At 39.7% G+C, this 144,179-nt stretch overlaps 1 protein-coding gene and 1 pseudogene across 1 annotated transcript; both read right to left on the reverse strand.

The window, feature by feature from the left end:
* Positions 1-22,189: 22,189 nt before the first annotated feature.
* SPRED1 (sprouty related EVH1 domain containing 1) lies at positions 22,190-91,609 on the reverse strand. Its single transcript, XM_060759989.2, has 6 exons — positions 90,889-91,609; positions 47,411-47,585; positions 39,785-39,953; positions 38,403-38,452; positions 27,336-27,494; positions 22,190-24,157 (listed from the first exon to the last, which is right to left on the reverse strand). Exons 1-6 carry the CDS (start codon positions 90,918-90,920, stop codon positions 23,498-23,500), a joined length of 1,245 nt encoding a protein of 414 aa, XP_060615972.2. The 5' UTR covers positions 90,921-91,609; the 3' UTR covers positions 22,190-23,497.
* Positions 91,610-98,760: 7,151 nt separating this feature from the next.
* On the reverse strand, positions 98,761-99,588 carry LOC132765440 (perilipin-3 pseudogene; annotated as a pseudogene).
* Between the last annotated feature and the right edge of the window lie 44,591 nt (positions 99,589-144,179).

Consider the following 144,179-nt stretch of genomic DNA (forward strand, 5'->3'; position numbering starts at 1 on the left):
TGGATTATCTGAAATATTATATTGCCCTATATTTATTTTCATATATATATATATATATATATATATATATATATATATATATATGCTTCCCAACCTATAGGCTTCCAATGGTTAAATATATATATGCTTCCCAACCTATAGGCTTCCAATGGTTAAAAAAATGTGCTAAACACACAAGAATAATTGCAATTAATCAATCATCATATTAAAATACCATTAACTGAAAAATCATTTCAAAAATAGGCAATAACATTAGAATACAGCACTTAAAGCCCATAAGAAACTCCCTGAAATCACAGGAGTTCCCAAACTAAGGCCCATGGACTGGATGCAGCCCTCCAAGGTCATTTATCCATCTCCCACCCTAAATTTAGAATTAGGGTCAACCTAAGTCTGAAAGGTACACAACAACAACAGTCCTAATTAACGTGACTATCTCATCAGTCAAAATCAGGCCCACACTTCCCATTGAAATACTGTAAGTTTATGTTGGTTAAAATTGTTTTTCATTTTAAATATTATTTATTTATTTTGCACTACAAATAAGATATGTACAGCGTGCATAGGAATTCATTCATTTTTTCCCCATCTGTAGTCTGGCCCCAACAGTCTGAGTAACTCTGAATCAGCCCTTCTGCCTAAAAAGACCCCTCCTGTATCACCTTTAATGAAGTACTTCAACAAGGATGAATCTACACTGTAGAATTTAAGTTATACTGTATTATTAATTAAGCAGAAACTGACACTGGATTCTGGCCCATATCAAAACACTCTGCAACTGAGGGATAGCCAATACTCCAGAGGACAGGAGCAGGATTCAAAACGATCTTGACAGATTAGAGAGATGGGCCAAAACTAACAAAATGAAGTTCAACAGTGACAAATGCAAGATACTCCACTTTGGCAGGAAAAACGAAATGCAAAGATACAGAATGGGGGATGCCTGGCTCGAGAGCAGTACGTGTGAAAAAGATCTTGGAGTCCTCGTGGACAACAAGTTAAACATGAGCCAACAATGTGATGTGGTGGCAAAAAAAGCCAATGGGATTTTGGCCTGCATCAACAGGAGCATAGTGTCTAGATCTAGGGAAGTAATGCTACCCCTCTATTCTGTTTTGGTTAGACCACATCTGGAATATTGTGTCCAGTTCTGGGCACCACAATTCAAGAGAGATATTGACAAGCTGGAATGTGTCCAGAGGAGAACGACTAAAATAATAAAAGGTCTGGAGAACAAGCCCTATGAGGAGCGGCTTAAGGAGCTGGGCATGTTTAGCCTGAAGAAGAGAAGGCTGAGAGGGGATATGATAGCCATGCATAAATATGTGAGAGGAAGCCACAGGGAGGAGGGAGCAAGCTTGTTTTCTGCTTCCCTGGAGACTAGGACGCGGAACAATGGCTTCAAACTACAAGAGAGGAGATTCCATCTGAACATGAAGAAGAACTTCCTGACTGTGAGAGCCGTTCAGCAGTGGAACTCTCTGCCCCGGAGTGTGGTGGAGTTTCCTTCTTTGGAGGCTTTTAAGCAGAGGCTGGATGGCCATCTGTCAGGGGTGATTTGAATGCAATATTCCTGCTTCTTGGCAGGGGGTTGGACTGGATGGCCCATGAGGTCTCTTCCAACTCTTTGATTCTATGATTCTATGACAGTAACATTTAGAGTACTGTCACCATATTTTTGAAGAGGAGAGCTCAGGTCTGAGCTGCTTCCCCTTTGATTTGCTGCTGAGACATTCCTTTCCATAAGTTCCAATCTGTGGATGTGGAAGTAAAATGGAGGTGTGACACAAGTGCTGAATATAACATATTATCATCCTTGGGTACTTTTCACCAAAATCCTCCTACGAGGATCCTATGAGACTTCACAAAGAAGTCCCATACAGTACACCACCCCAGGAAACAACTTTTCTCCTTATAGCTCTGTCTGCGTTCTTGTCTCCAGAAGAACTTAGGTGTAGTATAAATAATGTGTAGCTAATTCACCAAAAGCAGGTTTCTTTTTTGCTTTAAGATGTGAGGGTAAATAGGCTAAAATTCTTTTCATTTATTAATAGAAATAAATGAAATAATGTGATTTCACTCTAGTATGTCACAATAGGAGAAAGAACCATCCTATATTATAGGATTCCCTGTCATTGATATGGGCTATGTGATGGGAAAAATCATTCTCAAAGAGAGTATTCTTATATTGTGAGTTGATCTAGTTTCTATACCAGTTGGGAAAGAAATGTGGCTCTTTAGTGTTGTTGTACTACAACCACTATCAGCTAGTATATCACAAGTGAAGGAAGATTGTAGTTGCAGTCCAATATTTTTGGGAAAAACACATGCTTCTATCTATATATATAAATTTGTTAGGGGCATCCAACGAGGAAACAAAACTCAAAAACCCCCCAACGAAACTTAACCAAAATTTCCATGCCCATAACACAACCCACAAGGTACAAACATATCTACTCAAAATGAAAAACAACACAACAACACACTCACAAAACGGCAAAACAACAAAACTCAAAAAACCCCCCAACGAAACTTAACCAAAATCCCCGTGCCCATAACACAACCCACAAGGTACAAACATACCTACTCAAAATGAAAAACAACACAACAACACACTCACAAAACGGCAAAACAACAAAACTCAAAAATCCCCCAACAAAACTTAACTAAAATCCCCGTGCCCATAACACAACCCACAAGGTACAAACATATCTACTCAAAATGAAAAACAACACAACAACACACTCACAAAACGGCAAAACAACAAAACTCAAAAATCCCCCAACAAAACTTAACTAAAATCCCCGTGCCCATAACACAACCCACAAGGTACAAACATATCTACTCAAAATGAAAAACAACACAGCAACACACTCACAAAACGGCAAAAGAACAAAACTCAAGAAAACCCCAACGAAACTTAACCAAAATTCCCATGCCCATAACACAACCCACAAGGTACAAACATATCTACTCAAAATGAAAAACAACACAACAACACACTCACAAAACGGCAAAACAACTGAGCATGAGCATTGGCGCCCAGCCGCAAGTTCCCTGGCGCGCGCACATGGCCTTCCGGCCAACGTTCCCTCTGCGGAAACCATGCCCACTCCAAGCCCCGCCGTGCCGCTTCCCGCACACACACACCCCCTGCCGCACACACACACGCAACCCCACTCCCCCCACCGCCGCATACACACACACAACCCCACTCCCCCCACCGCCACACACACACACGCAACCCCACGCTCCATCACTCCCCCCACCGCCGCACACACACGCAACCCCACTCCCCCCGCCGCACACACACACGCAACCCCACTCCCCCCGCCGCCGCACACACACACGCAAGCCCACGCTCCATCACTCCCCCCGCTGCTGCACACACACACGCAACCCCACGCTCCATCACTCCCCTGCCCCAATCTTACTCCCTTTTACTTCACGCCACCTCCAAACCCCACCCTGCCCCTTCCCGCCCTGTCAAAATCTAGGAAAGACAGGAAGGAAGGAAAGAAGGAAGAAAGAGAAAGGGAGGTAAAGAAAAAGGGGGAAGGAAGGAAAGTTAGAGGAAGAAGAAAAGGAAAGAAAAGGAAAGATGGAAGAAAGAAAAGAGAGACAGCAGAAGAGAAAGAAAAAGGGAGAAGGAAGGAAAGAGATAGAGAAAGAAGAGGCGAAGGAAAGATGGGAGGGAAAGAAGGAAGGAAGGAAGGAAGGAGGGAGGGAGGGAGGGAGGGAGGGAGGGAAAGAAGGAGAGAAAGAGGGAAGATTGGCCACAGCAACACGTGGCGGGTAAAGGTTGTTATTTCTATGATTATTATTATGCTATGATTCCTCCTCTGAGACCCTTTTAGGGGGAATGGGAGAGGTGTCAGGTCCCAGAGGCAATGCATTGCATTATTGTTATTGTTATGATGGTGGTGAAATAAAAGGAAATAAAAAGTGAAAGAAGGAAGCAAACAGGGAGGGAAGAAAGGCAAAGGAAGAAAGGGGGAGGGAATGAAGGAAAGAGAGAAGGATGAAACCAAGTAGTGAAAGAAGGAAAGAAAGAAAGAAAGAGGTAGAGAAGGAAGAAAGGAGAGAAAGGGGGAGGAAAAGGGGGAAGGAATAGGTAGGGACCTCTCTTTCATAATAGTCCAGATATCTACCTCAACTTTGATAAGTTTTACTATAGGCCACAGCAACGCGTGGCAGGGCACAGCTAGTTTCATATATATCAGTGGTTCCCAACCTGTGATCTGTGGACCACCAGTGTGGTCTGCAAGAAAAAAAATATGATCCATGGCCTCACCATTACAACACTGTTGCCTTAAACCACATGGCAACAAGAGCGGCTGGTCTCATGAAACCCTCTTATAGTGCCAAGGCAATGGGGATGTCAGGAGGGTAGAGATTGACTACTCATGAAAGATTACTACTACCACATCAGCTCTCTATTATTAAATATGGTTTTCTGTGGGCGAGTAAATGGCGACTACTGGATAGAATATGTTCTGTATCAGAAACTAGAGCTGATGTGGTCTATCCAATGCAATTTTCTGAATGAGCACCCCAAATAACCAAACCAGTGGTTCTTAACCTGTGGGCCGCAGCCCAGCAGTGGGCCACAAGAATGAAAATTCAGTCTGCGAACCTCCTTCCTCTTTATTTATTAATTCAATTCAATTTAATTCTGTTCCTTTCTGCAGAGCCGACCAGCCTCACCCCTTTTGGTACTAATGTTGGAGAGTGGTCTCTGGTCAAAGTGGTCCCCAGTCAAATGGTCCCAATTCAAGTGGGCCCTGGTTAAAGTGGGCCCTGGTTAAAGTGGGCCCTGGTCAAAATGTTACCTGGTCAAAGTGGCCCCTGGTCAAGTGGCCCCCAGTAAAAAAAAAAAGGTTGGGAACCACTGAACCAAACCAAATCTAAAGTTGACAAAAACCGATTCATAACACTTTTGGTACTTTTGGCTGGAGAGTGGTCCCTGGTCAAAGTGGTCCCCAGTGAAATGATCCCAATTCAAGTAGGCCCTGGTCAAAGTGGTTGGGGACCTCTGATTTATATGTGAAGCCATTTCTGTGCTGATATATACAGTTTAGCGCCTATATCCACAAGACCCACAAACCTACTCATGGATACCTGAAATCATGGATAATAGTAAACCCTATATTTTTTACTATACTTGGGCTGCAAACATATCATAGAATCACACTGGAGGACCGAGAGAGGTCCACAAACACTTCCGAGGGATATTTTTGGAGTGTGGATAAGTGAAACTGTGAATATCAAAACCACGGATAAAGTAGTTGTATTGTATAAATACACAGAGAAACTAAACATTCTACAAGAAGCAAAATCTTCTGGCATCTTAATTCTCCTTGATACCACCTTGAAAGCTGGGCATTATCCTTATTTGACAAGAAAAAATGGTAGGGAGTGAACTTTCTTACTGAAGCAATCAAATAACTATTTTTCAAAAGGCAGTTCTAGTTTAATGAATCACTAAAAGTCTGGTCCTTTTCCTCTGACAGGCCATCAGCCCTTTCCAATGTATGTGAAATATGTTAGGAACCCAGGGAACAGACATCACAAATGGTACAGTATGTTGTCTTTATTAGATGTCATTAAGATTACTAAGCAAAACAACTCTTTCCAAAAGAAACAAAGAATGTATTTACACATTTATGTTTGCAGGCCAAGCAGCCTGCAAAATCTGAACAAAGCAAGAAAGGCAGAGGACTGACAATATTGTGCAACTTGAGAATTTTCTTCTGCCAAACTAAATGTAACTGAAGGGCTGGATTCTTGGTGGATGTGGATTGTGTTTTCCAATTAGGGGGGCTGACATTTCCTTTTGGAACATTAAGAATGAGTTAAATTCCACTGGATTACGATGATGCAGGCTGATGCACCATGTGTTAAAATAAATTCTCAATGGGGATGAATCAAGTTGCCTTTTTATTTAGTAAGGAATACTCATCAGGATTTCCTTTTGACCTTTACAGTTTCCTGGAACCTAAAACAAGAACTGTGATGGTTTCTTTTCCTCTGGATAGAACACCCACATGTTCCAGTCAAGAGACAGGAACCTTGATTCAGAACAGGTTTGTTCTTTCAGAATATTTTTTACAGGGAATTTTCATAACATGAGGTATTTCCCTATCCCATGTCTGAAATCTTGAGGTGCTTTGGTCCATTCCCCATGTTTTCTTTCCAGTCAAACATTGTCTCTTAGTGTTTCTCCCATCTAGCCACTTCCTGTTCCTCCTTTCTGTTCCCATGCTTCTTTCCTTTTCCTTCAATTTATCTTCTAGCAGAAGTAATGGGTGACATCTCTGGGAATTTTTTGCTTGCCAGGGCTTCCCTGTCTTGATTCAGTGTAGCATGGTGCAAATGCAAGTGTACATATTTATTTATTAGGTTCTTGTGGGTTTTTTCGGGCTATAGAGCCATGTTCTAGAGGCATTTCTCCTGACGTTTCGCCTGCATCTATGGCAAGCATCCTCAGAGGTAGTGAGGTCTGTTGGAATTAGGACAATGGGTTTATATATCTGTGGAATGGCTGGGGTGGGGCAAGGAGCTCTTCCCTGCTGCAGTTAGGTGTGAATGTTTCAGCTGATCACCTTCATTAGCATTTGAAGGCCTGCCTGAGCCTGGGAAAATCTCTTGCTGGGAGGTGTTAATCTGTGCCTGGTTGTTTCCTCTCTCTTGTTTTGCTGTTGTAATTTTAGAGTTTTTTAATACTGGTAGCCAGATTTTGTTCATTTTCATGGTCTCTTCCTTTCTGTTGAAATTGTCCACATGCTTGTGGATTTCAATGGCTTCTCTGTGTAGTCTGACATGGTGGTTGTTGGTGTGGTCCAGCATTTCTGTGTTCTCAAATAATATGCTGTGTCCAGGCTGGTTCATCAGGTGCTCTGCTATGGCTGACTTCTCTGGTTGAAGTAGTCTGCAGTGCCTTTCATGTTCCTTGATGCGTGTCGGGGCGCTGTGTTTGGTGGTCCCTATGTAGACTTGTCCACAGCTGCATGATATACGGTAGATGCCTGCAGAGGTGAGAGGATCCCTCTTGTCCTTTGCTAAACGTAGCATTTGTTGGATTTTCTTGGTGGGTTTGTAGATTGTTTGTATGTTGTGTTTCCTCATCAGTTTCCCTATGCGGTCAGTGGTTCCCTTGATGTATGGCAGGAACACTTTTCCTCTGGGTGGATCTTCATCTTTACTCTCGTGGTTTGTGCTATTTATTTATTATTTTTAAATACATTTTAGATTTAACACAGATTTTATTTATTTATTTTATATCCTACCTTTCACAAGACCACACACAACATAACTGAAAACAAAAGACAGATCAAATGCAGAGGTGCTGGAGAAGGTTACACTTCCCCTGAAGACACCAGTTTCTCAGCTTGGGAATCGTCCTGGATTCATTGCTGAGCCTGGAACCCCAGGTTTTGGCAGTGGCCAGGGGTGCTTTCACCCTTGAGAAACCAGACTTGGCCACGGTGGTCCACCTCGAATAGACTACTGCAACGTGCTCTATGTGGGGTTGCCTTTGAAGACTTCAGAAGTTCCAAGTACTCCAACGGTGGCAACCAGGTTGCACACTGGAGCAACGTACAGGGAGCATACAACCCCCCTGTTATGCCAGCTCCATTGGCTGCCAGTTTGCTATCGAGCACAATTCAAAATGCTGGCTTTAGCCTATAAAGCCCTATATGACTCCGGCACAATTTACCTGCCCAAACATATCTCTCCCTATGAACCAGCTAGAGTAGTGGTTCTCAACCTGGGGTCCCCAGATGTTTTTGGCCTACAACTCCCAGAAATCCCAGCCAGTTTACCTGCTGTTAGGATTTCTGTGAGATGAAGGCCAAAAACATCTGGGAACCCCAGGTTGGGAACAATTCTAGAGCAATGATTCTCAACCTGTGGGTCCCCGGATGTTTTGGTCTTCAATTCCCAGAAATCCTAACAGCTGGTAAACTGGCTGGGATTTCTGGGAGTTGTAGGCCAATACACAGGTTGAGAACCACTGCTCTAGAGAGTAACAGTACAATCAATGGATAAAGGGACCAAGCTGAGAAGAGGCAATGTAAAGTGACAGGAAAAGAACTGCAGCTTTAAGTTAAAGAATGAAATGATGCAATGAACCACAAACTAGAAACCTATAATCATGAATGAGCAATGAAGATGAAGATAAGGTAATAAAATGGACTACCAAGCCACCTCATGAGATCTGTTATTACAAGAAGCCTTACACTGATGTTGTTTGTTGAGTTTAACATTATGTCTATTTTCAAGGAGGTTGTTATGTGTGTAGAGACATTAAATGGAAACAATTTTCAACAGGAACTAGGTACATATGCACCAAGCAAGACTTCTGCCCACGCAAGTTCTCAAATTACACGCCAACCTACATGTTATATAAATATACACACATTTTACTGGTGCTCTACAAATAGTTGCTTATAACCACCTACAAGTACACCCATGGTGCTGCCCATTCATGAATGCCTATGGACACACACCTGAAAAGGGCTTGTGAAGCATGCTGGAAGCAGATTTGGCATGAAGGCAACCAATCACAACTCAAGAAGGCTGTCAATCCATTGGCAGGTGAAAAATTGTATTGCTATTATTTGGAAAGGCTTTTTGAACTGAAAACTTTTACCAGAAAATGAAGTTTTAAATCATTTTAATATGGTTGGTTAATATTTTAATTTAATTTTAATGTTTATGGATTTTTAATTATATTGCAATCATGGTAAAAAGCAGAAGGAGGAGGCGGAGGCGGAGGCGAAGGGGAAGGAGAAGGAGAAGGAGAAGGAGAAGAAGATATAACTCAGTTGAATCCTTTTGGTACATGAGATAGAGAATCCCATTGTCACCTTTCTCCATTTCTTTGCATTTCACAATAATGATAAATTTAATAAGCAATGTTCAGTGCCCTAAATGTAGGGCTGGCCCTGCTTTCTATTCACCAAACCTGTGTGGTCTCTGGGAAGAATTTTCCTTCTTTAAACCCAGGAAGCTCATTTGTCTATCTTAGGGTCTATCTTAGGGTTCATTTACACTGTAGAATTAATGCAGGTTGATACTTTACCTACTTAATGCAAGTAACTTATAGGAATTATTGTTTAACAAGGTCTTTTAGTCCTCCTTGGCTAATTTTTCGAAGTTAGATTTATTATTTTGTTATTTAGATAATGTGCCATTTGATTATTTTGGTTTTACATTGTAAGTTGCATCAAAGGCCTGCCTGCCTCATTTCCATTTTAATATAAATTGACATAATTTGTACTTCCTGAACCAATATGTGTACTACTGAAACACAATTATTTTCCAGCTTTCACACTTCTACAAATTTTGCAGTTCAAATGTTGTGGTTCTATATAAAATATTATATCCCGCTCACTCACATTTTGCCTACATCTCTTCCCGTTGTGTGAATTCTCTTCAAATGCATACGCAAATACATATAATAGGGGAATGACTACAAACGTTTTTGTACTTAAAACTAATGTGAAATGGGGCAGAACAAAGCTGTGCTTTTTAAAAAAAATCTGAAAATTTGAGAGATTTGAGAGATTTGACCCTCCATTATGTCACAAAAGTGGAAGAGAAATATTTCTAGTGAGATAAATGGAGCAGTGCCTCTGAAAAAATGCAGAACACTCACCACTGAGTAAGCTACGGCAGCATTTGGAAATAGGGAGATGGGGTTTCAGACATGCCTTACGCTTGAGGCAGCAATCCTGCCTCTCACCCTATTCACCAGCGTCACTGTCTTTGGCAACTCATTACACACGTTTTGGCAAGGAATGTAAAGACAGATGTGTCTGCAACAAAAATGTACTATGCTGAATTCTTTTTTATTTAAAATAAAACCCACACTATAGTCTGAAATATTAGGCTAGTAAATAATTTGATAATGTGAAATATTGTACACTGAAAAATTAATGTACTCGCATATATACTGATAACTGAAATAGTCTGAATTGGTAAAGTCAATGTGAGCAGTTCCTAGAATTAACCATATGTTGAGCCAGGCAATGGAGTTTTAGGTTCCTTCCACACTGATACAAAATACAGGATGAAGTAACAGTAAAAATGCCGATTTGCCACTCCATCTTGGCCACACTGGGCTGCTGTATCCCACCTCATTCATGATGGTCCTGCCCATATGGCTAAGCCGTGATAATGCCCATTTGGCATGGCTGGTCATAAGCCTCCTGAGCCTCCCTGTACCTTGCCCACCCACCCAATGCACAAAAAGCCTCCTTATTGTTCCTGGAGAATGTTCTCTTCCTGATTCTTTTTCACTGATGACACAATATACCTCTTTAGACTGTAGTCCCTCTCCAAAACTTCATTGTATCATCAGTGAATGTGATGCAGGAAGAGGACAGCCTCCAGCAAAGGTAAGGAGGCTTACTGTGCATTTTTCGGGTGTGGTGATAGGACTCAGGGAGGTTCAGGAAGCACTGCCATCCCACTGGCCCAGGTTGCCTGAGCCTGGTGAGCATTTGATGGCTGTGTGGATGCCTCCTGGTACTGTGCATGGCAATCCTAGATAGTTGTCTCCACTGTCTCAGCACCTACAAAGATTAAGATCATCATGGAATCTGGGTACAATTCGGACTAAAAGACTTACCCTAGGTGCACCCGCAATAGCCTGAGTGCATCCATTGGACTCCAGACTAACGCGACAGCTACACTGCATTATATGACAATGTAGATGGAGCCATAGAGAGAAAGGCATGGAGGCTCATTTTGTTATTGCTTCCTTCAAAATGGCTCTTAAAGTTACCTTCCTCCTACTAGAATTTTTCCCCACATAGGCTACAATGTCCAGAATAGGATTGTTACATGGAAATAGTGGTTTTTGTACAGCTCTGTGAACTGTAAGGTTGAGGAAAGCCGTACAAAAGCATGGGATATCAGTTTATCACTTGACTATCGCCTTTCTTTTCTTTTCATCAACAGGTTTACTGAAGTCACTTTTGAAATGCCGCATTTGTTAACAATTAATCAGTAGTGGTTTGTTTTCATTAGAGGGCCCTAATCTATCTAAATATGTAATAAGTGAAAACAGTGTAATTTGCCAAGAAGTTCATAGCATTTCCCCCAAATAATATGGTACTATAATGCTATACATACAGTACTACACATTATACAGTAATATAGTATACATCAAACAATAATATACAATGGAAAGAAGTCCAGAACATAACCAGTAGAGATGGAAATTACTGAAGAAAGTGCAGTTCTGCTCTTCAGAAAGACACTTTCATACCAAATACCTTTTGCCATACCTTTTACCATAGAACAATATAGTTGGAAGAAACCACCAGGGCCGTCCAGTCCGACCCCCTTCCGTACAGGAATACACAAAGCGCTACCGAGAGCTGGCCAGCCAGCCTCTGTTTAAAAGCTCCAGAGAATACTTTATCACCCTCTGAGGCAGAAGATTCCATGATCAAACAGCTCTTACCCCTAAGGAATGTCTTCCAAATGTTTGGGTAGAATCTCTTTTCCTGAAATTCATTGCTCTGTGTCCTGTTCTCTAGAGCAGCAGAAAACAAGCTTGCCCCCTCCTCAATATGATGTCCTTTAAAAATAATTAAAAAAGCAGTAAATAATAAAACTCCTGTATGAACATATCTCTCCCTATTAACCTCATTGGAGATTAAGAAAATCTGGGGAGGCCCTGCTCTTGGTCCCACCTCCTTCGCAAGACTGGTGGGAACAAGAGACAGGGCCTTCTCAGTGGTAGCCCCTTGGCTATGGAACTCCCTCCCTTTATCACTAGATCAGCCTCCCTCCCTCCTAACCTTCAGAAGAAAGGTAAAAACTTGGCTGTGGCATCAAGCCTTCTGAGAATAGTGCAGTGCAATTAATAGATCTGGAATATATGGAATGACTATGGAACAGCTTGGGCTAAGACTATGGATGGCATGATTTTAATATGGAATGTAATGTTTTTAAATGTTTAATATGTTTTAAATTTTAATTTAATTTAATTTTAATTTTTTGGGCTGTATATATTTAAGGCATTGAATAATTGATTCTGTGCAAGCTACCTTGAGTCCCCTTCGGGGTAAGTATAAATAGAGTAAATAATAAATAAACAAACACAGTATCATGTCATTTCTTAACTCCGCATAGGGTTTGGCTTCCAGACCTTTTATCATTTGGTCGCCCTTCTCTGGACACAGTCCAGCTTGTCAATATCCTTCTTGAAATGTGGCACCCAGAACTGGACACAACATTCCAGGTGAGGTCTGACCAAAGTAGAATAGAGTTGTATTATTACTTCCCTCGATGTAGACACTATCTCCTCTTGATGCAGCCTAGCATTGCATTGGCTTTTAAAACTGCTGCATCACACTCTCAATTAACTATCACCCTCCTATGTGATGACTGAACAAGAAGGCCCTAAGGTTCCCAAAATATTATTCAATAATTGTATATTAAACTTCAGTATGCAAAAAATGCCAGTACACAACACCATTGGTTTGTTCTTGTTAATTGTTGTCAAGTTGACTGACTTATGAAGACCCTATGAATGGGAGATGTCCAAGCTACTGGTTGTGATAGCTTTTTTTTCTTTTTTAAAAAAGCAGCAGAACCAACATGCAACCTAATAAGAGCTGCTAGAGAAGCAATAGGAAAACAATTATTTAATGCCTTGAATGCAGGATCATAAGCATCTGGCTGGACAGTAGTAGAAATACTGGAGTAAATGGGTCTTGACTCAAATGTTCTTACACAACCAAAACAGAGATGGCAGTAATTCAGAACTGGCAGACATCAGGGGCCATGAGTCATCTCCAAGCAGATGATGAGGGCGCATATTCTTCTGTTCAGCTCTGGGAAAGAGGAAATATTTGTGTGCAAATTTGCAGCTCATCTAGTGCTTGCTATAATTTGCCAGATATATTGCCACACTTTAAGACTTGGGTTGTCTGACTGTAGTTAACCCCCTTTTACCTCCCTGTTGTTGTGATGCCGGGGTTGATCCTCCATGCTTCTCTGCAACCTCCCTGTCTAGGAGAAAGTGTGCTAGATTAAATTTTCCTCATCCCCAAATAGGTGAGAATGGAAATCACCTTCATGACACCTTCATCTGGAAACAGCCACATTACTCAAGACTTCGTCCATAATTCCCAAACAGGAAAATATGTTCTCAGTATCCATTTGTGTTACAAACTGTGAACAAATGTGGTTGCTATGTAATGCATACTGTGATGACATCACCAAAGAGCATCCCTAGGTCTCAAAATTTGGATCATAAACTTCAGGACCTGGGGCAATCCTGAACTGACAACACTTTAATGACTTCAATTTTCAAGATGTTCCTTAATCCACTCACAAAAACCTTCTGGCAAGCCCTCTGTCATGGACTCTTTTCATAGCCACACACATACACACACTAATGATGTCGTTTTAACTGGATTGAAGCCTGTTCAAATTCTGAAGGAATTTTTATTTGATCCCTAGAATAACGGAAGCCACAGATCGCCCATGTCAACCAAGCAGACATATTCCATTTGTAGGACTGGATTTTTGCAAAGAAAATAAAATGAAAGCGCCAGTGCTGTGGGAGTAAGGAAGAAGCGAAACCTCCTGGTTCAAGTACAAAGAGTAATTGACAACACATGGCTAGGCTCATTACGGAAAGAGAGAAGGCAGGGCCCAGCACAGCAGATGACTCATCCATGAGCATGATTCCGCCACACAGCCTTAGGCAGACCACTGGTGCTGCTAGCCCTGGAACCAGACCATCAAATCTTTCTCTCGCCTATATTTCCCCAAGTATCCTTGGGGCAAAACCTATTGCTAATGCAGTTAATTGATCTCAAAGTGCACAAATAGGAGAGATCAATACTTTTTCTTTTTAAAGAAACAGAGTGAAAGGGAGTGAGAAGGAGAGAAGTGATTGTGTTTTCAAAGCTCAGCAGATCAAAGCTTTAACTATGTTCTCAAGCATAAATTCAGGGAGCAGATGCCATTAATTCCACCACTGGCAACATGCACTTTTACAGTCCTTGTTGCATTCATTCCCAAAAGATGGCAAGGACTTAGACATAGGGAAGCTGGGGCAAAAAGACAGAGAAAGGTTACCCATCAAGGTCACTCATTCCTGAGAATTAAAATGAAAAACCTTTCAGGGCAATGTTAAAACAGTGGGTAATATTGACTTCTCTGCCAATAAAACCAAGATTGGTAAAACATATTTTGTAAATCTGAAAAAAAGTTCACTGAATTCCTCTCCACAAAATCTAAAATTCAGCATTGAAATGGGGAATGCTTGATTTTCCAGGTGTTCTGGCCCATACCTAGATAGCCAAAATGGGACTGTGTAAATTATATGCTGAAACAGGACCTACTAAAAGGAACATTTGGAACTGCTCATTGGTGATATGTGATTTTAGCTTTTGTTGAAGGATCCTGTGGCATCTTAAAGACCAACTTATTTGTGATGGCATGCACTGAAGTCCATTTTATTAGATGTATGAAAGTGAGGAGGAGCTGAGGAGCCTTCTAATCAAAATGAAAGAAAAAAGTGCAAAAGCTGGGTTGGAGTTAAACATAAAAAACCAAGATTATGGCAACCAGACTGACTGATAACTGGCAAATAGAGGGAGAAAACGTGGAGGGAGTGATGGACTTTGCATTTCTAGGTGCAAAGATTAGTGCGCATGCAGACTGCAGCCAGGAAATCAGGAGACGCTTACTTCTTGAGAAGAGAGCAATGACCAATCTTGATAAAATAGAGAAGAGTAGAGACATCACACTGGCAACAAAGATCCGCATAGTAAAAGCAGTGGTATTCCCTGTAGTAACCTATGGATGTGAGAGCTGGACCATAGGGAAGGCTGAGCGAAGGAAGATAGATGCTTTTGAACTGTGGTGTTGGAGAAAAGTTCCGAGAGTGCCTTGGACTGTGAGAAGATCCAACCAGTCCATACTTCAGGAAATAAAGCCCGACTGTTCTTGGAGGGAAGAATAGTAGAGGCCAAGATGAAGTATTTTGGCCACATAATGAGAAGACAGGAAAGCTTAGAGAAGACAATTATGCTGGGGAAAATGGAAGGAAATGGAAGGAAAAATGGGGCCGACTGAGGGCAAGATGGATAGATGGTATCCTTGAAATGACTGGCTTGACCTTGAAGGAGCTGGAGGTGGTGAGAGCCAACAAGGAGCTCTGGCATGGGCTCGCCCATGAGGTCACGAAGAGTTGGAAGTGACTGAACAAATGAACAACAACATGGAACGGCAGCCCGAATTTCTGGAATATATACAATATGCAATCCAGTCACAAATAACTAGTAAGATCAGAGAGAGATTAAAGGCAGATAGAGGTAGAACTGACTACGGCAATTGCATTAATTTTACTCATAACATAAACATGCTGGCACTAGATACATTATTTAATACATGAAGTGGAAACAAGCTGCATCCCATGTAAGTTGTACAAAGTACTTTACAGTCATTTTTATAGTAAGGTAAATTGGTATTACTCAGAGATTACTGTTAGGAAGGTGGGGGAGGGAGAAGGAGAGTGGTTCTCCTTGTGATTTCATGAGGAAGTCAAGACTTAACCTAGGGATTTCCCAAATTTAAGGGAAGCAGGTTAGTAGCAGAGCACATGTTTTATATGTAGGTGGTTTTCAGATATAGTCAATGGCTTTTTCAAATGGGATTGGGAAAAGTTTCCTGTACTGAAACTCAGGAAAGCCACTCAGTTGAATGAAACTCAGAAATTACTTCTTTGGAATGCAAGCCTCAGGTTCCCTGTAACCAGAATTGAGACTTCTCAAATGGATGATGATCCAAGCTATTAAAAAGTACCCTTGTATGCTCTTTCAGATCAAGTTTCTGTCCACATTATGAAATTTGTTCTTTAGATATCATACATGCAATCCAAATCTTTATTACACAATTGTGTCAAGGGAACTTTATGCTAGCAAATTCTGCCCCTACCATATATACATTAATGCTGGCATTTCTCCACTATGGTTATGCCAATACCAACTGACTCACACATGCAGTTGAAAACACCTATGGGCATGCAAGGTCCTCATAAATTGGGGGTGACTTGAGAGCACCCACACAACAACAATAACCAAACAGTTGAGAGTGAGATTGCATATGTGAATTGCTTCTTTCCCATGACAAAGACTGGAATATTTGGCAAAACGAAACACATCTTTACCTTAGTCAATAAAGTAGATGGGTTAATGGACATTACCAGAGCAATTCTATGGTGTTCAAAGCTCTTTGCGTATAATGAAACAACACTGAATGAGCTTGCATAAGCACATCTGCTAGATTGTTATTTTTTGTGTATTATTGTTTCATACTCTATAGAGTGATGGGTCAAAGATGGGTTCAGAAAAGGATGAGGCACAAGTAATTACCCCTTGGATAAGTGTATACCAGTTTGCACTAAAGTCTTTGTAAGGGTGTCCTATATGCCAATAGGATTAAGTTGATTTCTATTTTCAGCTACAGAAAAAAGTGTAAAGTCAGCAGCCAACCTCGGGAGCCTCCACTTTGCAGCCTAGAACTTTTGAACTGCTACTGTTACATAAATGTTGGGGTTCCAATGGCAACATTTCAGGGTGCATCAGTAAGTTTTGGATCTTCGAGATGGAATCCCAAATTGGAAGCAATAAAGCATGATAGCCTTGGAGCCAAGAAATCATTCACCCTTACACTACAGCCAGTGAAAGGGAAACTGTTTAAAAGGTTTGTAAAATATGAGTGCTTTCCAACACGAAGTCAGAAGCATATAGGGCAACCTGGGGGTCGGGACCCTTGGGGGGGTCGCGAGGGGGTGTCAGAGGGGTCGCCAAAGACAATTAGAAAACACAGTATGTTCTGATGGCCGTGGGGGTTCCGTGTGGGAAGTTTGGCCTAATTCTGTCATTGGTGGAGTTCAGAATGCTCTTTGATTATAGGTGAACTATAAATCCCAGCAACTACAACTCCCAAATGTCAATGTCTATCTTCCCCAAACCCCACCAGTGTCCACATTTGGGCATGTTGAGTACTCGTGCCAAGTTTGGTCCAGATGCATCTGGATATAGGTGAACTACAACTCCAAAACCCAAGGTCAATGCCCACCAAGCCCTTCTAGTATTTTCTGTTGGTCATGGGAGCTGTGTGTCCCAAGTTTGGTTCAATTCCATCCTTGGAGTTCAGAATGCCCTTTGATATTGTAGGTAAACAATAAATTCCAGCAACGACAACTCCCAAATGACAAAATCAATCCTCCCCTCAACCCCACCAGTATTCAGATTTGGGTGTATTGAGTATTTGTTCGAAATGAATGAAAATACATCCTGCATATCGGATATTTACAAGATGATTTATAACAGCAGCAAAATTACAGTTGTGAATTAGCAAATAAAATAATGTTATGGTTGGGGGTCACCACAACATAAGGAACTGTATTAAGGGGTCACGGCATTAGGAAGGTTGAGAACCACTTATATAGGGAATGGTAGTTCACCCATTTCTTCCCATCCACCACCTGCCTTGGCTTTGTAAAAATGGAATCTTGCTTCAGTCCATAATAAGAAACATCTTTACATTTTATAAACCAATAATTATTGACAGTGTTCTGGTTTAAGAACAACTAGAAAAATATATTATCTGAATTGGACAACATTAAGACTTGTTAGGATTGTAGGCATATGGAACTCTGGTTTTTAAAGTGTGAAATTACTCACAATAGATGGCTTCAGAGGCTTAAATGCAACATAGTGACCCTCTTCCTCTAATGTTTTTACTACTTTGGACTATAAATACATATATTATGATTGGTTCTTTTTAAATCCTTTGAAAGAATGACTTATGATTTCAGCATGAAAACAAAAACCAAGTCCTTTCCAAAAACCAGAACAAGATTTTGTAGTGAAGGGGGAGCTAATTTTAACATTACAAGTGCCTAAGCTAGCATTTTCTTGTTGTTTGGCAGAGGGGCACAATGTCAAATAATTCTGAAATGTACCATTATGTTCAAGCCTGTACAGTCTGAAAATTGGAGAGAAAAAAGACATCTTCCCCTTTAATTTTTATGATAGTTTTAATCAGGTAATTGCAGTAAAACATTGAATCTTAAAACTGTTTTATGATATTATCCAGTATGTCAATGTACAAAGGGTATGATAACAAAACAGTTGAACTCATATGCATATTTACATTATGTACTCAAGGTAACCAGTTATAGTCTTATACATAAAAAGAGATACATCTGTGGCATGGAATAAAAACTAAAACCTATGTCATTAAGTAGAAAGATACAGCAATTAAGATTTTAATGGAAATAATATACAAGTGAGGCACTTTTTGAGGTCAATAGGGTAAAAAGCAAATGGCACTAAGCAAAGTAAGAGGCAATTGCCATCAAAGAGAAAAGGAAAACATGCTATGTACAGATTATACTGTAGCTCCCAATACAAGACTTTTTTCCCCCTAGATGTTTTTGAACTCTCAGAGCTAACTGCTACTCTTCCAATGAAGAAGGCTTCATGGGGGGAAATGCCATTTAATGCTATTTAGATGCTACTTAATCAGTATGCCAAAAAACACATGGAAGTTTTAACCGCTAGGCTGCCCATTTTAATAGTCCTAATTAGACTCTAAACCGTCTCTTTTATTATTTTCCCACAAGTCCATAAACAACTCTGTACCTATTTGTATACAGTAACTTTATGCCCTCTAGAGCAGTGGTTCCCAACCCTTTTTTTGACCAGGGACCACTCTCCAACATTAGTACCAAAAGGGTTACAAATCAATTTTTGGTCAACTTTAGATTTGGTTTGGTTATTTGGAGTGCCGATTCAGAAAATTGTATTGGATAGACCACATCAGCTCTAGTTTCTGATACAGGACATATGGCATTGAGTAGTTGCCATCTGCTCACCCACAGAAACCATATTTAATAATCTAGAGCTGATGTGGTAATAGTAATCTTTCATGGGTAGTCAGCCTCTGCCCTCCCGACATCCCCGTTGCCTCGGCACTATAAGAGGGTTTCAAGAGACTAGTGGCTTTCACTGTTGCATGGTTTCGAGGCAACGGTGTAGTAATGGTGAGGCCATGGACCATATTTTCATTCTTGTGGACCACAGGTTGAGAACCACTGCTCTAGAGAGAATAAAGGGTTATCTCAAACATGGTGTATTATCTGCATGTGAGTTTTATGGCTGCTCTCTAAGTATATCAGAAAATGATTATGCCCTTAAGAGTTATTAGGAAGAAACATGGGAATGCAATGGAAAAGTAACATCCCAGAATGCAAAGGCCGAGTACGTGTGCTCTGAAACAACTGCATTTGGCTGATGGAAGATTGAAGAGTGAAACTACCCCCTGGTCTATCAGTGCTTCTGGAAGTCAGACTCTGTTTTTAAAATTTGCACTGTTCTGAAGCTTTGTAGCCCAACAAGAATAATCTTTTCCGCAAGCAAGAGAATCCTGAAGTCAAAGCTGTGTGCAAGGTTTGGGATAGAATTCTCAACCTTGGTTTTAAAGGATTTGCATGAGTCCTTTCTTGGCTCCCTTGTAACTAAACCACACAAGATAGTAAGAATGCAAGTCTTCCCTTCAAATATCCAATGTGAATCACTCAGGAATTGTCCCTGAAAGGGCACTCCATCCTTCTAGGTGTTTGCTGGGGGGAGGGGGGGGGGAGAGGAAATCTCTGCTTCCAAATGAATGTCACCTTCTCCCGTCAAAGGCCTATGTTTGAGAACCACTCCAATTAAAGGTTTATGAGATGGAATGATACTTTTATTGATTTATATGCATATCAATGGAAGCATATAGTAGCCCTACACAGCCCCTTATCTTGTGGAATACTTCCTACTGAGCCTCCCATTTTAAGAACCCCCAAATCACGTTTATTAAAAAAAGTAACATCTTTGTTTTTGCATTGCAATATTTCCCAATACTAAGAACATCTACTTTAGATCTGTTTGCGTATGGCACATCTATGAATATTAAAAAGAAATTCAATTCTGAAAATTAATCTTCAACCAAAGTTGCTGAAATCGATGCTGGGAATGCTTTAGGCCAATGAAGTTTAGAGCTACATCTTCTACCCATAACCTGTTTCTAGAATCATAATGTCCACCAGCAAGAGCAAGTGTGTGGGTCAGAAAGGGATATACACAAAGATGGAAGGTGGTGGTTCTGGCACGTGTTCAACCAAAGAGTTTTCAGTCCCAAAACAAGAGGATCAAATACAACTCCTTCCCATATAAATCTCCTCTTGTTTTAAGTGTGTTTACAGCCAAAGTTTCAGCAGTCTAAGAAGTGGATGGAAGAGAGGACATTTGCTCTTATGTCATAAAAATACCTGCGAGTTAGAAACCCTTGCAGATCTACTGTAAATCACCCAGATCTTACCAGCTGATCTTGATCTATCTGTCTTTTGCCCATTTCATCATACAATAAAACTTAAGTTACATTCATCCAGCAGGTGGTGCTGAAGTGTTACAGCTCCTTCCTTTCACTTCAAACCCAAACTATTTGTCCCCAGAGAACAGCTTTCAGCAGGATAGAAACCTAAGGATCAAGTAACAATCTCTCCAAACCTATATAATTCTCTGTATAGTAAAGTACCCGGTTACTAAAAGATGTCTTTCATTTATATATTTTATGGTTAATCTTGATCTGCTTTAAGACAGTAGGCTGATTAGCAGAAGCAATTCACCAATTGAGACAGAAACATATTTAAACACATCAAAGGATCATTTATGAGATTTAAAAACTCCATGGTAGATTGTGCCCAGAAATAGTTATTAGTGAATTGAGATGTGAGGCTCCAATGTTCTGTTCAAATTTCACATCCTATCCCTGGCATCACTAGTAAATAAAACTATGATAAAACTTATAGTGAACCTGGGATTTTGGGAAACCACTGCCTGTCTTGTACAGACCCTGTACTAATATGAAAGGACCATTGGTCTTGTTTTGCAACAAGACAACTTTGTATGTCTTTGATTGGCGAGTTGGCCACCATTAGTTAAAAAATTCTCCTGATAAAGCAAAAAAATAAAATAAAAAATCAACAACTTCCACAAACATGTATAAATATGGCTGACATTGCACAACACACACAACCCATTATTGAACCAGTTAGACTATTTCAAATTAGTTGAGTGGAAACCTTGTTTAATTATATCCTGTTATTCTTATTACTCTGTATTTTAAAATAAACACGAAATAGGAAGAATATTAATTCAAGAGTAAAGGAGTGCAGAAATTTAGCAGCAAAGTGGTTAAATACGCACTGTTAATAGCAAAGCACACATTCAGGAAAATATTAAAGCATGTAACATTTCATAGGAAGTACATTACAGGAACCAGGAGTTGCACTACACTGACTAGTGCTCACACGAAATGGTTAGACTTGCATCTTCCCAATGTACATACATATGTATGTATGTGTGTATACAACACATATGTGCATATATCCAAAGCCAGAAAGTTCTTTTTTTGGGTTGTTGTTACCATGCTCAATTTTTAATTAAAAGCAGAATATTTTAGAAATGCTATTTACAAGATGTAATCCTCATGTCACCAATAAAATACAGGTTATTTCTTGCTTTGTTTGGGGAAAATGTTAACAGTCTTTCTAGGCAACTATGTTTAGCTGAATATGTGAAGCATGAAAGTCATATAAAGTAGCAGCTTTCAAATATATGAAGAATAAAAAGGACTTGAGACTGCTGCTACAGTGCTCTATTTGCTGACTTAGTTTATCCATTTGGGTTTTTTAAAGGTATAAAACTAGAAAGAAACTCTTAACTTCTATAGTTATCAATATATTTGTCTTCTTTTCAATGTGAAATAATACTTCAAGATGATCTATGTACACAATGTTGTCAGTTCAAGCTGTCATATAAATATAAATGCTTTCTTTATAAAAGTATTTTACAGATAGTGTTATATACAATTTTTCAGTTTGATACCTGGGCTCTGGAAAAGGGTTGTGGTGAAGGATTCCTGTGACTGAAAATGGCCATCAGAATAAAATAAACCATGTATATAGTTTGCTGAAAAAATGTGTCAAAATGGAAAAAAGGGAAGTGCAAGGTTATGTTAATGGCTAAGACGTATTAAGAATCCATTTTATTCCCTCACCCTCAACCCATTAACATTCTTGAATGAATGACTGCTCCACTGCTTTAGAGAACTTTATTAATAAAACCTGTAAGCTCAGCTATGTTGTTATACCATGTGATGTATGACATTTAGGAACTGCCCATAGGTTGTATTTTGTATTTAAAACACACAGCCAAATGTTAAGTTAAACATCCATCATTAATATACAACAATTCAAAGACAAAAGGAAAAGTCACTTCCATTCACAAGAAATCACTTGCTTTTTTCTCCATAACTGGGCTACAGTTTGTCATACAGATTTGTTTTTTAAAAAAATCTAAGCCAAATAAAATTGAAGTAATGAAATACTCTTTGTTCCCTTAGTTAGAAACACCTGATATCAAGCTCAACAGAATGATAAATATGTATCTTATGACATGTTGTAATTTTCCCTTCTCAAACATTCATCATCATTTCTTTAGAATCAAAACTGTAAGTTGAAAAAGAGGAAAAGCGCTCTTGCCATTACATTGAAACTAGTCATATCATATATATATATATGTATGTGTGTGTGTTTTTAAAAGAACATTAGCCAATTATATCTGTGCTTAACGAAACATTGGTCATTCAAAACTACAACAATTAATATTTTAAAGGTCCTTAGATTACCAAATGTACAGAGGGAACTTAATACAAAAACGTAATTGAAGGGAAACAAGACTGAAAATATTGATTTGCCCATCTTTAATAGAAATGCTACTAAGTTAACTAGTTAAATATTGAGAAATACTATCACGGAATGTGACTGCAAACGTGGTCCATAACTGCTTTGTAATTGGAAAGGGGAAGGAAGATTTAATAATTCGTACCATATATTTAGTTAAATATAAACCTTTGTTATTTGTACATAAAGTTGCTTCCAAAAACTATTTATAAGCAGTTTAGTTGCACTTAAATCAATACAATTTCTCCGGAGTTGCCAATTTATTAACTCTCTTTAGTTTCAATCAGCTCTCACTAGTGCAGGTTTAGTTACATTTTCTGCCAAATAGATTATTTCAAAGAGCTTCCCATCACCTAAACCATAGAACATACACATTGCTGAAGTTGATCCTTTATAATATAGGCTGCAGTTTATACTTATTTCAACTGCTAATCATAAGAAAAGACTTTCTTTTCACCACAACTTCTTTGCAACTTACACCATGCACTTTAAGCAGATCATCAGGCATGGTGAGCATTCATAAAATGCAACAAGTTCTACTGCTTCTTCCACAATTGGCCTTTTGCACATGATAGGCTTCCCTTCTGCTTGCCAAATACTTCCGCAGGTTAGATATTTTCTCGAAAAAAGACTTGTCAGCCCCAATTTGGCATCAGACTTGGCTCATCCTGCTGCTTTATGCTTTCCTCCACAACATCCACAGATCTCACCACAGTGGTGGCACGCTCTCAAAGGCAAGTAGCAGCACATACACGGTGCAATGACTGATAAAGTAACAAGGGCTAGCCACCGTAAGCAGAACTTGTCATCGCTAGTGTCGCAGGAACAGGGGTCCGAGAAGTCCCCCTCAGAGTCTGACATGCAGTGATAGAGCATACTCTCAGCACAAAGCATGCAGCTAACTTGGTATATGCATCTCTTAATCGGGTCTGGAGCATCCTGGCATTTGCCCCGGCCATTCTCTTCATGGTTAAACCTTTCCTGGCAGTAGACACAGCGAGAGCGCTCACCATCCTCTTTCCTTCTCTTCGATTTTTTCGGTTTGAAAGAGGACGGCTGCGTTTTAAATACCACAGAACCCTTTGAATCCTTGAGTGAATTCAGCTTAGTTCCATCCCCCGAGGGGTAGAGATAGTCTGGTTTTTTATAGTCGGTTTTAGGGCACTGGAAGGAGGAGTCTGCTTCATCCCTATCCAAGTCATTTTTCCACATGTCTGGGTGCCTATAGTCTGCATAGCGCCGTATTAAGATATCGCGGGGATTTATTCGGACAATTTCCTCTTCATCCTGAAAACTGACATTCCTGATTGGTTTTGGGGGTATCTGAAAAGGGGAGGGGGAAAAAACAGAGGCACTGTTATATGGAGCTGTGACATTTCTCAAAACAAGCTGAAATGACTAATTCATGGCAAACAAACTACTCAATGAAAGCGCTTTACTGTCAGGAGGCTGCACCTTTAGTTTTTTTTAAAATTAATTAAACTGCGGCATTTGTGACAAGCACGTTTAAAAACATGTTCTTATTTTAATAGTTAACATTATTTCTTCCTATTAAGCATTACACACAATGGTATTCCCATTGCCTTAAATTCACATTCCAGACCAAGAGAAGAAGTCAAATAACCACAGTCCAAGTAAGAAAAAGTGGCACCTAAAAATAAAACCACACAAACAAGAAGCATGTTCTGCAAAAACAAGTTGTACAACATCTCAATGGAATTTGTCACTTTATCCGTCTTTTGCGTCTTCTAAGCCTAAAGTGGGACAGATTCTTAGGGCAATGTAGGGTGGATGAGAGTGAATAAGATGAGACTTTATTCTGACAAGGTGGAAGTGTGATGGTCTGGCTTCCTAAAGTCAATTTTTAGGTGAGACTAATCAGACTGTCCTGAAATGACAATATGGAAATAATAGGAAAATTAAGCAATTGTGGCTTTTGAAATTCTAAGAAACTTCTTATTTTGTAAAGGTCCTTGTGAGTATGAAATTTATATGAAGTTTCAGAGTAAGCAAGCTATCTTACAGGTGTAAAAATGACCTCCCTTTTAAACAATCCAGGCCTATCTTATTTCCAAGTGATCTGTGAAAAAGAAGTTCTCGGTTACTGAAGTACTTGCTTAGTAAATATATTAACACTTGTGGTGGGAACTTGTAGCCAGGACGAACTAAGCTGTTCACTTTTGCCAATGAAAATCCACAAAACCGAGACAGAAATAACTTTTCCATAGCCTTCTAAAGGATTGGCTGGTGATGACAGAAACATCTTTCACTATTAATGAAAATAAGTTTGCTATAACGTTTTAGTTTATGAGCAAAGATTAAAAAACAAACAATCCTTTCCCATCTCTGCCAAGGGCAAAAACAAGACACTCCATTATAGAGCAGAGAAAATTTCTGCTGGAATATCTGAGGTTCAAGATGACTTACTTGGCTCAAAAATATTTTTTAAAATGTAATTTGGCCTTCTTGCCAATAGTTAAAACTGTCTAAACAAGGAGAGCAAGTTGAATAAGGAATCTTTGAAATTTAAGAAGAAGACAATTTTCCATTTAAAAAACAAGGCAAAAGAGGCCTCATCATTTGTAACAGATTGTTCTGAAATGCAGGTCTCATTTTGAGTTCTCCAATGTGGAAAAAGGAGTGATAAGAAAGGATGAGGTAAGTCTGAAGCCCCTTCTACACTGCCCTATATCCCAGGATCTGCTTCCAGATTATCCGCTTTAAACTGGATTATATGATTCTATATGAGTTTCCATAGTCAGATATTCTGGGATAATCAGATAATCTGGGATCAGATCCTGGGATATAGTGCAGTGTGGAAGGGCCCTGAGTCAGACTAAGGCTACATGGAGCAGACCAGAAATGGGTAATTTGAGATCTTCAACTATTTTAGACAATCAGACCTAGCTAACAAAGCTGGTGATAATGGGTTATGGCAGATTAAATCCAAAAAGATCTGCAGGAGTACATTGCCCACCACTGCTGTAGGAAAAAAAGAAGTCAGTGGTTCACACTTTCATGTGCCTGGTGTGGATTTTAAAAAAACAAAACCCAACAACAACAGGAGAAGGTCTATGGTTATTCAAATAGACCAGTAGACTAGTCATGTAGCTCTTCATGTGGGAATTTTCCACTATAGAGTTTGAAGGTAAAGTGTTAGAGCATAGTCTGTTATAGTAGCGGCAGCAACTTTTCTCACAATTCCCTCCACACCTTGACTATCCCTAAACAAAACCCACACCACATAAGATGAAACTTGCTTCTTCCAAAGTCTAACAGTGCTCTAGTGCTATAGTTCTAAGGTGGGCCTGCATAACCTGTGTCCTTCCAGGTGTTTTAGTTTCCAGAATTCTTGACCATTGGAAAAGTTGGCTAGGGCTTCTGGGAGTTGGAGTCCAAAATATCTGGAGAGACACAGGTTGTGAAGACCTATTCTAAGATATTCCTGAACATGTACCTTTAGCACTTCTACAGCAGATTTAAAAATGCATTACAACACATTCAGCTGATCATTGCTTCAGCATGGTTTGAAATTCTCCTATCATGAGTTTTTTCACTGAATGCTATGTAAGTGCCTCTGGTAAGTGGATTTGATGAAGCCTCATAAATATCTTTATTTATGAAACTAATTTTTAAACTGAAAACTACTAGGACGTTTGCTCATTGATGTCAGCTAAACTTCTATAGTCTTTAGCCATAGTCTTTACAAACATTTCAACTGCTTAGCTTGAAAATTGAAATGAAAGATAGGCTGGGAAAGTAAGAAGAAAGTGTCTAGAACAGAAAGATAGGATGGGGAAAATAGAGATTATAACAGTGGAGGCTGTACTTGTACTGAAGGGGGAAGAGATGTGTGATGGAAGCCCAGGAAAGAAGAGAGAAGGAGTTGGTTTTGGCTTTACCTGCATGTAGCAAATGGTTTAAAAAGGGAGGTGAAAGCAAACTCAGTGAGCACTTTTCAATGGGAAGAGCTAAATAAAAATTCACACAGGACTCAGCGACAGAGAAAAACGTATATGTCTGGGTAGAAAGATGTATAACAGGATAGAAGAGAATGGAAACACTGATCTGAAAAGGCAAAGAGGCAGAGGTCAACAATGGAAGTAACTAATGTTTCCCATATTGGCTCACTGCAGATGCAATGGGATTTCATGGATCTTGTCTAAGAAATGGACACACCTCCAGTTCTGCTGATAGATAGCGAACACCAACAACACCAACAACACTCTGCTTCTAAACAAGCCATATGACATTCAGAGCCAGTGAACTATGGTTTGTTTCAAATAGAAGAAATATGTTCCACTGGTGTTCAAAAATGGGAAGTATGTTAGCTTGAGGCTTGTTTTGGCTCATGTACATAGAGGGACACCATGACTTCCCTTCATGTCTGAACTGGGACTCTGCATCAATCTGCCAAATTTCTGGTAGCAGCTTTGAGGAAGATTTATTAATCTGGAGTACTTACTACAGAAATTTATTTTTTCAACGGAAAATATATTACCTGGTTGGACTGGCTGTGAAAGTAGGATCTTCTTGTGTTCAAATCTTCAAAGGCTAATGGTCTTATACTTAGGCTTTTGTAAGGATCACTGTTCACTACAGGTTCAGGTTGGAAGATATTCTCTTTCATTAGCAAACCTGATGCATTTTCTGGAATTGCCTGCAAAAGCAATAGATTATAATTCATTTTTTACTTTTTGTTCTACTTTTCCCCCCCCATAAAATTTTACTCTACAGCAATTTTGTTCAAAACTTTGATTGGTAGGTAGGGTATACACCAGGGGTCCACAAACGTTTTAAACAAAGGGCCAGGTCACAGTCCCTCAAACTGTTGGAGGGCCAGATTATAATTTGAAAAAAACATAAATGAATTCCTATGCACACTGCACATATCTAATTTGTAATGCAAAAAACACTTTAAAAATACAATAATTAAAATGAACAACAATTTTGACAAATATAAACTTATTGATATTTCAATGGGAAATGTGGCCCTGCTTTCGGCTGATAAGATAGGATTGTTGTTGTGTGCTTTCGAATAATTTCAGACTTAGGTTGACCCTGAGCGAGGGCCGGGTAAATGAGCTTAGAGGGCCGCATCTGGCCCCCAGGCCAGATGATTCTGAATAATGTGTATGCTATTTCATAGAAATAATAAAACACCACGGAATAATATGTAACAGACTATAATAATACATAAAGTTGTGTTCACATTTTTTATGAATACAAACTGGTTTGACAATGGTACTTCTTAATGCAACTATCGAATACCTACGTCACAGGTAACTGAAGGAAAAACAACAGCCGTCTAATTTGTATGACTGTATGGCATGGATAAAGGGTCATACAAATTCCAACTTTCATTTCCCATGTGCTTTTTTATTCATGTAGAAATGCAACTATGCTGCGGATTGTGCAGCATTCCTTTTTCAAGCAATAACAAGACACTAAAACAGAGTTGCTATCTTTCAGCTGCTTAACCATGAAAAAAATTCTATTGCAAAGGTCTGATGGAACAGGCAAAATGGTCCACAATATCCAAAAGCTCTGCTTCTGGTGAAATGTTGAAAGGACAATTTGCATTTTATAACAAGATGTGTGTGCTTTAGGTATAGGACCAAACATCCATGCACAAGACTCTTAGCATCACTACCAAAGCTTTTCTCCAGTAGTATCTTAATTGTATGCTTTTATGCTGCCAGAATATGGTCCTTAAGGTATTTTTGTCATAGGCACCATATAGATTTCTTAGCACAGAACCACCTTACTTCAAAAAAAGTAATAATCATATAGATTTGACATTAAATCAGTCCATTTGAGACTATGTCATTTTGTTTTCCTCTGTAATTTACATCTGCCCCTCACAAATCATCTCTATTATAAACATAATGCTGCAGTGAGCTATTCTGAGAACAAATATTTTCCATTCAGAATTAAACCAATCCATGTAATTATTTCAGAATGGTTCTTTGAGTATGACACATTTATGTTGAGTTTTAGATCAATATGAACTTTTACGGCAAAACAAGGTAGAGATCTCAGTATTGAAAAAGCATATTGATGAGAGGAAGACAAGCTACAATTTTATTGGACATCAAAACTAAATAAAGCATTCAAAGTATTTTTGCAACAGAAGAACTTGCATTATTTATGTCATGCATGATCTACATCTCACATAAAAGAAGAACATCGATGCACAAATTCCCACTTCTCTTCTGCTGCCAAAGCAATTATGCACCACCCACATTCAATATCCTTCAACCACAGTGCGCCTGGCATAGGCTAGCCAATATCATCTGTAAAGTAACCTACGCCAGTTTTTAATGCACAACGGAAATCTGGTTTGCTCCCAGCTGCTGGTATAATAATTACTGTCCTATGGTTGCTAAGAGATACTCTGACTTTTTTTCCAAGACTATTAAAACATTTCTGTGTGCACAAGCAAAAGGATGCTGGGTAAAGGCAATAAAATGACTCCAGCTGTAGCAGCCCAGCAGAATTCAAAAAGAGATGACAGCTGAAGAGAAAATGAAAACCAGACTGAGATTCGCTCTTCTTCAAAGCTCCTCTCCTCATTTCCCCCAGGGTAATGACTGTAGAAGAGAATGTTGCACCTACTCTTTGGCAAGCATTTTGAAAACAATTATCTATCGATGACCAAATGATGGAATAAAAAGAGAAACGAGGCTACATTCACCTCCCTCTTACAAGACAATATTTTCTCTCCTATTTTCTTACTAGAACTCTTCACTAGAGTATATCTTTAAAAGGTGTCCTGATTTCCTATTTAAATTACAAACAGAGGCTTTAAGTTCAAAATAAATTATGTTTTAGTTGTTTACGGGAAGAGAGAAATTACATTCAAGCCTAAGAGCTTTCCCCCTACAATTAGTTTTATGTTTCTGCTTTGAATTTGAAATATTTTTGGAAGCCTAAAACTTTCTGGCCATTTCGAAACAGAATCCTTCGCATAGGTTCTAAAAGCAGAGCAGAAGTATAACAAAACATTTTCCTTCTTTTAGGGCCCCAAATGAATGCAAAGCATTACACAGTGCAAACATCTTTAGAAGACCTAGACCCCCATCCCAAGGGGGGGAGGCTATAGACTGTACTTCTCAAGTCGTTTATGGTTTCAAGTTGTTTCCAACTTTTGGTGACCCTAAAGTAATATCGTAGGGGTTTCTTGGCGAGATATGTTCAGAGTGTGCTTATCTTTGCATCCTCTAAGGCTGAGATAATGTGACTTGTTCAAGGTCACCTAGTGGATTTTTATCTAGTCTCTAGAGCAAGGGTCCCCAAACTAAGGCCCGCGGGCCACTTCCGGCCTGCCAAGGGCACTTATCCGGCCCACGGAGGAGGAGCGCCCCCCCCCCACAGTGCCCCTCCCTTGGCTGGCTCACGCTGTCAGGCCTGATGGGCAGCATGAACCAGCCAAGGGCAGCTGCTCCGCGCGGCATACTCATGAGGTGCTTTACGAGCGAGTAGGCCGTGCGGTGCTGCTCCTCCCTTGGCAGGCTCATGCTGCCCATCAGGGCCGATAGGCAGCTTGAGCCAGCCAAGGGCAGCTGCTCCGCGTGGCCTACTCGTGTGAAGCACCTTGCGAGGTGCTTTACAAGCGAGTAGGCCGTGCGGTGCTGCTCCTCCCTTGGCAGGCTCACGCTGCCCATCAGGGCCGATAGGCAGCTTGAGCCAGCCAAGCTGCTTCGCAAGGCCTACTCGTGCGTAAAGCACCTCATGAGGTGCTTTATGCGCGAGTAGGCTGCGTGGTGCTGCTCTATGCAGTCATGCCAGCCACATGACCTTGGAGGTGTCTAGGGACAATGCTGGCTCTTCAACTTAGAAATGCAGATGAGCACCACACCCCAGAGTCAGAAACGACTGGACTTCATGTCAGAGGAAAACCTTTAACTAGGAAAATTGTGGAAGATCCAGGGTGGGAGAAAGAACTCTTGTCTGTTGGAGGTAGGTATGAATGTTTCAATTGGCCACCTTGATTACCATTTCATAGCCTGACAGTTTTTAGGGAGAATCCTTTGTTGAGAGGTGATTAGCTGGCCCTGATTGTTTCTGGTCTGGAGTTCCCCTGTGTTTGAGTGTTGTTCTTTATTTACAGTTATAATTTTAGAGTTTTTTAAATACTGGTAGCCAGATTTTGTTCAGACTAGAAATAGGAAGATTTCCCATTCTCTGCTCCTGGAATTATTGCCTAAAGAGGGCTAGAAAGAACCCCCTCTAAGGGCCCTTCCACACAGCAAAATAAGATATGTGCAATGTGCATAGGCATTTTTCTTGATTTTTTTTTAAAAAAACTATAGTCCGGCCCTCCAACGGTCTGAGGGACAGTGAACTGGCCCCCAGTTTAAAAAGTTTGAGAACCCCTGCTCTAGAGTCATATAGTCAAACCAGTACACCATGCTGTCTCTTAATCCACATGTAGCTTGTCCCGAAAGGCAAGACTGCATTCCACATACACCAGAATAAGCAGACAATCATGGGCAAATTCATTTTCACACAAAACTTCTGGCTTATGAACTTTTTGTGTCAGGAGTGACTTGAGAAACTGCAAGTCGCTTCTGGTGTGAGAGAATTGGTCATCTGCAAGGACGTTGCCCTGGGAATGCTCGGATGTTTTACTATCCTGTGGGAGGCTTGGCAAAACATTTAATTCAGATGTGGAGTGAGGGTGGTGTTTGACTACATATTTACAAAAAGTAAACCATCTGCACAGCAAATCTGCTATACATTTAAATCAACACAAATCTAAAGCTCATCTGTTATGAAGATTACCACAGGCTTTATCAGACCTCCAAAATACGTTACACAAAATACCCATTCTTTTCTTAGGTGGTCTGAATTGTTAGAAATGAACAGCAAAAAGGAAGGTGCCTGATGCTTCAGTCTTTTTAGTTAAACGCACTGACTTAAAACAAAGGGTGCACTTGTACTTCACTAGCACTGTGATGGAACTTCCTTCTCTTGCTCCACTTTACAGCCTTCCACAACACCTAAAATGCTCCCAGTTTGGGAAATGTGGTGAGTCTGCGATGCATTTCTCCCCTTTGAATATTGCAGACAGAAGCTTGGCACAGACACAGCCTTTCAATATGGGCAATGGGAGTACAGGAGTGACTGCTGATTTGTAGGGGAAAAATGCCCAAACTGATGTAGGAAAAAGAAAACATGAGGTATTTAGATGCTCAATTATAGAACATAATTTGTAAATAGTGTGATGAAAAATGTTGCCAAACTGCTTTGACTTTATTATCGGATAAAGAGATTAAAAGCTCATGATTAATCCCTCTATTTCTGGTTGAAAACTTGTAATCAGTTCAGTTAAATATTTAAAAGTATTTGTGTCAATTTCTAGGGATGGGATTTTCTCTTCTCAGAGCACTGACACACTTTTAACAAATCAGTTTCTTGGGAGGTTTGATGGCAGATTTTACCAGCCTTCTCTGGCTATTAATTCTCAGGTGCATTGTATCCTACTAACTTCAGATTTTAGATGAAAATCTACAGAGTTTTTAGCAAGTGATCGTGCTTGTATGTCTGATGAGAACGCAAGGTGTCCAGGAACTGCAATTGCAGGGAAGGGTCTGCTTTGGATTCCTTTCCCATTGAGTTAATGTTTGCCACTGTATTCCTTGAGGTGGTACTTTCCCACTGAGAACATCTGCTTTCCCTTGCCTTGCCAGAGAGTCCCTGGGACCCTTGTGAAATTAGTGAAAACATTTCTTTCCTGACTGGTATTTTGCTACCATTTAACTAGATGCTATTTTTACAGTGTAAATATATTTTGACTGCTGTTTTGTGTTGACAGAACTGTCCCTGATCCCTGTGAGATCTAGACAGGTAGCCATAATAGATGATAGAACATTCTTCAGGTATTTATCCTAATGAGGCTGAAAAAAAAACCTACTGGGATGCATCCAATATTGTGTTAGTGAATCTCTCCAAAACAGAATTTGTATTACCGTACCTCTGGAGCCCCTTTCCTTCTCAATCTGCTTTTCAGGGCACAAACTACTGGAGCAGAATTGGGGGGGGGGGGGGGGCTGCATGGAGAAAATACCCTTTTCCACTGATGGGAAACTGTTCATATGTTTTCACCCATTTCCAGGGAGATTTCTTAATTTTGTACCAGAATCAAATATTAACTTATCACAAAGGAGGATCCAGTATGAAATCAAAAGACAGACTTGTAGCCACTGTATTTTATTCTCCCCACTGTACAGTGTTGCTATAATTGAGCATTGCATGATCTCCCCTTTCAAAATGACTTCTTAATCTCTTCCTCCAATATAATTTTTTTTATTTCCTGAAATTCTACTAGTTGCTTTTTTTAATTCATTTGCTCCAATTTACATTTTCTCAAACATGTATTTTAATCTGACTCCCCCAGAGAAGAAGTACTAATTCTTTACCTTAAAATCTTTTTAATCAATTCAAAATTGTTTTTGCCATTTTACAATGATACACTGATACTGAACAAATACGACATTAATAGCTCATTTATTTTATGATCAACCAAGATAGTTCAACTTGTTTTCCTGTTGCTTCCAGCTGAGTCCCCAGCCAAAAACAAAAATGCCTCTTATCAGTTCAAGTTCATAGCCTTCTACTTGGCAGGATGTTGTTTCATTCCATTTCTATTACTCTAGTTCTTCCTGTGTAACTTCCTGATCCTTCTTCTGTATTCATAATGTCTCCCAAATTAGTGTTGTCTGTTTATGTCAAGATTCCTATTTCCCTTCCAGGAGAAAAACAACAACAACCATGGCCTCTGCACTGATCAACTCCAGTAGATACTTATTTACAACTTAGTATTTCTTTCTAGTACAAATAATTAGTAATAAAATTATATTTAATTTTATAAAATGTTTGTACTCAAATTCATTTTCCCACTTTAATTATTTCCTTTTTTGGTTTTGTATACATATTTTTATTAAAATCCAAACCTATTTGAACAAATTTGTTCTTTAAAAATAGGGTTATCTTAAATAATTAAACTAGCATATTATTACAGCAGAGCACCTGATGAACTAACCTGGGCACAGCATATCATTTGAGAACATAGAAATGCTGGACCACTCTAACAACCACCATGTCACACTATACAGAGAAGCCAATGAAATCCACAAGCACGTGGACTATTTCAACAGAAAGGAAGAAACATGAAAATGAACAAAATCTGGCTACCAGCATTAAAAATATCTAAAATCAGGACAGTAAATAAAAAACAACACTAAAAAAACGGGAATTTCAGACAGGAAATAACCAGTGCCTGATAACACCTCCCAACAAAGGATTCTTCCAGGCAACAACCAGCATGGACATTCAATGCTAATCAAGGTGGCCAATTGCAACATTCACACTGCAGACAAGAGTTCTTACTCCCACCTAGGACATTACACAGATGTATAAACCCCACTTGCCTAGTTTCCAACAGACTTCACAACCTCTGAGGATGCCTGTCATAGATGTGGGCAAAACGACATGAGAGAACGCTTCTGGAACATGGCGATACAGTTCGAAAAACTCACAGCAACCTAGCATATGATTACTTATTTTTCTACATAATATATACTTTTCCCCTTGAAATTGTAATTCAATATATAATTTAATGTATAAGGCAATGCAGTCAGGTATGCACTGATAAAAATTACTAGAAATAAAAATTGAAGCCAAAAACCCCCCAGGAACATCTGTATTTAGAGAAACATACATTTTAGATGTAGCATGATGTCCCTCAAAATACAGACCACTGAGTCTGGTGAAATCTGCAGGGTATTTACAAACTGTTTAGCCAGCCAAATTAGAACAATGCTTAAAATTTTGGGCTGCAATGCAACATGGCATTACATTTTGAAGACTTCATTTCTTTGGTTTACTGAATAAATGTTCCAGTACAGACAAACTCTGTGCAAACTGTAATAACTGCTGTCCTAGAATGAAACACACTTATGGGAAATTTATTTTGTATAAAAGAGTTTGGTATTCACCTGACATTAGTTGATACTCTTTACACATAAGTAATCAAGGCTCATGTGTAATTTCTAAGTTTTTATTCCAGAATCAAAATAAATCGGGATCATTTAAAATCTAAAAGGTTAATTTGCTTATTAGAGGTGCCCCTTCATTCTGATTTTAAAATTATCTAGCAGTGTTTAATTTGTGAGAAACAGCATATTATTTGAGAACACAGAAGTGCTGGACCACTCTCACAACCACCATGTCAGACTACACAGAGAAGCCATTGAAATCCACAAGCATGTGGACAATTTCAACAGAAAGGAGGAAACCATGAAAATGAACAAAATCTGGCTACCAGTATTAAAAAACTCAAAAATTACAACAGCAAAACAACAGAGGGGAAACAAACAGGCACATAAAATCACTCTCAACAAGAGATTCCCCCCAGGCACTTCCAGGCCATTGAACGCAAATCAAGGTGATCAGCTGAAACATTACCCTGGTCATTCCACAGATATATAAACCCATTTTTTCTACTTCCAACAGACCTCACTACCTCTGAGGATGCTTGCCATAGATGCAGGCGAAACGTCAGGAGAAAGATTGCCTCCAGAACATGGCCATATAGCCCAGAAAAACCTACAACAACCCTTGTGAGAAACTGTTTTAAAAGAAAAGATACAAAGTCTCTCTATCTGTAAAATGGGAAACTGCTTATTTTAAAAGAGAGTTTTCTGTCATAATAGTACTGTCCCAGTATTCCTTACAGCTAAAGGTCATATTTCAAAAACTACCCATTCTGGTAGAGTAGTGAGGCAAGGATATATACTTGCTTCAATACTATTTTATCTCTTTCTGTCTGATTAGCTTACGTTTTTAATACAATTAACTCTCATTCTTTGAAAGTGGCTCAGAAGAAAATATCTGTCTTTCTTTCTGACAACAATATTTGCTATGATGTTTAACTAGGACTAGTCAGAAATGACTGCTGGCAGATTTTCCAAAAAATTATACATTGTAAATTTTAGTTAAGTCCAAGTTTTATTGTTTTCTATTGTTTTCAAGATGTTAACATAAAAGGAAGTTTCAATTAAAAACAACATTTTATGAATTTCCATGATTTAAAAAAATAACTAGGTCAAAGGCTGAAGAATTATGCCTAAACCTATTTGTTTTTTTCTCTTCCGGGGTGGTAAGTCTGGACCTGTGGTTACTAAGGACAAGTTAATGGATTACTGGCTTGTATCCTTCCTTAAGAAGATTACAAGCAATTTTTCTTAATCGAATTTTAGGCGTGTCACTGGGGAAATTAAAACCTAGGGTATTCTGCTTTCCTTTCAGATAAGAGAAATTTGGAAATAAATCAACTGTCTCATCAGTTATGAAATAAGCCTGTCATGTTTCTCTGAGATATTATCTTTGTATTGTTTTAAATTATTCAGACAATTCATATTCTTGTTTTACATAGATTTGTTTACTTTTTCTAACTAAGACCAATTCTTTAAGCTTTGTCAAGCATATGCAAAATATGCTTATGAAAAATGTGTTCTAAACATGCAAAATATTTAGAACACATGGAAAATAAAGTTTCAGAAACTTTCACTCATGCAAAGACTGGCTGTGTCAGATAGGTGGGACTGAATTCTGTGTTCATATGCTTCTTATTGCAATTTTTCTAAAATCAAGAATGAAGTTTTTCTTAATCAGAGCATTTCCTACCAATTGGATGAATGCGTAGTGTTTGTCCTGACTGTTTGTAATTACATTCGTACACATTGTATGAATGAAACCTTTTAAATATTTATTTATTTATGACATTTATATGCCGCCCTTCTCACCCCAAGGGGGACTCAGAGTGGCTTACAAGATATATATACATACAATATACTATATTATTAGCATAATACAATAATACTTGGCAACCGGTTATGACTTAAGATTTTTTAAAATTAGGAATCTGTTTGGACATTGGATAGCTTGCATTGTTTCCAGTCTACTTATTTTAATGGAAATAGCTGCAGACCTAGAGAAACTATTTGTGCCTCAAATGACCTCCCTGAAAAGAAACTTTTGGGAAGTTTGGATACAGATTTGAAACTATCAAGAGCCAAAATATGATTAGTTTTTGGGGTAAGATTCTAATTAGTTAAGCAAGTCCATAATATTATGTTAAAAATGCATAAACTAAGGACTACAGGGACCTGACCTTTGTTACAACTGTGACTGACATGTATTTAATGAGAAGGGTGTGTTTGAATGAGAGATTATTGCCTCTCCATTACTTCTGTAAAAGGTTTTCCCAGTAACATGTACACAGCTTATACTGAGTTTGTATTACTGCTGCATGATTCATTTGTTTATAAAGGTAAAAGGTAAAGTCCATCTTTCTAGACACAGACAAGGAAGCATTGAAAAGTTACTTATTTAGACTAACTTTTCAAAGTGCTGATAGATTATGATGACCTTTTAAGTCTTCCAAGACTTTTCTACTTCCCAAAGCTCAAATGCTTCAGGGACTCCCAGAAAAAGAATTCTGCCTTGAGGCATGTATTAAAAGAAATATAGTGAACAATGTTGATATCCTTATATAATCTGAGCAAGAATATGGTCCTTTTAAGGTTTTGTGATAGATTAATTTACCACACATCACTGTACTTTAAGCTCAAAGCAAAGAAGATCAGAATTGAGTTATACATTCATATGGAGGAATTTGTGCAAGGGTATACTGTGCACCTTATGGACACAGAATATGAATCTGTGATAAAACTGCAAATTTCATTCATCTGTCAACGCCATAAATAAATAGCATCTAAACTTCTCATCACAAATATCAAGGAGACTGGGCCTTCTTCTGGTTGCTCAAACACCAGAAGTGCCACATAAGAGTGCATGTGGAAAAAAGATATTTCAATGCATTATTTATATGTACCATGAATTTATGTGTGTGCATATGTGTGCATGTGTCTATGCTTCATTCTCACATTCATGTAAAGAAAGAAACTCAGCAATTCCCTCATGAGAAAACATGGATTACAGAATCTAATACTGACATTCTGTATTTATTTATTTATTTATTTAGAGTACTTCTACCCTGCCCTTCTCAACCCCCGGAGGGGGACTCAGAGCGGCTTACAAAAGGCACAGTTCGATGCCTACACAATAATACAAATAACATTTAAAACAGCAATTAAAACAGTTATAACAGTTAAACAATCGATATATAACATAATCATAAACTAATCGCATGCTCAGCGTTCTCAGAGTCCATAACTCAGCGTTCTCAGAGTCCATAACTTCATTCCACTTTGCCCTTTCTTATCAATCATCATAGTCCTTTATTTATCTGCCTGATTGTCCAAACGCCTGGTCCCAAATCCATGTCTTTAATTTCCTCCTAAAGGAAAGGAGGGATGTCGCTGATCTAATTTCCCCTTCAAATCCCACATCCATACCAAATTCATATCTCAAAACAAAATGAACCACACATTAGCCCTCAAGAAGTTTTAATGAATTCAACCAAAAGTGTTTTCAGCATTTTGAGTACTGGTCATTTCCTCCAAAATAATTAATGTGATAGGAAATCTACATCACTTACTGGAAAGCCTTCTGCAGGCACTTCAATTTCATCATGTAATGATGGACAACCTGTAGAAGAGGACAAACACAAAATCTTAGATTTCTTCAGTTTATGCCTGGCTAAAGTCATGCATCAGGGCTCCCTATGTCATCTTGATTTTCACAAGCACAATATTTATAGTGCTGTGTGCAATAAAATCATCTAAAAAGTACCAATTTTAAAAGGAGGATTCTCCATCTTGCATACCACTTCCTTTCACTGAAAACAAATATGGGAGTTGCATAAAAGGAATAGAGGAAATTGCCTTATATCACATAAAAATTATTTACTTGCCAAATCTATTGATTCTGATGGTTGACAGAGAAAGGCATTTCACATTGTCTTCTGCATCCTGTTTTTTTTTTTTTAACTGGGCATTGAAACTTGGAGTTGTTGCATGTAAATCATGTGTTTTACTGTTGAGCTATGGTACTTCTCTACACTAAGTTAAAACATAGCATTATGTCACACCTACACATAACCAAAATGGTATGGTAGTGTGAACCACAGATATTTCGGTACTTTTGGGCAAATTGTGTCTGTAATGCCCTGACCCTTAAAAGCAGGAGTGGAATCAGATCGGGTCTCAAACATGCTCAATATTTATTATGTAACAAACTAGCAAACATACACTTCTGAACAACCTAGCTAAATCAAATCCTGCTCTATGCTTTCATCATTATAAACTATGTATCTTTGTAGGTAGATATGTGCATGCTCCTTCCAATTTCCTGTTGACTTACATTAATCCTATCAATTTCATAGGGTTTTCTTAGGCAAAGAATACTCAAGAGGAAGTGTCCTCACACCCAGTAATCTTGCTTTGTGTTTGTGTATGTGCCTCCAAGTAACCTGTTGACTTATTGCAACTCCATGAATTTCATAACTTTTTAAAGCAAGGAATATTCAGAAGTGATTTGTCAGTCCCTTCCTCTAAATTATAGCCTATATCACCTGGTATTTGTTTGGGATCTCCCATCCAAGCACTAAACAGAGTGGCTTAGCTAACCTGCTTAGCTTCCGAGATCAGATGGAATCTGATGGCATGAGAATATTTAGAGAAGTAAACAATATCCTGAAAATCATTCCACCTTATAGTTTATGGAAAACACTTATAGAAACTGATATACTGCCAAGAGATTATACAAGAGAAACACAGAAAAATAGGTAAGTGGTCAAAAAGAAGAAAGTTCTTTCAGTGAAGGAATCTGGATGCACTTTCGTAGCAATGTATACTATCTTCTGTTTATGGTATAACCATTGCTCACTAGGTCAATGTTACCTGCATCAGTTACACTGGCAGCCAATGTGTAATATTTTTACTTAAAAATAAATAAATAAGAAACAATTGAGATTTGTACCTTGAGAGATATCTTCAACTGCCCTGCGAATGCCTCTGTCAAATGCTCTTGCATCAGCAGGACTTTGAAATGTGAGGCCAAATTTTTTGTCATCAATCTTCCAGTGGTGAAAAGTTGGTGTAACCTTATTGTAAATAAGGTCCTTCTTTAACGTACACTCCAAAACCACCTGAAAAGAAGTAGAGTCAAAAGAGAAGCTTCACATAAGGTACTTATATATACACAACTAGATCTAAAAATTAAATTCTACTCACCCAACTTTTTTTTCAATTTAGGAGATTGCTTTTAAACCACACTTTTCAGTACTAAAAATGTTTTTCAAAGCTATTCACAATTATGTATATCAAACAATACAGTATCAGATTACTAAGAAAGAATATGCTATTTAATATCATTCCTAAAAAGAGGAAAGGTAGAAAACAACATAAAATGTACCACAACATTTGTCTAATAACTGATCAAAAATATTTCAAAAGTAAACAAAAACACTCAAACAAATCGAAAACAGATGGAAGCAAAGAGGGCCCTCCTTAGAGACAATTAGGAGGGCATCTTAGAGATACAGATACAGTGTTCCTGCAGCCACAATTTTGGTTGGCCATCCCTTTGATGGGTAGGTGTGAGAGTTTGTTCATGTTGTTTAGAACCACTACAAAACTGAATACTTATGTAGCCTTTTGAAAAAAAATCTACTTTTTTTTTTTTTAAATATATCTTTATTGTAGTTTTACAAAAATAATTATGCAGAGGGAAGGGGGGGCAGGGGAGGTTGTGGCTAGGGTGGGGGGGGGAGTGGGAGAGTTACGGGAAAGGGAAAAGAGGGAGGAAGGAGGGGGTGGTGTGTTGACTTCCCGAACGTCCTTTCGGCGTATCCCGTGTCTTTCTTGCTTATCGTTAACTTTGAGTTTTATGTCTCGGCTCTTACTCTTTGCATTCCTCCTTCTTCCATTGTGTTTTTAATTGCTTTTGTGGTTCCAAATGTCTATAAGGTTCTTAGTAATTCTTCATAAAGTCCTCGAATTGTTTCCAGTCTGTTCTTCTTGTTGGGATGCCTGAGTAGTCTTTTAGGTAATACGTTAGCTTGTCCATGTTTTTTAAGTCACACAGTTTTAATAACCAGTCTTCCATTGTGCTGGAATTTTTTTGTTTCCATTTCCTGGCGTAAACGATTCTGGCAGCTGTTGAACAGTAGCTGAAGAGTATGTCTTGGTTTGAGTCAAGGTTGATGTCGCTATCTGTGATTCCCAGCAGGAAGTATTCCGGTTTCAACTGGATTTTTGTATTTAATATCTTCTGGATGGTTTCCTTAATTTTTTTCCAATAGTCTTGAGCTATTGGACAAGTCCACCAAAGGTGGTAAAAAGTTCCTACTTGGGATCTACACTTCCAACATTTGTTTGAGGTTTTATTATACATTAAGCTGAGCTTGTGTGGTGTTATATGCCATCTATATATCATTTTGTAATAGTTTTCCTTAAGATCCGTAGCATACATGTACTTCATCTTGTTGTTCCATAGTTGTTCCCATTCGTCATAGTTTATAGATCTTCCAATGTTGACAGCCCATTTTATCATACTTTCCTTTATAACTTCCTTTTCCGTTGCCCAATCCAACAGGATTAAATAGGTGTTTGTAATATTTTTCCTATCTCGTCTTACTATGGTTTCCCAGAATTTGTCCTTTTCGCAAAACCCTAAATCTTTATCTTTCTTGAAATATTCATTCAGCTGTGCATATTGAAACCAGGATATGTTATTGAAAGATGATGAAATTTCTTCTTGCGGTTTCAGGGTGAAAGTGCCGTTAGTTTTCTTCAAGATCTCTCTGTATTTGGGCCAGCATACCCCCCCAAGTAGTCTTCTCTGCTGGGCCTCCAAGGGAGAGAGCCACATCGGGGTTTTTGGATATAGTCTATCTTTGTACTTGGCCCATATTTTTATCAAAGCAGATCTTACAAAGTGGTTTTTGAAATTTTTTTCAATTTTAACCTTCGAGTACCAAAGATAGGAGTGCCACCCAGATCTTAGGTCAAACCCCTCCAATGTGAGAATTTTGGTCTTGTCTAATCGGATCCAGTCCTTGATCCAAGTCAGACAACACGCCTCATAGTATAGTTGGAAGTCCGGAAAACCGAATCCACCTCTTCTCTTTCGATCAATCAAGTTTGTGAATTTAATTCTTGGTTTCCGTCCCTTCCAGATGTATTGTAAAAGGTCTTTTTTCCAGGTCTTAAATAGTTTGTTTGTTCTTATTACTGGAAGAGATGGAGGAACCTAGATCTATCGCTGCTAGGGAGGATTGCAGCCGTAAAAATGAATATCCTCCCTCAAATGACATACCTCTTTCAAAAATCTACTTTTTTATGAGGGTTGTAAAGAACCTCCGCCAATGGTAATGAAGCTGCCACCCAATTGTAGAGAGACGCTACCAACTAGTGAGGAAGCGCCTAGGTTTAGGAGAGAGGAGCCACTGATTTGTAAAAGGCTCTGGTATTAAAGGCTCTGTTTGTGTTGTGAGGTAATTTTGGTAGAGTGGGTGCACAGAACGTAAAATTAATGGAGATGAGGCAGTTTTAAAAACCAAAGAGAACAAGTTTATTTTTAAACAAAGCGTATGGTTGCAGTATGAAGATGTTAAGCTTGGCAAATACTTGATGGTTACATGTAACTTGGTTGCGATACAATTCAGACTTTCGATGTTACAACTTATGAACTCTTGCTGTGGTGAAGCGCTTTATTAACCAGTGTTCCCTGCAGTGAATAGTCTCTCTGTTTGATCTATACTTGATCAAATCACAGATCTCCAGTCTTCCCCCGACTAGCGATCCTAACAAGCCTCTGTTAGTTCTTTCTAACTAAAGCAACTAACAAGGTTTTCCCCTTCAGCTTACTAGCTGAAGAAATCTCTACTATTCACGAACACTAAAACCTGACTCTTCACTTCTTCACTCCTCAGAGTCTAAAAACTGACTCTGCTGCTCTCTCAGAGTCTCCCCTCGGACTCTGCTGCTCTCTCAGAGTCTCCCCCCTGACTGACTCTAACTGTCACTTTTTTTAAAAACCTTTTCTCTCTAAGCTCCTCCCACCTCCTCTTCTGCCTCGTTTCCATGGTAACACATTTCTCACAGCTAGGCCGCTCCAGCCTTAGGGCAACCAATGGAAACATAAATACAGTTATAAGCATATTATTATAAACACTTCTGTACAAGGGTACAATGGGTTTTGGAAGAATTAGTGGTGATCCCGAGGGTCACAATGCGGCTCCCAATGATCCAAATGCAGCTTTTAGGCTGCACAATTCCTACTCTTAATATGATTTACCCCGTTTTTAAAAAGTCATGCATAAAAGAAACATCTCATAGTATCAACCACCAAATTCATCTGTCACATAGAATTGGAGTGATCTTTACCTGTGCCTCCCAATCCTACACCAGCTACTCAAAACAAAAGAAGACCCATAGCTGAGCGTATTCCAAGTATGTTCACTGCTGGACTTCTCCCTACAGACATCTGGTTGGAGTAGCAATTGTCCTCTAGAGCCCTGCACAGGACTCTCTTTAGCATTTATATGGAGACTTTTATGGGATTTTCTGCTCAAAACCATTACCCCCAAATTGAGGGGGGAAATGGGATGTGATCTGTGGTTAGTAACTAGGATACACAGTATGTAATACTGAACCCAATGAAGTTGCCCATTTCTGGGATCTGTCTTTATTCTGATATAAATTTTCTTTTGTTCTTAGTACTACTGCTCCACAAAGCAAGTTCATAAAAATCAGTATTTGCATTTTAACTACTTATAAGAAATTTGGTTTTTGTCTTACCTAAAATTCACTGAATATAGGCTTCAGTATAGCAAGATTTTTGCAGTTATATTGCTCATAAAATTAAAACATACCAAGTGATAATCACAAATTTATTAATATATGAATATTGAAAGCACTACAGGGTCAGGTTTACAATACAGCAAATGTGTACATTTAGCTATAAAATTCCTTTACAATTCCTTCTGCCATGTACATACCTCTAATTTGTGCTATGACAAACTAGATGTTTAGGACAGCTGACAAATGGCAAATTATAGAGTAGGAAGAGACCACAAGGGCCATCTATCTAGTCCAACCTCCTGACATGCAAGAAAATACAATCAAAGCATTCCCAACTGATGGCCACTCAGCCTTTTCTTAAAAACCTCCAGAGATGGAGGCTCCACCACACTCTGATGAGGTGGCATACTCCACAGCTGAATACCTTTTGCCATCAGGAAATTCCTCCTAATATTTAAGCAGAATCTTTTTTCTGCAATTTGAAACTTAAAGCTCATAACTCTCAATTCCTCATGCTAAAGAGGTGGTGTGGAAACTATTCCTATTTCACAGTATCTTAGATCAGCAACTAAAGAAGAAATGGCCTTTGAATGGACGATGCCCCAATCAGCTTCATTCATTCATATTTTCTTTTCTTACAAGGATTTCAAGGCAGTGTACATGGATCTTCTCCATTCTATCATCTCAACAATCTCATACACTGGATTATGTATGGTCCGTTCAGCAAATCTTATAGCTGAGTGGGGAACTGAACTTGCACTACCCTTGTCCTAAACCTGATATGTTTAACCACTACACCACAATGGTGTAGCTCAATTTCTATTCTTTTCTCTTCTCTCTGCCACTCGCAATTTCATATTCCTTGTAAACATGTGCTTTTTAAGGAAAAGAAATGCAAAAAATATGGCGCACTCAATTTCTGTCAGTGTTTTCATTTTAAAAGATCTGAGAAGTTCAAGTTATCATGCCTTCTGTGTGACTTCATTTTTCCTGCAAGATAAGCAAGCACACTCCACAATTAGATGTGCTATCTTCAAAAGTGTAAGTGTTGTGTTATTAAACCAGAAAGCAAAATAAGTATCTCTTAAGTCTACAGCATATGAAAAACTAAAATACTGAGGTTTGTGTGTGTGTGTGTAATCGTGTACATAAAAGGAACTCTCCATCTATGTTTACACAGCTTAAAACAGCTGCAGACCTGTCCAGGTTAGAGTGGAAGGTAATTGTTCCAACTAGACTGGCTGGAGCCAGATCTCGGAAGGGAAGTATAATAAAGGAGGAAGTGTGCAATTATGTCAAGGGTGCTTTGTGAAGAGAAACAAGAAAGAAAGAAACCCTTTAGATTCCAACAGATATCTAAACAATCTGGGTAAACAAGTTCGGAAATAGTCTCTGTCATTCCAAAGTGAAATCGATATCCTGGGTGCTATCACTTTTCAAGTTACCTGACAGGTTTTTTTGTCAATAATATGTCAAAAAAGAATTCTCATTCATGAACCTGTACCTAATTCTTTTGCTACAAGTATCTCCAACTAAAATGAACTGATTAAAGGATTTTACTGTATACCATAAGATGACATTTCTTCCAGGCAAGCAAGCTAACCTTATGCCTGAATTCCAATTTGTTTCTTTTCTAATGCAAAAGCCTTCTTACAAATCTACAAAATGCTTCAACTTAATTCTTGAAAATATCATTTTGAGTTTTTCTTTTAACAAAAATACTTTGCGCTAAATATAACAAAAATATTTTGAACCAAAATATTTTGACAAAGAAGTGTTTGGCCATGTAATCCCAACAAGTTTGAAAGGCATGGAGAAGCAAGAGAAGGAAAACTACTAATTTTATCATTAGAAAGCACCAGCTCAGGATTTTGGAAATATTAGATAATTCTGCAAGGACTGAGAATTTACAATGCTTTCTGAAAATAAAGCGCCACGGAATAACATAGGATACATCATGGCGGAAAACGTATTTCCAGAAGCAGAAGTCTAGCAATAACAACAACTGATACTTTAAAATCAAACAATAATTCTAAAATATTTGTGCAATGGTGAATTCAACAAAAGGTGGGGTTTTTGTATATGACACAATAATATAGGAAAGCCCATTTTTAGATTGTGTCCAGTGGTACAGTGGGTTAAACCACTGAGCTGCTAAACTTGTTGACCGAAAGATCACATGTTCGAATCCTGGGAGTGGCGTGAGCTTCCGCTGTCAGCCCCAGCTTTTGCGAACCTAGCAGTTCGAAAACATGCAAATGTGAGTAGATCAATAGGTATCGCTCCAGCGGGAAGGTAACAGCACTACATGCAGTAATGCTGGCCACATGACCTTGGAGGTGTCTACGAAAAATGCCAGCTCTTCAGCTGGCAATGTCAGCTCTTTGTCCCGCCCGCATCGCAAGTGCGACTTGTGGGGACAAGGGAGAGGGCCTTCTCTGTAGTGGCCCCCTGGCTCTGGAACACACTCCCCAGAGAGATTAGACAAGCCCCCTCGCTGGCAATCTTCAGGAGGAAGCTGAAAACCTGGTTATTCCAATGTGCCTTCAATGACTGAATGTAAGACACTCCCTGTCCAAAATGACCTCAGAAGCACTTTAATTTATGGTTCGTGCAATTAAATCCTTCCTCACCCTGGTTCCCCATCATGACATTACTACATTGCCTATCTCCCAGTGTTTTTAAAATTTTAAATTTTTATTCTGAAGTGGCCCTGCCCTGTGGAATTTCTTGTGTTTGATGTTTAATTTTATATTGCTGTTTGTTTATTATATTGGTTTTGCATTTTATGTTTTGTGTATACTGTGTCTATTGTGTTGATGTGCGTGACCTCATGTAAGCCACCCCGAATCCCCTTGGGGGAGATGTAGCGGGGTATAAATAATGTTTTATTATTATTATCATTAGAAATGGGGATGAGCACCAACCCCCAGAGTCGGACACGACTGGACTTAATGTCAGGCTCTCTTAACTTCCCAACACTGCAATTCCTTCATCCCTTATCATCACATTTTATAGGGCATTAAACAAAAATAAAAATTTGAGGAATTTCAAGTGACAACTTTCTGGCTGAAATGTAGCCCTTCACTTTTACCTAAACATGGGCTAAAATTCTCATTACTAGAAATATGTATCTTGAATTTAATATTTTTGTTATAGAAATCACCACGCTGGTCATCATTCTATAACAAAAATATTAAATTCAAGATACACCTTCTAAAAACAATTCAAGCCACAATAAAAATAAACATTAAAATTAAAACATATAAACATTTAAAACATTACATTCAATATTAAAACCATGCCATCCATAATCATAGGCCAAGGCCATTCCATAGTCCATAGTCAAAAATGCATTTAGTAGAATTGTCAAAATGCATTTAGTAGAACTGGCCCACTAATTGACATACTGATGTAGTTAGTCTTTTCCTTGATGAAGTAATTTATCTTTGATGGTGCTACACAGCCCAATTGGCCACTTCTCCCAACAGTTCTCCAGTTAATTTTCTTTTGTAGTTAATACTGCCTGTTTGGGTATTGGACCTAAGGACACTACTAAAGGAAAATTATCACTTTCTGTGCATTCCAGCATTTCAGAGAAAGGCAATGGCAAACCACATCTAAATATTTTTGAATAAGAAATCCCTAGGGAATTCATGATATGCCAACCTCCTCCTCCTCCTCCTCCTCCTCCTCATCATCATCATCCTTCCTAGCAGAGATTATGGCTTCTCTAAACAGAAGAATGGCCCTATGGATTTTTATCAATGCCACAAGAAGACAACATAATTGCTTTTACCGTTTTATCCCTGACACGCTCCCCATGTACAAGAAAATCAGCACAGCCATTTTCTTCCTGGTGAATGACTTTGTAAACAGTGACACAGCTTAGTCCACCTCCTCCAAGTGGTAACCATCCACCACTTGAGTCATCACGGGTCATCACCACAGCTCGCACACGGGCATAACTATTACTGAAATAGATAAGGGGAAAGAAATAATTAACTTCTCCATTTATATAATAAACATGATGAAGCTAACTCAGGTCACAGTGCAGACATTTCCATTATCCAAAACATTCACATCTTTGACAAAGCTAGTTAGTTTCCAACAATAATTCATTTGCATTCTGCAAATTCTGTCTGTAAATGCGGTAAAAAGTCTATTTGGTACTTTCAACTGATCTGACTATAAAAAATTCCTAGCTTGTCCAAGAACATTTAGGAAAGTTCCAGAGCATGATGATAGGCTAAACTTAGTGGCCAAGTTCTCAAGAAGAGAGTAAATGTTTAGGGCTTAGGGCTAGGAAATCTTGATGGATGATAAGATAATTAAATAAAAGAATTAGAATGTATACCGAGTTAAAGTTGAATGCTGTGATAAATTTTGCAATCCCAAATTTAATATTCTAAGTTGGCTGCAACAACCTTGCATCAGAATGTGTGGCAAGGCAGCATTGCTCAGTTCTGGTAACTATGGCAACAGTTATTGGCTGAAACAGTCCTGCTTGCATTTAACTGCACAGTACACTCTCTAATTTGGTGAAAAAGGAATGGGCACAGATTGCATCATAATATCTCACCATAGAAAAGCACTGCTTGTTTGCTTCCTAGGAGGAGCCACTTAATTGCACAGTCAATGCATGCTTCTTCTTACAATTCTTATGTTTTTAGGAAGTTATTTTGGAAGGTCCATGATCGGTAAAAATGAAACAGTATGTTCATTGACATCTTTCCCCCTCTTTTCCCCTTTTATATTGTATTTAAGTTACTGGCACATGGGAAGGAATTAATGACTGAGAAAATTCCAACCCCTAAAAGGATGCTTTAAAGCACGTGTCAAACGCAAGGCCCGCTAGCCAAATCTGGCCCATCACGTCATTTTATATGGCCTGAAAGGCTTTCAATGCCAGGCCAACATAGTTACATTTATACAGTCTAACAACTACAAACGGCCTTTTGAAGGCAACCATAAGTCTGATGTGGACTTTGGTGAAAATTGTTTGTCAGCTCTGATTTAGAGCTACATGGTCTGTATTTCAAAACCCCTTCCGCTCTATACAGGATGGTGATGGAAAAGGATAAGACAGAGACCCAAAGAAGTATAGTTACCAAGTTCCTTTAGCATTTGTTTCTTTTAATACACTTTTAACTACATGATAGAATTCAAAATTGTAAAATGATGGTTAAAAAGAGCGATTTTAAAGGATTTCAAAAGTGATAGCACTGGTCAAAACTACAACAGCAAGATTCTCTCACTGCTCTTTTATCCAGAAACCACCATCCAACCAGTGTAAAACCAACTCATTTCTCATAAATTCAACCAAAATCTGTTGTATGAAGATTAGGCCACAGCTCCCACCCAGCTTCCTGTTACCCAAACCACACTGTATGATCCTTGCATATGTGATTTGTGACATTATTTTACTTGTATTTGACAAAAAAAACCCAAACAACCCCAAAGTGATTCCAGCAGTGGATGAGCACAGTTGGAAATGTAAGTACTGTTCCATTATCTGGGCGGAGACCATAACAGGGGAGGGGGAGAGCTAGACTGAGAAGGATAATTCATTTTATGGGGGAAAGAGGTTGAAAGAGTTAAACCAATTCTCCTTGTTTCCTGTTATTCCGCCCATCCATGTCGCCGTTGTTGGAACAACCATCATTTTTGATATGGGATGGGGAGGGAATAACTAGCAAAAATGAGGGAAATGGTTTTCCTCCTTCAACTCTCTCTCACCCCCCCCCCCCCAATAAAATGGACTATCCTTCTCTATTTAGGCCCCCTTCTGGAGTCCCCTTTGATAATGGAACAGTACCAAAATGCCTTAGCAATTTTGTAGAAGACAAAAAACTGGAGAGGATTCACCTACTCTTAGGAAGAAAAATAGAGAGACGGGAATAGTGGTGAACTAACAGTATTGGTGCAATTTAACATTCCTGGTTACAGCATGAGGAAGTAACATCAATGGCATTGTATTTTGGAAAGAGACCAAAAGGACTGAAAAAAAGGTTGTGCAAGCTAACTGTGGCCCACCGCTTGCAGGTACCTCATCTGACACAATCTGTCAAATTAATGTATTTGAGAAGTAAAGGTCTGTGGTAGTCATGTTAATTTAGTCCGCACAGAATAAATTGGTAAAAGCAAATCCAAATACCACACACTGCTCTTCCTTTAGGAAATAAACACGATTTCTTCTCAACTTTAGAGAGTTCAGTTAAATTCCAATATAGACTTTTTTAAAAAATATTTCACATCTATACAAAATACTGTACATGCCCCAGTCACTGCTACCTAAGAGGAATACTTAATAACCTAGGAGAGAGGGAAAGCAAGAGGGAGAAAAGAATCACTGGGCAAAGCAAACATTAAAGACTTTCTCACTATTTAAATCCTACTAATTAGATTCATTATTATGTAGCATTAGCTGACTTCAAGGAGTTGCTTCCATTATTTTATATCTATCCATCTACAAAGCAACAAAATAAAACAAACAAAGAAGACCAAGATCACACAAATAAACTGTAGTCAGTTCCTTAAAATATCTGTGCTTGGCAAGAGCTTGAAGAAGAAGACAAAAGGAACGACAAACCAATTCAACTGCTTGGTTGAACTCTAAAGAAAATTCAAATTTGTACCAAGAGACTTTGAATGCAATGTAGTCCTGGCAAGTTTCCTTTCCCTTACTTGTCAATGAAGAGAGCATTTTCTCTTCATCTAGGTATACTACTGTATGAACCATTCAAAACTGTGAAACAAATAGAAATGCTGTATCATCTGGGACTCTGATGTGCGGAAACCTCTTCTGCATAATGACTCTAACTGAGACTGTCATTATCATAATCAACCTGTTTCAGCTACATTTTCAAAGATGTACCTCCTCACTATTTTTTAAATGAATCTATCAAGTACTGTAGAAATTATGAATTTAAAACTGAGAACAGGGGCCTGCTAGGACAATATTTAATTAATAGTTTAGGGAAGACAGAGAACAGGTCTTTCTGTTCCCTACCGAAACCCGTGAGTTTTCATTTATTTGAAAGCATTCCTCTCTTGTAATATACAAATTTAGAGTGATGCCATATTTAATTAAATGCAAGTTCAAATATTTTGCAACAAGAACAACGGTTTGGAAGACGTACTGGAAATCTGTCATGCCATTGCTGTTTCTGATTTTGTTACTGTCTTTAATTCATGCATGACAATAGCTCTTGATATGCTTGCCCTCGTCCCCAGATGGACTGTAAGCCCATGTCACCACAAATCTGGGCCACACATTTTATTTAGTAACTTTACACTCCAGGACTGCTGAATGCCCCTGGCAGCAAAAAATGGCTGATTTTGTCCATTATTTAATTGTATTTTATTTTTCATTGGACCCAGTGTGGCTAAATCCATGCTCGTTTTCTTCTTGACTGGCATCTATTCACACAAACCCTAGTAATATTATCACTTAACCAGGCAAACTTTAGTAACCATCAGCACCACTTCTGACTGATGCCCTGTTAAAGGCCTGTGTACTACTCCCTCCTTATCATCTGTTTATTTCCCCCTTCAGTGTTGAAACCGTACATGCTTATCTCCCACATTTCCCACCCTCTCCATCATCTCATTATCCTGTTGCTCTTGTCTCTCTCTGCCCGGATGTGTCCTCTGTATCTCCCAACCACTGACTGCCATCCTACCTGCCATTCTGTCTCCTCTGTGAAGTAGCAAGCTTCACAAACATGCCATAGCCTGTTCTATTCTCAGAAAAACATCATTTTCATGATTCTTTCTCAAGTTATCACTTAAAATCCTTTCTACCCTTTCAGCTTTGCTCTACTCTAACAATTGTGAGCCCTAAGAAGTGTTGTTTTCACTGAAAAAATATCAAAAAACAGCTCACTGCTATATCATTTTTCTGGCCTGCTACACTGCCTTCAAGAGTAGATCAGTCACTTCCATTTTATTGTTTCGCCCTTGTTGCCATATATTAGATAGTTATTTTCCTATTTCTCTAATGCATTTTACAATAATTCCTTGGAGGAAGCCCTCTTTTTGTTTCTGTTAAAGCAGAATGAAATACAAGAGAACTCAAAGACACAACAGCATTAAATACATGCTTTCAATTAAAAGAATAAAACAGGTGTGTTTCAAAAGTCGTTTTAAAAGCAGTCTAGGAAAGAAGCAGACCGCAGATATCCTGGGTTAGACTTCTAGGGTGGACATAGAGCCATCATTAAAATAATCCTCTCTAGTCCAGTGGTTCCCAACCTTATTTTGATCAGGGACCACTTGACCAGGGACCACTTTGACCAGGGATCGTTCTCTACATTAGTACCAAAAGGATTACAAATCAGATTTTGGACAACTTTGGTTTGCTTATGCGGGGTGCTGATTCAGAAAATTGTATTGGATAGACCACATCAGCTCTAGTTTTTGATACAAAACATATGCCAAGCAGGAGTTACCATCTGCTCACCTACAGAAAACCATATTTAATAATCTAGATTCGCGGACCTTTTCTTAGGTCTCATAGCCCACCAGTGGGCCCCAGCCCAAGGGTTGGGAACCACTGCTCTAGTGATTGCCAACCTTTCTGTTTTCATGCAAAAGATGGCAAACAGACACTTCAAAGAATAGGTTTGTACAGTTGCAGGCTAATATGGATGGACTTAGATTGTGAGTCTTCTGTGGGCAGAACATATCATATGTAACAGGGATTTTCTGCTTCCCACTTTCCTTTTGAGTTCTCTGAAAAAATGCTTTTGAGAGAACTCTTAGTAATAGAGTGAAATTGACATAAATCACTCCTTCCCTTATATGCATTGAAAAGGAACTTCATATGAAAGTAGAATAAACACACATACACACATTTCTTTGCTTTACCTGACTGGTTTTTATCAAGTTAAAAATTGGTTTTATTCTATTGGAGCAATATACAAACACAGTGTTATTATTGAAAAATAATCAATGCCAGTTTAAGGTTCTAGCATTTCCTCCCATCTTCTATTTTGCCATCTATTTTGTAACACTGATGTCTGCAATGGATTACACACAGTTTTGAAGTTTTAACTTTTTCCCATCCTGTGCCACAGCCATGAAAAATGCGATTATGTTAATGGGAAAGCCAGGTTGGTTCAGTGAATAGAGAACTGAGTTTGGATGATGATGATGATGATAATTTATTTATTTATATCCTGCCCTATCTCCCCATGGGGACTCAGGGTGGTTCACAGCAAATAGCGGCAAACATTCAATGCCATAAACTGCAACCAGAAATAAAACAACTATAAATCCAATAAATCACATTAAACAACAACATCAAGCAACAGTGAGACATTACAACAAATTAGGGACACACATAACTAAAAAATACGATGTAACAAATGAACATTTAGGGACAAAACTTATAATTGGGACTAATACAGAATTAAAACATGAAATTTAAAAATGGATCTCAGAGGTGTTCACACAACCATGTGTTTGGTCATCTGTAAAATGGGGAACAATGATTACTCAAATTTCAGGCTTGAATCAGAAATAGATAAAGAGTATCAAATGTTATTATATGGCAAAATTTTCCCTTCTGGGCTGCCCTTCCCCCTTTGCCTAGGCCACCTACTGTCTCAACTGTTACTGCTGTTGTAATCACTGCCACAACCAATTTCCCCAAAACATCTGGTGCAACGTTAGATATTTATTACTTCTGTTATTTTGTTGTCTATTTGCTGGGATGGATTTTTTTTTGGGGAGGGGGGCAGGTTACGCATAATGAAACAGGTGGCAGGGGTGTGTGTTGTCTCCAGAGCTGAAGAAGAAGCCAAAACAGGAATATGAGCATGGGGCTGGCAGAAACAGCAACGGGTGATATGGCAATGGCATGAACAAATGGTGAGCAAAAAGAGTGATGTTCCACTTGCTTACTCATGAGTAAACCACTTCTTCTGAACAGGTAACATACTTAGTCTGTCTGGGGAGAAAAACAGCAGCAAAGACACAAGTAAAACAACAAAAGTAATGAATATCTAATGTTATATCAGATCTTTCTGAAGGGCTAGGTAGGAAAATGACAGTACCAGCCATGGATCACTGGCTCCCTCAATGTATCTATGGGTCATATCAAAAACCAAACTTTTGCCACCCAAACCTGCACCTGATTTAGGCTATGAATCCAATCCATGCCGTCCATGGCCAACTGTTTCATATTTGGGACATAATATATTTCCTGTCCCTCCCTGTCAGAATACGTAGATTTGACATCAAAGAAATAGGACAAGTACAAGATGTTTTACTAGTTGCAGTACAAATATATTTGCCAAAGGGAAATTCTGACCTCTGCCCAGTACAAGACAATCCCCTAAGAGCAATAATATAAATAAGCCTACTTTTATTGAGGGAAAAATAAATGTGGCCAGTTTGCACGAAGACATAAAAGATCACTTAGAAGTCCATACCTTGAAGGGGAAAAGGCCTTGTATATTTTTATGTTTTGACAAAGAAGGTAGTTTAACTAACATATAGACACAAATACATGTGAGAAGAATCTAGCCCAAGAATACATAGTTTGTAATTATCATTGTTCTAAAAGATTACATTGTAAGGTGGCCAAGAGAATTATGGCCTGAGGCAATGGCAAGCTTAGAGACACTGTATCAATGACAACTTGAATCAACATTTATGTAAGTTCCATTGATTCAAATGGTCTCTTCAACAGTTAAAATTACAGACTACAATTAGGTATCCATCCATTTTATAGTAGTGCCTCCTATTCATTTCTATAGGGAAAATATTAAAACTTCATGGCTGCATTGTAGTGGAGGTAAAATCAGTCCACAGTGAACATTGGGTGACATTGCCATCATCACTATGGAATTAGGCTAGCGGTGGATGGGGTGATTTGGGAAAGTAACATTATCTAGGTAAGATACTGAAACTTTTACAAGGGCACATTTAATATATCTGGGAGGTCCCTGAAAAAAAGCAGACAAGACTATTTCATAAATCGAAAATAATACATTCATATTTAAAGGATATGTGTTGTCGGACACAGATTTCTACATAATATGTAAATAGTGGTCAGCATTAATCTGTGAAGCACATTTAAACTTCACTGAAATGAGGTCTTTTTTTAAGACAGATTTTTAAAATGCCTATTTCTTACATAGAGAGGCATCCCATTTTACTGTTTAAGATCTATACAATTTTGTACTCTGTAAATGGTTCTACATTCTTCTGAAGCTGCTTTAAATTCACAAGTTAAAACCATTACCGTATCTATCTCAGATATCTTATAATAGCATGCTTAATCACAAAGATGACTGGAAGAGAGATATGAAGGCCTTTGTGATCTAATACAGGACTCTGATTCTATGCAGTCACCTGGATGAAAGGTTACCTGAAGCACTGTATATCTTTCTATGAATGTGAGACACCTACAATTAACTGGGGGGGGGGGGCTTTCTCTCTGTCCTACCACCTACTTAAGTGAATTTGGCAGGAAGACAGGACAGGGCCTTTTTGGTGGCTGTGGAAAGTCCTTTCCAAAAGAGACAAGGACGGCCCCATCCCTGCTTGCCTCCCACAAGCTGGTAAAGACCTTCCTCTGTCAGCAGGCATTTAGAGAAGAATAAGGGGCACACTGCTAGAGAGGTTGTGGGTGAGATTCATGGGGGGGGGGGGTGGGAGTTGTAAATGCTATTTTAAATATATTTATTATATTTTAACTGTATTGTTAGTTTTAAAAATGTCTGTATTCACTTCATTTTAAATTGTGACCAAACAGTGTAGTTGTTAGCAACCTTGAGTCCCCATGGGGAGAAAGTATAAATAAAGTAAATAATACTAAAAGACTGCTACATAATAATGTTTATTTATTTATTTATTTATTTATTTGATGCATTTATTAACCGCCATTCTCAGCCCTTTAGGGCGACTCATGGTGGTGTACACACATATAAAAGACAATTTACAAAGAGGCAATTACAACAACATATAAACTACATAACAATTACAAAAACTACACTAAAAATCCGCTTCGTCTCATAGTGGAATCATAACCAATCTCATATTCCTTGTTCCATTCCAGTCATCTTTACCACATTGTTATAGCACTTAATTAAATGCCTTCTCGAACAGCCATGTCTTGAGGCTTTTTCGGAAGGACATGAGGGAGGGCGCCTGTCTGATGTCTGCAGGGAGAGTGTTCCACAGCCGGGGGGCCACCACCGAGAAGGCCCTCTCCCTCGTCCCCGCCAAACGTGCCTGTAAGGCAGGCGGGATCGAGAGAAGGGCCTCCCCAGACGATCTCAAGGTCCTCGTGGGCTCGTAGGCCAAGATGCGGTCCGAAAGGTATTTTGGGCCGGAACCGTTTAGGGCTTTGTAGGCCAAAACCAGCACCTTAAATTGGGTCCGGTAGCAAATCGGCAGCCAATGGAGCTGGGACAACAAGGGCGTTGTATGCTCCCTGCCACCCGCTCCAGTTAGTAACATGGCTGCCGCGCGCTGAACCTTCCGGGCCGTCTTCAAGGGCAGCCCCACATAGAGAGCGTTGCAGTAGTCAAGGCGGGATGTGACCAGAGCGTGTACCACCGTGGCCAAGTCAGACTTCTCGAGATACGGGCGCAGCTGGCGCACGAGCCTGAGCTGTGCAAATGCTCCCCTGGTCACCGCTGACACCTGGGGATCCAGGCTCAACGATGAGTCCAGGGTCACACCCAAGCTGCGAACCTGCGCCTTCAAGGGGAGTGCGACCCCGTCCAGCACAGGCTGTAACCCTATACCCCGTTCGGCCTTGCGACTGACCAGGAGTACCTCTGTCTTGTCTGGATTTAATTTCAGTTTGTTCGCCCTCATCCAGACCGTTACAGCGGCCAGGCACCGGTTCAGGACCTCGACAGCCTCCTTAGTAGCAGGTGGGAAGGAGTGACAGAGTTGGACATCATCTGCGTACAGATGACACCGCACCCCGAAACTCCAGATGATCTCACCCAGCGGCTTCATGTAGGTATTAAACAGCATGGGGGACAGTATGGAACCCTGTGGAACCCCACAAGTCAAAGGTTGTGGTGTAGAACAGGAGTCCCCCAATAACACCTTCTGGGTGCGGCCCTCCAGGAATGACTGGAGCCACTGCAAAGCAATGCCCCCAAGGCCCATTTCCGCAAGGCGCCCCAGAAGGATACCGTGGTCGACGGTATCGAAGGCCGCTGAGAGGTCCAGGAGCACCAACAGGGACACACTCCCCCTGTCTAGCTCCCGGCGCAGATCATCCACTAAGGTGACCAAGACCGTCTCGGTACCATGTCCCGGTCTGAAACCAGACTGTGCCAGATCCAGATAATCCGTGTCTCTCAAGAATACCTGGAGTTGTGAGGCCACCACGCTTTCCATGACTTTGCCCAAAAAGGGGAGATTGGAAACAGGCCGAAAGTTGTCCAATTTAGTGGGGTCCAGTGATGGTTTCTTCAACAGCGGCTTTATAATAGCCTGTTTTAGGCTCGCTGGAATCTTGCCTTCCCGAAGGGAGGCATTCACCACCACTGTTACCCACTCAGCCAATCCCCCTCTGGCCTCCCTTAGAAGCTAGGATGGGCAGGGGTCTAGGATGGACGTGGTGGGCCTCATTCCTCCAAGTATCTTGTCCACATCCTCGGGTTTCACAAACTGAAAAGAATCCATCAAAATAGGACAAGCAGGTGCTCTTGTTACATCCTCGGAGACTGCATTTAACGCGGCGTCCAGCTCAGAACGGATCAAGGCGACTTTGTCTGCAAAGAACCAAGCAAATGCTTCACAGCGCGTGACCGAATTGTCAGGGCTCCCGCCTGAGGTGGCGGGAGTTAAAAGACCTCTGACAATCCGAAACAACTCCGCCGGACGGTTCTTTGCAGACGCAATAGTGGCCGCAAAGAAGGTTTTCTTTGCGGCCTTTATTGCCGCGGCATATGCCCTAAGAAAGGACACAAACCGTGCTCGATTTGACTCGCTCGGATCCGAGCGCCACACGCTCTCTAGTTCCCTCTTCCTTCGCTTCATCACTGCCAGCTCCTCAGTAAACCAAGGGGCTGGTTTAGCTCGGCTACTTGAGAGGGGACGTTCCGGAGCAATCATGTCAATAGCCCTGGCCATCTCCCCATTCCAGAGAGCGACCAAGGCTTCGACATGGTCACCTACCGAGGTGGCGGGAAAATCCCCAAGAGCCGTCAGGAATCAATTCGGATCCATAAGCCTCCTGGGGCGGACCATCTTAATGGGTCCTCCACCTTTGCAGAGGTTAGGGGGCGCAGTGAGCCTAAATCTGATCAGGAAGTGGTCGGTCCATGGCAACGGAGAGATGGACAACTCCTCCACACCGCCACCCTGTTCCCATCCCTGGCAGAAAACCAGGTCCAATGTGTGTCCAGCGCAGTGGGTGGGGCCAGATATTTGTTGGGACAGCCCCATGGTTGCCATGGCAGACATGAAGTCCTGAGCCGCACCTGTGAGGGTCGCCTTGGCATGGATATTGAAGTCTCCCAGCACAAGGAGCTGTTGAGACTCCAACGCCAGGTTCGAGACCACCCCCGCTAGCTCAGGTAGGGAGACTGTAGTGCAGCGAGGTGGACGGTACACTAGCAGAATCCCTATTCTGTCCCGGTCACCCACCCTCAGGTAGACGCATTCAAAATTTGTGGTCTGCGGGATGGGACACCTGGTCAGATGGATGGAATCTCTATAGACCACTGCGACCCCGCCTCCCCGCCCTCCGGATCTCGGTTGGTGCTGCACGGAGAAGCCTGGAGGACAGAGCTGGGTCAGATTTACTCCTCCAGCTTCATCCAGCCAGGTCTCCGTGATGCACGCCAGATCTGCCCGCTCGTCCAGGATTAGGTCCTGGATCCAGGTCGTTTTTCCGTTGACAGATCTGGCGTTCAACAGCACCACCTTCAGTCCAGAGGGTCCGCTCACCTGGTTACACCAATTTACCTTAGGAGACCGATTTGGAATTGTTAATGTGGATAAATGGTCCGAATTTAGCCGAATTTGAGGTCTCCTTTTCCCGCATCTCCTCCTGTTTAAACCTCAGTGTGACATAATAATAATAACTGGACTGAGAAATCAAAACAGCATCAAATATACATGGTTTAACATTTGGAAGGCTACTTGAATATCTCCTTTCCAATATGATGGTGATGATAAAATATGGTAATGGATGAAGATGATATTCCTTTAGTTCACCTTTAAGGCTATAACCATCTTAAGGCAGCCACCACTGGTAATACTGCTAGCTTAATATACTAGGTAAAGGGCATATGACCCATATAAGGTAAGTGACACCTTTCCCATGCTGGGAAGGAAGCAAGAACGGCAATTAATTTCAACTGTGATTTTGGTTGATTGACTGGTGGGCCTGATTGGAATGGCATGAATGTGATCTTCAATCTGGTTGGGTGGCAACGGCATATTTAGTGCCTGCTCTTGTGCACACTCAACAGATCCTAGGTCTGGGACATCTATTTCCAAGGTCTCTTTCACCTTGGTAACAGAGAGAGTCACCTTCAGGAATTCAGCAAATGGGAGTTTTGTGATGGTCCAGCTCAAGGGCTGCCTTGCATGTCATGGTGGCAGGGACAGTGTGCTGGGGGGGGGGGGGGGGGCTGCTGTTCTTCTTTTCTGGTATTCCTAGTTCTCCAGAAGTGGGTCAAAAACTGGGTTGGTTGATGCTTGAAACCAGACTGATGCAGGGTCAACACACTTCCATAGCTGTAATCAGTAAAAGTTGTGGCCTAGGTCTTTCAGTTTTATTTGGTGTGTTAGTGCGGTAGAGCAGTTCTCTCCACTGATCACACAAATATCCTCCCACCCATTGATCAAAAGTGAGTTCCTATGTCCATGCTCTTGCCTGATCTAGCCTTGATTTCTCTCATCTTTCTATTGCCACCCACAGACTTGTGCAAGACAAGATGAGCAGAGGGCGAGAGCAGGCAGATGTGAAGTAAGGAAAATATATTTACTGTTTCTTTGCCTTATGCATAAAAGTAGAAGTGAAAATCACTGTGCACTTTCTTGAGTGTTTGTTGATATAGTTTGTTTAGGGAGGGGAAGTAAATATTCAGAATGAGGGGCTGAGTGATTTGGGAAATGCTGATTTGTCCAATATTAAAAAAGTGGTGCTCCTTTTTATACAAATATTGAAAGCTATTTCCCCAAGCAATTTAGATAAATGAAAGTGTGTTTTATATGTCGAAATAAATATATATATAATATCTGAAGAATCATCAGGAACTTTGATTAAATGTACCTTTCTATATTTGCAACTGTTTACAAAGCCCTAGTCACTTTGTATGAGCTTCCCACACACCAGAAAATACATACCACACCAAAGAGCTCAGTGCAAACACTTATATGTAGGAAAGAGTGACAAGCTCATATTGTCTGCTCTAGCCATGGGAGGCTATTATTAAATATAATGGATTAAAACAAATTCAGATTAAAATGTCTGACTTTTTGGGGTGAAAGGATGTTTGAACAGTGTACAGAGCTCAGTGGTAGAACACATGCTTTCTTGACAAAGATCCAGGTGGCATCTGGAAGTGTGGGAATAACCCTGTCTGAAATCCTGGAGTGATACTGCATATACAAAACTAACATTCTGACTTTGTAAGATACCTTCCTATGTTCTTGTGGATTTAATGCATATAAAATTAAGTTGCAATGCTCCCTAGATATAGTCAAAACCAGTGTTATAGCACATTTGCTAAGACCTAATTAGGAGCTATGTTTAAAAACAGCACAAGAACACACAGAAAAATAAAAAAGGCAATTCATAACAGTTCTGTTTTCAACATTCAATGTTCATTGAGCTTGAAGGTCCACAAGGAGCTCCTACTTGTGTCTGTTTCGGGACAAGTGGAAGTTCCCACGCACCCAAAAATCTTATTATGTGTTTGTGTATGTGACCTATGGCGACCCTATGTAGTTATGCTGATTTAAAAAAACAGTATGGTATCCTGGATTGCTGGTTTGTTCTTTTTTGTGTATGGGTATGAATGAACACCACAAAAAATGAGCTCCTGGACTTCAAACTCTATCATCAAACTATCAATAGCGCATTATTGTTAATATAGAAATGGCAGATAGGAATAGATGGCTAAAGTATAGACAGACTGCTGCTGCAGACTTCTGTGTGTCACAAGGAAAGGAACCAAAAAGATGAAAACATATATTATGAAGAATATGGAATAGTTAATAAAAAAGGGGGTAGGTTACAAGCCCTCTAAGTTGACTACTTGCATGAATTTGATAGATTAAAATGCACTGGCTATGTCTATGAATACTAACATGATGTATTTGGGAAACTGACAAATTAGGAGGAAAAACACAAATGTACTCTCAATCAAATTACAGAAATGTGTAAGGTTGTTGTTTATTCATTCAGTCACTTCCGACTCTTCGTGACCTCATGGACCAGCCCACGCCAGAGCTCCCTGTTGGCCGTCACCACCCCAATATGTAAAGACAGAGGCATTTATATATTTCATTCTGCTAGTTGAAGAACCAGTGTATTCTACAATATACCATCACAGTTTGTTATATAACTAGTATAAATCAGGTACTCCTTCCAGGCAACCTCCTATATCATAGGTATCCCTCCCTGCTCTCACCCACAAGCTGGTGCATGTCGAAACTTTATTTCGCTGCCATTAGCAAACGAAGTCACAGATTAACACATCTGAAGCATGACTATATGTTTTATTCAACACCAGTCACCTGACACTTCACAAAACGTTAAGGAAGTTGTCTTAATTAGGCAGTAATTAAAACAGTGGGGTGTTGTGTGATTTCCGAGCTGTATGGCTGATTTCTAGCAGCATTTTCTCCTGACATTTCACCTGCATCTGAGGCTGGCATGTTCAGAGGATTTGAATTAAAACAGTAATTGTGCCTTCTACAACGAAAGTGCAGGCACACTTTATGTTAAGGGCACACAAACCTAAACTGGGCCCGGATAATTCATCCAGTGTAACACATTTCTTAATATATAAAACAGTACTATTCAATAATGTTGATCTGTTGTCTCTTGTTTGTCTCTAACATATGCTGGTACTGTATTTACCTGCTTTTAGTTTTTGCTATTTCCCAGCCTGTTTTTTCCCCTAAAATGGAAATATATGTTCGCTTGTATAAATAAATATATGGACCACCACAAGATATCCCAAAGTCCTTGCATTACAATGTATCTAGTATTTTAAGTGGGACTGTGTAACTATCTACATGTAATACAGGAAAATGGAGGAAACCAAATAAAGTTCAGAGATTCTGATACACACATTCCAAAACAGATATTTCCATACACGAATAAAACTGCTCATACACACACACTCATTAAGAACTTTTAGAATATCATTTTTCTTTCTCTAAAGCAAGGTATTAAAAGCTACCACCTTAGTGAAACACATGTCCTTACTTTTGGGACAAAGACAGTTCTGGTTGCCTTGGTGATGCTCTTCTCCATGAGATGACTAGGTAGTGGGATGCATTTTATTTGAATCTGAAACTCTTGGTGAATTTCAGTGCCAAGAATTACTGTGTCCTTTCAAGATATGAATACTTAATATTGACTCTAATACTGACCCTACTTGCTGCCAGGTTTTCTCTTGTGTTGGTTATTGCCTTGAATTGTACTTGAATTCAAAATGTGTACACCTTGTAGTTCTTTTCTATTCAAAAGTTAGGATATAAATGTCTTAATACAACTATCAAAGGAAGGGATTTTATTTCTGCCTCCAGAACACCCTGAGCTCCCCTAATGTTTGGAAACTAAGCAGGGTTAGTTCTGGTTAGTACTTGAAGAGGAGATTACCAGGATATATCATGCATCTCCAAGGTAAGGTTAGGAAAGAATCCTGCCTGGACCCATGTCAGTGAGGACAGACAATCCTTTACTATGTCCTATTTTAACTTTTTATGAGTGGCAAGAGTCTTCCTATGCTTTTGAAAACTGTATCTTATTTATTTATTTCAAACATTTATATCCCATCCTTCTCAACCCCATGAGAAGGGACTCAGGGCAGCTTATAACTGGCAGCCATTAGGTGCAAACAACAACAAATAGTCATAATGCAAAGCAAATCAACATTAAATAGACAATTAATTATACATATACAGTACATTAAAATATCAGCACTTTAAAATATTAAAACATAGCTAAATACAATGATGATTCCACAGTATAAAAACACTTATACACAATCTCATCACAAACAGTATGAGTAGATACTGGTTGTCCTGACACGACAAATAAATAAACACTTTTGAAGCAAATATAGATATACACATGCATTATTCTACACTAAATGAATCAAACAGGTCATTTTTGCAAATAAATTGTAGAGGGGGCTGCACTGTTGAATCTGCACTTCCACCAGACACCTTCGAAGTCTATTTTATAAAAATAGATCTCACTTTCAGCTAAGAAATACATCTGGTTATTATTTATAGCTTGCATTAGTCTAGAATGATAATATGTGCAAAATAATAAGGGGCTTTATTACTTATGTCATAGAGTTCAAGTTCTTTTGGGTACATTTAATTTCAGAACTCACGTGACCAAGGATTCTATATATTTTTTAAAAAAACAATCTTTTCTATTCCACTATTTCATGTCTGATCTTTTCTTAAAGCTACTGTAGGGGGTTGGGAGCTTGCCTTCTTTCCAGTGCTTCACAGTAGTGTACCAAAACTTCAATGGTCCATCTGGTGCACTCCTTCGTTCCAAGAGAGGAAAGGAAAGCTCCCCTACCAGCACAATTTGAATGGGAGGATATGTCAGTACTCACTTTTCTATTACATTATGTACACAGCACTGAATGCAGAGTTGGGGGTGGGCCTGGAGGACTGATGGCACAAAGTACAGCTGTAGGGCCCACAACTACACTAATTTTACTTACTATATCATCATCATCATCGTTGTTGTTGTTGTTATTTTATTTATTTACCCACCTTTCCCTGCGGCTCAAGGCAGGGCACAACATAGTTAAACTATTTCATAAAACAGTATATAAAATACATATATTAAAATGTATTTCTATGAAATACATATATCAAAATACACAGAACAAAGTAAAATACAGTAAACACAGGACATTTGTTTAATATTCATAGTTAAAAATTGACTGGTTGGCTTGTCAGAAATAATATTACTCCCATCTAATAAAGGTTTAGAAATTGGTTCCAATATGCCACAACATTACCTTCAGTAACAATCCCCTAGATAGGCCTAGAAACACCCAGAAAATTGGGAGGAGGGGACCAGGGTGGGGATCCTGTTTTTTCCTAAAGCTTTTTTGTGGGGGGGGGGGGGGAGAGGGATTGAAAAATAACCATGGACTATTTTCTTTTAGGATGAGGAAGAAAAGGTTTTGGAAAGGCTTTCACACATTAACTGCCCCCAAATCATTTTAAAAACTTATGCAAAATGAAAATTTCTTTCTAAAACTAAGTACACTATTAGATCACTACAAATCTTGGTTTTCTTTCTTCATGTATTTTTATGGAAATGAGTGTGTTATATATGCATGATACTATGTAGAAACATTATCTGTTTAGCAATGTTGATAGTTTCTTCTTTTATTTTGTCAAAGATTAACATGTATCTGATAGATTATATAAGAGTTTGATATTTCCATGTGAATGATAAATTATTTGAGAAGTTGGTATTTCCATTTTGAGGTAATTTAGAAACCTCCCTTCTTCCGCTTCATTTAGAGTCCTTTTCTCCAGGACTAGGACTCAAGGACTAGGACTAGGACTCAACTTATACATTTTAATGCCATACTGTGAAAATATACAATAGAATAGATGAACATTAAAATGCAATTGAAACTGTCAACCATTCATACAAAATATTCTGCAAAACTAGCTCTTGATATGGTGACTGCATGAAAACACTAATATAACATATGTGGGTTTTCCTTTTTTTTGTTCATACTGCAAAATGTGTAATTTGCTGTATTTATTTATTTGCTATATTTATATACCGCCGTTTCTCAGCCTAGCCGGCGACTCAACGCGGTTTACAACATAATATAACAATCAACAGTAAAAAAGTTAAAAGCATAAAAAACATAAAAAACATAAAAACACAATTCATACATCAATACCAATCCAGTTCGACTCTTAACTAAAAACGTGATCCAGTTCATCATCCATATTGCCAGTCCTTTAGTCAGTTACCATTCGTTGCATTGGGTTAACCAAATGCCTGCCTAAACATCCAGGTCTTCAATCTTCTTCGGAATATCATCAATGAAGGGGCTGATCTTACCTCCAAGGGCAGGGCGTTCCATAGCCGCGGGGCTATGTAAGCAAGAGTGTACTGCTTACAGCAAATTAGTTTATTTGTACAAACCCAGTTTTTATAATTTAAAATTTCATAAATATGCCAAACATATTTAATATTTTATGAACAAAGTTTATGTTTGATAGGAAATAAGGGTTGCATTTCTTTAACTTATCCCCAAAACGTTTAGATATTTCCCATTGCTAGCCTTTCATCGCCAATGGTTGAGTGTATAATTAAATTAAGAAAGGACGGAGTCACATCCTAATTTGAGAACAGTAGGAAAATTAATTAACATAAACATGTTGTGAAGTGCTTGGGGTTGCCTTTTTCTAAGTCTTTGCATTCAGAAATCTCAGTTTAATGATAGAATTAATAAAACTGTCAAAGCTAATGAGATTCATCGTAAGAAGTTTGTGGAAATGGGTGGGGGGGCACTTCAGCCCATAGAAAGTGGTCCTCTGGTTTTGGGTGACTACCTCTATTCTGCAGTTCTAGTGCCACATCCCACTGCAATCTGAAATATCGCCCACACCTCAGGAGCTTTTAAAAGCCTAGAGCACAACTATTAAACTCAAGGCCTGAAAGCTGAATTCGGTCTTCCATGTCATTTCATGCGGCCCTTCAGATGACGGACTACAACCCCTGTATTCCTCATCATTAGACATCATCACTAGAGCTGATGGGAGTTGTGATACAGCAACATCTGGAAGGCTGCAGTTTTTTCTGTTTAGTCAAGATACAAGGCTTGTGGATATGCTTAGTTATGCAATCAAGCATTTGGTGAGTGACAATAATAATGTAGCGGACAACAACCTTGGGGGATCAGAGCAATATTAAAATGTTTTATGTTTATGTTTGATGATTTATAATTTTAATGATTTAATTTATAGTTATATGTTATTGTTATAGGTGTGTGCTATACTATTTTTATTATATGTGAGACATTGAATTTTTGCCATTTTTGATGTTAACCGCTTTGAGTCCCTCCAGGTGTGAGAAAAGCAGTATATAAACGCAATAAATAAATAAATAATGATCATTTGACCTTTCCCTAACCTCAGAACAACAAACGCTGTTGGGTTGCAATTCTCAATGCCTCCAGTCCATGGGGTGGATAATCAAAAGTGATGGGAGGTGTTGTTCAATAACACCTGGGCACCCAAACTGCATAAAAACCATGTAAAAAAAACTATAGTTGGCCCTTTGGATCCATGGATTCTGTCTATGGATTCAATGACCTTTTGAATGCAATCATACCGCTAATGTGGCCCTCAATAAAAAATAATGTGGCCTACAGAGTGTTCCACACAGATGGAGGGAGAAGAACACTCCAGGGCATGAACTAGGTTTGACTCATACCTCTTTGGAACCAAGCCATGACTTTTCATTGTTAAACCAGAGTAAATTTCTAAGTATAAAGTTCAAAAGCTTTGCAACTCTTCACACACAGCGAAGCAGCTGGGTGTTATCTTAATAGTGGCATTTCTGTTTGCTTAGTAACTAGGATGTAAACCTAGGCTTCTAATAGTTAATAGGCTACATCATATCGTTGCATAACATTTTGGAGCTATTCTGCATTACCGGAACATTGCACTTTAGTGCCAATACAAAGAGAGTTTAGTTTTTGCCGTTTTCACTTGTATTAGACAGAACTCATGGGTTAACTTGCATTTATCTTCTAGGGACTGAAATGTAAAAACAAATAAAAAAAACAAAAGAACAAAAAAAAAACCCACACCCATGCTCTTTAAAAATAAAAAAATAGTAATATTAAGATTTGACAAGATAAAAAGTTTTCTCCTAAATGGAAAGATTTCAGAGCTGTTAATCTGAAACTTTGGCTAGTTCATTACATTTTCTATGTAATGACAGGGTATCCATGGAAGCTAGTAAGATTTCAAAGCATTCTGGACATTTATTTCAGTAAGCAAAAGGCATAGTCTGTTGAGAAGAGTTTCTGTTTAAGCCTCATTAACTTGCACAACAGCTCTGACTCCCATCAATATAAAAAAGGAACAAGAAATCTGTGCAGTGCAGTGTGGTAGGGGTTATGCAAGTGGGTCAACTATGTTTAAAATGCAATTTTGCCACTGAACTTGCTGAGTGGACCTTTTCATCACCACTACATTTCAAATCTTTCAGTAACTCTGAAAACGTCATGGTAAAATTATGCAACATTGTATGAAGAAGTATTGCACAGCAGCTTCTTGATATAGTATGCCTACTAATTTACATTTATGAAAACATATATACCTTGTATTTTGGGCCCAACAATTGGTTCAAATTCTCAATAATGTTAGTATGGGTGGAATCTTAGTCTCTCACAACTATCATTCTTATCTCTGAGGTTGTTTTCTTTTCCCCTATCATAGATATTCAATATCGCACACAGTTAAGTCTCAATATGATATTACTACAATTAAGAGTTTCAAGAAGCAGGAAGCTATCAGATCTAGGAAACATGGTGGTCAAATTCTTTCAGCAAACAGCAGCTTTAACAGGATGCAATGGTTTATATTTGTAAAAAAACTTCACCAAGAGAAATTACTGACTGCATTCTGTATCAGCAACCCACGCAAGCTGACTAATGGAGTTATATTTGTCTCATATGATAGTTCGTTGCCCATGCTATCTAATGGCTGAAAAACAAAGCATGAATAGCAGCAACTGTGAGGGTGAACAAAAAAGATGTTCTATTCAGAAGCCACATGCTTACAGGCCCCTTTTTTTCTACCCAGGGGGTGGGATTTTTTTTGCTTAATCTGTCATTGCTGTGATCTGAAATTATTGCAAGTCTAAATGCACTCTAAGAAATGTGTGATATAAAATCTGAATAAACTGTCATAGAGAAGAACTGGATTTAATCTACAATAGCTGCACCAAATGCAAGAAGTACCCATGTCAAAAAATAAAGTCATTATAGAATCTCCATGTACTGGCTTTCTATTTATCCATGTGTATGTAAAGATTTAAAGTAACACTGTTAAACTTACTGCCTTAATTTTATCAAGCAACATATTAATCTCATCAATGCAAGAAGCTTGGGGGCAGCAACTGTTCTGTCCAGTGTTTATTTCAGCTCTTACACAAAATCCTGAACCTATTCTGTGATATATATAGTACCATGTGGACCAAAGCAATAATGCCAGGACAATCTATCATTAAGATTGTATATATAATCTTGTATACATGTATTAAATATTATAAAATTCTTATTGTACAGGGACTAAAATAAAAAGAAAATACCAGTTTTTAACAGACTTACACTACTGTTTTCTGAAAATAACATCACCACTTTTCAGTTCTGTCATCAACAATTAGCATGTTTATGGATAAATTTCACACCAAATGACTAAATATCACTTTTCAATATCAAATATGCAGGTTTGAGTGAATCTTTTAAAAGAATGAAGAAAAACAGAATGCATTTTTAAGGCAACAGGCTCAATTTTGTACCAACCCATTCCAAAATAAAATCAATCCACATTTTTCACTCTCAAGATTGAGATGATGAGTTGGTGGAATGAGAGTAAGAGGAAAAAAGGGAAGGAGAGAGTGCATACTTCTGTAACTTCTGCCAGATTAAAAACAGTGCTGGATTGGCTTCAATGTTACACCAAACAACCTTCCCCCAGTTTCACAGTTTAAGAAAGCCCTATTAAACAGAGTGACTTTTAGTTCTGTGTACACATAAACAGGTCTGTAGATGTATAGATGTGTGTGTGTATGTGTGTGTGTATGTATGTGTATGTATGTACACACATATCACACTGGCTTTATTTTTTTAAATGAAGGCAACTTCCTTAAAAGTTGATGAGGACAATACTCATTGTTGCCCTTGGAATTAATTAAACAGACCTGCAAGTCAATATAGCCTCACTCACTAAGAGCATTTATAGCAGCACCTTCAAATTGCTTCTTGAGTATTTTTTTATCAAAAGAACTTGATAAAAAGCTGCTAACAATTTGAAATCCTTCTCCTCCACTTTCAATTTAGCACCAGGCATGTAGCTGGGGGGGGGGGGGGGGCTTGAGGGGCTTGAGCCCCCCCCCCCCCCGAAATTCTTATGGTGGTTTGCGAAAAGGCCTTACTGGTGCATTATTTAAACTGTTATGTTTATTCATATCATGATCTGATCACCATACTCAATATATCCCATATGCATGGGGGTATTGGGGTAATGATACAAAAGGTTTGCTAGGGTAGACCCTCTTTCACTCAGACTCAGCCCCCCCCCCAAAACTCAGCCCCCCGCCGACCCCCCTCCTGAATAAAACTCAGCTCCCTCCCACGAATCGAAATCCTGGCTACGGGCCTGCTTAGCACTATGTACTTGACTATGGCAAGTGCTTTGCTCAGGTGCACCCCAAAGCAGATGGTAGTACAAAATCCAGGGTGTATTTTTCCCCTGTCTCAGCCAGAGCCCTAGTATTGTAATCTAGATCAGAGAATGAGTTGTAATACTTCTGGGAAGACAACAGGAAGTTTTAGACAGCACTGTCCAAGCTTGGGAGGACAGTAGACTGTAAGTCTCCAGTCAATTCCACATCAAAGGCTTCCTCAGAAACCTTTGCTGTTAAGGCCTCCCACCAGAAAGCTTCTATCAAACACAGGATCTTTTGCTACTTCTCATGGCCTGTTTGAGCCAGCACAGCATTCTGAGTCAAAACACACATTATTTTTTTTGTTCCTAGTACTCACAGTAAGGCAATCTAAAGAAATTCACAAAATTTTACACACAATATTTTTAATAATTTTGTGAAACAAAGTTTGTCTACGCTGAATTATCAGAAAACAAAGGTGTCACTATCTCAGCCACCCATGTGGACAATTTCAGATTTTAGAGGTATTTCTGATTTTGGAATTCCTGGTACGGAATGCTTAACCTGTACAAACAAATAATAGTATTAATTATAATGAGGTAAATCACCATTTCATCTAATATAGTATGGTATGAGTAAATGCTCACTGGGCAGCATCTACCCAAGTGTTCAGAGACATGGGTCTTTCCCTTGGAGATGACAAGAATTGAACCTGGGATTCCTTGCATGAGTTCTACCACAGAGCTACAGCCTTTAGAAAGGCAGGAAGATAGAAAGGTCAACATATACAAATATATACAAAAGGATATACAGAAACTTTACTTCATACAATTTGGCCAACAAGGACAGTGTGTAACCAACAAATCAAAAAAACAAGAAATAATTTAGGAAATACATTTATTTGGTTTGTAAATTTAATGGAGCTTATTTCTGAAAAAGGAGCAGCTGCCTAGCACATTTGGCACATTTCTCTAGAAATACAGCTCTGGAAAATATTTGTAGAACAGCTTCTTTGGCTAACCGCTAGATCTCTACTAAAATGTAATGTAGCAGAGTGGTTATGAGACTGAATTGTGAATTTACGTGTCCCAGTTTTGATGCTTTCTTGGTCATGCACTCACTGGGTGGCCTGTAACAACTCACTTTTTCTGAGTGTTAGTTTCACAGTCACAGTATGCAGATAATAATACTGCCCCATCTAAGAGAGGGTTGAAATCACTACATGGCTAGAGACTTCTGTAATCTATACCATAATTTTAAGTGTCTGTCTAGCTATCTATTGTGCCATACAAATCGAGACGTTTCATCACAGAAGCATTAAGCATGATGAGGTATACAATTGGATCAAAACAAACACTTTATTTTGGTTTCAGACTCAGTCTGCCCGTTTGTATACCTCCCAAACATATCCTTTGAATTTCAATGTTATTGAATGTATATTTATATGGATTTTGCCCAATTGTGAAATGTTTTAATGTGTTTGTGCAACTTCAGAAGCAATCAGAATAATCTTTTCCACCTGAGAAATAGTGGTTCCAGACACATTTTAGATTTGAAGCATATGTAATACATTCTGGTGCAACATTTAAACACCCCTCCCCCCCCCCCAAATTAAATGATATACAAAGCCAGCAACATCAAGTGGGGGCAGTGCCAGGTAAAGTTCATAATGCTATAAATGTGGAGATGTAACAAGCCATCTTGGTTTAGACCCTGCAGCCAATGTTGTAATGTAGCCACCTGTACTACCCTACTTGAAAAATTCTACTTTTGCATGTGGGTACTTCTACTGGGTTTAATTTTCTTGAATTCCCTCATACAAAAAGGAGAAGCTGGACTTATCAATGTGTTTCTTTACTTTCATAAGAAAGGAGAGGCAAGTAGTCCCACTCTCTCTGCTGGTGGGCGGGCTGTATGTCTAATTTGAACAATGATATATGAGAAGTGCCAGATAAGACACTCCAGAAGTAAGTCTGTGACTGCTCTGCTTTCATTTTTGTTGTTTTATACATATTGTTTTCAAGCAGCGTTCTAGCATTTTTATTTGTGTGTTATTTCCAAGTGTTACCTATAAATGTACCTATGTTCTGATAAAATTATTCCCAAACTAAGTAGTTCCTGAGCTTTTTATGTGGTTTAACAATTTGATGGGACCTGCCTGAAGATTGATGGTATTTTCATTCAGTTATTTTTAAGGAATTACTTGTCAAATCTTATTATTTTCGTTATAAATGGGAGAGAAATAATTTCGGATTTTCAATATTTAAATGAAAGAGTACTCAGCTCTTAAAAATCCAGGAAAAACCAATTTAACCAACTATGTTTCTCCTAATAGAGTGTTCATTCTTAACAACTACATGATGGGAAGGTATAGCCATCACTATCCATGTTGGAAACTGGCTATTTCAAATCACTAAGAATTTTGTTCATTTTCCAGACTTTAAAATGTTTTCATGAATACATGAACATAATCTGAGGCTAAAGGATTTTTTGCTCCGGAGAAAGTAAAACTGTCATATCCATCAACATTAAGATTAGCTCTTTTCAGATTAAGAGGATGAGTCAGCTCCTTCCAACAAGTGCGAATAATTAAAGGCATATTAATACGTATCATCTGATATTCAATAATAAAGGAAACATGGATTGCTGAATGTCGATTATAAAACACTTTATCTAAAGTTAAATCTCAACAACATTCATGTTAAGTTGTTTCCAACCAAGATACTTAGGTTGATAGTCTGAAGATATCTGAGTGACAGGTCTTACTTCTGCCTTTACTAAAGAACCATGTGGGAATAAAAAGTCTAATAATATTAATCAGACAGCACCATTCCAACAGTATTTATTTTATAGTAAAAAGCATTTGTGTACTGTTGTTTAAAGGAAAATACATTTCATGGGAAAAATGATACATTTTAACTGGAGTTTACATGAGTAATGCTGGTTGAGTCTCTCTTCTCTGAAATACTTGAGATCAGAAGGTTTTTTTTGGGATACATATTATTTTTGAAAATACCTCTATTTGTATATGCATATTTCATGAGGGAAGGGGGGGAAAGGAAGCTATTCACAAGTTATTTCTAACTTATGGTGACAGTAAGGTGACTCTATCATGGGTCCAGGGGGGTTGACACTGTGTTCCTCATGGTGAGAGATGGTGTCTTGCCCAAGGTTTTCTATGGCCAAATTGGAATTTGAATCCTGATCTACCGGGATTCAGCACTCATACAACTACACTGTATTGGCTCGTGAATAATATTTTCTTCCACACAAAATATTTGGAATTATGGACGAGGAAGCTTTAAAAGAATCCTCTGTGTTAGCAGGAAATCATTTTGTCAAAACTATTAACAACCTCTTGTGTATCATTCCTGGAGATGATAATGTATCATATAGAAAAAAATTAACTGCTATTCAAAAAAAGTAGTGCATCAATTACTATCATTTTTCAAGAGTAATGTATCATTAGGATGAAATAATGCACACTTCACATACACATTACTCAACATTAAAAAAAATTAAAAATGGCCAACAATCTCCCTCAGTAATATTTTTGAACTTACAAGTTATGAAATAAATTCTAATGCATCAAAATTATTAAAATGTTTAAAAGCAATGATGCTACTCTACTTAAAAATAGTGATACTACAGGTTGAGTATCCCTTATCCTAAATGCTTGGGATCAGAAGTGCTTTGGGTTTTCAGATTTTGAAATATCTGCATACACATGAGATATATTGCAGATGAGACCCAAGTCTAAACAAATTTCATTTGTTTCAAATACCATAAACACATAATTTGAAGATAATTTTATATATAATCTTTTAAAAAATGTATGTGAAGCAAAGTCTGTGTACATTAAACCATCTAAATGTCACTATGCCAGTCACCCATGTGGATAATGTTGAATTTCGGAGCATTTTAGATTTTCAGATAAGTGATGATCAACCTGTATGACTTATGTTGCTTCTAAGATCTAGGAAGAATGCCCTTCAGCAATAATCATGCATGATGCAATATGTATGTGTTTATATCTACTAAACAGCATTGAACATTACAGCTTATACTTCAAACACACACACACACACACACTAAGAAATACACTAAAGCAAGGTGGACTGCACACATCTGTGCTACAATATTACATACAGTACGACTCCCATAATAGGAAGGCATGTGGCTTCATGTATTCACATGCCAAAATTTTGTCCTCACTAAGCATTTTCTAGGACCAGAAGTCCTTCATTTTAAAATGATGATGATGATGATGATGATGATGATGATCTTTATTTATACCCCGCTACCATCTCCCCAATGGGGACTCGGGGCGGCTTACATGAAGCCAAGCCCAAACAACAAATTACAGCAAAATAAAAACAAAAATGAAAACAATAAACAACATCATAATTACATAAAACATATGAATGTGTAACGATATAAAATTACAGTAAACACAAACACAGGATTTGCTATTATTTAATGTATTCACATATACTCCGGATATATAATTTATTTATTTATTTATTATTTATTTATTTACGTCACTTATATCCCCCCCATATCAGCCCGCAGGCGACTCAGGGTGGTCTACATATCGGCACAATTCGATGCCATCAATACAATACAAAAGCAAAAACAGTTAAGTGCAATTAGACAAAAAAAAGACAGTGCAATACAGTGCAATAACAATTTAAAAATAGTTATATCCTCTCATTCCAATCCTCGTCCATTTCATCGTCTTGGCCGTTCCTGGGTCATTCTCCATCTCAAGCTTGACTATCTATTCCGGGGTTCCGAATGCCTGCTCGAAGAGCCAGGTTTTCACTCTCTTACGAAAGGTCAGGAGGGAGGGGGCTGATCTAATATCCCTAGGCAAGGAGTTCCACAGCCGAGGGGCCACCACAAAGAAGGCCCTGTCTCTCGTCCCCGCCAAGCGTGCTTGCGAAGCAGACGGGATCGAGAGCAGGGCCTCCTCAGATGATCTTAACTTCCTGGAGGGTTCGTAGGAAGAGATGCGTTCGGATAGGTAGGCTGGGCCAGAACCGTTTCATACTGTTTTACCATAAAGCAGTGGTTCTCAACCTGGGGTGCCCCAGATGTTTTTGGCCTTCAACTTCCAGAAATCCTAACAGCTGGTAAACTGGCTGGGATTTCTGGGAGTTGTAGGCCAAAAAACATCTAGGGACCCCAGGTTGAGAACCACTGCCATAAAGGATGTGAAGTAAAATAATTAGTGGAAGGTCTATTTCCAAGTCCTAGAGACAAAACTGGGCAAAGTACGGTTCATTCCCACCCCCCAAATGTTTTTTAGTCCCTTGACAATTCTGGAATTCTGAGATCTACCTTCTTGCCCAAAAAAAGGGCAAATTCCTGATCCTGGAAAGCTCCTGGTGCAACAACTGCATTTTAAATAGGTTGCAAGGCTTTCCTGTACTGTTTAAAATTAACAAATACCAACTTTGATGTTTAGATGTATATTTCTAGCCATGGGGGCATTATATTTTTGGTATTCCATGTGAGATCTAGATGGTTTCAGTGCATAAAAATGGCCCCAGACCTTCTGACATTTCCCACCTTTACTATAAAGAATATGGTCTTGTTTTGCGGAAAGGTAAAAGCTTAGAAGTTCACAACTTTTGCAACCACTCCCCCTTGGCTCCTTGAAAATGTATGTTGAAAATTGGATATTATTAATTAAAAGAGAGAATGATGTTCAATTTCACTTCAGTTTTAAATATCAACAAGAGGGGAAGCACTTTTCTATCTACATAATTGGCATGTTTTTTTTCCAGACCTAGGAAATATGTAACTCTAACCTTAAAAATTAATTCTTCTTTCCCTCTCTACCAGTAACATAAACCCTAGAGTATGTTTTCTGGCAAAGGTTCCCACAAACCCAGCCAGATTTACATGTTTGCACCTCCCCCAGTAATACAAAGACACAATGTACTCTCTCTTTGCCCAGGTCCAAGACTATCTTGGCAGTTAACAACCTCCACTTTGTTTTATTTTTGTTATTTGTATGCAAGATGAGACATAAGACAAACTATATTTTAATAGAGCAACTGATTATCAGGATTAAATGAATCGAGGAGTTAACATGCATTTTCCTCTTTAGCTGGATTTAAATTGGGGCTGGGACAATCTCCTGTGCAATACTAGTCAAAAGAAATAGTTGCCATAAAAAACATCTACATACATGCAAACAATCTTATTTTTCTCAAAATAAAAATATAGCCAGGCAAAGAGAAGACTCTTCCTCAAGCAACTTTAAACCAGGAGGGAAATCCATTATGGATATGAGAAATAACATTTTCAAGAAAGATCAAAACAGAAAGATGTTGCTGGTGTTACGGACTAGGCTACAGTGATGACTATGACTATATGTTTCCCCTTCGGGGAGGCGGTGGCAGGATATAAGAATAAAGATATTATTATTGTTATTATTGTTATTATCTTAAAACCATAGACTTTGTACTAGTGGAGAGCCCTGAGGACTGCATCCGTGCATCTCAATTGCACTTGCAATGGTTTTACCAATATAATCTGCAGCATACTCAGCTCACTGAATTTGCTGTCCTGCAACTACATGAGCCCCATGTTCCTAGCTGACACAGCTAGGAAACTATAGAAGACATGCTTCTACCTGTCACATCCAGCTTCTTGCCCTCATTATCAACCTGGACAGTGTGGATCTTTTGAGAGGTCTTGGATTGGACAGTACCAATGAAAATGCTCTATGAACTAAATGTGTTTTTCATCTCAGATCTTTTCTGCTATTGGAAACTAAGCAAGGTCCGGTGCGGTTAATACTTGGATAGGAGACTATCAACAAATGCTAGGTGCTATACAGGCATGTAGCCGGGGGGGGGGGGGGGCTTGAGGGGCTTCAGCCCCCCCCCCCCCCAAATTCTCATGGTGGTTCGCGAAAAGGCCTTATGGGTGCATTATTTAAACTGTTATGTTTATTCATATCATGATCTGATCACCATACACAATATATCCCATATGCATGGGGGTATTTGGGTAATGATACAAAAGGTTTGCTAGGCTAGACCCTCTTTCACTCAGACTCAGCCCCCCCCCACCGAAACTCAGCCCCCCCCAAAAAACCCTGAAAATTTTTTAGCCCCCCCCCCCCAAACAAAATCTTGGCTACGGGCCTGGTGCTATAGACTAGATTTCAGAGGAAGGAACTGGCAAACTACCCTTAAGTATCCTTTATCTAAGAAAACCGTGTTAAATTTGTGGGGTAAACAAGAGACCTAAAGACACATATATACATAAGAGAGATGCTTACATTAATAACATTAAGTGAACAAACAAATGGCTTAAAATGGTTGCAAATTATATTCTATTATCATTGCTTTTCCTTTTTAAAAACTTTTGCATTACCTTTTTTTCAAATCTTAGATTAGGTCACAGATGTGTTGTATAGTTTGAGCGACCCAGTGTATCTATCTAGTATGTACCACAGCAGTCTTTTTTTATGAAAGCAAATACTGTACCACAGAAAATGCACCCTTTACACCAGAACAACAGTCTATTAAATCCACACACTAAAAATTGTAAAGTGACCAAAACATTTTGGCTTTTGCCTTCTTCAGTTGTTAAAACTAAGCTGTATCTAAAGTCACAATTTAAAAGACTCTGCTTTCGATATTCTTCAGTGGATGATGGAATGAATTATCTTTTGGGGTGAAGCTATATAATATTAGGGTCTTATATCTATGACTCCAGTAATTCTCCCTTTTGTCCAAATGCCTGAAAACCAAATCTGAAACAGGTTGTTATGCTCCGAGTTAAAATGCCTAGCCACTGGTTGATCCAGCTTCTTGGTCAGACCTGTAAATGCCAAAACATGTGTGCCAGTTCTGTGGTTGTATTCCTCACATATTGTAGATAACATTTTGCATGCCTGCATTAAATTACATAAAGAAAATGCAGGGCCAGCATGTAATATGTTGTTCAATATAGTAGATGCTTCTAATCACTATGCTTCTAAAAATGACAGTCTGTTTAAATTATTTATGGCTGAAACAACACTTTGAATCAAAAGGGTGCAATATTGGACTGCTGACTGGTGTTTAGAGGAATGAAAATATATACACACACAATGCCAAAAATGTATGCACATTTTAAGAAAGAAAAACATATTAAAATTGTAATACTCAATATATATTAATAACAAAAAAAGAATAAGTCACATTTAACTTCTGCAATTAAAGAGGTTATGGCAAACTGTTTGAGCTATGTTAAGTGAAGTATCAATTTGTACTGCTTCTCATCCTCTTGTATGATGTTTTGGAACCACTCACATTACCGCACCATTCGATCAGTGTTGTCTTCATTCAGTGCATGTACTAATCTTGGGATGAAAACTTTTTATTTTGATGTTTTAAGAATGTGTTATATGTGTTGTTCTGCTAACTCCTGACTCACATGCACATTGTTTGGTAGACTTCTTTGTGTAAACTGTTCCAAGACCATAGCAGAAGAAGAACTATTGCTATGCAAGGCCCCCAGGATCTTCCCATGTGCACATCACACACAGTACCATGCATCTCAAATTTATCACGACTGTGTGCAATTGTGAGGAGTGTTAGTTCTGCTGCATACTTATGCCTCCATTATTGTTGTACTTCCACAATGTTCTCAAATTCCAAATACCACTTCAAAATGGTCTTATACTCCCTCAAATGGCAATCATGTTTCCAACATTTTCATTGACAGTTCTGCCTATCGCATGGTAACACTATCATTCATTTGATTAATGCAATATTTTGTGTGAATGTCATACGACACATTGCTATGTACTGTAATTTAAATCCACTTCAGAAAGCAATACATAGATAACATCTCTTAAAATGTGTATATATTTTATCGTATATGCACATGTGTGAGTGTATAAAAAAACCCTGTATTTCTGAAAAATAGCACTTAAGACTAGTTACAGCAAAATCTTTCTGATGAAGAATGGCACATAAGACTAGTAACAGCAAAATTCCAGTCCAAGCAAATACAATTAATATATAAGAATTTCTTCTCTGCTTTGGTTGAAATTATATTCTTATTGTAGATTCTTGCAAGATATCAGAAAAATATCATCCAAGGATTATTGTCTCTATGTTAAAAAAGGAAGGTAGCGGATCGAAGTGTACTTCGAATCACACTGTTCATTTTATAAACAACGGAATGGCTAATGCAAGTGTGGAGAAGCTTGGGTGCATGCTTGCAGTGACTTTGACTGCAATGGCTATGACTGAAAGAAGAATTCATGTGGAAAGTTTCACTTGTGTCTGCTTGAGTCTTTTTCCACAATTGACATACAAGTAATGCTGAAGTACCGATTAACTTAGTCAAATAAATTTGACTCCATTAAATAGAAATATACAATACCGTATGTGCAATTAGTCTCTAAATTCCTGTTACTGAAACAAATGTACCACACCTGATTAGATATCAAAATAATAAGATCTGTGTAAAGTCTAGTCATGTTGAATGTCAAATTAAAATCTTTATAGCCTATGCCAGACATTTTTGAACAGCAAAGTGAGAACTATAATCCACAATCATTTTGAGGACCTATTGTAGGTTTATTGTTGTACACTTTTGCAATTATTGTGCATGAGATACAATACATCAACCTCTGAGGATGCTTGCCATAGATGCAGGCGAAACGTCAGGAGAAATGCCTCTAGAACATGGCTCCATAGCCCGAAAAAACCCACAAGAACCTACAATACTATTATTAATGAAATATCCAATATCTATTTCTAATATTTTGATTTAATGTAAATTCATTTTAATCTCTTCACACTTGTGTCTGAAACAAGAACTTTCATTTTCACATTTTGTTTTGAACTGTGGTATTGCTCACAATTTTTCTTTTATTTCACTCTTAATTTTCACTGTGCATTCACATCTGGACCTCAAATCATGAATAATATTACAGAAAATATGCATTCATTAATACCAGGAAGCAAGCTAATGAAAACATTGGTTTTTTTAAAAAAAAAATCAACACTGTAACTACATAGAGCTACCACAGATTGTCATAAAATAAATGGTGGTTTTAGAATCTACATCACAAGTGTAGTGAAAGCCATGGCAAAATAACATAATTCATACAATTCTGTCCCAGTATAACTGGAAAAGCAATAATAGCATAATCCAAGCCAAGAACTGATAGCCAAAAGACAAGCAACACTTAACAGGCTCTGCTAACACCCAAGATATGTAATGTATGCTGGAAGATGGAGGACTAGAGGAAGTTGACCTCACATCCCCACAATGACTGATATATACAAGTGTGAAAGAAAATCAGATTATGCACAGATAGACAGTTTCCATTCACCAAACTTCAATAGCATTTCTGCATGGATAGCAGACATAGGACATAATTCAAAATACAGTCCCTCACAACCTGCGTTTTTCTCGCGTTCAAATTAGGCATAACTCAAGATGTTGTGAATGCACAAGGCTGGCAAAATTCTGAATAAACCCAACCCAACAAATAATAGGTGGTGGTAAAGTTTTTCCAACAATCTTTTTCAGGATTTTAGTTTACCTTTTGAAATAAATTGCAATCTATTAGTCCTACAGTTGAAGCAGCTATAGAAAAAGTATATTTTTACTACTAGATCTACCATTTTCCCAACAATTTCAGTGTTTTGAGTGCTTACTCAGAGATTTCTACCTATGAACCCCTTATTACATTCTTACATTAAGGGGGGATTAGTAAATTTGGCTTCAAAGATAACAATTTACTTATAGCAATGAAGTGGTTTTATTGGTAAAAAAGTATTTTTAACCAAACCTCAAGTATCACATATTATTTAGTGAAAAAAACAGTTACAGTTTATATGAAAAAGTAATGTATTAATGAGTCTCCAACCCACTCTCTCTCTTTCCACACGATTACCTCCTACTGCAAACCTGACATGTGGATCTCTCAACCAAAGCTGGAAAGATAAAATACCCTATTATCCTACATTATGGAGAAATCCTAAACTAGTGGTGAAAGTATATGAGGAATTAACAAACCTGAAATCCCATAACCTTGTCAGTTTTTGAAAACTAACCAGGACCTGCCCTGGCTAACACTTGATGGAAGACAACCAGACAACACCTGGTTTTCCATATGAAATCCTACTTGAAACCTTGGAACTGACAAACTAGACTAGATGGACAAGTGGTCTGGCTCAGCTTCCTGTGTTCCTAAAGTTCTTAGATGGCTTCCCTCTTATCAAATAGAAGTTCACTGCTGGAGGCTTCTTCAGTGAAGCAGGAGGAGGTTCCAACCATGTCTCTCTGCTGCCAGCAGTAGGGGTAAACATCAGCCAGACGTAAAGTGTCTTAATTCTGCTGAGAATTCTCTCCTCCAGAAAAAATGAAAACATATGCCAGCCTATATTTCTTTTTCCAGTTAACCATTATACAGATTGCCTCAAAACTATCAAAATATGTTGCTTTGTTGTCATATAAACACTTCTGCTAGGTATATTGAGATACCCAGCAGAGCACCTTCTACATAAGTGCCCATTCAGCCTCAGCAAAAGCTGTAACAGTTGCTCTAGAGCAGTGGCTCTCAACCTGTGAGTCCCCTACAACTCCCAGAAACCCCAGCCAGTTTACCAGCTGTTAGGATTTCTGGGAGTTGAAGGCCGAAACATCTGGGGACTTACAGGTTGAGAACCAGTGTTCTGGTGTTAATGAAATGCCGCAGCACAATTTCACAATGCCCAGGCTTCTCGCTGGTCTCACCCACTCTCTGAAATATCCTCCCCAAATAAAAACTCCATCTACAGGATGAGAGGGTGAAACTCTATCCTTTAAAACAAGTACCAAAAACACTTGTGCAAACTTTTCCCAAATGATAACTGTTATTTCTGTGTTATTCTTAATGCTTTTGTTAATTACTTTACAATATCTTTCAATGTAAACCACTCACAGCAGGCATGAGTGAACTTCAGTCCACCAGGTGTGTTGGACTTCAACTCCCACAATTCCTAACAGCCAGTAAACTGGGGGGACGACATAACAAAATCCCCCAACTTAGCCAATGCAAACCTAGTAGGGCTTGGAGCTGGTGGTTCCTCTGCTACACCCTCTCCCTCAATTCCCTTTTTTCAAAAGGTCATTTTATAGCAATCCCTAACTTCAGTGGTTTGCAAGATAAAAAAAAATCACCAACATAATATCAGTTAGTAGTTATGTTGAAGCACAGATCATATGAACCTTATGCCATCCAGAATAGGTTATTGGAGGGGAAGAAGTTGGGAAACAGCTTTTACAGGCAACTTGTTTTTCAATGCCCTGGGCAAATGCTTAATGCAACTTCCTTTAGCATAGCCTCCATTACCTGACATTGGCTTTTTAACTATGCAGAATTTTTTTCCCATTACCATAGCAACATTACTTGAGCACTTAAGGTATGTATGCAGAGATTTTAAAAGGCTGGGTAAAGCTTCTAACAGTGAGGTAAGAAGTGATACATTTAAGCTGATAGTGGATCAATCAATTACAACAAAATAATTTACATGTAGTATCGCTTATGTTTGGTTTTGAAGCTTGACTCTTCATTGTACAAATAATATTTAACTGAATTGGTAATTAAAAGTAAAATTATCAATACAGACCATTTTCTTACTGCAGAACTTAAAAAACAAAGTTTAAAATGCTCCAAAGTTTAGAATTTTCCATGAAATTTTACTCAGCAGCTGAAATCTCTATAAGATACATCATTAACTTCAATATTGTGTCCCTGCCCCCTGTTGTTCTGTCATCAAGAGGACTCTGATTTGTAGTGACTGACTCATAGTGACTCTTGCAAATAATTTTGGCATTTGGGACAGAAAATCCTACAATTATTTATTTACAGTATTTATATTACGCCCCTTCTCACCCTGCAGGGGACTCAGGGCGGATTACAATGTACACATATATGGCAAACATTCAATGCCAAAGATGCACAACAGATATAGACAAACAGTCAGAGGCTATTTTCTGGCCGCCAGGGGAGCTGTCACTTTCATCGTCCATCTGCGACACTCATGGACGCATTCCCCGCATGCTTTTGCTGGAATCCTTTGCTGGAGTCTTTTTTATGGCCTTGTAAATTTTGTTAAATTAGCCTCCTACACATAGGTGGTACCTAATTTTCCTACTTGACAGAAGCAAGGTCTTTCGGATTGCAAAGGTCGACAACAAGCTACACAATTGGTCGAAAGCTCACTCCGACCCGGGCTGGCTTCGAACTCATGACCTTGTGGTCAGAAGTGATCTTAATACAGCTGACACTCAGATAGCTGTGCCACAGTCCCAAGTACTTCTCTCTGTCCCAGCTAGTACAAAACGGAAAAGCTATCAAAGTAAATAATTACTGTTTTTGTTTAATCCAATTATGTATTTACATAATGTTTTTTTCCTTAACCTAAAAGTTTAGATTGTTGTTTAACTGATGTATCTCATTCTATGGCCATATCAAGATATTCCAAAGAAGCTGACAGAAATTCATACAATGTACCCTGCCCAAAGATTTAATGGCTTGAAATGGTTCAGTGAGACAACCCAAGCTCTGCTGAAACAACACTATGCCTGCCAAGAGAGTCAAGCAGGCATGCAAAAAGGAGTGGGTAAGATTGTGACAGTACATGCATACAGGAATTCCTCCTTGCTCCTATAGTCTCAAGTACACCTGATATCTGCTTCAAATGCAAACTTTGTGCTTGGAATATTTAAGGAACACCTTACTATATGTTATATGCAGGAATACTCACACTAAGCCACATATGTGGTGGGATACATGTAATTTTTTTTCTTACCCGCCTCTCCTCGTAGCTCAAGGCTGGTTACAAAACAAATAAAATACAGAAGCACAGCAAAAACACTACAAATGCACACACTAAAACATATCTCCATAAAAGTCGCACACCAAAACATATTTCTACAAAATGCATACTAGAACACACAAAACAGAGATCAAACAACGGGCACTTAAAATTCATGTTTAAAGACTGTCTGGGTGGGCCTGCCAGAAGAGATAGGTCTTTATTTGGTTTTCAAATTCCGACAGCTCATTCGGAGTTCTTCTGGCAGGTTGTTCCACAGTCGTGGGGTGGACGATGAAAAGGTCCTCTGGGTTGTAGTTGCCAGTTGGATCCCGGCAGGTTGGAGCACACCCCCCCCCCCCCCAGAAGACCAAAGGAGAAGGCAATCCTTTAGGTAACCTGGACCTACACCATGCAGGGCTTTAAAGGTCAAAACCAACACCTTATACTTTGCCCGGAAACTAACTGGCAGCCAGTGGAGTGACTTTAGGATAGGTGTGATATGCTCACTCCTAGATGCTCCTGTAACCAATCTGGCTGCTGTATTTTGAACCAGCTGGAGCTGACAGTAAGCACGCCTGGGCTGACATTTGAAGACACAGATCAGGAGTACTCCCAAGCTGTGAGCACAATCTTTCAGGGGGAGTGTAACCCTGTCCAGAACTGGTTGACACACCACTATCATCAGATGAGGATCCTAGATGGCAATCACTTCTGTTTTGTCTGGATTTAGTTTTAATTTGTTTTTCCTCATCCAGCCCATTACCTGCTTCAGGAATTCATTCAGAGGAGACACACTATCCTTAGCTGAAGCTGTTTTTGAAGGCATGGAGAAATATATTTGTACTGAAGAGTCAAATACCTGCATTCTTGCTATAGCCCAATATTTAAGAACCAGATGAACTAGGGGGGAGCACAGTGAAATTTTAAATATTATCTGCATAATACAGGTGGTTTAACAAAAATGGTATTTGTAGCCATTGTCTCCTGCGATTCTTCCAGTCCTTGACCTAGAGTTGTATCCTCTGGTGAGGCAAGATTAGTTCCCAGGAACACTCTACTACAACTCAGAACAACAACACAAAATGGCAGAACACCTCTATTGGGCATCTACAATCATCAGCTGAAACCACTAAAATGTCAACTAGCTACAACGAATTCTGGAAAATACAGCCTTCTCTAAAGTACTGAGAAGTAGGCCTTTTACTGGTCTACAGATGAATCATAAACTACTCACTTAGAACAGGGTGCAAAATATAGATAGTAATTAAAACACAAGACCCTGCCACAAACCCAGATGCTAATCTGTCCCCCACATTTACTCTGGGCCAATATTATCATGCTGTAAAGTCTTTGTTTTGCCTTCTCCTCCTTTGATTCAGTTCCTCCTGTTTATATTATAGGCTTTCCCAATAGCATAGACCTTCTTTTGTATCAGTTTCTGGGTGGAGCTTAAAACACCCCTCAGAGGCCTGCCTCAGTTGGTTTGTTTCACTTCCCCACAGAGCTCTTGGCTGGACTCCTCCTCTTCTCTGAAGTAGAGCTTTAGAGGCCTGGATATTGTCTGGAATATTAGGCCTAGCAATTTAAAACAGGCATTCTTAGCACTTTCTTATACTGCTGCATTTAGCAGTATTTTATACCACCAGTCCAAATGACAACAGAAGCTTTTGGCCAGCCGAGCTTCACGGGAAATAAGATTAAGGCAATTTATAACCACTGCTTTAGCACCAGAAGCAAAAGAGACTTTCAAAGACCCCAAAAAGAGGACTTCAACTAGCAAGTTCTCCTTTTGTAATGTATTGTTTTAACTTATTCTATGATAGTTCTTGGTGGAGTTAAGAACAAGGGTGAGAGAACAGAAAGTTCAAAATCCAATTATAATATGGACAGAAAGTGAGGTGAAATCTTCTGAACAGGAACACAGATAGAAAAACAAACTCCACAGGGGTGTTAATCCTTCCCTATGCTATCCAAAGTGTGTATTTTGTTGTTGTTTATTTGTTCAGTCGCTTCTAACTCTTCATGACCTCATGGACAAGCCCATGCCAGAGCTCCCTGTCAGCTGTTGCCACCCCCAGCTCCTTCAAGGTCAAGCCAGTCACTTCAAGGATACCATCCATCTTGTTCTTGGCCAGCCCCTCTTCCTTTTTCTTCCTTTTTCATCAGCATCATTATCTTCTCCAAGCGCATATGTATGTATGTATGTATGTATGGGTGTGTGTATGTATGTGTATATATGAAGTTACATTTTAAATGTACCTTTCCGACTTACAAGCAAATTTAACAAGAGCAAACCTACATAATATATATTGTCTGTAACTTGAGGACTGCCTGTACAGAATTTCATATACTGAATTCCATTATATTGATTTAATAAATGATTCAGGCATTAAGACTTTTTTTATTTGTCTTGGCTTTTTTCAGTCATCTCAATGCTTTTCTTGTCCTTTTCCAGTCCCCATTTTTCATGTCCTTTTACTACTGATACCATTTCCCCGCTTATCGTCTTCTAATGAATTATCTCTCTGTTTGCTATTTTACATTTGCAATTCACTGGGTAAAGCTCTTTTGATGAACCATTGTGCTCATCACTTTGCTTTAGCTGGACTAAACAAAAAACAAAATAACAGTAGCAAAAATGGATTGGAATCTTTCTTAATGCTTGCCCTTTCCATAACATGAAAAAAGATCTGTAACATAATTCAAACAATTTTCAAAAGAATGTTATTTATAATCCTTGTACCTATACAATGAACTGATTGTTTCTACACTGATAAAACACTTTTTTGACACGATGCAAATGAAAGATCACTTGTGCACACCTCAATGCGCAAATCACATAATTTATGTATACTACATTAGAGGAGGATCACATACTGAAAGAAGATCAGTGTTTTAGTATAGTAGGCCTTATATAGGAAGAAAGAAAAATTATGCAAGCATGTCCTATTATTCTGGATATTTTCATATGATTTAATTATCTCTTGAGATTCTAATTCTATTCATCTCATAGATATTTCCTTATGACACTGAGAAAGGCCCACAGCTGAAAAGTGTTGGTTATGAAACAAACAGATTCTTTAAGCACCTGAGGCTGAATACAAAGCTACCACTTCACATAAACATATTGCAGTTCCAATGTACGATTATTCTTATCAGTGAGGTTTCTGTGGTTTCTCTTCAAATGCAAACTTAGCATTTTTTTTAAACTGTTGCTTAAAAATAGTCGGAATGTAGAATCAAGAAAAAAATATATTAGGAAGCCTGTAAAGTGGAATAATCCCAAACCAAGTTCAAGTTATTGATTTGCTCAATTTAACCCCCAACCTCGAGTGAACATGCTTGTTTGCCAACTCATCTTCTACCCACAATTATTCAAATACAAAATTATTCATAACAGAATCAGCCCTTGTAGCAGGCTTCTTCTATAGGGCTAGGAAACAACTATGCATTCAGCTGAATGTTTGACCTTGCATCCAAATGAATGATAGACCTGTTTGTTCAGTAGTTCCTTCCTATCTATGATCCAGCCCATGAAGGTCTGCAAACAGGTTCATCCTGGCCTGAATCACAAGGATCAAGAATTACTTCTTCCTCCTAGAGTAGCACCAGAGATATGATCAAAGGGAAAAAACTAGCTATAATAGTCCTGTCTCCTGTACTGGTATAAAACCAAATACTTTGACAACTTTTGGGAGTAATATCAAAACTCTAATTAAATGTAAGTGGCATTTTATTTACACAATTAAATGCATTATTTTAAGCAGTGCGTTTTCTGTTGCTGTCATGTAAATGGCATATCATCACAAACAAAAAGCAATGAGCCGAATTCTAAAAACATTTTGTCTAAGTGATCTGCAACATTACAACACACAGCAGGTTTCCCTAAAACAGAGCTCAATATTGTCTGAATATTGACTCCTACCTATCTAAACCTTTTATTGAAAAATATGAAAGGGCAGGACAAAATATGCTTTTTGATTTTAAAAACAAAATAAATATACCCAGAATCGAGATGTAGCATCATATGGAATAATACTGAATTCGTTTTTAATTAATTATCCAATCTTATAATAAAAATCACATAGTCTGACCCTCCCACCTTAGCAACCAATGAAAAAACATTGGCTCGAGGCCTAGGATACTTAAAAAACAACCCAAAAAAACAAAACATGCTAGGCAAACTCGATTAGTTGAACTTGAAATGCTTCTTAAGGATGTATAGTATGTATTACCATGAAACCTTATTATTTTTTCAAACACTGTAAAAGGTTAATATGAGTTTGTATTTTTCCACTGAATTAAAAGCAGTAAAAAGTGCTGAAAATTTGAACTGGATAGAACAAGCACAAAGTATAAGAAATTAAAAACCCCTCTCTAATGTATGATTTCAAATAAAAATAGAGACTGTTGGATTGACAAATATATATATGTCAAACTCATCATGCTGTCTTTTACATACACATATACGTATGCAATGCCCAGAAGCCTGTCTTCGGAGTCTAATTTTTGAAATTATTGTATTAATTATTTGGCACAAGCAATCTAATATACAATCAGAAAATATACATTCAAAAATAACGAAACATGTCTTTGGAATTCAATTCCATTGCTAATATATCTATATTCAAATGGCAACTTGTGTAAAATAAGCACAACATACTTTACTAGTCAGTAAAATTAAAGTCATTTTCAGAACAAAATCTGCGCAAACAATTCTTAACTAGAGTTATTGGTTGCAATGTTTTAGGAAAAATCTGCTTCAATCTGGATAATAGTAATTGAACCACCAGCTGCTCCCCTCCTCCATATCATATGCAAAAATCCTAATGTAATTTTTTAAAGAAACTCCTTGCAAAGCAGGAAATATATCTTGACAATCAAGAGAAATTCAGAATATGTCTATACACAGCATGATGTCACATTAATAAGAAATAACCCCATAAGAATTGGAACAGACATTAAAGCATTTTCTTGTGATTTCAGCTTTCCGACTGTTTTACGTACACAAGTATGGATAACTAAAAAAACCAATTTGCAAAAATTGAAAAATGTTTAAAATCCTAATCAAATATTTCAATAACATTGTCCCATCATATTTAACATTTTCAGAAATCACTTATTTCTAATTTTGTAACATTGCAGCTTGTCCAAATAGCATTACGCATTTCTTTTCCTTCAAATATTTATGATCAAGTGGCACATCAACCCTACATCAACCAAAGCTTCTACCAGATTCAGTCTGCTTTTGTGTCTCATCAGAAAATACATCTCATTAATTTCACATCAACCAGCTTTCAAAGGTTTAATAGAAGCTGACTTAAGAAGTACTCAGCCTTTCTTTCTTAAAAACAAACAAACAAATTTGTTTTCTTAATATGTTTTCAATGCAAAGAGGAGACTGTATAACAAGAGACCAAGAAAAATGCAGAAAATTCACAAGTGAACAAGAGTGCGAGCATTTTGCTCCTTTTTCAATGGTGTCTATGTCACTTTGATCCAATCAGTTGCTTGTTTTATAACTACAGCTCGTCTCTGATTTTGCCATTGCCTACTGGAAAATTCTATCCTTAAAGAGATATCGTTTCAGTTCTCATTTTTTAAAAAATGTGCACCATTATTCATAAGCAGTTCAGCAAGTTCCTGCTTTTGTACACACCCTGTTAAAAAATCTATATCTTCCTTAAAAGAACCAGGTCTAATATGAAAGTAGTTCCACGAAGACACAGTGTACTGCAATGTGAATGGCCAGCCAGGTATTTTATGAATGGAGTGGATCACGTGCTCCCAGCACTTCCCCGAGCTGATATTTCCCATATAACAGTGTCAACAAGACGAAAACAGCATTTTTCGACACAAGAACCCAGAAAATCCTACTGCTTGAGCTTTCTGGACACTTCCTAAGATTATGTAAAAATTTCCACTCCTTGCAAGGCAGTTCCAGATGAATGCCAGAGGTGGTACAGGTTTAATTATTTTTTTTATGAATGAAGACTGTGGTATGCAAATTAGAGCGATTCACAAAAAAGAAAATATGGCGGCTGCTTCCCTTTCCCTTCCACGGGTACTGCAGCACTTCATCTTATCAACCAGCTCAACGCAGTGTTTTGCACTTTGCCTACTGCAATTCAGGATTTGCCCCAGTTATATTATGACATCTTGGTTTAGGAATGAACCCATTCATTAAAAACCCAACCGAAGGAGAAGCTTGTTTGTTCGCTGAACTGTCTTGAGGAATTATGTGTTTTTATTTGGAGGAATGTATGCAAGTGACAGGAGCCCCATTTCTCTACCCAAAGCTGGGAACTGCACTTTCCACTCAAATCATAATAATAATAATAATAATAATAATAATAATAATAATAATAACAACAACAACAACAACAACAACAGCGTTCCACCAGAAAAAAAAACATTTTATACTATAATATGCACAATTTTAGTGAAGCAATTCTAAGCAAATGACTAATTGGCAGCTCATTCTACAGAAAAGAACCACCACTGACAGTGCAGGATATGGAGATCAAAAGTCACTGTTTATAATTACATATTTAGAGGATATGGGAAGTTCAAGACCATCGACAGAACATATTTCAGAAAGACCATATATGTACCTACATGAGGTTTGGTACTCCATTTTTTAAACAGCTAGTTTGGAAGACCACTTGTCTCTAGATATAAAAATTCATGTCCGCTTATGGATTTCATCCAAGACAAAACACATTATATTAAAAACTGAATCTTCATTCCATCCTCTACTTTAAAAAAAAAAGGGGGGGGGGGGAGTCCTACCAACTCATTAAACCATTAAGCTTTAGGGGAAGGTTTAACACTGTATTTACATGGACTGACTCACCCAATTAAAATTCAGGAGCAGTTTCCTACAGGATGAAGCTCCCACACACTACTTGCTATTTGAAACATGCAAGTGAAAAAAAAAGGACTTTTGAAAAGCAGAGCTGTAAAGGCCACAGTCTGGGGAAGAGGGTGGGGTGCCTTATAATCTCAAAAACACACATCTAGATGGAGAGACACATCTATACATAGCCACCCAGTTAGTGTATATATATGTGTATATGTGTGTGTGCGCGTGTGAGTGTATGTATGTATGTATGTGTGTGTGTGTGTATATATGTATGTGTATATATATAATATATTTGTACCATCCATGACATTTCCTTACCCTTCCCAAGACTAAGGGGCCCTTCCACACAGCCGAATAAAACCCCACATTATCTGCTTTGAACTGAAATATAGAGCAGTGTGGACTCAAATATTTCAATTCAATGCAGATATTGTGGGTTATTCTGCCTTGATACTCTGGGCTATATGGCTGTGTGGAAGGGCCCTGAGAGAGCCCTTCAAGTGTTATATATCCAGGGTAGGCCAGAAGTCACGAAGAAGTCCTATATATACACGTACTGTATGTGGCATTGGACGCCATTTAGGAGATTTTATTTTTTCCCCACTCCTATTTTATATACTGTATATGGTATTGTGAATTAGAAACAAAAAAAGAAGTAGTTATTAAATATCCACCTCCTCTATCGTGGCTTTTGGCCTACCCTGAATATGTGTGTGTGTGTGTGTGTGAATACACACATACAACACACTAAAATCCAGACATGTTATGAGCCAGCTGTGTATGACAAGCCGAAAGAGAAAGCTCTGCAGGTCAGTTAATGGAGGCGACCAAACCAAAGGGACCTTCTACACAAACACACACTCTTCTCTCTCCCGTCCTCCCAAACTCACCAAAGCAGATTGTCTTTTTTTAAAAAAAACAAAACCCCCAAACAATCCAGAACTTACTCGTTGTTGCAGTTCGCCGTCTCTTCGCTCATTTTTCCCTCACCGTGATCCGACGCGGGGATGGAGCGGCACCGATGCAGCCGGGGCGCAGCAGAAGGAGCTCCCCAGAAACCTCACCATTGTCGGACCCCCAAACCTGGCCCCTTTCCGCCAGAATGGCCTCGATCCGGAGGGGCGAAGGAAGAGATCGAGGTGTGTATGTGTGTGTGTTTGTGTGTGGGAGGGGAGGGGGTCCGCCCCCCAAAATAAGCAGCACCCGTCCAAGTCTTCCCTCTTCTTCCTTTTAAGCGCTAGACACGAAGGCACCTTCTTCTTTGCCCGGGAGTTGGGTCGATGATTAGTCCTCTTCGGCGTCGACGACTGCTGCTCCTTCTTCTAGTTCTTCCCTTTGGAAGAAGGCAGCAAAAAGCCTCCCTCTCTGTGTGTCTCTCTCAGGCTGCGGCTGCTGCTCCTCCTCTCAGCGCCTGGCCTTCGCCTCCTTCTTTCCTTCCTTCCTGCCTGCCTTCCTCTTCTCCCCTCCTTCCTCCAAACAAGTCTTCCCCCCCCCCTTTTCTCCTCCTCCTCCTCCTCCTCTTGAGCTGCCAGCCCCGGGCCAGGAAGGAAAGAGCCTCCTCGGCTTAAATTCCACCAGACACCCAACAACGCCCAACAAATCCGAAAAAGGGAAGGCGGAGAAGGCGGGGGAGAGGTTGAAAGAGAGAGAAGGGGGGGGGGGAGGCTCGGGGAGAGAGAGAGAGAGAGAGAGAGAGAGAGAGAGAGAGAACGGAGGCAGCACGGAGAGGGGAACTAATTCAGCCCCAGGCGGACGAGAGGAAGCAGGAGGAGGGGAGGGAGGAAGGAGGGGGGAGTTTTAAAGCAAGAGGGGGAAAGGGGGATGCGTCACGGCTGGTGGCTGCGAGGAGGAGAAGGAAGGAAGGAAGGAAGGAAGGAAGGAAGGAAGGACAAGGAGGAAGAAGAGGCGTCCCTCACGCAGACACAGAGATAGGGAAGGGGAGCAAGAAGGCAGGAGGAGGAGAGTCCCTCACAGAGGAAAAAGGAAAGAAGCCAAGAGAAGGAAGAAGAGTATGTTACAGAGAGAACCAAGGAAGAAGCCAGTAGGAGGAAGAGTCCCTCACACAGAGAACTTGGAAAGGGGAACAAGAAGTCAGGAGGACGAAGAAGAGCCTCTCACAAAGAGGAAAGAAAAGGGGAGAAAGAAGCCAGGAGAAGGAGAAAAGAGGAAAAGAAGAAAGTCTCTCACGGAGAGGGAAGAGGAGAAAGAAGCCAAGAGGATGAGTAAAAGGAGTATCTTGCAGAGAGAACTAAGGAAGGGGAGTAAGAAGCCAGGAGGAAGAGAAGGAGAAAGAAGAGCCCCTCAAGGAGAGAACTAGGAAAGGGGAGCAAGAAGCCAGGAGGACGAAGAAGAGTCTCTCACAGAGAGGGAAATGAAGAGGGAGGGAGAGAGGAGGAGAAAGAAGAATCTCTCACAGAAAGAGAAAGGCAGAAAGAAGCCAGGAGAAGGAGAAAAAGGAAAAAGAAGAAGCATCTCTCACAGAGAGGGAAGAGAAGGGGAGGAAGAAGCCATAAGGAGAAAGAAGAATCTCACAGAAGGCCCTTCCACACAGCCCCATATCCCAAACTATCAAGGCAGAAAAACCCCACAATGTCTGCCTTGAACTGGATTATCAAGAGTCCACACTCAGATAAGGTGGGATTTTCTGCCTTGATATAGGGATATAGGGCTGTGTGGAAGGGCCCAGAGACAGGGAGAAAGAAGCCAGGAGGAGAAAAGGAAGAAGAGTATCTCACAGAGAGGGAAGAGAAGGGGAGGAAGAAGCTAGGAGGAGAAAGAAGAAAAATCTCTCACAGAGAGAGAGAGGGGGGGGGGGGAGCCAGAAGAAGGAGAAAAAAGAAAAAGAAGACGAGTTTGTCACAGAGAGGGAAGAGAAGTGGTGAAAGAAGCCAGGAGGAGAAAGAAGAATCTCTCACAGAGGCTTCTTCCACACAGTTGAATAAAATCCCACATTATCTGCTTTGAACTGGAATATATGGCATTGTGGATTCAGATAAACCACTTCAAAGCAGATATTGTGGGATTTTCTAATTGATGTTCTGGATTATATGGCTGTGTGGAAGGGCCCAGAGGGGGGGGGGGGGGAGAGAAGCCAGGCGAAGGAGAAAAGGGAAACGGAAGAGTCTTTTACAGAGGGCCCTTCCACACAGCCATATAACCCAGAATATGAAGGCAGATAATTCTACAATATCTGCTTTGAATTGGGTTATCTGAGTCCACACTGCCCTATATTCCAGTTCAAAGCAGATAATGTGGGATTTTATTCAGCAGTGTGGAAGGGGCCTGAGAGGGAAGAGAAGGGAGGAAGAGGGTAGGGGGAGGAAGAGCCCCTGGGCATATACAGAGAGATAGGAAAGGGGAGCAAGAAGCCAGGGGATCAAAAGAAGAAGAAAAAACCCTCTCACACACACGGGGCCCCCCCCTCCACACTGCTGAATAAAATCCCACATTATCAGCTTTGAACTGGAATATATGGCAGTGTGGACTCAACACAGTTCAAAGCATATACTATGGGATTTCTGCCTTCATATTCTGGGCTGTAGGGCTGTGTGGAAGGGCCCATAGTCAGAGGATTCAGTTGCAGCGCCTGATTTTCCCAGAGAGAAAGGCAACATCCCCTGCTACAATGTATTCTCTCACCACTCCTTGGGGGGAAACTGAGAGGAAGCGTTGACTTCCCAAGCTCCTTCCGAGCTAAATCTAGGAGAGGAAAGGAAGGCCGCCGCTGTTTGGGAAGAGGAGCCTCGAGAGTCTCCAGGACCAAGGCGAAACGTCCTGGGAACTTCATTATTTATGCGAATGGAGGCACCTTCCACATTATTTACTTACTTACTGTATTTGTATACAGCCCTTCTCAGCCCTCAGGCGACTCGGGGCGGTTTTCTATCTGCTTTGAACTGGGATATATGGCAGTCTGGACTCAGTTAATCCAGTTCAAAGCAGATATTGTGAGTTTTTCTGCCTTGAGTTACATGGCTGTGTGGAAGGGCCCCGAGACAGAGGGGCAAACAGCACCGGAGCCTCTTCCGCATCAAGGGGCGCTCTTCTTCCCTTCTCCCGTGGCCATTGCGCTTCAAAAAGAGTGCCTCAGCTGCTGCGTCTACACTGTAGACTCAATACAGGCTGACACCACTTTAATTGCCATGGTCCAGTGCTAGGGAATGATAGTGTTTGTACTTTGTTGAGGCGCCTGCACCAAACTCAGAAGGCTGGGCCCCCTTTCCACACAGTTGGATAAAATCCCACATTATCTGCTTTGAACTGGAATATATGGTAGTGTGGACTCAGATAACCCAGTTCAAAGGCGATATTGTGGGATTTTCCTTGATATTCTGATTTATATGGCTGTGTGGAAAGGTCCTAAAGGCCGCCTCTCACGATTCCATAGCACTGAGCCATGGGCAGTTTAAGTGGTGCTGAACTGCATTAATTCTACCGTGTAGATGCACCATAGAATCATAGAGTTGGAAGAGACCTCATCCAGTCAAACCCCCTGCCAAGAAGCAGGAAAATTGCATTCAAAGCACCCCTGACAGATGGCCACCCAGCCTCCAAAGAAGGAGCCTCCACCACACTCCGCGGCAGAGAGTTCCACTGCTGAACAGCACCGAAGGAAGTCTTGTTTTCATTTCATTCGAGGCGCTGCTTAATGGAGTTTATTATTCGGTTTTGTGGTAAATTTCTCTCTCTCACACACACACGATGAATGGCCACAACTTTAATGCAGAGGAGGAAAAAGCCTGGCCCACTTCTCTGTCTTCAGTTCCTCTGGAGAGGAGAAAGACATGAGAGGCGCCCGACGGAGGAAGCCTTCAATTCATAAATATTTCGCGACCATGCGCGAAGGCTCTGTCCTAGGGAGGCGCAATTGTGGTCTTTTCCCTCCTCCAGAAAAAGACAACCAGTCTCTTAAGGCGAAGAAGAGGGCCAGAGGAGACAGCGAGCGAGAAATACACAACCTTTGAAGGGTCCCTCAGTGTTTTCTTCCCCCCTCAGCCTCCCCTCTCCCGCCATTCAAGTCCCCTGAAAGTAGTCCCCCCTTTTCGTTCACTTTATTTTTCGCGCGGAGGGATATCCTCGGGAGGTTGGCTCTGTTTTTGGAGTGAGAAGGCTGGAGGATTGCTGTTGTGGAGAACTAGCTTTGTGATGGCTTCAGTTCGGGTGCCTTGCTTTCAGAAGGGGCCAGCTCCTTTCTCCTGACCCCGGTTGGGGGGTCAGGAAAAAGGAGCTGGTCCCTTCTGAAAGCAAGGCACCCGACCTGAAGCTTCCAAGGCGCATGCACACTGTCATAGCTATTTCAAGTTGTTTCCTTTCCGAGAACTTTTTTCTCTCTCGGTCTCCCTCCGCCGATTCTCCCAGCAACGCAGGAGGGATCTTTTCGCACCCTCAGGGCACGAGGCGAAGCACACTCGTGGCTCAGGCGTGGGATTTGTAGCGCCGTGGAATCGTCTCACGCGGACAGACCCTGCTCCTGCGGGAGAGGAAGCAGTTGGGGAAAGGAGGAGCGCAAAGACAACAACAACAGCCACCAAAACATCATGCCCCCCCCCCCCCCAATTGAGATTGGGCTAGCTAGCTCGTTACTGTGGCAAAACAAACACCTTGCAAAGCAGAATTCAAAGACGTAGCTGTGTTAGTCTGCAATATCAATATGTCATGAATGACTTTTCAATAACTTTGACGCATAGGTTCTTTTTATTGCAATTTCCAGAGTGAGAGGGTACATTTGTTCAATGTATTGTCGAAGGCTTTCATGGCCGGAATGAGAGGAAGGTTTTTTCGGGCTATGTAGGTTTTTTCGGGCTATATGGCCATGGTCTATAGGCATTTTCTCCTGAAAAAATCTGGCTACCAGTATTAAAAAACTCAAAAATTACAACAGCAAAGCAACAGAGAGTAAACTATCAGGCACATCATATCACCTCTCAACAAAAGATTCCCCCAGGCACTTCCAAGACATTAAATGCTAATCAAGGTGGTCAGGCGAAACATTCACACCTAGCTCCAGCAGACAAAAGTCCTTTGTCCCACCCTGGTCATTCCACAGATATATAAACCCATTTTCCTACTTCCAACAGACCTCACTATCTCTGAGGATGCTTGCCATAGATGCAGGCGAAATGTCAGAAGAAAATGGCTCTAGACCATGGCCATATAGCCCGAAAAAACCTACAACAACCTACATTTGTTGTTGTTCATTGGTTCAGTGGCTTCCAACTCTTCGTGACCTCATGGACCAGCCCACCAGCTGTCACCATCCCCAGCTCCTTCAAGGTCAAGCCAGTCACTTCAAGGATACCATCCAGCCATCTTGCTCTTGGTCGGCCCCTCATCCTTTTTCCTTCCATTTCCCCCAGCATAATTGTCTTCTCTAACCTTTTATGTCTTCTCATGATGTGGCCAAAATACTTCATCTTTACCTCTAATATCCTTCCCTTCAATGAGCAGTCAGGCTTATTTCCTGAAGTATGGACTGGTTGGATCTTCTCGCGGTCCAAGGCACTCTCAGAACTTTCCTCCAATACCACAGTTCAAAAGCATCTATCTTCCTTCGCTCAGTCTTCCTTATGGTCCAGCTCTCACATCCGTAGATTACTACGGGGGAATACCATTGCTTTTACTATGCGGGTCTTCCTTGCCAGTGTGATGTCTCTACTCTTCACTATTTTGTCGAGATTGGTCATTGCTCTCCTCCCAAGAAGTAAGCGTTTTCTGATTTCCTTACTGCAATCTGCATCTGCAGTCATCTTTGTACCTAGAAATACAAAGTCTGTCACTGCCTCCATGTTTTCTCCCTCTATTTGCCAGTTATCAATCAGTCTGGTTGCCATAATCTTAGGGGTTTTTTATGTTTAACTGCAACCCAGCTTTTGCACTTTCTTCTTTCACCTTGATTAGAAGGCTCCTCAGCTCCTCCTCACTTTCAGCCATCAAAGTGGTATCATCTGCATATCTAAGGTTGTTAATGCTTCTTCCAGCAATTTTTACCCCAGCCTTGCATTCATCAAGGTACATTAGATTATGGAAAAACATTTAGACATAGAATGACATTAGACATATAGACATACAGATTCTATGCAACTACGCTTGATTGGTGTTGATGTTATGTTGACTTCTTTTTTAACATTATAAACATTTCTGCTTATCAGAGTTTACTTTTCACTTCTTATTAGCAACTTTTAATTACAGTCCAGCAAGCAGGTAGTTAGTCATTGGAGGCCTTAATATTTTACTGGTGTTTCCCATATTATTAACTCCATCCATTCATTCATTCATCCTTCCATTCATCCATTCATTCCTACATATCATATTAAATTCACATTTATAAAATCTGCACATTGAATTTCTTATGACAAATACGCCAAAGGATAATCATCCTGTGAGTTTTCCGGGCTTTATGGCCATGTTCCACAAGCATGTGGACAATTTCAACAGAAAAGAGGAAACCATGAAAATGAAAAAAAAATCTGGCTATCAATATTTTAAAAAACTGTAAAATCAGGACAGTAAATAAAGAACAACACTAAAAAAGGAGGGAATTCCAGACAATCGGGGCCAGCTAACACCTCACAAGACATGATCCCCCAGGGAGGAAGCAGCCAGGCTTGGAAGCTACAAGGCCATTAAATGCTAATCAAAGTGGCCAATTGCAACAGTCACACTTGCCTCAAGCAGGCAAGAGTTCTTTCTCCCAACCTGGACATTTTACTTTCCTAGTTTCCAACAAACCTCGCAACCTCTGAGGCTGCCTGTGGGTGAAACGTCAGGAGAGAATGCTTCTGGAACTTCAGTATATTGTTGTTGTTATTATTATTATTTATTATTTATTTATTCTTATGTTTATTTATACCCTGCTTTATCTCTCCTGAAGGAAGCTCAAAGCAGCTTACAATCAAAAGTATGACCACATTGAGGTTGACCCCTGTGTCAAATTATAAACTAAATTCCTTTCTGGAACCACGGTGGAGAGAGCCATGGCAAGCAGGAGCACTGAGCCCTTCTGAAATTGATTATGTGACCATTCAGAGGATTTGAAGAGACCAGCAGCAGTTACCAAGCGCCCAGTGATACTTTTAAACAACAATCTTTCCCTTTTATTACATGGCAACCCTTCAATAAATGTACACTACGGTGCATTATCCTCCTACTTGATTCTTTGTGTCATTTCTGCCTCCTGTGCTTTTCTCTCTCCTTCCCACCTCTGGCAGCCAGCCCTGGTATCTGCTTGACCCCATAGCCCCCACAGTCTTTCTCTCTGCCAAGACTTAACCTCCCTTCATTGCAATGAACCTCCAGCCACTCTGCTCCCCCCCCCCCCCGTGGGTACCCTCAGCTGCCATGATTTCCCCCTTCCCCCAGTATCCACAGATCCCGATTTGTGTATATGGTTTAATTGGTTATATTTTATGTCCCTATATAAAACTTTTTGGAGAACTAAGCCACCAACCTGAGGCTCACCTGCACCCCTTGACCTGGGAGTCCCCACCAACGCTTCCTGGGCATCAGCACAACAATAGGATCCAATCACCCGTCATCACTGGGATCACTCCATCTCTATTGATCCCCATAACCCTGACTGCAAAGGACAACAGGATCTGTAAGCTGGGCCACTAGCCCTTTGTGCAGTCACTTGAACATAAAGAAAACACTCATCACCCAGCACTCCTCCAGTACACCAGAATGTCCTGGCCTGGTCATCCACAATACTATTTCCCCTTTGCCCAGGAACAGACTTCATGATCCCATCACCTTGGACAATATTTTGATTTGGAACTCAATGGATACTAGAGCCAGAGGCCTTATGCTCATTCTCTGAAGACTCATGACACAATTATCTTCACCAGGTGGATAGTTTTCTCCATCTGGGCTAGCATGCTCTGGATCCTTTACATGGTTCATTTCCGCTTGTCTACAGAATGGCGATAGGCCCTGTTGTGGAATCTGGCTGAGAGGGAGGCTAAACGTACCAAATACTCTTCTTGTTCATTGTGCTGCATCGTCACAAGATCACCATTCCTTACAGCTCTTACAAGTTCTTCTTCAGTCATGGGAAAGTAGTCATCAATCAGTTCTTTGGCACTGTCAAGTATTGCTTTAGCCCCACTCACAGTGATCTGGCCCACTCTGGATTCCACCACAGTGGACACTGTGCCTGATCGCAGACCTGGTTGCATCCATGCCAGTCTGTACAGCATCTTTAGTCATATCTATCACCACAGATAGCTTGTTGGCAATAGCCTCCTTGGCACTGGACACCATCTCCTTTGTACAAGATGCAGTCTCACTTGCTGTTAAATGTAGAATTGGCAGCTTATCCTCCAGCATATCCAGACCTCTAGAAGCATACTCATTCGCTGTTGCAATATGGGGTTCAAGCTTATTTAGAATAGGTTGAGCTGTGTTGACTGCCTCCTGCATTATAGTCTTCACTCCCTTCTCAGCAACATCCAAGATGGATTTCACATAGGGGTGGCTATCCTTGGTAGAGCTGTAGACTGTAGCAACCATGTCATATGTAGAGCTGACCACTCTTCTCAAGATGTCATCCTGTCCAGCTTCCTTCAATTCTTGTCTAGCTTTTGTACCTCCTGTTCAGCTTTCCCAACCTCATCCTGGAAGGATACATTCACTTGCTCATTGGAAGCCATTTGGCCTTGTAAGTAGCAGAAATACAGAGCTGGAGGTAATAAATCACGAGAAACAATTTCAATTATATTTAAAATAAAACCTATAGGACCCAAATGGCCCCCTTTGTTCATTCCAAGGCTGGGACATGGTAAACCTCTCAAGACACTTTGCATTCCTTTGTCCAGCCACTCTTCCTGCCCCCTGTCAGCCACTGGAGAGTGGGAATCTGCATTGGAAGTGGAGAATGCTCTCTGATTGGCTGGCGGGCACCACAGTCCAGCCTCCCAAAGAAAATCCCCCCATTTGGCCATGATGTTAGGCCCGGCTCCACTAATCATAGCGAAACTGGATCCAGCTGAGGCATGCATGGACTTACTTTACTTAGGCGATCCCTCGTTGGACGAGTAAGATGGTCTTCCATTATGGATTTCCTTGTGGGTCCGTAGGTGGCTGTGGAGCCCTATTCTTGCTCTGCATCTTCTTCCGCAGTGAGGGCATTGGTTTCCAGGTGGAAGGCGTTCCCGGTCGGGGTTGGCTTGACGCGCCTTCCTCCTGGCACGTTTCTCTCTTTCACCCTCCACTCGTGCCTCCTCGAATTCTGCAGCACTGCTGGTCACAGCTGTCCTCCAGCTGGAGCGCTCAAGGGCCAGGGCTTCCCAGTTCTCGGTGTCTATGCCAGAGTTTTTAAGGTTGGCTTTCAGCCCATCTTTAAATCTCTTTTCCTGTCCACCAACGTTCCGTTTTCCGTTCTTAAGTTCGGAGTAGAGCAACTGCTTTGGGAGACGGTGGTCAGGCATCCGGACAACGTGGCCGGCCCAGCGGAGTTGATGTTGGAGGACCATCGCTTCAATGCTGGTGGTCCTTGCTTCTTCCAGCACACTGACGTTTGTCCGCTTGTCTTCCCAGGAGATTTGCAGGATTTTCCGGAGGCAGCGCTGATGGAATCGTTCCAGGAGTTGCATATGACGTCTGTAGACTGTCCACGTCTCACAGGCATATAGCAGGGTTGGGAGGACAATGGCTTTATAGACAAGCACCTTGGTCTCCCTACGGATGTCCCGGTCCTCAAACACTCTTTGCATCATTCTGGAAAATGCTGCACTTGCAGAGCTCAGGCGGTGTTGTATTTCGGCGTCGATGTTGACTTTGGTGGAGAGGTGGCTGCCAAGGTAGCGGAAATGGTCCACATTTTCTAATGTGACACCATTAAGCTGTATTACTGGCATTGGAGAGGGATTGGCTGGCGACTGCTGGAACAGCACCTTGGTTTTCTCAATGTTCAGTGACAGGCCGAGCTTCTCGTATGCTTCTGCGAAGGTGTTTAGAGTGGCTTGTAGGTCTTCTTCTGAATGCGCACAGACGACATTGTCATCAGCATACTGGAGTTCTATAACAGATGTTGTTGTAACCTTGGTTTTGGCTTTCAGTCTGCTGAGGTTGAATAGCTTGCCATCTGTCCGATAGATTATTTCCACTCCGGTGGGAAGCTTCCCATCAACAAGGTGAAGTATCATAGCGATGAAGATGGAGAATAGAGTTGGGGCGATAACACATCCCTGTTTGACACCGGATTCCACCTTAAATGGGTCACTTTGGGAGCCACTGCTGTCCAAAACTGTTGCCATCATGTCATCATGGAGGAGCCGCAGGATGTTCACAAATTTGTTAGGGCACCCGATTTTGTGGAGGATGGTCCAGAGAGCGCTGCGATTCACTGTGTCAAATGCCTTTGCAAGGTCGATGAATGCCATGTACAGGGGTTGGTTTTGTTCCCTGCATTTTTCTTGGAGCTGTCGTGCAATGAAGATCATGTCCACGGTTCCTCTGGAGGGGCGGAAGCCGTTCTGGGATTCTGGGAGGGTGTCTTCTGAGAGGGGCAGAAGGCGGTTTGCAAGGATTCTTGCGAGGATTTTCCCAGCGGAGGTTAGAAGGGAGATACCTCGATAGTTTCCGCAGTCTGTTCTTTCCCCTTTTTTGAAGAGGGTGATGATGGTGGCGTCCTTGAAATCTGCTGGGATTTTCTCGGTCACCCACACTTTTTCTATGAGCTGGTGGAGTTGGTGTGTTAGCTCAGGTCCTCCCTCTTTAAAGATTTCAGCAGGGATCCCATCTGGTCCACTGGCTTTGTTATTCTTCTGTTGGCTGATGGCATTGCTGACTTCTTCCAAACTAGGCAGTGCTGCAAGCTCATCCCTGGTTTGTTGTTGTGGGATTTGTGAGAGGACCTCGTCGGCCACATTGGAGCTGCGGTTCAGGAGGCTTTGGTAGTGTTCTTTCCAACGTAGTGCAATTGAGTTTTGGTCCTTCAGGAGTTTGGTTCCATCTGATGAGCGTAGAGGCTGTATGCCATGGTTTCTTGGTCCATAGATGACCTTTGTGGCTTTGAAGAATCCCTGAGCATTATGGGTATCTGCCAGGTGTTGGATTTCTTCGGCCTTCTTTGTCCACCAGATGTTCTTGAGTTCTCTTGTCCTTCTTTGGACCTCAGCTTTTGCACTAGCATAGATCTTTTTCTTAACAGCACAGTTGATGTCTCTCTGCCATGCTTGGAAGGCTTTCCTTTTCTTGTCAATTAGCTGTTGGATCTCGATGTCATTTTCATCAAACCAGTCTTGATGTTTCTTGGCTTGGTATCCAATAGTTTCTTCGCAGGCTTGGATGATGGAGGTCTTCAGTTTGTTCCAATGTTCCTCAACATTTTCGGGGTGTTCTGTGGGTAGATGGTCCTTGAGTGCTGTTTGGAGATGGGCTCGTCTGGAGGGCTCCTGAAGGGCTTGGGTGTTCATTTTGCGCCTTGTCTTCCTTCCTTGGAGTCTGCGCTTGGGGGCGATCTTGATAGCCATCGAGGATCGAATTAGCCTGTGGTCAGTCCAGCAGTCGTCAGCACCTATCATGGCTCTTGTGAGGAGCACGTCACGGCGGTCTCTGGCGCGTGTGATTACATAGTCTAAGAGGTGCCAATGCTTTGACCGGGGGTGCTTCCATGATGTCTTGAACTTGTTTTTCTGGCGGAAGAGCGTATTGGTGATGACAAGGTTGTGCTCCGCACATTTGGTGAGAAGCAGGATGCCATTTGAGTTGCTGTTTCCAACCCCGTCTTTTCCTATGGTGCCTGGCCACAGGTCGAAGTCTCGCCCGACTCTTGCATTGAAGTCCCCCAGGAGAATGATTTTGTCCTCCTTAGGTATCCCCGATAGGACGGTGTCCAGCTGACAGTAGAATTTCTCCTTGATGTCTTCATCAGCGTCTAGTGTTGGTGCATAGGCACTTATGATGGTTGCCCGTTGGTTTTTGGCAGGATCAACTCGGAGGGTGGAGAGACGTTCGTTGATACCAGTGGGTGCTTCGGACAGATGTTTCATCAGATCATTTCTTATAGCGAAGCCAACTCCGTGCATTCTTTGGTCTTCTTTGGGCAGTCCCTTCCAGAAGAAGGTGTAGCCTCCTTTTTCTTCTTTCAGCTGTCCCTCTCCTGCTCTCCGGGTCTCCTGAAGGGCTGCTATGTCGATGTTGAAGCGTCCCAGCTCCCTTGCGATGATGGCAGTTCTGCGTTCGGGGCGTTCACTGCCACTGTTGTCCATCAGAGTCCGTACGTTCCACGTACCGAAGTTCATTTTTCTTTTTTGGCCGCAGGGTGGTGACCCCACTGGACGCGGCAGTCCAGTCAGGGATGAGTGAGGCAGACTATGTTTGGGGCACCTTTTCTAGCCCCCTCCCCATGTGGGGTGAGCAGAGTGGGTCCTCAATAGGGCTGCTCAGTCGTGGATACAGCTGCCGAACTACTCAACTGCCTCGGACCTTGAGGTAGAACGACTGAGTCCGTACCCACCGCCCATGTGCCAGTCTGTGACTAGGGGCTTCCAGATTTCACAGTCCTGCCCCCGTCGCCACTCGCTGATCGCCATGGGACTTTGGTTGGTTGGTTTTTATTTTCTGTGGAAGACGCCTGTGCGTGGATTTTTTTAATGTGTGGAGGTCAGTGCACAACTGATCAACACACAGACTTCACAGAGTGAGGTTCCACTGGTGATGTAGTTTAACACAATGACCGTGGCTTCTCAGTCTGTTGCAGCCTTCTTCCGCCTTCGCAGCCGTTGTAACATGTGCCATGTTATCCTCCGCCTGCTCCGCCGTTGAGGTCTTTGGGTCTTCGGACTGTGCTTGGTCTGGGACCTCCCCCGCAGCCACTCCTGGGAGTGCACGACTCCAGTTGTTGTGCCTACAGGTTCATCGGAACACGCAAGCCCCCTCACCACGACAAGGTGACAGTCCATCGAGGGGGCATGCATGGAAAAAAACAAAGGAAAATGTATACAATGTATTTTTTGCCTATACCAAACATGACGGCTTCTTTCCAAACTCCAAGGCAGAGAGTTCCACTGTTGAACAGCACTTCCTGTCAAGTAGTTCTTCCTCATATTCAGGTGGAATCTTCCTTCCTGTATTTTGAACCCATTACTCCAAGTCCTGACCCTGCTTAGATTCCTATATCAGAAAGGCCATCTTGAGATCCAAGTATAATTCCTTTTTGGATTCTGTTTCAAACAATATGAATAGATAACAGCATGCAGCCCTGAAAATGATACCACATTAAGGCCACAGTCCTGCACATGTAAGGCTACTAAACTCCAAGTGACCTTGATGAGATTTAAGCAGCCTAACTCTGTGCAGACGTGAATCCTTGGTATTACTTCTCATTTTCTATAGTCAAAATCCTCTGGCTTGTAAAAACAGAGTGGTCATTGCCTAGATTCTGCTAATACGGGTTTAGCTGAATTGAGCTGCTTATATGAGTAATTCAGTAATATCTGATCTTGCTAATTTTTGAAAAGGATTTCATGTATAAACATCAGATGGTGAAAATGTTTCCTATATTAAACAGCAGTGTACTTTTTGTTTAATAGCTACAGGTCAAAGACAAATTTTGGACAAATTCTATGTGCCATGAAGGAAGGAACTGGCTTTGGCTATATACACTAATTTCTCATTAACGAACCAGTATAAAAGTATATTTAATAAGAAATTTTGTCTCTGCAATACTTAGTGGGACAGATTACATTCATTGTCATCTTCATCATCCAATAATAAAACATTAAAGCTGAGAAAAGATTAAAACGTTTCTCATTGTAGCTTGGTTCATCAACCCTTCAAGCTACTAAACCTAAATACACTGAATCACAAGGTGTGCTAAAGAAAAGAAAGAAACTACAACATTTACAAAAATATTTTTTGAAAAAAAAATCAAACAAAACCACACCTAATCACAATTATGTTAGCAGACAACACTTGAAAATTACAACTTGCCAGTAAAAATGACGTTTCATTATTGTATTTTTAACCAAACCTAGAAGGCAGAGTCACAATCAGGGGTGGCTCAACCCATTACGCAAAGTAAGCATTTGCAGTATAGTTGATTTTGCCCAGGAGAGCTCTTGAGGCACTCTTGGGGGGAAAATAGACCTTGACATATGCGAGTTGTAGTTACTGGGATGTATAGTTCACCTACAATCAAAGAGCATTCTGAACTCCACCAATGATGGAATTGAACCAAATATGGCACACAGAACTCCCACAACGAACAGGAAATATATATCAGTGATTGGTTGGGGGGGGGGGGGCGCCAAAATACTGTTTGCTTATCATTGAAAATTACCTAGGGCCGCCTCTGGTCACAATTAGGGCTGGGAGTTTAAGAAGGGAAAGAGATTTAGGCCCCATCTACAATGACCATTTCATGCAGTTTGGAACTAGTTTCAAATATAGGAAGCTAGCTTCTAACTCTGGTAGCTAAAGAACAAATTTGCACAAAAGTATGCACATTGGTTTGTCCAATCAATATCTGGGCCTTAAACTGTTTCTATGGTTTCCTTTGAAATCATGCGCAAAGCAAAACCACTTACTTTAATACCAATTTGAAACAGCATTAAATGGTCAGTGTAGATGGGGACTTTCCTAGACCCCTTCATAGCTGCTTCAAACTGTTGTTTGTTTTGGAGGGAAGGTCCTCTGGGTGTTAGCTAATATTCCTCTGACTATGAACACCAGAATACTTTATCCACATTTGTAACACAGTTGTAATACAGAATCATCCGAAGGTTTAACTGCCAGGAAATCAAGGGCAGGCTGAACTCTAAAGGCACGAGATCCTATCTGATATTGGAAGGTGAGCAGAATCACCCCTAGCAAGACTGTCAGTGAATTCTAGGTGGTGTGGTCTACCTTTCATAGAAAGGGACTCACAAGCCCACATCTGAGTATTTGCCTGAGAAAATCCTGTGTCTTCATAGGGTCATTTTTCAATCGACAGATGACTTGAAGGCATATTATTATCAAGAAATGGACCCCCTCATAATTAAACACAAATGAACAAAGATGAATTAAACATAAATTTAATTAAACATAATTTTATTTTATTTTTACCAATTTTGCAATGTCACTCAGCTCAATCCCAGAAAAATCCAGCCTCTGGATATCTCCTCTGGTGTATGAAATCCACTTTTATGAAATTATATAAATTGTATCAAATGAAAACAAACTCTTAAACTGTAACTGAAACTGTACATCTATAAAGCTATCTTGCATAACCTCATGCCTTTGGGACAGGAAACGGGCTAAAACTACCTGGAGCTGCCCAAGTCTCATTGATGGGCCAACTATTATATTTATGTAAACTATATATGTTTATATAATCCACAACTCCCTTTCATTGTCAATCCTCAATACACAAGGAAAATTTCTGGCTCCCATTGATGGGATTGAAGCTATCTGCTGATATGACCAGGATTTTAGTTAGGAGATGTATTGGATTGTGATTTACGTGTAATATTGTGTATTATGTTTTTATGGTTTTAATTGTATACTGTGCACTGTATATTTTGTTGTAAACCGCGTTGAGTCGCCAGTTAGGCTGAGAAACGGCGGTATACAAGGACAGTAAATAAATAAATAAATAAATAAATGTACCAGTGAACTTGCTGTGGGTGGGACCAGACTTTGTTTCAGCAAGTAATCTCAATCACCCTTTTGTGTTTTCTGGACTTACTTACTTCGGTAATCTCTTCTTGTCCGAGTATGATGGCCTTCCAAGTGTAGTGTATTGGTGGTGGATATGTAGGTGACCATGGAGTTTTATATTTGACCCGCATGTTCTTCCACAGTGAAGACATCGGTTTCCAGGGGGAAGGCATTCCCAGTCAAGGTTGATTTGATGAACCTTCCTCTTGGCATGTTTCTCCCTTTGGCCCTCCATTCCTGCCTTTTCAAATTCCGCAGCACTGCTGGTCACAGCTGACCTCCAGTTAGAGCGTTCAAAGGCCATGGCTTGCCAGCTCTCAGTGTCTATGCCACAGTTTTTAAAATTAGCTTTAAGCCTGCCTGTAAATCTCTTTTTCTGTCCACATTCTGTTTTCCATTCTTGAGTTGGGAGCATAGTAACCGCTTTGGGAGATGATGATTGGGCATTTGGACAATGTGGCTTGTCCTGCGAAGTTGAAGGTGTCCACCTGTCTTCCCAAGAGAGTGGCAGGATTTTTCAGAGGCAACACTGATGGAATTGTCCCAGGAGTTGTGTGTGACGTCTGTAGACAGTCCACATTTTGCAGGTGTATAACAGGGTTGGGAGGACAATAGCTTTATAAACAAGCACCTTGGTATCCCTACTGATGTCCCGATCCTCAAACACTCCTTACTTATTTAGAAAAATGCTGCACTCACAGAGCTCAGGCAGTGTTGTATTTCACTGTCAATGTTGACTTTTGTGGAGAGGAGTTAATCTCTTCCAGCTCTGTCCGCCAGGGCTTATGTCCTAGCAGCAGGTGAGGGCCAGGGAACAGGGTGGCAGTGATCTATCGGAGTGACATATCACTGACCAGGATCCCCTTGCCCCAATCAGATGGGTTTGAGTGTCTCTACATTTGAGTGGGAGACCAAGGCAGAATGGGGATTTTCTTGGTGTACCTGCCACCTCGTTGCCCAACAACCTCCCTACCTGAGCTGTTGAAGCCAATCTCTGGGTTGGGCTTGGACTTCCCAAAACATATTGTTCTGGGGGACTTCAACATCCATGCTGTGGCAACCCTTTCAGGAGTGATTCAGGACTTCATAGCCTCCATGATAACCATGGGACTGTCCTAAGTGATAACGGGCTCCACTCATAATGCCAGACACACTCTAGACCTGATTTTCATCTCAGAGGGTGAGGGTGGCCAGAATCTGAAGGTGGAGGAACAACATCTGGTTCCATTGTCATGATCAGATCATGTTCTGGTCAGGTTTAGTATCACTGGGGTTCCTAACCTCCACAGATATGGCGTACCCATTAAGATGGTCCATCTCAGGAGACTGATGGATTCCTGAAGTCTCTTGGGGAATTTCAGAGTGGATGATCCTATTGGGGCCTTGGTTGACCTGTGGAATACAGAGGTGGCTAGGGTGATTAATATCATTGCTCCAAAGTGTCCCCTTCCCAGATGTGAGCTAAAATGGCTTCCTGGCTTTCCATGGAGCTACCTACTATGAAGCAGCTGGGAAGGAGAGTAGAGCACGTGGCGCTGCCACAGATGCTGCTAAGAAAACACTTTATTTATGTAGGTTTTCATTCATTTCTTTAATGTGCATGTTTATTTATGGATTTTACCTGACATACATACCTTTTTCATGAACTAAAGCAATTTCTCTGAACATTTTAAAGATTTTATGTGGTCATTGGGCTGATGCGAATCAGATCTAATCCCATTGCCCATGTTTCTTCAAAGCTGCAGAGATACTTTGGAGTATCTCCTACTTTCCGTAACATGGGGCTAAAGTAGTGTAAGATGGTTTCCCCCATACTTAGCAGATGTGAAAAAAAGTTGTGGGAACAGCCAGGGAAAAATTTAGAGTGAATCTGGGTTATAACTGCCATGTAGACAATCTCAGATTTGGGTACAGTAACAAGATCCATAACACTAGAAGAGATAAATACGGAAGTGCATTTTGATAGCATGATTAGATAAACAGATTTGTTGCTATGGGTGCATAACCACTATTTATGAGACCTTGAGAAAGAAACATTTTATTTCAAAATGCAGTTCAAGGATTAACTCCCCACCAAACAATTTATAATATCTTAAATACAGTGTTCATAACAAAAGGAAACCTCACCACCAGTTTCATCCATAGCTGTATTTTTCAAATGTATCAGTTCTTTGTCCTTTTCTAGTGTGACCGTGGCTCGAAACTGTCACTGAGTCACACAGCTGTCTTTAGGCCTACAGCCAATATAATTACAGCAACAACTTCTGAACCACTGTAAAATAAAAGAAGGTAGTCTTTAGGCTCACTAGAAACATGATTAATATACCAAGCTGACAACGTTAAACAAATGTTAGCAATGTCAAATAACAAGAAATCAGTAAAACTACTGGCTTATCAGAGCTGTTTCAAGCTAATGGGTTCTTGAAATAGCTTTGCAATAAAGTGAAAATAATAACAGCACACCTAAATACCTTAAAGGCACAAAATCCCACCTGATCTTTAAAACTAAGCAGGAGCAGCTGTGGTTAGTACTTGGATGGGAGACCATCGATGAATACTGAGTGCTGTATACTAAATTTCAGAGGAAGGAACTGGAAAACCACTTCTGACAATTCTTTGCCTAAGAAAAACCTATAAAGTTCATGGAGGTACCATAAATCAACCGACAGCTTGAAGGCATTAACACATATACCCTGATAATGCTATGACAGAAACTCTAAGCCATGAGCCTCTCAGTAAACACTATCAGATTAACTGTTTAAAATGGATCTCTAAGTTTCTTTGTTCTAAATAAAATAAATGTCAGAATGGCAAGCCTGTTTTTAAAAAAAGGTACTCGGAAAATGCCTATAAAGCATAGGATAAAGTGTTCTGGGTCAGTGGAAAAGCACCCATTTTGTACTGAACAGCTTTGGAGAAGAGGCAGTTCTGTATGGTCATTTGCACTAAACCAGAAACAAACCTCGGTATCTACATTATTGTTGCTTATCCATTCCTTCTGAGTCCAGAGGGATTTGAAACTTACGTTGTTCATCCTCAGTGCTGTGGTAGGACCCACTTTGGTCTCTTAGTAAACTAGGATTGATAGTTGCTTCAGGCCACTGATGAATGAATAGGATAGCCAAACAGTAGTCTGATTAAATGTTTGCCTTTTGACCAATTAATTGATTCTGATTTGGATGCAAACATACAAAGCCAGAACAACCATTAGGCAAAGTGAGCCAGTCACCTCCAGTCACAGATTTTAGATTTCATAGAAAGATATCAGATTCTTCTTATTTTTCTTCCATGTTATTGCTTGGGAAATAAAGTTCTGATGGGTCTGCTGCTCCAAGCATTCTTCACCATGGCCATGCTGGTTAGAGCTGCTGGGACTCTTGATTTGAAAATGCTTTAGGAACCGCATGATTCTGAGTCCTGCTTTGCAGTCTGCATCTTCCTTTGTCCCAACCCCATCCTGATCGACTGACGCTGTTCAAATCTTCTTGCCTGTTGTTTACTGCCCTTTCCTCCCTGGTCCTACATGACCAAGAAGGGGAGTGGTCTCTGCTTGCATTGATATTACTATTGAACAGGGATCCTTAAACTTTCCCCATTCATGACCCCTTTCTATCTGAGAAATTTTTATGTCGCCCCAGGTATATAGGTATATAAAACATTTATTAAAACAAGGGATGTTTTCCCACCAGCATTATAGAATGGATGGTTTTGGTCTGGCAATTGTCTGAGCAGCTCCTGCAAAATTCTGGGAAATGTAGTTCAGGGCAGAGCCTTTGAAGTCACAGCTAAAGAGGTCCTTGGCTTCCCTAAACTACATTTCCCAAAATTCTACAGAAGCAGATTGGACTAATTACCTCCGTCAAATTACATTTGCCAAAAATGCACGCTGGATCACATTAAAGGCTAAAAAAATATATGTGTTAAAATGTGCACTTTAAATCTGATTTCAGGGGTGTAAACAAATAGAGCCATGGACCATATCAGCCATACCCATTTAATCCATTGGAACTTCCCCTGGCAGGTTTATTGATTAAGTCATGCAATCCTTCCAAATACTTGAATTTCAGATAATTATTTTACATTTGTTAATCAATTCATTTGGGCAGAAGTTTCTCAAGTCCATACTGTAAGGCTTCATCTTCATATGAACACTTATTTGGGAAGTAAATCCCCATGAGTTTGATATATGATAACTGGCAATTGATCTTGGGCTAGAATCATAGTATCCTAGAGTTGGAAGAGACCTTGTGGGCCATCCAGCCCAACCCCCTGCCAAGAAGCAGGAAAATCACATTCAAAGTACCCCCGACAGATGGCCATCCAGCCTCTGTTTAAACGCCTCCAAAGAAGGAGCGTCCACCACACTTTGGGGCAGAGAGTTCTACTGCTGAACAGCTCTCACAGTCAGGAAGTTCTTCTTAATATTCAGATGGAATCTCTTTTCTTGTAGTTTGAAGCCATTGTTCCATGTCCCAGGGCAGCAGAAAACAATCTTGCTCCCTCCTCCCTATGACTTCCCCTCATGGCTATCATGGCTATCATGTCTCCTCTCAGCCTTCTCTTCTGAAGGCTAAACATGCCCAGCTCTTTAAGCTGCTCCTGATAGGGCTTGTTCTCCAGACACTTGATCATTTCAGTCACCCTCCTCTGGACACATTCCAACTGGTCAACATCTCTCTTCAATTGTGGTGCACAGAATTGGACACAGCATTCCAGGTGTGGTCTAACCAAGGCAGAATAGAGCATGGGTAGCATGACTTCCCTGAATCTAGACACTATACTCCTATCTATGCAGGCCAAAATCCCATTGGCTTTTTTTGCCACTGCATCATATTGTTGGCTCATTTTTAACTTGTTGTCCACAAGGACTCCAAGATCTTTTTCACACATACTGCTCTCAAACCATGCGTCTCCCATTCTATATCTTTGCATTTCATTTTTTTCTGCCTAAGTGGAGTATCTTGCATTTGTCACTGTTGAACTTCATTTTGTTAGTTTTGGCCCATTTCTCTAATCTGTTAAGAGCACTTCCAATTCTGCTCCTGTCTTCTGGAGTATTGGCTATCCCTCCCAATTTGGTGTCGTCTGCAAACTTGATGATCATGCCTTCTAAGCCTTCATCTAAGTCACTAATAAAGATGTTGAATAGGACCGGGGCCAGGACATAACCCTGGGGCACTCCACTCGTCACTTCTTTCCAGGATGAAGAGGAAGCATTGGTGAGCACCCTCTGGGATTGAACGGCTTGACCTTATAGAATTCACTACTTTTTGGGGTCAAACATATACAACAGTTATGTTCAAATCCCCCTTTTCCCTAGTAAAAGTGGTTCAGGTGCAAACTTCTGGGTAAGTTTAAAGAATTCCCTTTTCCAGCTAAGCTTTAACTTAACACTATGGGGATTCATTCAAGCAGCCTATTCTTATTTCAGAAATGTGGGTCAGTCAAGAAACATACTACAGCTGTTGTGATCTGGAATACTGACAGAGTGTTTCCAGTTATTCACTTTAAATAGGAAATTTAGACAAGTATAACACAGAACATGTGGTTGGAAAGGTGCTCTGTTTTTGGTGGATTTCTTCCATTGCTCAGTCGTCCATCTCTCAAATGCTTGCAAAAAGCCTATTTAGAAACCTCATACACTAGACTCAATTATGCCTTATATCTGGCTGTTAAATTTAGTGGGCAAGTATACATTTACATAGCTAGTGTAGGAGTACTATAATTACAAGCTAGTAGAATCCATAGAGAGGCATTAACACTAGAACAGTTACATTACTAAGAAGCTTAAAAGGTTTTGCTAATATGAACCTTTCACTCATACTGGTTTTAAGTGCTTTTAAAATATGGAAAACTGTAATATGTCCTGGAAACTGTTGTACTCTATTACGGCATCTCAAATACAGCCCTTGCCACTCTGAATGTGGCTACCTTTGCTGCGAGACATAGAAGGAGAGGGACAACAATCAGGGAATTAGACACGTGGAAGCAGCAGGAGTTACAAGGACCAATCCTGCAAAGCTGTATTTTACTTCTTACATATACACTTACTTGAACTCTGGGCCTTCTTTTTTGAGCAGAACAACTGAGTAGAGCCAGAATCAGGATCATGTGACACTTTAAAGGTCATTGGACTGAAATTTTCAGCTTTCCTCACGTCACAATTGAATTAGTTGGCTAGGAATATTGGATCATTCAGTTAACAGTGTCTGATACTGAGTATAGCCTATATATTCATCCTTCTCATTTGGATTTGGTCATGTAGGGATGTAATCTAACCATAATGTTGTACCTGAAGAAGGTTTTGCATTCACTGAGTTTGAATGGGGACCAAACACAGAGGTTAATCTGAATAGGACAGAAAGGTATCTGTTTGGGAGAAAGAGTACAAAATTATCTTGGATGAGTTGCCCTATCTTTGAAGACTTAGGCTTATAGTTTGAGTGTACACCAGTTTCAACTGGCCCTGAACCCCAATGCCTAGATTTCATAGTACTTTTATGCAGTTGAAAGTTATCTTGGACCAACAGGGGCCATTCTGGACATCTCTGCTCTAGTACTGCATCAGTCACACATGCCTTAGATACGTTGTTTGTACAAATGTGATACAGCCAATCTAGATACAACTTCGAAAAAACTTTTGGTCAGGAATTATCAACCCAGTGCCATCTTGATAGTTTGGATTCTCATCTTCATTATCTCTGACCACTGATCAGTAGACATGGCATTCCAAAACATCTGGAGGGAACCAGGCTTTGTATTATTGTTTTGTGACTCTCTGAATGATTCCCATGTTGAAACTGCTTCATTGTTTGCAGATCGATTTCCTGGAAATGGCACAATTTTAAAAGCTATTTATGACTACAAAGCCTCAAACAATTTAGGATGAGACCTGACTGACTGCATTCTCCAGTCAAAATTTGTCTTGGTTTTAATATCTTCAAGAGAGGTCATTCTTTTTGTTTCACCAGTATGGGGAAACATGTTAAGTAGGAATTTCAGAGGACTTTCTCATTGCCTAATTTTAAGCTCTATGTGAAGGGGAACCCAGATAGATCCCCTTTTGGTAACCGAGGGCACTTATTTATATAGGCTAATCACACTTCTCTGGGGAAAGATCTCTCTTCTTTGATAACATATGTAGGACTAACTCCTGTTACTAGTTCTCCTACTGACCCACTGAAACAAAGGAATTTTGATATGTATTGGTTCACCATTCAACAACTGACTGGACTAACCAACCAGAAGCTACCCAAGGAGTGGAAGGTACTTTGAGGATCGATCTTAATACTTTATTTTAAATTATTTGGTAAACTTGGAACATCATCAAATGTATGTTTTCTACACAATTAAAGTACAAAATGGTTTCAGCAAAGGATGAACAATATGTGACTCTTCAGGTAATGTTGAACTGCAATGGTCATTGTCCTTCATCATGACTATCCTAGGTAGGGCTGTTTGGTTTTGCAGTCTAGTGGCATCACGTGGGCCAAAGGCTGTCCATCCCTTGTTTAAATAAATCTGAAATTGTGTGTTCTACATATCGTTTATATATCTTGCTAATACTGAAACCTTATGTATTTTGTCACATTTCTGTATTTGGTATATGTGCCTTTCAATCCCCTATTCATTTACTGTAGGGGTTTCAAAGTGTGAACCCAAAATATTGTCACATAATTTACAGGGTGTAAGTTCCCTTAATTAAAGGTGGTTTCTCTTAGGACTTTATTGCATGAGGCAGATGAACCAGCACCGCTGCTGGACCTTTGGTGAACTCCCTATCACATGATGCCATGCACATCTTACTGTCAGTCTGCTTCTTTCCTATCCCTTGCTGTTGATAGGGAAAACCAATCATTCACTTCTATCTCCGAACATTCACTTCTATCTCCGAACATTCCTATCACCTGTCTTCATGCAATGGGTTCCTTCACTTTTTCTGCTGGTGGGATTCTCCTCCTCTCCCCCTCACTATTCCAAAATGGTCTGTTTTCTACTTATTTTATATTTGCCTTTTTGTTTTTCAAAGCTGTAATTGTGAAATTGCTCTAATATAAAAATAAAAGACTATGGAACAGCAGTAGTGTGGGAAGGTGAAGTTACAAGGGAAGGCAGAATTACAATTTCAGGACCATGAATTATCTAATTGGCACAACTACATAACTGAATAGAGGTGTGATATTGAAGGAGCTCAACCCAGTATGTATCTATTATTAATGATAGTATGGCTGTAATGAAATAGCAAGTTTGTGTGATGAAGTCCATAGTCAGTCATTATGATTCTAGGTAACGAAGAACCAATGACATTTCAAATATTTTCTGTGTAATGTTTCTTGAGTTCACATACAAATCTCTCCAGAGCTTCAATGTTTCATCACAAGGGAGGATTACATCATGGCCCACAGTCTGGAAGTCACAAAAAGTTTGTGGCAACTTGACAGAAATGCTTTTCAGCTGGTTACTTTGTGTATGCCAGGAAAATTTGCTAGTTGTATCAGAATAAGTGAACACATGAACAAACCAGGACAATTTTTGGCCCAAAAGTGGATTATGAGAATATTTTAAAATAAGCAATTCCAATCAAGGATGAAATATATTGTCGAGGGCTTTCATGGCTGAAATCACTGGGTTGTTGCGAGTTTTCTGGGCTGTATGGCCATGTTCCAGAAGTGTTCTTTCTTGATATTCCGCCTGCATCTATGGCAGGCATCCTCAGAGGTTGTGATGTCTGTTGGAATCTAGGAAAATTGGGTTTATATATCTGTGGAATGTCCAGGGTGGGAGAAAAAAACACTTGTCTGTTTGAGGTAGGTGTGAATGTAGCACCTCTATTAGCATTCATTGGCCTAGAAGTTTTCAAGGTCTGGCTTTTTGAAGGATGAAATAGGTCACAGTTAAGACAACTACACAATATTATGTTTTTCATAATTGAAGGCATGATATCAGGTTTTAAACGAAATAATTATGTTTTCCATAATTTGTAAGCTCTGTTGTGTATCAATTGTTTCCTACTGCATGACATGAAAATAGCGGACAATTTCCATCTTGAACTTTAACATCTAGTGCTAGCACATTCACTGGGTTTACACAGGCCAAGAATTGGTCCCAACAGCCCTAGCCAAAAATGTTGGAATTTGCAGTTCATCAATATGTAGATTTGCCCACACCTTGCACAAACCTTCTTCTAATTAGTTCTGAAACCAATTGAATTTCCCTACATGTTTTCACTGCTCTGAAGACATTTGTGAATGAATAGTATTATATGAAACATAATGAATTTTGTTCTTGTTTTTTTTTTGGGGGGGGGGGGGGGAGTGGAGGCATGAAGCATGAAGCCTTGAGAGCTTCCCTTAAAGGCATGATATCGGGTTTTAAACCAAATAATGGATATAATGCAGAAAAAGAATATTAATATTAGCCACATTACATGGAAGTACTTCTAGAATGTCATTCCTATTAACTCTACTCGTAGTGTGATTAGAAAAGAAATCTTCTACTTTTTGACAATGGATAATATTTCAGCATCTCAATTCATATTTTCTTCTATGAAACACCATATTGTTTTGACTTGCCCTCAACTATCAAAAGCATGATGAAGAAATTGGTTCACCTAAATCCTTCAGGGCGTAATGCCTACTTTTCAAGTCCATTAAGTATAAATGATCTGTTTTGAAAAATAGAATTGTAGGAAAGCTCATAATTTTTCCCTGATGGCTGATGGATTTGAAGTATTTTTCAGTGCATGCTTATAAGCTAGCCTACCCATTTCACATAAACTTACTAATTAATACTCAAATAGCATCTTCAGAAATATCTTCAGGATCGCATGAAGGTCTCTAAAATATTAGTATTAGAGAACTGAAGTAGGATGTATGGGGGAAATCACATATCTCCAACTGTTTACATTTATTCATATAATACCTCCACCTTTGTATTTCTCCCTATATGGCACACATGATGGTTTAAAACACAAATTAGGGCAAGTTACAGTTAATATCCAGCTGTTGCAGGACAGAGTTGTTAAAGAGTTGTTTAAAACATTTAAATCACTGTAATATTGAAATGAAATACTATCGTATTAAAATTAAACATTTTTTAGAAACGTAAAAAGAAAGGAGTGAAGTACTCTTCTTCCATCACAAGTCCTATAGCAGATAATAATAGCTAAAAGCTATCAAAAGAAAAAGATCTTTATGAATGGAAATAAAGAAAGCGACAAACTTTCTTGCAACAAAAGGGTGTTTCAGAACTTGAGAGCAGACCTTATCCCGTATCTTCATCAAAAGTGCCTGTAAGGGTAGTCAGAATAAGGGAAAGCCTTCCTTCAAAAATCTCAACGTTTAGCCAGCCTCATAGAAGGAGACATAATATTTCAAACAGTCTGGTCACAGATTGTGTCTATGATTTTGCAGTAGGGTGTTTTGCAATGTAGCAGACTTGGAGAACTGCCGTGTATTTTTGCATATCCACAAGAACGAAACCGAATGGGGAAATATTAGATGGGGTTGAGAAAGATTGTGATTATCCTTAAGGGCAGGAGTGGACAAAGTCTAGCTTGAAGATTCAGTGCAGCCTCAAGGCTATTTTTGTACCCCTCCCGGACACACCCAATGCTCTCCTGTTTTAGTAATGGGGAGATGTTCATTTGCCCCTTCTGAATGTTAGTAGGAATATGTGTTTTATCACTACTACAATAACAGCGATGTACTTCTTCAGCAGGGAGTAGAATAGTGGTCTGGAATAATAGCTGTATATTTCATGGTCAAGACAGTAAAACTGTGACCTTATAACTGTGTAAAATGTTATAAATTCTTGCTGTTACCCACTAAGTGTGTGGCTTTTGTGGAATATTGACAGTGTCAGTTTATGCAGAGGTACAGCCAGTGACCCTACTGCTTAAAGAAATAGACAATTTCTTTATGCATTTCCAAGTGCTATATCATATGACTCTAGGTAAGAAACTCTATCCTCAATTAGCAAATCCTGCCCATTACCAATTACATACACATCTGCACAGCTCTGAGCACTTATGTTCATAAAACACTGTGGTTCCTTGCTCTTAAAAATATAGGTCAGTTTGACCTTTGGCATGCTCTAACACTCAGGGAACACAGGAAGCTTCATTTCTGTATATTTCCTCTAGTTTCTGAAACAGACATTTATTTTAAATTGGTTTTTATTAAACACACTGGCTCTTTAGGATAACAAGAAAGGGTTCCAAGCTTTAAAAGTTAATGTTGAAGAATAAATATGAATGCTGAAGCTGTGGTGGTAGTATGGTGCTCAAGAGCCAGCATGGTGTAGTGGTATTGAGCATTGGACTACAACTCTGGAGGCCAAGGTTCAGTCTTCCCACTTGGCATGGAAACCCACTGGATGATTTTGGAGAGTCACACACTCTCAGGTCATAAAATCCTGTTCTGTAAAGAAAAGTTTCACTTCTGAATCTGGGTGCAGTTCTACACAGAGGGCATAGAATGGCTCAAGGGCAGAGTGCCTAAAAACGTACACTCTCAATGTGCACTCTAATGCACATTAAACATGATACAGTATTTTTTAAAGTCCCAGAAAATTCCAAGTTCTGTAAAAAAAAAAAAGTGCTGCAGCTGATTCCAATGCAACCTATATCCAGGACGATATCAGCTGTGCAAAATGTGAAGTGCATTTTAGACACCCACCCCTGTAAACGCAGAGTAGAAGATCCCAAATGGGGGCTGCCAAAAATGCCTGAAGGGCATGAAGGGCAATTGATTTTGCCTATTTTTGCCTGTCACTTCCCCCCTTTTATACCCTGTATGCCTCTGGTGCACTGATTAGTATCTCTGCAGGAAATGGAAAGAATCCTGCAAAACAGTTTGAGGCCAGGAAAGAATGCTTCTAGAACATGGCCATAAAGCCCAGAAAACTCCCATCAACCCAGTTTGAGGCCAGGTTCTATATTCAATGTAATCACCTTCTGGGCCTCAAACTGGTTCTAGACCGGTCAATTTAATCACCCCACATCTAAACAGGTTCTTTTTATTCCACTTTGAAACTGGATTATATTGTCTTTGTAGAACTGCCCTGTGTCATCAAATACAACAGTGAAGTCAGACCAACTGGTTGTTGACTTAGCTTTGAAACAGAGCTTGGAATGTAAATCACAGACTCATAGAATTGGAAGGGGCCCTATGGAGATCACGTCAAACCCTCTTTTCAGTGTTGGGAATGCTTTTCTCCATCTAAAGCATTCCCAACAGATAGATGTCCAACTTCTTTGTGAAAATGTCCACTGTATTCCATTGAATCTAACATTAATTAGTTATTGTTGACCATTAGATATGGAGAGAGATTTATTTGGTGCCATTAATATTGATAACTGAAATCCTTACATAAGTTGAGTTGTATTGACTAAAGGGCTGATGAAATTATTAGATTTTTGGTATGGGGAATACCTGGAACTTACAGAGACTGGCATAGAGGTAAGATGCTTTCACACTACATAATTATAACATTCTGATATCATTTAGCATCACTTATTTTATTAGAGTCATTAGAGAAATATGTCCCATTTTTTTATGAGGATGCAGAAGAGATGACATGATCTCTTTGTGCAAGAAAATGTTCTTCTTCTGCTCAGTGGCACCTGTAGCATTTCTGATTAAGAGTTCTCTATTCTTGGTTCAGGAATTACGTAGCCAGCCATTTACACCTGCACTTACAGTAGAGCTTTGTCCCCTGTCGGAAATAAATACATTATTAATGTTTAACCTTTAACAAGTGAAGCATTTGAAGTCTGATTATGGTGTAAATGTTGGCAGGAGTTGGGAAGAAGAGAGGAGAGAAGCAGATGAGGAAGACAGAATAATTGAACAAGTTGTAAAAAGAGATTTCATGCTTTCTGAGACCCATGTTAAAACTGCCTTAAACACATTGATTACTGGCAAAGAAATCATAAAATATAGCATCACAGATTCATAGAACTGGAAGAGACCACAGGAGCCACCTAGTCCAACCCCATGCTGGGTAGCCACAACTTAAAAGATCACTGAGATAACAGACTATTGCTCTCAGATCATTTATTTTTATCTGCAATGACTAGCAACCTGTAGATAAGCAAACTATCCCAAGGTACTTAAGGGAATCTACTTGTGTAATTTTATTAACATCTTGCAATCACTGATTGTATTTACTTTTCTTTACCCAAAATTTAGATCAGTGGTTCTCAACCTGTGGGCCCCCAGGTGTATTCGCCTACAACTCTCAGAAATCCCAGCCAGTTTACCAGCTATTAGGATTTCTGGGAGTTGAAGGCCAAAACATCTGAGGACCCACATATTGAGAATCATTGATTAAGACTTTTTCATTGTTAATGTCTAAATCATTCTCCTTATAATACAAACTACCTTTCCCTACTAACCCATATAAAACAACCAGTGCATTAGGTAATAATGTCATATCACCTGCATATGAAAGAGTATTGTATGTAGTATTAGATAACTTTGGCATGTGAAACTTTTCCCATGTAACTACAGAAACCATGTAACTACAGAAAACAAATAAAAAAGTTAAAAATAAATGGAGTAGGTATACAACTCTGATAAACTCCTTTGTCAGTGGAAATGTAGTTAGCTAATGTATGATTCATCCCTGTTCTGACTCGTAATCGAGTGTCCATGTATAATGCCTTTATAAGAAAAAAAAGTCTAATCAATATTTGTTTTAGCCAATTTTTCCCATAGCAAATTTCTATTTATATAATCAAATGAAGCACTTAGATCAATGAAGGCAGTAAAGAAAGCTGGTGTCCAGTTGTTGAACATTTTGACTCCAGATGAGACAGGATAAACCAGTGGTCTATAACTAACTTTCGCTGTCTGAAACCAGACTGCTCGTCTGCTAAAACTGAATTTATATTATGGCCAGTACTCTGAATTCTGCAAGGTCCAAATGATAAATGCATTACAAGTAAATTAAACATAGCAAATGAAAAAAGGTTAAGATGGCACTAAGTGGTGAGACCTTAAACATCAAGGGTTTCCTGAATTCATGTGAGACCAGAAACTTGAAAGATATGTTTTGTGATGGAGATGTGAAGAATGATTCCGTTAACTTTGCATTTCAAACAATATGTCAGCAGATCAATTCATAGTTACCAACTAAAACCAGTTATAGTGGCCCGAGAAATATAAAATCAGCTTGGATTAATGCAAATTGCAGAATAAGGAGGAAATGGCTATGTGATATCATTTTAATTACCATGGATTCAACCTGTAGAATCTTGGGATTGCAAGTTCTGTGAGAAAAGTAGAATATAAATAAAATAAAGTGAAATAAAACAAAGTGATGGCTGTATTCATTTTGTTGTCTGCCTCTGTTTCACATGACACATACATAATATTTGCAACAAAAGTTCAGCGGAAGTAGTCCATGGACTAATGATAATGAATACATGATTATTGAAACAACCACACATTTACTCTGGTAATTTGGGCTTGCTTATCTTTTGTGAACAAATCTCAAAACTTCCTGTCTCCCCAAGCTTGTCTTCTAAGAAAATAGTCTTACTAGAAATTGATGCAGTAATCCAGTACAAATTCATCTGAAAGTAAGACTCTTCATATGCAAGATGACACACTTCCGAGTAGACATCATTAATACAAGTTTTGGTACTGTCCCATTAGCTGGGTGGAGGCCACTAGGGGGTGCTAGAGAGAGAAGGAGGAAAACTATTTCCCCCCCTTTTTCTTGTTATTTCCCCTACCCATGTCCCTGTCGTGGAAAAAACCCCTTGTTTATGATATGGGAAGGGGGGGGGGGAGGAATAACCAGCAAAAACAGGAGAAATGGATTTCCTCCTTTAACTCCCCCACCTCATAAAATGGACTATCCTTCTCTCTCTAGTGTCCCCTTGTGGCCTCCACCTGGATAATGGAACAGTACCAAGGTTTTTTGTTTCTGTTTTTTTTAAAAAAAGGAAATAAAGCATGGGGAAAGCAAGCACTTACTGAATGATAAGCTTTGACTCCAAACTAATAGTCCCAACTTTATTGAATCCCTCATGACCCACTGGAGTACATAGTGATTCTTCATGCACTCTTAAATGGTGTGCTAATCTCTTTAGTTATCACTTTTTGATAGCCATCACCTTATTAACTGATCTCACCTAACTTCACAGGCAATAATTCTTGCACTGTAAAGATTGCAACATCTTCTCTTACTACTGAAGGAGAAAACATTCCCTGAACTGGTTGCAATCAGAAAATATTCAGCTGTATGTCAACAATCATGGAGGGGGCCCTGTAATAGGCTTTAAGTTGAGCACATGGGTTTGCAGAAAATGTATACAAGCTCACCCTCAACAGTCAAATGTGATTCCATATATTGTTTTGTGGCTTCCTTTGGTGGATAAAGACCCAAAGGACACACAATCAGGCACATGTTTAATTAGAAATAGGCCCTATTGAACTCACTGAGAAGTTTGAGTTGTGGGAAGCCTTCCATCCAGTTTCATTCAAAATGAAAGGTTGCACTAATTGTTGCCTTGGTATGGCAGAAAACTCAGGACATTTTAAATATAGTTTCTTCCTCACTCCTGCCACTAAACTGCCTAGCTTCATTTTAAACAGGCCAACAAAAGTTTAGTACTAAATACGAATCTGTTTTGGGAAGCTCTGGTTAATTATGGACCAATAACTTGGGTCAGAATGACTTTGTGGTGAGTTTCTAAAAAGGTATCATGTAAAGCTTGGCTTCTCAGAGGCACCACAACTATATGAGCTGCATCCCACAAGCTGCTATAAAAGAAAACAAGTGTCTTGGGAGTGGGGATGTGATTCATTGACTCCTGTGCCAGCACAACATTACATCATAGTATGGTATTCTTCTGTTGTGAGTCAATCAAGGATGGTATTGTGATGCAATATGGTTTCTTTTTGGGATGTTGGGAATCATTCAACAATATGATTTAGGATTGCCAAATTGAATTGGGACAGGGTTGTTCTGTATCTTTAATAGTTCTGCATCACCTTCTCTGAAACCACCTTTTAGCTGATGCCTATTACTAACAACCAATTGCTGAGAGTGGAGAATACTGGGTGTGGGGCATATCTGGGGTATATCTGGGGCATTTGTCTGCCATTGTCATCATTGTCCACTAATGAGTAAATGGCCATGCTGAGCAAAGGTGAATGCAGCAACTAAAAGATAGGAGTTGGATCAAATGAGGGAGGAGATGTTGCATAGCAAGACTCCCTTGATGGATTGTCATCTTGTCGTAGTGAGGGGGCTTGCGTTTTCCAATGAAGCTGTGGCCGAGTCACCAGAGTCATGCACTCCGGGGGGGGGGGGGGGTTCCAGACCAAGCACAATCTGAAGACCTCAGTGGTGGATCAGGTGGAAGATAACATGATACATGTGAAGGCAGAAAAAGGCTGCAACAGATTGAGAAGCTACCGTCACTGTGTTAACCATGCCACTTTTTTTTTTGTCGTGTCAGGAGCAACCGCTCCTGTTGTGAGAGAATTGGCCATCTGCAAGGACGTTGCCCAGGGGACGCCCGGATGATTTCTGATGTTTTATCCTTGTGGGAGGCTTCTCTCATGTCCCCGCATGAGGAGCTGGAGCCGATAGAGGGAGCTTATCTGCCTCTCCCGGGATTCGAACCTGTGACCTGTTGGTCTTCAGTCCTGCCAGCACAAGGCTTTAACCCACTGCTCCACCGGGGGCTCCACCATGCCACTGATTAGGGCCCTCACTTTGTGAAGACTGTGTGTTGATTGGCTGTGTACCAACATCTACACATTAAAATAACTCACACACAAGCATCTTCCAAGAACTTGGAAGGCCATCATACTGGACAATGAGGGATCACCTAAGTAAGTAAAGCAACCATAGCAAGCCTAGTCTGGATAGTCTTGCAATGATCTATCATTTTGCAATTGCCATTACTAGAAGTGCCATAGTAGCAGTGTATTAGCCACTGTAACACGGGAGTAAGATGTGACAAAGACATGTGGGAACATGGTGGAAATTATGTTTTTAAGGATGTTTTCGCACAATCATTGAAACTGGAAGCATAAATGCATTTTATTTCCTTAAAAAATATATCTGCAGATGCTGCCTTTTCCAAAAGGGAAGACAAAACCAGGAGGCACAAATCCACAACTTGCTTGCTCTCTATGATTCAACATTCCTTTAAGCAAAAGGATGGTAAATAGAATTACCATCCTTTTGCAATTGCTTCTGTTTGGACATACAGGTGCCCTTGGTGAGGGCACATACAATCATAGAATGGTAGAGCTAGAAGAAACCTCAAGAGCCACTCTGCCCAGTCCCTCGCCACAACAGAATACACAGCCAAAGTACCCCTAACAGATGGCTATCCAGTCTGTAAAAACCTCCAGAGCTTCTGTTATCCTAGTCCCAAATTGCATATGGTTTTATAGTTAATCTTAAAGACTACCATCTGCCAATATCCTTAGATTATCCAACACAATATTCCTCTGGTTCTCCTTTTTCATGAGAAATGAGTGACAATTAGCCTCCCTTATATGCCTTTGTCTGAAACAATTGCTTTTTTTTTTGGGGGGGGGGGGGGGAGGCGACACATTTTGGTGGTCAGGTTAAAAAACATTGTAATTAACTCAGTGCTTGATTTTATTGGCTGATGTCTGCAGAGGATAAAATCATGATGGCTCATTGACCGATAAAGCACTGGGAGTGTGAGAGCTTTAATTGTCCTAATTATTCTGCACTAGTATATATGCTATAACTATTCCAATTTGACAGGGTTAATCCTCTACTACTCTACTTTAAAATGTCTCACTTTCTTTTCTTCACAACTTTCCCCCTTGTTTTCAGATTACTTCAGCTGGTGTAAATTGAATTTAAAAGAAAAAAGTAGTTTGAACTCAACTCAGTCGGAAGAAAAAAAATTGCCCTTCCCAATAGCGGAGCGGGAGCGGGGGCGGGGGCGGGGAGGGGGATTGAGGAAGCTACTCCTATCAGGATGCTTTTCCTTATTGATATCTTCTGCCATTTTAACAATACATGGAGGTTGCTTAGTCTCTGGTAGCCTGGTTTTCTCCTGTAAAATGTTGGAGGATATGCTAGCATAATAATGTACAGTATATGCTAATTTACTGAGTGTCCTCAACAAGAGGCATGGTCTTAGGTCATTTTGTCATATAAATTTAGATGACAGGAATGTATGGGAGCATGAATTTGTTAGAAAGCCAAGGACAAGAAATTGTTGCAAAGATCTGATTGATGGTGTGAGACATACTTTTGGCGGCAAAGGTATGGTGAAAGTTTTTTTTTTAATTTTATGTCAAAAGCATTGCATAAATAAGTATAAAACTGATAAAAAATAGAGGGAACACAAGCAGTTAAATACATTTTGACCAAAAACGGGCAGCAGCAACTGCATTGTCTGTAGTTTTAAACAATTCTTCCTCTGTGCATGAGGCAGGGCATTGTCGGCAAGCATACAGATGCTGAGTTGTTTGTTTTGCTCCACAGTTGCACAAGGTGAAGGGTTCTTCTAGGTCAGGGGTCCTCAAACTAAGGCCCGGGGGCTGGATACAGCCCTCCAAAGTCATTTACCCAGCCCTCACTCAGGGTCAACCAAAGTCTGAAATGACTTGAAAGCACACAACAACAATGGCAACAATGGGTTGTTGTAGGTTTTTTCGGGCTGTGTTGTTGTAGGTTTTTTCGGGCTGTATGGCCATGGTCTAGAGGCATTCTCTCCTGATGTTTGGCAACAATCCTATTTCATGAGCCAAAAGCAGGCCCACACTTCCCATTGAAATACTAATAAGTTTATATTTGTTAAAATTGTTCTTCATTTTAATTATTGTATTGTTTTAAGTGATTTTTGCACTACAAATAAGATATGTAGTGTGCATAGGAATTCATTCATGTTTTTTTCAAATTATAATCCGGCCTTCCAACAGTTTGAGGAACTGTGACCTGGCCCTCTGTTTAAAAAGTTTGTGGACCCCTGTTCTAGGTAGTGCCATTTTGCCAGGTTTTCTTTTGATCTGCCCACTACACTTCTGAGTCTGCTCAGGGACTTCCAAATTGCTCATTCTTGGTTTGTCCCTGGAGGAGGCAGATCCTTGTGGGGGACCATCCAATTGGGATTTTCTGGTTTAGCTGCCCAGAGGGATGCTCTTTCTCTTACTGGGGGACCATTAAGAGGAGAAGTGGTGGTTCTCATGAAACTTTTGCTTGATTTGAATCTACTGGGAGGAGGCTGATAACCATGCAGAAGATGGCTTTCACAGTGTTCAACCTTATTTCTCTCACAGTTAGCAGCAACTTCTCATCACACACCGGAGGGGGGGGGGCAATGCCAGATAGATTGTAGTGTTTATCAACAGGTGCAGGTTTAAGACATCCTGTGATTATTCTGAATGTTTCGTTCAGTGCTATGTTCATCTGCTTCGCGTGGGCAGACTTGTGCCAAACAGAGCAGGCATACTCAGCAGTTGAGTAAGAGAAGGCCAGGGCTGATGTTCTTAATAATTTTGGATCTGCACCCCATGTGCTGCCAGTAAGGATGTTATTGTGTGCAGCTACTTTGTGCTTGGTGTTCATACAGTGTTTCCTAAATGTTAGTTTTCGATCTAAGGTGACACCAAGATATTTAAGATGGAAACAGTGTTCAAGCCCTTTGCCTTCCCAGGAAACTTTCAATTTCCCATTGGCTTCATGGTTATCTAAGTGGAAAGCACACCCTTGTGTCTTGGCAGGGTTAGACTTCAGGTGGTTATCTTTGCAGTAGCTGGAGAGATCTTTCAAGTCATTAGTAAGTTCATCATGTATATGAGTAATATCTTGCAATATGCCAGATTTAAGAGTCAGGCATACATGGCAATGTCACTTCTTTCTCCTTTGTGCATGGTTGTGATTTCCTTAGGGTACTGGTTCTTAACCTTTTTGGGGGTCATGGAATCTGAAGAAAGCTGTGATGACATGGTGACAAAGGTAAGTATAAATTACTTGACCATGAACTGGACTATTCCTACACCTATTTGAAGAAATACTTTAATAATCTGACATTTTAAGTTTTCAAAGTGAAAGAACAGAACTTGAAAGGTACCACTTCCCCCAAACACCTAGATCATGGTCTCTTGAATTCTTTAGCAATCCATGGGCTCCTGTTTTCTAGATCACACCTAAAGCTGGTTAGAGAAGTTCTTTGTTCTTTGGCTTTGTTCTGTTAGTTCTTGTTATTTTGCTGTTCACTGTTTGACTGATTTATTTTGACATGTTTAACCACCATATTGCTTTGGTTTTCCTTTTTGTGTTTTTCTGTGTTTAAAAGAGGATGAAATTCCTAAATAGGAATAAGATTATAAGAAGGCTACATCAATATTCCCATTTTTAGATTACGGTAATCTATGGTTCAGATCTCCTTACTTTGTCTCCTCTTCAGGAAATATGTCTAAGGTTATGATGCTAAATTATCTTGTTTTCAGTTGAGTCTTTTAAAAATAAATATACTTAATGTACCACAATTTATTCACAATTCTACTTAATGGACCTAGTTTTGAAGCATGTGTATCATCTGAGGTGGTAACTGGTATAATATGCATAAATGTTTGCTTGTTGGACTAGGACTCTGGGAGACTGGGATTTGGATCATGGCTCAGCCATGCAAATTCAACGGATGACCCTCAACAAGTCACACACTCAACCTAGGAAGAAGGGGAATGACAAACCTCTTGTGAAGAAGTCTTGAAAACCCTAAAATGACATTGCTGTAAGCAAGAAGTCGACTTGAAAGAACATAACAAAACTTGTTCAAGGTTTTGGCTATTATTGCTGCTTCAAAGAGGAAACTGCTGTTTTAACTTCCCCTCTGATTTTTATTGTGTTTTAGACATTTGGGCTGCTTGAATGACAAATCCCATTGCCTTCTGTTCCCAAAAGAGGAAGCCTTACTTTGGTGTACATGTGACACAAGTGCTGTTGTTAAATAGAAGTGGAAATATGCCTTTTGGGACAGAAATATTTTTTAAAAGACAGGATCTCACAGAAAAAGAAATAGACTATGGCCTCTGCAATTTAGCATGCACGTGCATTTCTGCGGGCACACACAGGCACATGCACACAAAACATGTACAGAGCAGGAACTTTTCACACAAAGACTTCTTCCCACACAGAAGAGACATCAGCTGATTTTGCAATATCATGCCCACTTCCTCTCATTCCCAGATCTGAATATAGAAAGTTAAGGTGGGATGTGAGAAGGAACATGCTGTATATGGCCCCTTGTGGGGATTGCAGCATCATGTGTCTAAGAAATACCATAAGGAATCTGTAGATAAGTTTACAATTCTGATGCTACAGTCACAGCATATAAAAAAAATCAAGGTATGCAAATAGCTATGCTGGCTGGAAGTACAACACAAAGATAAAGTTGAAACAGAAGATTTTATGGGTGTTTTGCAGAAACAACAACAACTTTCCTGCTTCTAATAACACTAATGTTAATAAAACCGGTGTGCAGCAACTTATTTTGAGGTTTTTCAAGTCACCGTGGTTGTGTTTATTTCAACTTATTTTCATTTGGTTGAATCTGCCTTATGAATGATACAGATAACAGCATCTCATTTGGTGTGTGTGTGTGTTGTGGAGGAGGGGGGAAGGGTGAGACTTTGAAGAAATATATTGTTAATGGATGCTGATTTTGTTGAAATAATTGCATGGACACAAAAGTTTGTCAATAAAACCTTAAAAGTCATGAACCGAGGACAAACATTTATAACTATCTTGTTGAAACTAAGTAGTCTTGAGTCCTTAGTCCTCAAATGAGAACCTGCCTGAATCTGCTTAGCTATGAAATTACAATAATAATAACAATAATAATAATAATAATAATAATAATAATAATAATACAATTGATCATATCCTCAGCTGCTGCAGGAAAATCACACAAACGGACTGCAAACAGAAGCACAACTCTGTGACCCAAATGATTAATTGGAATTTATGTCACAAGTACCACCTGCCAGTAGTAAAGTATTGGTGGGATCATAAACTAGCAGAAAATGAACACACAAAAATACTGTGGGACTTTTGAATCCAGACTGACAAAGTTTTGGAGCACAATACGCCAGACATCATGACTGTGGAAAAGAAAAAAGTTTGAATTATTGATGTTGTCATATGGGGTGACAGTCGCATTGAGGAAAAACAACAGGAAAAACTCAGCTGTTATCAAGATCTCAGCTGGCATTTGGAAACAATAAACATTGACAAAATCATGATCTGTCAACTGCAAAAGGCCACCTTACTTGTATCTGCACAAACTTTGGATTTCAGAATTCAGAATAGAATTCCAGATAATGTGCATGTGTTACTGATTTTATATGTGGATGTATTATAGTACATAAAATAGAACACATCAACATATAAAATCAATAACACATACACATTATCTGGAATTCTAAAATATTCTGAAATCCAAAGTTGTCCATATGGGTGCTTTTTAATGGTTCAATGTACACAAACTTTGTTTTATACACAAAATTGTAAAATTGTATGAAATTATCTTCAGACTATGTGTATAAGGTGTATATGAAATATAAATAAATTTTATGTTTTGACTGGGGTTTCATCTCCAAGATGTCTTAACTGCATAGGTGCAAATACAAGTATTTAAAAAAAACATTTTGGAGAAGGAATATTCAACCTGTATGGAAATTTATATCTTGCTGAAGCTAAGCTGTTTTGAGTGCTCAGCCCCCATATAAGGCTCATATTATATATATTTCGGTTTTAAAAAAACCGAAACACTATTTTTGAGAAATGATGCATATTTTTGACATGTAACACACAAGTTTCCTTTGTACAAACAGATAATCAATATAGGCTATCAATTATTTTCTTTCTCTTTTATTTATTTATTTATTTATTTATTATCTTTATAGCCCACCTTTCTCCTCGTGGGCACTCAAGGTGGCTAACACTCCACACTCTACTTGACTATACTCCTGCCAAAGTCAATATCCTAAGGCTATCACAGAGTCCCATGCTGAAGAGATGCATCCTTTCAAAGTCTAAGTGGCATTTACAGGAATGAAGTATTTGAATTAATAGGAAGACCAGTAAATCTTTGCAAACAATGTGAAGAATAAGAAATTTTCAAATTTATAAAGTGCCTGATGATTGACTCCGGAAATATGTGGTGCAATCTGGTTTTATTTAAAATGAACACAAAGTAGGCTTCCTTACATCTGCAAAAGAATGATGACTGTTTCATATTCTTCACAGTTGCTGTGAGAGAGGTGGATCCCTTCATCTCAATGGTTTATGAAACTCATCCATGACCTTTGGTGAACTAGGATAGTTGTCTGCAAGTGGGCAAATATAAAATGGATCAGCCAGCCATGAATATACCTACTGAACCATTAAGAAGAAAGCCCAAAGCAAGCAAAGCATATCAGAGGTAAACCGGCAAGTTGAATTAAACAAATCCTAAAGGCAAGCAGAGTGGGTGGTAGGGAAAGAGGAAATAACAAACTGAAAAGCATCAAAACCAAGAAATGGAGCCGGAATTACACCATTAAACATGAATGGTTAAGGCAGCCAGAAACATTTTTATGTAAACAGTAATTTTTGTTTCCTCTGGACAGCTGCTCTTTAAAATGGTCCCTGTTGCTAAGGGGAGACTCCAGTCTTGCTGCAAGACAGTAGTGGCTAGTTCTATAGCCATTTTAAATTCACCACCTCCTCTTCCTTTTAAGCTGCTTCTGAAAGTGCCTAATAATTAAGTACTCTAGATAGTAAATGGGTTAAATCCTTGTGCCAACAGGACTGCTGACCGAAAGGAGTGGGGTGAGCTCCCACCTGTCAGCTCCAGTTTCTCATGCAGGGACATGAGCCTCCCATAGGATGGTAAAACATCTTGGTGTCCCCTGGGCAATATCCTTGCAGACTGCCAATTTTCTCACACCAGAAATGACTTGCAGTTTCTCAAGTCACTCCTGACACAAAAAAGGGGCTGTATTGTGTAGTTTTCCTTTTTAAATGTGAAAAGTGGAAATAAACAGATGCAACTAAATAGGTTATGTAAAATAGGGCAAGTACTAGTTAAACTAGCAAAAGAACAAGAGGAATAAAAATAATTAGCTTTCTTTCCTTTCCTAGCATTTTGTCCTTAACATGCAACAGTCACACCACAAACATCACCAGGAAAAAAGAAGCTTATGTCTGGGGAGTGAACATTGTTGTTGTATTAGTGCTTATCCCCCCCCCCCCCCCCCAGATTCTGTATCAGGATGCCACAAGGAACAATGACAATAATTTATTTATTTGTCATGTCAGGAGCGACTTGAGAAACTGCAAGTCACTTCTGGTGTGAGAGAATTGGCCGTCTGCAAGGATGTGGCCAGGGGACGCCCAGATGTTTTGATGTTTTATCATCCTTGTGGGATGCTTCTCTCATGTCCCCACATGAGCTAGAGCTGATAGAGGGAGCTCATCCGCGCTCTCCCCAGATTCAAACCTGCGATTCTGCCAGCACGAGGGTTTAACCCACTGCGCCACCGGGGCTTCCAATGACATTGATGATACTTTATTTATTACCCACCTCTCCTTATGGCTCAAGGCAGGATACAACATAGTTAAAACAGTGAAGTATAACAAAGCACTTTAAAAATACATATAATTAATACACATAGATAAAATTAAGCTTAAAACTTACTAATAAATTGCAGGTTAAAATTCACAAGTTAAAACTGACCTGGTAGGCCTTCCAGGAGGGATAGGTAGGCCTTCCACAAGGGATGCACCGGGATTGTGGCGCAGCTGGCTGAGTGTCAGCTGCATTAAGATCACTCTGACCAAAAGGTCATGAGTTCGAAGCCAGCCCGGGTTGGAGTAGGTTTCCAAGCATTGTGTAGCCCGTTGTCGACTTTTGCAACCCGAAAGACAGTTGCATCTGTCAAGTAGGAAAATAAGGTACCACCTTAAAAGTGTGGGGAGGCTAAAATTAACTAATTTATGAGGCCATAAAGAAGCACTCCAGCAGGGAAGCATGCGAGGAATGCGGAGGTACTTCATCAGCGTCGCAGATGGATGATGAAAGCGACAGCTCCCCTGGTGGCTAGAAAAAGTTAAATAGCCTCTGTGTAAGTCTGTATATGTTTGTACGTCAAAATTGGCATTGAATGTGTGCCATATATGTGTACACTGTAATCCGCCCTGAGTCTCCTGTGGGGTGAGAAGGGCAGAATATAAAAAGCTGTAAATAAATAAATAAATGAATAGGTCATATGTTGTGTCTTAAAATCTGACAGCTGATTTAACTGTTGGATCTCTTCTAGCAGGTCAAGAATTGCACATTGTCCAGCTGCTTGTGTGAAAAGTTGCTATAAAATATTGTCAATAAAAATAAACTCTGGTGTTTTCTATTCATAGTTGCTAAACAGGGTCCAGTTTGTATATGCTATCACTCCCTGTACGCTCCTTGACAATTTTAAAAAGCATTCATTGAAATAAATGCACCATCACCAGCAGCCTCTTGAAAGACTGGGGAAAGGAACATGTATGTTATTAAACTATGGCGTCCATCAGGCATAGCCACCACAGCCAAGTGTGATGGGTGATGGAAACCCAGCAATATCTGGAGGGTCGCGCTGTCTTCATTCCTAATTTCAGACTTGGGGGATAGAAATTTTACATCATTGTTCCTTTAGTTCATTGATAACTTTCAAAATATCTTAATTGTTAGTATGTATGTATCCATTTTTATTGTCCTATTTTTAGATAGAAAAATGGACTGTAAGTATTTCATCCAATCACTTGTATAAAATAATTCCTCTGATTCAATTCATGGAAATTGTGCCTTGGTCCAATTTTTGAAATGCCCATTTTGAAAGTAATAGCAATTACAGTGTAATGTGAGACTTATGTGAGAACTTCCAAGATTAATTTCCAGTGTGTTTTCTTACAACATTTTTCAGGAAGAAGAATGATGTTTTTGTTGCAATCTCAAATCATAGAAATATCTGCCTTGAAGTCTGTGGGATTGTACACTAAATTAGTTCAAAAAGACTTTTGTTTTGCTCAGAGTGCAACGAAAAGCAACAACATAAAGAAGGAAATGAATTAGAATTTGGCCCCCAGCAAAAGAAAATTCCCTATAATCTACCAACACCTGGAATGTAGAACATATCTAATTACATATGAGAGGAAGAACTATTTCATTTAGCTTTCTATATACAGCATGTAGGTTAGGGAGAGTGACTAGTACTCTACAATTTCGGTGATTGTTGTCTGTGTTTACCATAATTACAGGGATATTTTAGACTTCCGTATTTTGTTAGGAGCATGATATTGGGCAGTGAATAGCCAAAAACCATTTTAAGTAATCTATTATTGTGGCCATATCCTGGAGAACAGTATATTTAGTCAACATTTGGTTACCGTTAAACAGAGAATCTCTCATCCCCTGGTATCTTAAAGCTGTATACCTAAAAAAAAAAATGGGAAGATGGGATTGAATGAGAAGATGTAAACATTATAGGTATTAATTTTCATCATGAATCATTTTAAACCTATATTTCCCATTCTTTCTTTCCATCTTTTCTACCTTTCCAGCAAGCTAGAGAGTGAGTATAGGAATGAATGTCTACTTTTTGATTGCTTTCATTTTAACACTATGTGATAATACAATGTTGAAATGAAGCTAGTCAAAGTTTAGATAGTACTTTCTCCTTTACTCTACAATTTGTTGAGAAAGATAAATATAGTGGCTACCAACTACTTGTTGTAGAGATGTGTTCATTATAAAGTGTTATTTATAATGTGTTTAAACTGTATTTATAATGTTTATTATAGAGTGTTTATTATACTGTATTTAAACTGCATTTATGTATTACATTTATTGCCATGGCCTAGCTGTGAGGGATAGGTTGCCATGGTGACAAGACAAAGCCTCAGAGAAGGTGGGCGGAGCTTAAGGAGAAAAAGGTTTGAAAGTGGCAGTTAAGCTCCAGTCCGGTGGAGGAGACCCGGAGAAGAGCAGAGCCAGTTAAGGGCTCTGGAAAATAGCAGAGTCAAGAAAGGACTCTGGGGAAAGTAGTTTTGTCCGGTGGAAGAGACCCGGGGAAGAGGAGAGCCAGTTAGGGCTCTGTTGTGAAGCTGTGAGAATTCAGTAGTTCCTAGAATTTGTGAATATTTCTTCAGCAAGAGAGCTGAAGGTGTTACCTTGTTAGATTGCTTAGGTTAAAAGAATCTAACAGAGGGGGTCTTCAGGATTGCCAGTAAGGAAAGACTGGTGATCAGTGGTTTGTTCCGAGTATAGGGCAAACAGTGTGGACATTCACAATAGGGAACTCTGAAATAGTATAAGCACTTCACTAAAGAAGGAGTTTGTAGATTTGTAACATTCAGAAGCCTGAAAGTATCTCAAACCAGCCATTTTGTAACATCAAGCCTTGTGCCAAGTTCAAATTCTCAAAACTGCAACAATTACGTTCTGTTCACAATAAATCTTGTTCTCTTTGTATTTCAAACCTGCCTCCTCCATTGCTTTTATGCTTGGTGCATTCCACACTACCAAAATCACCTCACAGCACAACTAAAGATAAACAGAGACATAATCCAGCGTCTCTAAACATATTGGTGGCAGCTTAATTGATATAGAAAAGAAGGTTCCTCACAGAATATTGGTGGCATTAAAGAAGATTAATACTTCCTCACATAATTTTGGTGGCATCTAGTGAGATTAGCGCTGCTTCTTTACATTTTTGTTGACAAGCGGTGGGATTAACGCTTCTTTACATTGTCCTTCCTAGAAAACCAAGTGCCAGAAGGAAATAGAAAGTGGCTGTGAAAAAAGCAATCCCAAACGACAGTATATGTTAGTCAAAGAAAAAAACTTACAGGAACTAGCTGATTTGAAACATAGTGCTGAAAGACAGTTTTACAGGTACCATAGACTACTAAAAAGTCAAATAAATGGGTCTGACAGCAAATTTAGCCTGACCTTTTATTAGGAGCCAAAATAACCAAATGGAAGCTATTGTACATTCAGCAATTCATGAGAAATACCTTCGACAATACATTTCATGAGAAGCTTGACTCATTGGAAAGGATGGCAATGAAAAGGCAGAACTACTTAATGCCTTCTTTGCCTCAGACTTCTCGCAAAAAGAAAGCTGTCCTTAACCTCAGCAACATAGAGTTTGTGAAGGATTGGGGGAAATCCAATGCCAAATAAGGAAACAATTTGTCCTAAACAAAATCAAGTCCCTATTTATTTATTTCTAACATTTGTACCCTGCCCTTCTCAACCCCCCGGGAGTGTGTGTGTGTGTGTGTGTGGGGGGGGGGAGACGGGGACTCAGGGCAGCTTACATCCGGCACAATTTGATGCCATTACATATAAATAATGCATACAATAATTACATATAAGAACACAGTAAATTAATTTTAAAATTAGTTTTAAAATAAAAAGTACATTAAAATAAAAAGTGCAATAATACTGGCTGTCTAGCCTTATGTAGAAACAAATTCAGCAAGCACCGCACAATCGGAAGCCTGTCCATAGTCACTAGGGCCAGATCAACTAAATCCAAGAGTATTGAAGGAACTAGTGGAAGTCATTTTGGAACCACTGGAAATGGGACAAGTCCCAGCAGATTGGAGGAGGGCAAATGTGGTCCCTATCTTCAAGAAGGGATAAAAGGACAACTCAAACAATTACTGTCCAGTTAGCCTCATGTCGATACCAGGCAAGATTCTGGAAAAAATAATTATAGAAGTGGTCTGTAAACACTCAGAAAGGAATGCGGTCATTGCTAATAGTCAACATGAATTTATCAAAAACATTTATCAAGTCATGTCAGATTAATCTGATCTCTTTTTTCGATAGAGTGACAAGCTGCATAGATGCAGAGAATGCTGTGGATGTAACATATCTGGATTGTAGTAAGGCCTTTGACAAGGTCCCCCATGACCTTCTGGTTAACAAACTAGTCAGTGAGCTAGGCAATACTATGGTTAGGTGGATCTGTAATTGATTAAGTGAACAAACTCAACGAGTGCTCACCAATGTTTCCTCTTCATCCTGGAAAGAAGTGACAAGTAGAGTGCCTCAGGGTTCCATCCTGGGCCCGGTTCTGTTCAACATCTTTATTAATGACTTAGATAAAGGATTAGAAGGCATGGTCATCAAGTTTGCAAACAACACCAGATTGGGAGGGATACCTAATACCACGGAAGACAGGAGCAGAACTTAAAACAATGTGTGAAAATGATCTTGGAGTCCTCACGGACTACAAGTTAAACATGAGCCAACACTGTCATGTGGCAGCTAAAAATACCAATGGAATTTTGGCCTGTATAAATACGAGTCTAATGTCTAGATCCAGGGAAGTCATTCTACCCCTCTATTCTGCCTTGGTCAGACGACACCTGGAATACTGTGTCCAGTTCTGGCCACCACAGTTCAAAAGCGATGTTGACAAGCTGGAAGGTGTCCAGAAGAGGGCAACTAAAATGATCAAGGGTCTGGAGAACTAGCTCAATGAGGAGTGGCTTAAAGAGATGGGCATGTTTAGCCTTCAGAAGAGAAGGCTTAGAAGAGACATGATGGCTGTGCATAAATGTGTGAGGGGAAGTCATAAGGAGGAGGGAGCAAGTTTGTTTTCTGCTGCCCTGGAGACTAGGATGCAGAACAATGGCTTCAAACTACAGGAAAGAATATTCCACCTGAACATGAGGAAGAACTTCCTAACTGTAAACCGTCATGAGTCACCTGTGGGCTGAGAGGAACAGTATATAAATGCAATAAATAATTAAATAAATAAATAAATAATAAAACAAACAAACAAACAAACAAACAAACTGTGGGAGCTGTTCAGCAGTGGAACTCCCTGCCCTAGAGTGTGGTCGCTTTGGAGGCTTTTAAACAGCGGCTGGATGGCCATCTGCTGGGGGGTGCTTTGAATGTGATTTTCCTGCTTCTTGGCCAGGGATTGGACTGGATGGCCCACGAGATGTCTTCCAACCCTATGATTCTATGCTTAACAAGACTGAAAGCAGTAGAAAAAGAGGAAGGCAATATTACAGATGCACTGATTCAGTAGAGGATACCACCACTCTGAGTTTGCAAAATTCTAAGTGGCCCTCTTGATGGTGTCTGTCATTCATAGGATCTCCATTAGTCTCAGCTGGTTAGATAAGAAATAAGAACAATATGACAGTTTCATGAAATCTTTCTTGAACTTTGGCCTTACTTCCTGATTCCATAACAACTTCTGAAACACCCTGCCCCTACAAACATGGTGCAATTGTCTCCCACATCTGGCAGCATGGACATTTTTTAATGCACAATGTTTTGAAAAAAGTTTTTTTAAAGAAATAGAAGGTGCTGTATGGATCCACAGCCCTCTATCTCACTTTGACATTAGAGTAGCAACAGGAGCAGCAATTATGCCAACTGGAGACTTCCTGACATCCAATGTTACAGTAACAGACAACCCTAAGAACTCCACCATCCCAATAGTAGTTGCATGTAAGATTGCTTGATGCAGAACACCGTGCCTGTTTTAAAACAGTAGAATTCTTGCCACAGCAAATATTTAGGCCTAATTCCAAGTGTGTGATATCTGATTTGAATTATGAATTATGAATTAGTAATTCCACATAAGTATACTTCTGAAAGTGATTTGTCCCCAGATCTCTGAATGTACTGAGATACAATCTGGCCTTAAAGAAACAATATATACTACTGTAAGTCCATGAATCTGTTTTAAAGTAGCACATTCTGGGTGATGAGGTTCCTTCAGAGGAAAGTAAAAGAAAAAGAGACACAAGCCAAGGATTCTGAATAAATGCTACAGCTGCAGGAAATGAGAAGCGGAAATAAAAGGAGGAGGGATCAGTAACAGAATTTTGAAAGCAGCAAGTGATTTCAATTTAGAATAAAGCACATAAATGCTTTGTGGATATTATTTTGGTGGAACGCCATTGAGTTATACAAGTTTGAGTGTTAAGAACTTGCAGTGCTCTGTGAAAGACTGCAATAATAATCACTGTGCTTATGTATGTCTGCCTTTTTATATAATAATGACCATTTTTGAATTGCTCTTTCTTTTATCTTAAAAAATTATTTTCTCCGTCTTTCAAAGTAAAAAAATACTGAGATATGTATTTGGGTAGAAACATTGTGATGAAATGGGTATTGTTACTCAGTAACATTTTCCAGCAACTTGAATTAGAGTGAGAAGATACTTTCTTACTCTTGGGCTGTTACTAGTTATATTAGGTTTGAGGTTATTATCTCCAGTCTTGAGTGAAGGAAGATAGACACTTTTGATCTATGGTGTTGGAGGAAAATTATGAGAAGCCTTGGACCACAAGAAGATCCAACCAGTCCATACTCCAGGAAATAATGCCCAGCTGCTCACTGGAGGAAGGCTATTAGAGGCAAAGATGAAGTACTTCGGCCACATAATGAAAAGACAGAAAAGCTTGAAGATAATGATTCTGAGGAAAAAGGAAGGAAAAAGGAAGAAGGGTCAACCAAGGGCAAGGTGGATGAATATTATCCTTGAAGTGACTGGCCTGACTTTGAAGAAACTGGGGTTAGTCACGGCCGACAGGGAGCTCTGGTGTGGGATGCTCCATAAAGTCATGATGAGTCGGAAGTAACTGAACGAATAAACAACAACAAAAATCTCCAGTCTGTCAAGACATTATGGCAAAAGCTACAGGAAGGAAGCAGCTGGGATGGAATAACCCCAATTTTGGTATGGATTTATGCAACTTAACACTTGAAAATTATATCTAATTCATTGTAGCTGCCTTTTCATTTGTAGTTGCCCTTAGCTGGATAATGTTATTTTCATGCTGTTATTAGGTGTTTTAATTCTTATTTTTCATATTTTAAATGCCCTTTTATCTTCCTATTGGGATGGAGGCCACACAGCTGGCCTAAACCCTGTACTTTTGCAGGGGTGGTGTCCAAATACTCACCCCTGCTGATCCGAGAGTGGGCTTGGGCACTACCAGCCTCCCCATCCCTGCCTTCCATTTTCCTCTTCACTTACCAGCAGAAAGCCCCATTTGAGGCCTGTAGTCTTCTTCTTTCCCTCTCTCCCTGCTCACTTGGAACAGCCGAAGGAGAGCTTTGGGTAGGGGATGTGGGGTTTCTCCTCCAAGACCCTCTGTTGGTTCTTCCAGGGAGGAAGAAGAGAGAAAAAGGCTCCAAACCTACATGAAAGGCTTCCTATGGTAAGTTGAGAGGGAAATAGGAGGGCAGGAGGGAGTCCAGACGGGAGAGAGGGAAGGAAAACATACGTTTTTCCATGCCTGCAGGGATATACAGCCATGGAAAACTATGTGTTTCTCAGGAGCAATCAGGTTTAAAGGCATCTTTTAAACACATGTTTCCCAGTCTTCAATCTGATTCCTCCTGCATTTTGGCTAAATATCATTTAGCCATCCTCCCCATTTAACCCGGTTTATAATACATGTGTTGAAGGGTCCTGACTCAGTTCCTCATAGTTTCTAGCAGCTAGCCAGGGATCTTGAGAATGGCCACAGGATTTCTCTGCCCTTCTGTAGATTATTCTCAACTTTGTGGATATGCCCGATGGGGTAGAAGCAGTTAATTAGCCACCAGCACACAAAAAAGTTCACAAATCATGCAGCTCTTCTTGATCTATCAGATTGCCCTACTGAAGAGAAGAATGCGCCATTGACTGTACAGCAGTGAGGCAGAGAAATCTTGTGTTCACTATAACTTCACATACACACGCACCAAGATGAGTCTTGCAGTCGGAAAAAAGATTTTGGTGGGATTGCCGAAGGAAGAATGACCTCCAAAATCAATAGCAGACTAGGAATAGCTCCAGCTATGCCTTATTTTGTAAAACAGTCCCTGCCCCCTCCCACATTTAATCTCCGCAATCAGTCTAAAGATGTTTTAGGAAACAGCTTTGAATGTTGCTTGACCTTTAACCTTCTGCCAGAAAAGTAACCACCTCCACTGCTGATAGTCTTTTGGCAATATAATGAACTCCTTGAATCTTCAGTTAAAACCAACTGTTATTTGACCCCAAAGAAAATGATTCATCATGTAACCACCCCCACACCTCATGCACAGTTCTCTTATTTAGGAGTAAATTATGGCCTGAATATGGATGTTCTTACTCACATGTGGCTATTTTTAACCCATCCTTTAAAAGACCAGGTTACACTGAAATCAGTACAAGCTGGTATGCTGACCTGAATAAAGCAGAATTTAGAAAACATAACAACAACAACAATAATCTGATAGCATTAATACAACTTTTTGTGCTTCTCAAAATGAAGAAAATATCTTTTATAACTCTATATAAATAGAGACCTATTAGTGGAAGCACTGTAAGTATTTTCTCTATGTTTAAATGGTGCATTCAGAGAATTAGTGAAGATGAAGTTCAGGTTTTCCATTCCCCTCCCATTTGTTTCACACATTACCTTATATACGCATGTGTAAGTCTAGAAATTTTAGTCAAAAATCAATCCAAAAACCTGGGTTAGTTTACCCATGGGTCAATGTGACTCCTGGACCTTACCTCTTATCAAAAAAGAAACCATCTCCTTCTTTGAGAAGAGTGGTGAAAGGCAAGAGCTTAGTCCAGTGGTTCTCAACCTATGGGTTCCCAGGTGTTTTGGCCTAGAACTCCCAGAAATCCCAGTTTACCAGCTGTTTGGATCTGGGAGTTGAAGGCCAAAACATCTGGGGACTCACAGGTTGAGAACCACTGGCTTAGTCCATTCTGGGAGGACAAAAAAAGAATACTGACTCCTTACTTTCTTCACTGTGACAACACTATTGTCTTTTATAGCCTCTTCAACACTGCTTATCCCAGATTATAATGGAGACTCAAATATTCCAGTTCAAAGGAGATAGTCAGGGATTGGATTCTGAGTTATAGGGCAGTATAGATCCAGTGATGGCTGGCTCCCGAGGTGGAATTGGTGCTTTACCCTCTTTACAGAATGACCCTCAGCTTATCCACAGGTCATCTCAAATTCCACAATTTTGGGCCCAAATTCTGTCCTCGGCTTATACATGAGTATATTGGACAATATTTTCTCAACATCTGCATTGACCATGTTGTAATATTAAAGAAAGCTGATAGCAACTCTAGCACCTCCGTTGAAAATTTGTGCTAGAAAAGGATTCTGTGGATACCCTGGACTACCCAAAATACCAACACATAGACTGAAGAGCAAATGGAGGGGAAACTATCCCTTGAAGCCAAGAGGACTAAACTAAGACTGTTGTACTTTGTACATATTATGAGAAGACCTGTCTTGAAAAGACATTGAGACTTGGTAAGGTAGACAAAAAGAAAAAGAGGATTACCACATTTTACGTTGATAGATTCATGCTTGTTTTAACTGTTGTAAGTTGCTTTGAGTCTCAAACTGAGGAAAGAAAGGGCAGTCAGACAGTCAATCAATCAATCAATCAATCAATCAATCAATCAATCAACCATTTAATCCTGCAACCTATTTTTTGAAATTTAAAGAAACACCTTGTGGCTGTACAGGTGGGTGGAATAAAAACAGTTCTGTCTTGTTAGGGTTGTATCCACACATTCTTTTCTGAACCAGCTTTGCTATGGTATTTTTTAACAGTAAACACATTTCATTTTATAGCTGATATAAATGAAAATAATGTAACGATAACATTATTATGATTCATCTCACTATATCTCTGTTACATCTCACCTCTTCCATCACCATGACAATCAACTTCTAACAATCAGTCTGGTGTGTTAAGAAATAAAAATGGAATGCAGGATGGTCTGGCACTGAAGAAAACCACTAATGTGTCTTTTGCTTCAGTATCAACAGTGGTGTAGCAGAACCAGGGCTTCATCAACACTGCCATATAATGCAATAACTCAGTGGTTCTCAACCTTCCTAATGCCACAACCCCTTAATACAGTTCCTCATGTTGTGGTGACCCCCAACCATAAATTAATTTTTGTTGCTACTTCATAAGTGTAATTTTGCTACTGTTATGAATCGTAATGTCAATATCTGATATGCAAGATGTATTTTCATTCACTGGACCAAATTTGGCACAAATACATGATACACCAAAATCTGAATACTGGTGGGGTTGTGGGGTTGTGGGGTTGTGGGGTGGGGGAGGGCAAATTGATTTTGTCATTTGGGAGTTGTAGTTGCTGGGATTTATAGTTAACCTATAAAGAGCATTCTGAACTCCACCAATGATGGAATTGAATCAAACTTGGAACACAGAACTCCCATGACCAACAGAATATACTAGAAGGTTTTGGTGGGCATTGACAGTTCACCTACATCCAGAGAGCATTGTGGACTCAAAACAATAATGGATCTGAACCAAACTTGGCACAAATACTCAATATGCCAAAATGTGAACACTAGTAGAGTTTGGAGAAAATAGACCTTGACATTTGGGAGTTTTAGTTGCTGGGATTTATAGTTCACCTACAATCAAAGAGCATTTTGAACCCCATCAACAATATAATTGGGCCAAACTTCCCACACAGAACCCCTGTGACCAACAGAAAATACTGTGTTTTCTGGTGGTCTTTGACGAGTGCTGTGATGCCCTCTCATGACTCCCCAGGAGTCCCGATCCCCAGGTTGAGAAATGCAGCAATAACTGAATTGAACTGCATTATATGAGTCTACACTGCCATAAAATGCTGTTCAAGGTAGTCGAACTGCATTATGAAACTGGATTATATGGTAGTGTAGATGGGGTCCAGGGCTCAAAGCTTCAGGGCTTTTTGATTAGCAGAGGATTTTTCCAGATTGGTCTAAAGAAGCGCGAGCACTTACAGCACAACCACTTGGGTTTTGCTGTTTGTTGCCTTTTCTGTCACCATTCATTTCATTTATTTTCACTTATTTTAATGTTGGTAGTGGATTACTAGATCCTCAGGAAAGCTTTTCCCAAGTGTTTTTCTAAATCAACACATGGCTGAGGTGATATAGTTTCAAGGGCAAATGTTTTCCATCTTTTTTATTTTTCCTCCTTAGAATTATAACATTATAATGCAAAAGTACTACATTATAATGCAAAAGTACTGAGACACTGCAATGCAGGTAATTGCTGCTGAGATTAGGTTAAATTTTGTGAAAGAAGACTACTATGCCTTTGTCTTTTAATGTTTTAATTATGGTAAATTTTGATATGCTTGTTTCATTAGTATTTTTACTTCTGTAAAACAAGATTTTCTTTTAACTGAACTTTGTTTTAAATTTCTGTTTAAATTGAAATACTTTGAATAAATAAATATATAAAACTATTTCTATACTGCTCTATCTCCCCCCCCCTGGGGGGGGGACTCAGAGTAGTTTCCAAGTAACATCATCAATACATACAAAGTAAACAACATAACCCTAAGATTAACAAAACAATATAAGCATAAAATTGAATCCATTGTTATGAGAAGTGTGGGTATAAATTAAATAAAAAGAAATCTTCTCGATTTTCTCGAGTCTTTTTTATGAGTTATCTTTGTGTAATTCACAGTATTTTGGAGTTTCTGGGGTGGCTAAGGCACTCTACACATAGTAAAAATGAAAACTGATAGATTTAGGGGTGGAGGGTTGGTTATCTCAATCCCATTTCAAGTATGGATGAGGGGAATGAGAGAGAGGGTCTTCTCTATGATTGCCCCCAACTTCTGGAACTCCCTCCTTCCTCCCCTTTAAAAAACAACTGAAGACTCACTTTTGCTCACTAACATATGGAGAGGAGGAGTAGATAATGTGAGATCACAACCGGACCTCTGATTGAGAACTACTGTTGTATTCAGATTCTGTTGGTCCATGTTGGTCCAGTTATCATCACCAGCCACATATTCAACCCATATGACTTTGAAAACTTTGCTTGGCTTCTGTAAATCAAATGTAGATGTTTTATTTAGGTTCTATGTCATTATATAATTTTGTTTACATTTTGTTTAATTTATTGATGTTAGGTTTTAATGTTGTTTTCATATGTTTTGTGATTCTGTATTATTTTGTTGGGTTATTTCAGATTTTGTATTATTGTGGCATTGAATGTTTGTCCTTTTGTATGCTGACATTTGCCTTGAGTTCCCTTGGGGAGATAGGGCAATAATAAATAAAGGTTTTTATTGTTATTGTTGTTGTTAAAATATAGATCAACACATCTGCCTGCATTTCTGTTTGGACTTTAAAGGTATTGCTAAGAGACTGTAATGATACTAATCCAAAGTTCAAAATGTAACATTGAACCATTGAATAACAATAAATAGGGAAACTTGTCTTGTTCCAAGTCAATCCAATGGCTCGTCTTTTCAAGTGAAGGACCACAATATGATGCTACCATCTGCTAAAACCTTGGAGAACTCTTCAATGTGTTTGTATCTGATTTTAAAAGAATGAGGATTTGTGTCAATGAGAAAATAAATAACATAAATGAGGATTAAATTGTCAAAGGCTTTCATGGCCGGAATCCTCGGGTTATTGTAGGTTTTTTCGGGCTATATGGCCATGGTCTAGAGGCATTTTCTCCTGACGTTTCACCTGCATCTATGGCAAGCATCCTCAGAGGTACCTCTAT

This window comes from Anolis sagrei, chromosome 1 (assembly GCF_037176765.1).
Source record: "Anolis sagrei isolate rAnoSag1 chromosome 1, rAnoSag1.mat, whole genome shotgun sequence".
NCBI classification, from domain to species: domain Eukaryota; kingdom Metazoa; phylum Chordata; class Lepidosauria; order Squamata; family Dactyloidae; genus Anolis; species Anolis sagrei.

What these genes read in the sequence shown, in the direction of transcription:
- SPRED1 (XM_060759989.2), bottom strand. Translation starts at nt 90,920, where the DNA reads ATGAGCGAAGAGACGGCGAACTGCAACAACGA. An exon ending in AGCGTGTCAGGGATAAAACG is followed by an intron (nt 39,954 to 47,410) that starts GTAAAAGCAATT and finishes ACTTCTTTTCAG; the next exon opens with GTGGTTTTGGAGTGTACGTT. An exon ending in AGTTGAAGATATCTCTCAAG is followed by an intron (nt 38,453 to 39,784) that starts GTACAAATCTCA and finishes CCTCTTCTACAG; the next exon opens with GTTGTCCATCATTACATGAT.